Below are 121896 nucleotides of genomic sequence, written 5' to 3'. Positions count from 1 at the left end.
TCTATGGCAAGGGACATGTACTTTGCTGCACAGGATTGTGACACAGATTACAAAGTTCTCAAAGAGAAGGGACACAGTGATCATGGGAGATTTTAATTACCCAGATATCTGTTGGAAGTCCAACTCTGCAAAAAATGCAAGATCCAATAAATTCCTGACTTGTCTTGCTGACAACTTCCTATTAGGGCACAGAGAGATGCTATGCTAAAACCATCGAAGCAGCCATGGTACTTGCTAAGAAAATTGAATATGTTTTTTTTTATTTCTGAGGACAAAATTCACTTGCGTTTAGAGGTGTAAATGACACTGAAGGTGTGAAAATGCAGGTCCTTACAAATATATTTTCCTCACAAATATAGTTTCCTCACAAATACATTTTACGAAGATGACCATTCCATGCTAACTGTATTTCACTGCCCTCTGCCCTTTCCTCATGAAGAAAAATATTCCTATCTAACATTTTCATTCATGGAAAATATTCAACATCATGAGTGCTGAGTATCCATGTGTCAGCCTGATTTAATAGCATTTTCATATTTTAATTAATTTGTGATACTCAGCGCGCTGAGTAAACTGTTATTTATCACATGCTGTTCTAGGCATAAGCAAGACTGAACTCTGAAGCAGTTAACAGCGTGTGATAAAACTAGTCATTTATTAGCACCAGATAGGCAGCTACGTGTACAGCTGTCTACCAGTGCTAAAAGGTACAATTTCAATAACTACTTTATTTGTATGCCTTGAAGTGCCTCAGATGCAAATATCTACTTGGCAATGCAAACAGTACAACTACTATACCATGATGTCATAAACTCTCCCCACTCTTCCTAGCCATTCTCTCACAGCCTGACGGACTCGGTTGTCCGTCACATGACATGTCAGCTGGCTGATGCAGGGGAACACCGCTGGCTGGAGGGCCGTGAAGGTCTGGTCCGGCAGTGACTGGATCTGGTTGAGAACCGTCAACACCATGTTGGTCCATGCCTGAAGTGGCAAGAGAATTAAAAAAAGACCGGGGGGGGGGGGGGAAGGGTTGTGCTGAATAAAATAACACAGTATTCAGAGCAAAGAGAACAACAGGATAACATTATATTTTATAATATATAGTATGATATGCTCCCCACTTCTCTAAATAGTTCCCTTTAGAGGAGAGCCCTGGACCTTATCTGTGATGCTTTTGTGGCACAGATAGAGGCACTTTGAACAAGGTCCCCCATCCCATGGAGACACTCTCTGCACTCCAAGGTGCTTCTGCCAACTCACAGCAGTGTCAGTCTGCTTCTCTCTCTGGTTGCTTCCACATGGAGGTTTTGCTCCGTTTGGCATCCAAACTGGAGCAGGATTTTTTTTGCCATTCTGTTTTCTGCATCATTTCCCTTGTTTCAGCCCCCTCCCCTCCGTCCTAAATGGCAACCGTTTCTTCAGGTCCACCACCTGAGCCCTTTTTACTAAAATATGATTTTAGCAATTGCTGATGTTTTAAAAGCCTTCCCCCCCACCCAACCTCTCCAGTGGTCTATATGGGGGGAACACTGGCCATGAGGGCTGAGGCATGGGAATTATTTAATTACTTCATTAATAACCCACCTGTCTCCACAATGGAGAAACAAAGTATTTTAGAACATTATCCCCTCTTCCATTTTATCTTCACAACAACCCTGTGAGGTGGGTTAGGAGAGAGTGGGACTTGCCTGTGTCACTGAGCAAATTTCCATGGCAGAGTGGAAATTTGAATCTGGGTCTAACCGCTGCACCACATTGGGGGAAACCGTCATGTGGAGACTGCATTGCTGTTGTGAATGCCTCTGGACTTGCAGTGGCATTGAGAGCTCCTTGGAGAATTGTTGCCAACTGGAAGCAACCTCTGTCTTCATACACAGACACTCATCTGCCCCCTCCCTTTGGCTGGGGAAGGGTCAATTCCTTCAGCCTCTGATTAGTGTTTGACAAAGTCATTTCCAAGCAATTGAGACCATTGAGGAAACATATTCTGTGAGCCCGGCTTTGGCCAGGGAGACCGGGGTAATAAATGGAAATAATAAATAAATAAATCTGCAAGCCTTAAAAAACATTACTATTTCTTTTGACACAAGCTCCAGCTCACCCCAGACATGCAACTTTAGGCCAAGCCAATAGGAAAGACCCATTCACAGTAACCAGATTCCACACTCACAACAATAAGTAACTGCAGATGTATGCATATGTAAAACAGGGATATTGATTTTGGAAACAAAGCAACATCACAATTAAATGAAAACATGCTTGATTTTCCAACAATAATACAAAGACTGACAGCCGCACTATTAAAAGCACACAGGCAGGGCAGCATTCATATAGTGGAAACCGATGGAAGGCTTTCCCAACACCCCAAGCCACCATCCAGAGAGAAATTAGCAGGCAGCAAATATGGCTGCTTCTAGGACCCATCACCACTCGCTGGTTGACCCACACGGGTGAGACTGAGCAGCAGGAGACCCAACGGTCAACACTGCGTACTCTTCCCCCTTGGGGCAGCCCCATCAACCTTTTCGGAGGACTTTCTTCTATCATGGCTGCTGCACCGAGGGAGAGGGTCAGGTGAGCAAGTGGTGCCAGCTGCTCCTAGCAGCCATCACTGGATGCCCACTTGGGTAACCGGCAGCAACGGTTGCCACCACCTGCCCTCTGCCCTGGGGAGGGATAAGTGGATAGTAGTGGTCATTTAGCAACATCTTGCTGAGGGTCCCCCAAAATCTGGAGCTGGCCCCAATAAAGAGTCTGTTCGACACGGTGACAGAAGCTGAAGAGTGGGATAGAGCAGTTTTAACTAGATGTATTTTAATTCAAGTGATTAATTATGTTTTTATTTGTGTTATGTTCATGTTCTGTAAGCCACCTTGAGCAGAGTGGAAAGGTGAGATATAAAGATATTAAATAAATAAATAAAATAAACAAGGGGGCCATGGAAGTTGCACTGTTTAATGCATATGTGTGTGACACATTAATATGTTGCCTAAGGTATCAGTTGTTTAAGACTGGCCTTGCAGTCCCAAAATAACAGAGCCCTGTGCTTGAAAACAGCAAATGAAAGCTTCTAGCTTTCCCAAACATGGAAGTGATTTTAATCAGGCATACTTTCTTTCATTTTAGCTACACCACTGTCCTGTTTGCCTTACCTGTATTTGCGCCTCACCATCCCGGACAGATATATTGAACGAGCTGACTGTGGACCCAGAGCGTTGCCTCTTCTCTTGCCTCAAAATCTCTGGACCTGCACTGAAGGAGTGCCTCATTTGGCCTTGATCAACCAAATTTTGTGGTCGTTGTGGGAGGGGAGAATCTGACCCCCGTGTGCTTAGTGGATCCCCTTTCTTGTCAGCTTTCATCTCTTTGGAGAAAGTGGCCAGGTTATGCTGTTGTTTCCTTTTCTTATATTCTGTCATGAGTTTCGAGATGGTTTTGTCTGTGGCTATTGTGTAGATTTTGTTGCCAGCACTCTCCCACCATTCCTTTTTCCTGCCTTGGTCCTTCTTCTCTCCTTTGGGGCTCAAGGGTGGAAGAAGCAGCATATCTCCACTTCCTCCTTTAGGAGTAATAGTTTCTGTAAGAGAGTCCCTAATTTGACTTTTGTCATCTTCAGAAGGGGTGTCCTTCCCAGATAGCCCTCCAGTAGATGGAGTGGAGGTTTCAGATTGAAAGGATGGAAGGATGAAGAAAGGGTCTCCCCTGAAGACTGGGAGTTCATCTATGGTACTTTCCAAATCTAAATGCATTTGAATATAGTTGTTACATAATTCCATGCACAGCTTATGAAGTCTTTTGATTAACCAGGCCCAGTCTGCATTGCTGACAGGCTGAACACTTAGAGATGGCAGCCTGGCCCTCCACTGTCTCTTTTCCTTCCCTCTAGGTGGGCTTACTTGAGCTGTCTCCTCAAAAATGTCTTCATCTTCTGAAGAGCACTGCTGGGACGAGTCAGTGCTTCTTTCATCATCCTCAAAGAGGATCTTCTTCACCTGTTCTGCAGTAATGTTTTCCTGGTTAGTCACAATGGCACAGATCAAGGCATGGAAGTAGATGTTGAAGCTCATGGCTGACTGGCGGTATAAGTTGGCAGCTCCACCAATACCAGAGACCTTTTTGAGCAAGCACTTCAACCCAGTCCTTGTATCAAACTCTCTGGCTGTCCGATAGGAGTCCAGCAGTAAGTCAAAGATGACAGCCAAATTCTGCATGGAAATGTATCTGAGGAAGCCAGCCAATTTTGTTTCTGGCAGTTGTTGCACAGTCTTCTCTTCCAAGTGAGAAGGCCCCTTTACAAACTCTTCCAACAAGATATCATATAAATTCTGTAGCAGGACTTGATGGGACAGCAGGCTCACGACTATTGTTCTGAAAGGAATACTTCATGCAGCCAAAAGATAGGGGGGGAAACAGATTGCTAACATGTTTTGTAATCAATCAATAACATCTCTATCCTGCCCCAACTTCAAGAAGCTCAGAGTGGGGTACTTAAAACTATGAGGTATATCCAGAGTACATTTTCCAGTCACAGGATGGAAATTTCCTGCCTCCCAGCTCACCACTGCCCCTGACTAAGTGCCACGAAATGCTGTTCCTGGGAACAGGGAACCCAGAGGAGTAGCAAGAGGGGGGATCTGCAGTGGGAAGGGGGGAATCAGCAGAAATTGCTAATTTAGTTGGGATGCAACCCTATATCATTACGTTGGTTAGGATAACCACATGTGAATGCCATAGGAGGCAAAACATGCAACCCAATTTTTCTGAGAGAATCTCTGAATTACCCTAACAGCTCCCTCCGAAACAACCATTTATATTCCCCCAAATAAAAACAAAACAAACTGGAACTGAGGAACAGCTTTTAAAAAGGAAAGTTTCACTGGTATGCCTGCGATTTCCCTATCCTTCAGTTTTCATTCTAAATCATCAAAAAAATTAAAAACCCTCTTGACACAATTAGCTGTGTAAATTATATTATCAATTACAATGAAAATATCAACAAATTTCAGTTTCAGTATTGCATATTACAATATTAAACCATTATAATGCACAAGCAACTATGTTCACTGTTATTAAAGCAGAATTATATTGCACAAACAACTATTTGAATTTAGCAATGTGAAATTTAAACAGCAGCAATGCAAGGCTACTCTGGGCCTTCTAATTTTGAGAAATAGTCTATCAGTAGTGTACCTTTTGATTTGTACCCAAAGAATATTGACAAAAGGCCACATGAGTTGATCTCTATAAAGATGTGACCTGTAAAGCTACAATTCCTATGGATTAGATTATGGATTTAAGCAAGACTTTGTGCTTGTCACTATGCTGAGCTCTTTCAGGCAAAACAGGATAAAGACTTCATTAAGATTATTAAATTAGTGTTTTAATTCAGAATATGTATTGCTTCAGATCAAAATGGGCGTGAAAACAAGTAAGCAAAGTCTTTGCTCTGTTACCAAACTTGCCTTTATTTCCATTTACCCTTATGGAAACCAAACTGCCTTGGAATAAACTGCTATTTATTCTCTACTTCTTTCCACTTCTATCCCAGTTCCTTTCTAATACAGCCCTTACATTGTGCTTTGACACTCCCTAGTGGCTACGTTCTGGCAGTTGCTCCATATGTCTCAGCAGAGCTTTCAGTCTGTAGATGCTCTAGGCAGAAGGTGAGTAAAGGCCCAAATGACGTGCCCTCTAGGGCCTACATCTTTCACTTTAGTAACAGAAGGTGATCCAAGGATCTGCTGCTCTTTCAGAGCGAATGCACCTCATACAGGCATATATTGACAATACCAGCATTTTGCGTGTGGGCCATTTTTCTTGGTACCCAAGGTCACTGCTAGGGAACCAGCAAATGTCCCACTATGGCATATTTAGCGCTGTCACACAAAACTGTGGTGATAAAGGGGGCTGATAACACGGGAATGTCCTTGTGGGAGCCATTACAAAGCTGTTTCAGATGGAGGTTCCAACTATATAACCCTTTAATCTAGGCAGCTGGTGAACAGCAGCTCCATTTATTCACAGAACTGCCTGGCTAAGAGAATATTTTCTGTAGGATAAATATAAACCAAATGCCAGCTCACACATGTATTTTGTTTTTGGCATGACACTGCATGGTAGAAAATAAATTCTCCCTTACCCAAGTTTCCTGTGTATTGATGCAGCAGTCAGGAGGAAAAACAGAAACTCCACTAAGTCAAAATAAAATCTCAGCGGCAGGGAGCAGACATACCTTACTATTCATCAAGTGAGTAGACCAAGCTAGAGTCCCCTTAATACACTGTTTGTTTCTAACACAAAGATAACCTCTGTGTGGAAAACAGTGGGTGGAGGCATGAATGTTATGCAGTACATAGTTTAAGCAGTAGCTGCTTGACACATGGAATCACAATAGCAGAGAAGCCACCCACCCCGCCACACAATGCACTGTATACATAATGGTATATGTACGTTTTTCAGCTGGGAAATTCTTTTCCAGTAAGTGTGGGCAACTGGAGGAGGATATATTGAAGCACTACCAAAACATACCATGATCACACCTAGCCCTAGGCATCTGGCACAGGTTTATTCCTTGAGGCAAAGTCACAGATAGGCTGTCCAGGAGACATGGGCAGAAGGAAATATACATACATAATCTTCTCCTCTTGCTCACCACTGACCATACTTCACCCATGAAGGATTTTTAATATTTCCTCTTGGCCATAATTAAATGGAACCTCCATGTTCGGAGGCAGTATTACTGATTGGCAGGAGACAGGAACAAACCACAGGACTGGTTTGAGAATGTGGTAGTTTTCAAAGGTATATGTCTGGCAGCTATTAGAAACAGGGTGCTGGACTAGATAAACTTTGGACTGTTCCATCAGTGCAATTTTTATATTCCTAAAAAGTGTCCCATAATTCTTATAAAATGCCTATTGTTGCATATGGAAATTTAGATTTAAGAGCCAGCGACTTTCTGCAATAATTGCTTGTGAAAAAGTATAATTCTACATAGTTCTCATCTTTAATGCTATGGTTAATCCACACCCAGCCCTGAAAAAAAAAAAAAACAGATCTAGGATTTGTGATGGTCCCACATTCTGTGCATACGACAGGGTCCGAGGTCACTTTGTCTGCCAGGGCTAGCCAGTGTTTAGCCTGAGGCAAGAGCAGAGTGACAAGATGGGAAAGTGTCGTGCGGTTACTTCTCACCGCCACTAATGGAATACTCAGGAACACAACTGCTTCACAGTGAGAAAGAAACTTAAACAATTTTTAACAGTTGTGCAGCTTTCCACATCATTTCCGGTTATCTGCCTTGTGCCTCCTTGTACTAACTTCTTTGACTTAGGAAAACTTGCCTTACCTTTTCTGTGTATGTCCATTGGGCTTCTTGTCAGGAGGCAATTCAATGATAAGCACACAGGACTGAGCATGTTCAAATCCCTCTTTGTTGTTGGGAGTTTTTGGAGAGCACTGGGTGTCTAACATGAACACCTGCAGAACAAATTACACCAACTTGCTGTAACTTAGCCAATACCGGGAGGTGATATAGATCAGCAGTAGAATATGCATTGCCATACATAATGTCCTAGGTCAGAGTGTCTGGTGTTTCCGCTTAAACAATCTAAGGTAGTAGGACCGAGTGTTAAATTGTTCCTGGATCTATACCTGGTCAGCCCTAGAGACTGTCAAGCAGCTGTGTGCTGGGAGCTTCCTGGTGAAACTTGATTCCCAGGCATGCAGAGGGCCAATTCACACTGGAACCATGGTGTTTGGGTAGAGGGGGCATAATCCTTCCCCTGGGCCATTTCCCCAACCTCACAGTCTTGGGGAACCAATATTTGCCCTATTGTGGGGTATGCATACAACAAAGGCCTATACATTTTTTTCATCAGTTGGGCAAACAACATCTCACTAGGGTCAGAACAGGAAAGTGGCACAGGGAGAAGGTTTAAACCCCCTCTTCCCAGGTGCAGTGGTCCTAATCTGGACTGTGGTATGAACCCAGGATTGATTTAGCCTATAGTTAGTGTAGTGTAGAATATGTACATGGATGGGAACTGGATTTGTTCAGAATATGGAGCAGGTAGTAATGGATTAGAAGGACAAATGCTGTTTGTCAGTACAAGGCAATTACCTGTACATCTTTAACCCAGTATTGCAAGCACACTTCTAAAAATTGGCAAAGGACATACAGTGTCTCCCCCCTAAAAAACCTAAGTATAATTGCTTTTAGAACCATTGTGTGAAAGAACAGGGTGGATTACAACCTCTTCAAAGCTTCTGAACCTTCTTAATCAAGAAAATCAGGGCCCAGAACTCCACCCAAGGTAGGTCGTTGGTTCTAATCTTCCATACCTGAATAATTACCTTGGCATCTTACCAAGTTCTCTAGATAGAAGAGAATCTGTAACTGTATGTTTAGCCTGAAGAGGAGAAGACTGAGAGGAAATATGATAACCATCTTCAAGTAATTGAAGGGCTGTCACAAAGAGGATGATGCCGAGTTGTTTTCTGTTGCCCCAGAAGGTCGGACTAGAACCAACGGGTTGAAATTAAATCAAAAGAGTTTCCGTCTAGACATTAGGAAGAATTTTTCTTAGAGCAGTTCCTCAGTGGAACAGGCTTCCTCGGGAGGTGAAGAGCTCTCCTTCCCTGGAGGTTTTCAAGAAGAGGGTAGATGGCCATCTGTCAGCAATGCTGATTCTATGACCTTAGTCAGATCATGAGAGGGTGGGCACCTTGGCCATCTTCTGGGCATGGAGTAGGGGTCACTGGGGGTGTGGGGGGGAGTGAGTTGTGAATTTCCTGCATTGTGCAGGGAATTGGACTAGATGACTCTGGTGGTCCCTTCCAACTCTATGATTATATGATTGTTACTTACCTGTTGTTCATTGACGTTTTCAGTCCAGGCACACATTGGGACTGTGCATGTACAGGCCTGCTACTGAAATGTTTTTCTAGCTTAAAACTGCTAGCGGGAACAGCACGCCGGAGCCATACCGGCGTTCCTGCCGAAACTGTCACATGCTCAGGTGTGGCTGCACTCCCTTCCCTCAGTTCCTCCTGCCAGAGTCAGAGAAAGAACCAGAGAGCTCACAGTGGCGCCCGAGGGAGGGAATGTGTGCCTGCACGTAAGACAGGGGTGGGGAACCTTTTTTCTGCCAAGGGCCATTTGGATATTTATAACATCATTCGCGGGCCATATAAAATTATCAACTTAAAAATTAGCCTGCTATATTTGGTCAAACATTTAGCCAAGGGGCACGACCGGAGACAGCTCTGAGTGCCTGCCACATAGAGCGACTCGCTTTTGAGCTTTGCTGACCCCAGCTGGGCCCAAGAAATTCAGGCAGGGAAGCATCCTTCGGAGCTAGAGATCTGCCAGGACCCATGAAGGGCCAGACCAAATGATTATGCGGGCCTTATACGGCCCCCGGGCCTGACGTTCCCCACCCCTGACGTAAGACCTCGATGAACAGTAGTTACAGGTAAGCGCAACTCTGTTTTCATCATTGGTCCTCTGTGCAATTCCACATTGGGATTTTCCCAAGTCAGTCACCAGGATGGAGGGTAGAGCTCTCATCTCTCCAACTTCTGTCTCTTTTCTTGCTTGCAGAACCAAGGCATAGTGCCTCACAAATGTGTCCGCTGTGGACCAGGTCACATCTCGGCAGATCTCCTTCAAAGGCACACCCTGCAAGCAAGCGGCAGAGGATGCTTGCCCCTTGGAATGAGCGTGGACCCACAACGAGCAAGGGAGCTCCACATTCTCATAACAAAGTTTGATGGTTGAGACAATCCATCTGGACAAAGTCTGAGGCGAGGCCTCCCTTCCCTTATTCGGGCCTGAGATACAAACAATGACATGTCCTTCTGGAATTCTTTAGACATATACAAATAGAATAACTAAGCACATCTAGTGTCCAACGAGTGCAGTGCTCTTTTGGCTTCTATGGTGGATTTAGTGAAAAACACAGGGAGAATCACCACTTGGTTCAGATGAAACCCCAGAACTACTTTAGGCAGGAAGCAAGCACATGGTCCCAATACTACCCGTTCTGGGAAAACCTTCAGAAATGGAGAATCCATACTTAAAGCTGCTTTCTCTCACCCTGCAGGCAGATATAATGGCCACCAAAAACAGGCCTTCATAGATGCCAAGTGTAAGGGACACGAGGCTGAGGGCTCAAAAGGGGCACCCATGAGTTTTGCCAACACCAAAGACAAAGACCATTGTGGGACAATTGGTATTCTGGGAGGGCAGGAGTTACGAGACCCGTCAAGAAAGTCTTAGATGTCTTGTGAGAAAACACTGTTGTCCTATCCACCCATTTGTGGTGGGTGGAGATTGCTGCTAAGTATACTTTAATAGAACACTAGTCCCTCCCTTTTTAGGTGTAGTAAGTAGTCGAAGATCATTGAGAGCGGGGCTTGCCTGGCGTGATCCTTTTAGTGCTACACCATTTTGAAAACCGGCCCCATTTTGCATTATATGATTCCTAGTGGTAGGCCTACAAGCTTGTTTCTTGCACTTCAGATGTAAACCCTATCAGGTCCCCCACACCTTCCATGCCACCAGATGCAGATGGTGCACTTGGGGGTGAGCTATTGGGCCTATGATGAGTAGGTCTGGGTGAGGAGGAAACATTACGTACTGACCCATCGCAATTGACATCAGGGTGGGAAACCAAATCTGCCTTGGCCAGAACAGAATGACCAGAATGCCGTCAGTTCTGTCCACTCTCATTTTTCCCAATACTTTGGTGATTAGAGGGATTGGAGGAAACACATAGAACAGTATTCCTTGTCACACTATCGTAAAAGTATCTCCCAATGATCCCTGACCCATTCTTGCTAGTGAGCAGAGAAGTGGGGCTTTGGTGTGTGTCGCAGTGGCAAATAAATGGATCTTGGAACTTCCCATAGGGAGAAAATCTGCCTCAGGTAGGAATTGTTTAGTGACCACTTGGGGCAAATAAGCAGCTGAGCACATCAGCTTGAACATTCTGACCTCTCAAGATATGGACAGCCTGAAGTATAGACCGGTGTATGATCATCACCAAATGGCAAGTGTTTTCTGGTGGAGGCGTTTGGAGCCTATCCCGCCTTATTTGTTCAAACAGAACATAGTGGTGATGTTGTCCATCTGTACAAGGATGGAGCGACCTTGGAGCATATCTCTAGAATTGGAGAGAAAGGACTTCTTGGTGTAGTAGCCTGAGTAGCTCCCAAGTGAGGGTGTGTCGGTTCAGCTAGCACAGGAACATGCCATAATAGTCCCTCCAATCTGACCCACAGGCTGGTGACATGAATGTGGGACAAAGACCCAGGCAGACTGGTCTTAATAAATCTCAGCTCCATGCTCTCGATCTGAGAAGGGCTCTGTTGTAGGCTTCATTGCACCTTCAAAGAAAAGTGCGGAGACTCTAAGCGGGGTGAAGGGGTCTTGGGAGGTGGTAGCAGGACCTTCTGAACATCAGGTGATGGTGCATGCAGCAGTTGTATCGAACTGTGACACTTCAGCTCTGAGGTGTGTTTCTCCTGCTTCTTCTCTTTCAATTTTGTGTGTTTCGTTGGTGGTTCCGATGAGCATCTCAGCGCTGGGGACCTAGAACGGGTCTGCTCTTGCTGTGGTTCTGAGCATTGAGCTGATGAACTGATTGCACCGATGTGGGACGTGAGGATGCCTTCGAGAGGCTGATCAGTTCCGAAGTTGGCTTGGTGAGTTCGAGGATTGCAGAGTCTGCTCCCATAAAGCGGCTTTCAACTTGGATGCCCGGTCATTCCTTGCCTTGGGAGTGAAGTTTTGGCATGCTTTATAGGCCGAAATTTTGTGGCCCTCTCCCAAACACAGGAGGCACAGCTCGTGCTCATTGGTCTGAGTATGTTTCGCACTACAACAAGTGCACTTTTAGAATAAACTTTTCTGGGACACGGTGGTCACAGCAGCTCAACAAGGCTACCCTCTGTAAGGATAGGGGAAGGGTGAGCCCCAAAATGATGAAGAATGACCCCCAAAATGATGAAGAATGGAAGATAACGAAGCAACTCATGAGCAGCGAAGAAAAGCAAATGACTCCGATAGCGGCAAAACAATAACTGAGGGAAGGGGGTGCAGCTGAGCCTGAGCACGTAACAGTTTCAGTGGGAACGCCAATACAGCTCTGGTGTGCTGTGCCCCCTAGCAGTTTTAAGCTAGGAAAACTTTTGTATCAGGCCTGCACATGCACACTCCCCCACTGTGGGACTGCATAGAAGACTGACGATAAACATACTTAATATATTAAAAAGGGAGCTTTAAAGATAAACCACCAAAAAACAACAACAACTGGAAAACCCACACAGCACAATGCAGCTTGAGGTAAGCACTTGAAAAGCTCACTGATTTCATTGTGAGTGTCAAGATTGTTCAAGATGCTTGCATTTAAAATGCATGTTTGCATTTGTTCACTATGTGGATGCTGCTTCAGGGAAGGGGCATTTTACCTGTTGGGCCATGGCCCGTATTCTCCAATACTCTGCTTCGGCACTAGGAGAGAGGGAAGGGGCTGCCACTTTCACCTCACAGGCATCGCCACTGAAGTTTTCAGAACCACTGTGGAAGTAGCCCAACAAATTCTACAAGAAACACAACATTGGGTGTTCACTGTGTATCCTGTCTGCCAAGCAGTCTAACTTACATTCACGAAACAATGAGTAAGACTGTGCTAGTAAGCCAAAATCACTCTCACACGTTTTTAAACATGATGTACTTCTATCAAATTTTCTCCATTTAAAAAAGGTTTAAGAAATATATTTAACTCACTTCCAAACCCCGCAACAGACATCCTTTGAGGTGGGACTGATCACTGGTAGTTTATGCCAGATGGTGTGATTTTGCCCACATCATACATTCCATACAACAGGCTTTATGCTGCTAAGGGGAACAGACTTCTTTTCTCTGGACTGGTTCCCTGAGGCTAACAGAAGGTAAACGCAAGTCATGCAATCAGTAGGGCTCCTGACCAGGCTTATAGAGGTGTGCTGCTCATATAAGCGAACACTTCCATACGTATAGTCTATACTGACTACCAGAATTTCTATGATGGCAGTGACAACTTTTCAAGATGCTGCCATTGCAGAAAACCCAGTGTCTGGTCAGATGCCATCCATATGGATGCAATGGTTCACATGGGCATTCTACAGTCATACATACACTATCACGAGCAACCTATCTAAGAAAATAATAGTAGGGAGGCAGCAGTACACACTGCAACATCCAGCAAAATGCAGGTTATACCTTCACTGGCTCAAGAGTGGCTGAGAACGCATCCTGTAACGCACAGCACGACAGCCTCCACATTTCTTCTGTAAAAACAGGACCTGCTGTCACTAGTACGTACCTGCAGGCAAGAAAAAAGCCATTGAAGCAATGTGGTTCTGAAAACTCAGGGACTCAAACCATTAACAATTTTGTTCAGCACTAATTTTTAACTCCCTACTTCCTTTAAAAAGTGGTTTGGTAACTGATTCAGGAAGTTTTAACCCAGTTTGAGCAGATTTCATTAATATTAATATTCCACTGTGTACTTGCTATGTTAAATCAGGAATGCAGCTCAGTTTGAAAGGAGGAAGGGGAGAGGAGATTGTGATATGCAGTTATAGTATGATGATGTTATTAGGCTCTTGGTAACTTTGTATAAGGGTGTCTAAGTCTAAATTTTCCCCTTCTGGCCACTAAAAGAGGAAATTTTCCTCCCAGGACAAGATCATTGCATATTGCTGGCTTTTCTTTTGCTGGTTCCTAAAGCTAGTTACTGAACTATATGCAATATTAACAACAAAATGTCCCAGTACTTCCCCCCCCCAACCCCCCTCAGATTATACTAACAATACTTAGCTTATACTGAATATACAAAAAACTTGCTTCTGCACTTTCAAAAAAGTCTATTTTAGGCATAAAGACTCCTCTTTGACAGCAGCCAGGGATGAAAACTAAAGTTTAAACCTAGCAAAATAATTTTTGAGCAAAAGGGAGCAAAATAATTTGCTTGGTTTGAGCAAAATAATAAAAGTGATTATTTTATTAATCCGCTAAATACCATCTCACTCCACCTTGTCTACTCTTATCATACCCTTCCTTCCTTTTTAAATATCCTCTTTCCAACCCCCCAAAACTTCTTAGGATTAAATCTTTGCTTTCAAAAAGCCCCACCAATTTAGCAAAAAATTAAAAAATGTACTCTGCTTAGATATGGTAGAATGGCAACAAGGAGGAATGTCTGTATGTCCCTGGTTAAACAGCACGTATCAGGCCAGCCATGTGTTGTGCTATTGGAATACCCAGGTGTCCTCTTCATGGACAGCCAATATTAGGCTGTCCAATAAGAAAGTTTTGCCTTATTTCATTCTTTTAATGTATTAATGAAAATGGAAACTACATTACCTGATACACGAACACCCAACTCTTGAGATAGATTCTGTGGGTTCTGCCACACAAGCTACCAATAGCTTGAAGAGGTCTTTCAGCATTGCATTGATCATATTCTCATAGCCAATATCTACAGAAGAAATAAAAGTGTTAGTTTTGGTATCAAATATGAGCCCTGCAGCGCAGTTAAGCTGCAGTACTGCAGTCAAAAGCTCTGCTCACCACCTGAGTTCGATCCCAACGGAAGTTGGTTTCAGGTAGCTGGCTCAAGGTTGACTCAGCCTTCCATCCTTCTGAGGTCGGTAAAATGAGTACCCGGCTTGCTGGGGGTAAAGGGAAGGATGACTGGGGTAAAAGGAAGATGATTGCATCCTTGTCGGGTCTACCCCGCTTTCCTTATTTGATTCACCTTTATACTTGTACTCAAAAGTTTGGCTTCTATAGTTCTGTACTTACCAGCTATGTCTGGTTTTTTATGGTTTGCACGTATGCTCTATTTCGTTTCTAGAACCAGCGTGGATGCTGGTTGTTTTTTATGGTACCAGAACCTTATGTTCTGGCTCATTTTTTCAACCTTTTTCAACTGATTTCTGTTTAGACGGTTAGTTTGCCTTTTTGTTTAGACTATTAGTCAACTAAGCATATTGGATGCTAAGGCATGAAGTTAACGCCTTCTTTGTTAATTTTCTTTTCCCGTTGGGAATGTATGTATATATTTCTTTAATTTATTCCTGACTATCAGTAAATTTAGAATGATTTTTCTGGTGTTTAATTTGAGCCTACGTCCTGTATATTTTTTATAGCTATAGTCCTGCTGTACACTGCATTGGTCAGGCCGCACCTGGAGTATTGTGTGCAATTCTGGAGGCCTCATTTCAAAAAGGATGTGGACAGAATGGAGTGGGTGCAGAGGAGAGCTACGAGGATGATCAAGGGCCTGGAGAAGCCCTATGAGGAAAGGCTGAGGGATTTGGGAATGTTTAGACTGGAGGAGGTTGAGAGGGGACATGATTGCTCTTTTAAGTATTTTAAAGGCTGCCACTTAGAGGAGGCAGGGAGCTGTTCCTGTTGGCAGCAGAGGACAGGACTTGCAATAATGAGTTTAAATTACGGATGGAAAGGCACCAGCTGGATATTAGGAAAAACATTTTTTACAATAAAAGTTGTTCAACAGTGGAATCAGCTACCTAGGGAGGTGGTGAGCTCCCCTTCACCGGCAGTCTTTAATCAGAGACTGGGCAAACACTTGTCAGGGATGCTCTAGGGTGATCCTGCATTAAGCAGGGGGTTGGACTAGATGGCTGATATCATACTGCCCTTGTACAAATCTATGATGAGACCACACTTGGAATACTGTGTACAGTTCTGGTCACCACACCTAAAAAAGGATATTACAGAGCTTGAGAAGGTGTAGAAAAGAGCAACCAAAATGATTAGGGGACTGGAGCAACTGCCCTATGAGGAGCGGTTAAAACGCTTAGGTCTGTTTAGCTTGGAAAGAAGGCTGCTGAGGGGAGATATGATAGAGGTCTATAAAATTATGCATGGTTTGGAGAGAGTGGACAGGGAGAAGTTTTTCTCCCTCTCCCATAATACTAGAACGCGGGGTCATCTGCTGAAGCTGGAGGGTGAGAGATTCAAAACAGATAAAAGGAAGTATTTTTTCACACAACACATAGTTAAATTGTGGAACTCCCTGACCCAAAATGTGATGATGGCTGCCAACTGGGAAGGCTTTAAGAGAGGAGTGGATGTGTTCATGGAGGAAAGGGGTATTCATGGCTACTTAATGGATACTAGTCATGATGCATACGTATTCTCTCCAGGATCAGAGGAGCATGCCTATTATCTTAGGTGCTGTGGAACACAGGCAGGATGGTGCTGCTGCAGTCGTCTTGTTTGGGGGCTTCCTAGAGGCACCTGGTTGGGCACTGTGATCAGACTGCTGGACTTGATGGGCCTTGGTCTGATCCAGCAGGGCTTTTCTTATGTTCTTAGGCCTGTATGGCCCCTTCCAACTCTATGAGTCTACCATTTTTGCAGATGCCATGTGTTACTGGCAACCCAATCATAATTTGAGCTGCAAGAAGTTCATCCATTACTATGGATACAAAGCAAAACAACATTAAAAACCCTCTAATGTTACAAATCTTGGGTAACTATCATCTTCCTAAATTCTCTACTTACAATCACCTTTGCACCAAAATGATAGCTGGGAAATTAACTTGTTCTCACTCTGCTTTAAGTAGTCATGTCAGAAAGTATTGGTTATGCTGTAGACCAGCACATCTCAAGCAAAAAAGAAGGGGAGAACTTGGGGAGGTTGTCCCTAAAAATCTTTTAATCAAATGGAAGGCTTTTGATGCTAAAGTTTGAAAATCACTGCTGTACAAGCCATGTTCACTTTCAGCAATAAATTTAGTTGTTGAGAGTATCATTTCTTACCTGAATGTATAAAACTTTGAATGTGTTCCACCACTAGTTCGCATGAAAGGCCAATAGCATGCTTGAAATTGGCAGATGCCACATCCCAGTATGAATGATCACCATGACTACGGTGGAGCCAAAGGGACATTGTAGGGAGCAGAAGGTGTACCACTGCATAAATACCAAACCCAGGGCCTGGGGGATATAAAACACAAACTGGATGAAAGATGTCTTGATTTAAAACACACTAAAAAAAGAAAGAAAAAAAACCACACTAAAAAAAAAGGAAGATGCAAAAATCCACAACAGCAAAGTTTGCAGCCAGCCCTGACCAGACACAAGATCTGACACACTATTTGTATAGGCCAGTAAATGCAGTCAATTACCTGGTGTTTTGGTAACATCTCTCAATAACTCAAAGAGCAAATCCAAGGTGGGAGGTTGGTGCTGACGGGGGCAGTTGGAGATGGCAGTTGTCAATTCTTCCAGTAGAATGATCCAAACATTAATAAGGCCTCGGAAAAAGAAAAGAATGTGTAAGGAACTCTGTACAAGTGATACTGTAAAAGCTATTCATAACAGGAGAGACTAACAGGTTTTGCTAGGTACTTTCCTCTATTTTGTTTTTTATTAGTGAGGTGCTGATCATTTCAGTCTGTCTTCCTGACTCCCACTAACAGCTGATTTAGAATGTAATCCTAAGAAGAGTTGCAGCTTTCTTGGAAGGGTGTCTCTGCTCAGGATCGCTCTGTTAGACATCAGACAGATCAAGGACGTACACACACACACACACTTGATCTTAGCTGATAGGCCGAGAAGCAATAAGGACGTACAGGAAACCAATGTGATTTGAGCTTATACTGTCTCAATTTCCTTGGTCTTCCTTTAATCCCTAACCTAACTCTACCACCCAGATAATTCACATTTCTTGTTATTCATACCGAACAGCACACCTTTGTTAAATTCCTACACTTGCTCCTCATGCCCTTTGATTCTCCCCCCCAATTAAGATCAGTTATAATAAACACATTAGTTAAAAGAGCACTTTTTGTTGCATTTTTGATCCGTTAATAGCCAAACGCACATACCTAACTAGGGAACTACTATTTAGACAAACTTGTCTTTAGAGCCACACAGTAATTTTGCTCACCAGTATCATCATCAAAATCGGACAGTACACACTCAATGCCATCCTCACTGCTAGCAGATCTCTCCTGTATTCTTTGAGGTAAGTTAGCAAGTCTCCCACTGAGGAAAATAGGCTTCAAGGGCATTTTGTAGATTTTGGCAAGCAACTAAAAAGCAACACACAAATAATTAGATGACTGGGACATTATTTGGTGAAGCCTCTCATTACTCTAGGAGCCCCGTGGCTCATGACCTGAGTTAGATCCTGACGGAAGTCGGTTTCAGGTAGCTGGCTCAAGGTTGACTCAGCCTTCCATCCTTCTGAGGTCGGTAAAATGAGTACCCAGCTTTCTGCTAGGGGTAAAGGGAAGATGACTGGGGAAGGCACTGGCAAACCACCCCGCAAACAAAGTCTGCCTAGTAAACGTCGGGATGTGATGTCACCCCATGGGTCAGGAATGACCCGGTGCTTACTCAGGAGACCTTTACCTTTTACCTCATTACTCTGCAAAAGGCCAGGCAGCATGTAGAAAAGCTACATAGTCAAGGAACTGTTCTGCTAAAATCTTTTGATATCCTATCTGCTAAGATTACATGTGCACAGAGAATTTGCCTCAACTCTTCACTCAGGCCATAGTGCAACTGTGGGGAAGCACAATGAGCTGGATCCAGTGGGAAGAGTTCGTGGAAGGATCTAGCAGAATAGATCTTTCTCCACCTTCCCTTTCCCCAAGCAGTTGACATTCTGTCTCCAAACCTATCTCTGAGTATCAGGAGAACCTAAGAAGCAAAATGCACCACGAATTAAGAAAAACTGCCTCTTCTGTTTGTGGCTTGCATCAGCCAAAGAGGGGAAAGCATTGCAAGGTGAATGCTGAATTTGAACTCTGTGAACATTCAAAGTTTAAGCTTGAAGCTTTCTACTAATTGGAATAAAGCTGGAAAGATGAACTCATTATTATGCCCTAGCAGCTTCGGACCAGGGCCTGCAGAGTAAATTGCATATTCCTTGTGGGAAAATGAGATGCCTGTAGAGCCCATTTTGGCATGCTTTGTAGGTAAAAAGCTTACTGGTCACTGGAGTAATAATTACTTTCAAGCAACCAGGTTTTCCCTGTCTTCTCTCCGTCAGAGCAGAGGCAGTTCCATCAGCCATTAGTGCCTGCACTGCTGTGGTACGTCTCTCCAACCAGTGCAGAGAACAACACAGAGACTGATGGGACCATTCCTGCTCTCCTATTCTGACCTGGGAAAGCATGCCCACCTTGGCAGCAGCCAAAACATCCTGCTGTACGTCACAGTGCAGAAGTCTACGACTAATGCATCAGCATGCCCTTTCTTTTCTCTCCTCTAACAGAAAGAGAAAATGGGGGGGAGAGACGGAGACAAAGAGCAGCCAAAACACTCTTTGTGGCGCACCATTTCCTATGACAGCATCACACTTTGCTGGCATATAGCTTTGAAAACTGCTTTTGCACCAGCCACTCTTCTGGGGGACAAAGGGAGAAAGGCTGGCAGCTGTTACAGTACTCTGCTATAATTCTTATTTTATTTATTTTGTTTCATTTATCCTTTCTCCCCAACGGGGACCCAAAACAGCTTACATCACTCTTCCTCCAGACTGTGACCAATCTACACAGCAGATAACTTCAGATAAAAGGCTAACTGAACATAGCAGGCACCCCAATGGATGTCGTTTCGAGGAGCTACCGTGTGACGGCCATTCTGTGTGAAGTGGCCTTAAATTGCATGGAGCACAATCACATCATTCGGCGCACCTGAGAACAACGCCTGAGGTAATCAAGAGCAGGAAGGCACAAGTCTGTAGATGTGGATCCTGATCCTGGGACAAAGTCGCCGTTTTCTTTGCAGTCTGCTTCCCCTAGGAGGGCAGGAATGGGGGGAGGCAGGAAGGTTGAGGGAGAAAAAATAATAAAGGTGCATCAGACAGAAAATTATGTATTGTATGATGTATGTGTTGAAACAATTATGTATCAATACAATTATTATAGATTCCTGAGGGATTTACTCATCCGAAAATTCAAATCTAGGTTATGGAGGTTCACTGAGGAAAGGCAGAGGAGTAACTCTAGATATAAATAAAGAATTTAATATTAATAATTTAACAGGCAGCATCATACCTCTCTGTGGTGCAGAAGGTATAATTCTCCCATGTCTCTCTCCATTACTGTGGCTCTTTCTGATCCCTGGAGGGATCAGCCCCAGGGCTGCGGGACCCATGTGGAAGAACAGCTGCGTGGGTTGGGGGGCTGGAGGAGAGAGAAGGAATTGAAATCACTCCTAGTTCTGCATGCACAGCTCTGCTGAGGGGAGGGGACAATTTTGTCCCCTTGTCCACCCTTGCTCCTGTTCACCAACCCTGACAATTGTTCCTCTGTATGAATCCAGGATCCTGGGGATGATCTTTCTGGAGGTCAGTGTAAGCTTCAATGATGGATAGGAATGTGGGAGAAACTCTGTGTCCCTTCCACAAATGGATGGTATGATACTGCCCAATAGGTGCAAATCCTCCTTACATAGTACATGGAGAAGTATCCTGGAGTCCAGTAAACCTCTCACCTGTTCTGCTGCCTCAGGCCTGCTGCCTCAGTCCTCCTGCTCTCTACACACCAGAGGATCCACTTCAAGAGTTTCCCTTCTGTACCTAATAGTGGAACATGTGGCAACGTATTGGTGTGCAGACTATGCTCGGCCACAGGCAGTTGCCCAGGGAAGAGCAAATAAGCCTCTCCTTGCACACAAATTCTTTGGTGGTAATGTGAAGCATTTCATTTCTAAAAGAATATGTTTCTTCTAAAAGAATACCCAAGACAAAGCAGGACCCTTGAGGGAAGGTTTTTTTAGCTGAGATATCCAAGAAATCATTAAGGCACCTCCCTCCTATCCTTTCTAAGCTTTGGACAGTATTATACAAAGTCACCGTGACACAGCACAGCCAACATGTCTCTCCTCCTCCCCACTCTGCCCTCATTACCAGCAAGGAACAATTAATCTTGCAGATAGAAACTCACATTCACGCATGACTTCCAAAGGTGCTTTGCAAAATCAGTTGAAAAACAGAACAAAGCAAAAAAGTGCACCAACACTCTTGAAACGTGTAAATGTTTGGGGGAATAACAGGAGAATACTGAAATTGTTCCATATGGGTACATTTTCATTATCTCAGCACTTAACATGTGATGCTCATAAAACCTTTGTAGCGTTCCTTTCTCAAGCATTCCTTGATTTTGGCTGTTGTTGCTTGGTATGCACACTTTCCGTTTGCCTCTGCAATTGTCAAACTTTACAATAAAGTTTTTTTTTTTTTAACCGATGACAAGAAAAGGAGAACATGGAAAGTTTGGACTTATTTTGTCAAGAGAGGAAGCGGGAGAGGGAAGCCTTACCCAAACCTTTGACAAACTTCATAAGGCACATGATGTAGCTGGTGGCTGCATTGGCAAAGACCTGTATGTTGTCTGTATTTAGAAAGGCTTCAAAGACATCAAACACAGGAGCTTGGCACTTTCCTGAGGATACATAAAAAGATAAGTCAGTGACATAAATATACATGAAAAATTTCAGTTATACATTATACTTTTGGAAATACTTCATTAAATCTGATTCTAAACATTGTTCCAGTGCGTGGATCAAAAAAAGCTGCACAATAGGGGCCGTATATAGATGGAGAGGATTTTTCTACAAACCTGCGAAAATCCTCAAGTTTGCAGAATTTTTTTTTTAAAATAGTGACGGGGATTTTAACCCCCAAATGAAACAAAAACTATATCTTACGATACTACCTCATGCGATCTCACTTTTAAAATATTTGTATGTGATTATGATTCAGATCAGATTGTTTATTTACGGCCCTTAGCCAGATAAAATTACAATTTACAGTCCAAGTCTTAATTCACTTAAAATATCAATCAGATTACCTCTAGCATTTGGGCTAAGAGAACACTCTATGACAACGTATTTTCATTGCTGCCGTACAAAATTTTGTGACCTGAGAGGTAATAAAGGAGTTATCACCTTGTAGGAGCTTTTCGATCTTTTCTCTTTCCCTGACGGGTCCCATTCTCGGTATATGGGGCTCAATAAACTTAGAGCGAGGTATTGTATAAAAATTACAGTATAGAAAGACACGCTCAATAGTTTCTAGATCCCCGGATTTACAGGGGAAGAATCCGCCCTAGTATGTGTTCATGAGTTTTATATTAACTATATTTTAATTGTTTACATGTTTCGATTTTTTAGGTTTGTCGCATTGTGGACCCTGATTAGGTGGAAAAGTGGCATAAAAATGTTTACTAAAAATAAATTGGCCTAGCAACTCAGTGAACAATGCTGAGGTTTATGCCAGCAGCAGCAGCTGAGGAGGAGGAAGTGGCGATGGAATGAGGACAAGGGGAGAAAGACCACTAAGGCAGGAAAAAGGGTGAGACCAAGAAGTGGCATTGGAGGAAAAAGAGAATACACCACTGTTTGCAGTGACAGATTTTGTGCCATTATTTGTTTGGAAACAGCCCTTCTTATTCCCAGTAACAGCATCATTGTCATGAAGCCAGTTAGATTTGGCTGTGGGATGATGTCACTGGCTACAGAAAAAGCTAATTTAGAGCTCTGCCCCTTCCAAATTTAATGTCGGTCCTGCTTATTTATTAAACATTTTTTATACCATGCTCACAACCAAATGGTAATTGAGGTGGCATATATGCTACTGTTTATTTACGAAGTACTTTATAATCACTACGATAATTACGACCTCCATTTTACAGATGATCAATTGAGGTGAAGAGATTGTGGGCAGATACATGCAGACCTGGGGTATGTGGAAGTTTCCTGCTCATGCTTTACTTTTTCACTAACTGGGCTGCTACAGTCCAGCAGAACTCATAAGTGTAGTGACCTGTGATTTAGAAACTGCTTTATCCTGTGCTAGATCATCTTAGACATTTTACAATTCATATTAACATTATGTGGAAAGCTGGAGCCAATACAAAAGCGTGCCAGTTTTACAGAACAAAAATAGAAATGAAAATATTGACATTAATTTTCAATCTTGCAGTGGAAACCTCCCCCCTCCCCATTCCCAGCCAAGATCTGTTAGAACTCTGCTGTGATTCAAAACATCACACTTGCCTGGGGAGTGGTATTTTGAACACTGTTTCAGTGCATTGTAGTAGTTAGAATGCTGAATTAGAATTGGGGAGACCTGGGGGCAAATGCTCACTCAACCATGAAGCTGGGTGACCTTTTGGCTGCTCTCTCACAGCTTAAGTTGCCACACAGGGCTACTGTGAAGGTAAAATTAGGAACAAAGAATCACATATACCGTCTAAGCTCTTTGGGGAAAGGGTAGGATAAAAATGTAATTAATTAATCATCAATTGATTAATTAATCAACAATCAATTGATTGTTGTAGTTTTCAAAAATACATTTTTTTAAATGCCTCTATCTGAAACAGGGGTGGAAAGTATCCAGGAAAGCCTTACCCATGGAATATTCTCCCACAAGATATTCCTTAACTTCTGACTTGCTGCTGCTACGCACTGTTTCTAGTGCGCTGAACAAGGGCCTCCAGCCTGACTGAATCCGAGGTGAGCAGACCTCCACTAGCTCTCCTATTGAGGTGATTACCTGGTAAAACATAGAAAGCACCACAGAAATCAACCAACACACAGAAATCTCTGTGGAAGAAATACATTGTTTTACATAGAGCAAGATTCAAGTCCAGTAGCACCTTAAAGACCAACAAGATTTTCAGGGTATGAGCTCTCAAGACTCAAAGCTCCCTTCATCAAATTGTATCTGACAGAGGGAACTTTGACTTGCAAAAGCTTGTTAGTCTTTAAGGTGCTACTGGACTAGAATCTTGCTTTTCTATTGAAGAACAACATGGCTGCCCACCTGAGAATTGTTTTCTATACAAAACAGATAAATGTTAAAGACTTTTAAAGTTGACGGTAACGTTTTTAATTAGTCTGACTTATTGTCCCTTGTCTAATCAAGGTATTTTGTTATGTAAGGACTAAAGTTGCAACCCCTGACTTGGAAGATTTTAGCAGGTATATGCTAAACTTATTAAACCCACTCATGAAAGCTGAGATTCTCAAAACACTGCGGTCGGTTCACAACATACAGGGGTGGCTTTTCTGCACTTGTACAGAAATTTAGTACACAAAACAGTTCTGCAGATAATCTTTTCAGTTATATAGTGTGACCACTATATACAACCACTTGCCTGGTCCTGCACGTCCTCATCGCACAGCTCCAGCTGCATGATTCGCTCAAATGGACGGAACAGGGCCTCGCTAAAGTGGAAATGAGGAGGCTCATTCCAGTCTGTCAGAACCTCAGTCAGGATATCATGTATGAAAGAGACAGCCTTCCGAGATACGTGCCTTTCTTTATGACAGGCAGCCTTGCAATGACAGGAGCAAAAAGCAGAATTTCAGCCAGGCAGATAATTTCTTTTCAACAAGAATTGCCAGGAAATATTCAGGAGAAAACACAAAATGGAGGCTAGCTTTAAAATGACTAGTTTTACTCCATGAATCTGTCTAATTGCTCTTTAAATGTTTGCAGCCATCACTAAATCTACTGGCAGTGAATCTCACAATTTAACTACTATTTTACTATTTACTATTTTACTATTGAGTAAAGAAGTATTTCCTTTTGTCTATCCTGTCCATCAACTACATTGGACGCCCATGAGTGCCTGGTATTATGGAAAGGAAAGAAAAAGCTCTCTTCATTTTCCCCACTCTATGCATCGTTTTATAAACCTCCATTAACCCCCTCAATTGTCTTTTTTCATCTAAAGAGCAAAGAGATGAAGAAAAGAATTCTCTTGCAACCACCCCAAACTGCAGCATCACATAGGGCGAGTAAATACATTTTGTTCTGCACAGGGAAAGGAGTCAGCTGAACTGTTAGCCTTACAAGGCTAGAAAAAGGACAGCGGGAAAGTCCAGCCTTCTATGATGCTCTGCCAGTGCTTTAAAGTAAGACTGGCAATCAGTAGAGTGTAATCTTTCTTATGGTGCTACAATTCACCTGTACACGATCCCTTTAAGTATCTTAACTGCTCATCCATATGCTGGGGTTGCTCTTAGGAATTTTAAGGTAATACAACCCACAGAGAAGCAGGGTTCCACTGCCCCCGTTTTCCTCACCTCTACTAGGTGAGGTGCCACCAGATTCCAGCAGCGCATGAGATGCAGGAGAGGGCGGGATTTACTTCTTACAATTCTTAGCATGGCACCTCCTAGACGGAACAAATGGAGTGCACCTCTCTTCTCTTGGGTAGATTTTACTACTCCTACAAGAAGAAAATGCTCCTGTTATTATGAATAAAACAATAATATGCAAAACATATACAGCAACTGCCTTCTCCTTTCATGCCTCCAATCTAATATGTTTACCTGGCATTGCCAAGGAGTAATCAACGGTGTCTGTGACTGAATGGAAAAGCTGGGACTGGGAAGCTTTCTTCAGCTGATACAGGAAACCTCCCAAGGCCATCAGATTCAGCTTGTCAACAGCATCTTCAAATAGCCTGAGGGGAAGGAGACAGAACACACAAGTTAATATGGCTAAATCGTATAGTCTAATTTAAAAAACACACGGTTATCATTATGTTGCAGGAGAGCAAACCCAGAAATAGAAGCAGACCTAGCATATACCGGAAGTTATACCTTTCCACCCACCAAATGCAGTTCTGCATGACATAATTTATAAAAACTTGAGGTGAACTAGGGCAGAACCTAATTAACAGGGAAGCCACATGGAAATGGAAAACACTGATTTAGTCTATGGGCATCAACTTTCCCATTCCTAATGAAGCGTATGCCCAGCAAAAGCCGAGGAAAAGACAATCATTGGGAAGATTATATATTGTAAGAACACTATAGTCAGACAACCTATGGAATGTATAAACAAGTTCTTATTTAATGTAATCCTGGAGAAAACCAATACAATGCACTATTACTGAAAACAATAAAATATGTTCACACAACAAATAATTCATCAGCCATAAGTAACTAGGCAAAAGAATCCACCTGCAAAAATGCAATCAATGTGTCCAATTGATTTTAGCAGAGAGCTTTCTTGCGAACTGCTGATTTGCATGCCCTCTTAAAAGCGGGGAGAGGCAAAGTTTTCCACCCTGTCTTTGGACTGACTACATAAACATGCTGCTTAGTCAAGCAATACGTAATGACAAAGGGCATTGTTGAGTTCCGTGAGTAGTTAAATTGTGGACTTCACTGCGACTGGATGCAGTGATGGCCACAAGCATAGATGCTTTGAGCAGTGATTAGACAGATCCCTACAGACAAGACATGCAGACAAAATTACATCATTCTGTTTCAAAGGAACAGCATTTACATTCAGAATCTTCAGCAGGACGTGCATTTTTATGTCAACTATCCCAGAAAAACGTTTGAAAGTCCAAAACCTCAGAGATACACTAATGAACATATGACCTGAAATAATTAATTAATGAACACATGCCTGTAAGCATTCGTAGATAATAATTTTTCAAATATAGGAACAATAGAAATTTATTTTCAGAAATTCATTAAAAGAATTTGGGGTTGTCAGCAATCAGCCCGTTTTGGATGTTCATGGTAAAATATACAAGATGGTCTTTATGAAGACGCTCAGTCCTTCGGCAGCTCTCAATGCATGACTGTCAATACCTGTCAGCTTGCGTAGAGAGGGCAAGAACAGCCTTGGCTGCACTGCTTCCACTCAGCAGGCTGCCTCCACGGAGGTCGAACCCTCTCCCCTTGCTGCCTTCTTTGATGAGCTCCTGAATGGAAACTGGCTGGATGATGGGGTTGTTGCTCAGAGCAGCTTCATGCTCCTGCAGGAGTTCCTGGGGAGAGTCGGTCAACTGCGCTTCTCCATGAAGCCCTCCGGTTGCCTGTTGCGCTTGAGTGATAGCTACTGGCGGCTGAGATGTGCCATCACTGAAATGAGTATGTTCCAGAGTACTGATGTATTCACACACTCTGAAAAGAAACAGGAAAGCAAATCATGAAACAGACAAATCTGCAGATCACATTGGCTCTGAAAAACATTCATCGATTAATGGTTGTCATACAATAGTTTTAAGGAAGCTGAACTGAAAAGCAGCGCTGTAAGCAGGGTATCTGGCAGCTAATCCCATTGCAAACATTGGCACAGGAATTAGACATGCTGTGTGCAGATCAAAAGCAGCCTGATATTTGTTAAATGAATATTTCCTTTCACTGCTGTGAACAGGAAACTTGCATTAATGACGTGTTGCTAGTTTTTTATAAGATGCTGCTTTCGCTCAAATGGAAGATTTCTGCCATTCTTCAATTAGAACATGAAGAGTAGGTGAAATCTTATATTGCCCTGCTCTTGTGGCAGTAAGAGCCTTGCCAGAAAGACCACAGGTACAAGGCAGAGTAAGACAAAGGTAGATGGGGAAAAATGATTACAATAGTAATATTTTAAGAAAAGTTTAATTATGATTAAAGTTAAAAGATTTCACAAAACAAAGGTACTAAAAAGAAAAAAAACACACATAAACAATTTTGAAAATATGCTGGAATTTTTCAAAGAATGAAACTGGAAGTTTGTAAAACAACTTTTTAAAATATTGGCCATATTTTAAGAAAACTTTTATTTTAAAAATTACATGATTGTATCCTACCACTCCATTCTGCTGTTATCCATCTGTTTCTCCAGCACAGAAATGCCCCCTGGCTTCCTTGTGCTACAGGCAGGGGTGAGTTTAAACTTTGCCTTTTTTAAAACGCTGGGAAGCCTAACTAAACTGAGAATTTAATTGAGGTTTGCTGGGAGAGGGTTGTGATTGTTGTGCCAGTGGGTGATTAAGGTTGATTACTGCCTGAAAGCTTGATTGTTACCTTGTTAAGTGGGGTTGTTGTGATTGGAGCTTGTGTGTGAGAGGTGGGGGCTGTGAGCATTTAAATTCCAAGGCTCCTGCTCGCCAGAGCCTGTGGATCGTGACTGGGGATCTGTACGGTGAGTATAAAATCTTGTTATCTTGGCAGAGTAACTCTCTCCATCCAGTTGGAGTACCGAGCAACTTGAATATCTATGTGAATTAGCAGCAGATAGCTGCAGGGCAAGGAACTTCGGCACTCAGTTCTTATTTGGTACAGGAAGAGTGCAAGAGAGTAAAGGGCAGGGTTACAACACCAAAGAATAATATAATATAATAAATAAAAAAATAAAATACCAGTTATGAAGGTAGAAAGCCAGCAGGGATCGGGGGGCAATCCAGTGTGCTGCATGGAGTGTCACATGTATGATTATCTGCCTGCTGGACAGAAGTCGTGGGTGTGTGCTCGGGGCAGGGAGCTCCTGGCTCTCAGGAAGCGAGTTCACTTCCTTGAGGCCAAGGTAGCTCAACTGGATGAGCTGAGGCAGGCAGAGAGAGAGGTGACTAAGGACTCCAGGGATGAAATAGTCACATCCCAGTCCCAAGGTGATGGCAACCTGCCAGTCACGGATGATGGAGCCCTTGGGGAAGGAGGCCATTTCACTGAGGTAGGGGGATGTGGTATCTTAGAAGGGACCTCTTCCTTGGTGGATGAACAGATATCCTCTCGTACCGAGGATATGCCTCAGAGGGGAGGGGGGCTTCTTGTAGTGGGGGATTCAATCCTTAGGAATGTAGATAGCTGGGTTTCTGGCGGGTGCATGGACCGCACGGTGACTTGCCTGCCTGGTGCGAAGGTTGCGGACATTACCCGTCATACAGGTAGTCTGGTAGATAGTGCTGGGGAGGAGCCAGTGGTTGTGGTGCAAGTTGGCACCAACGACGTGGGGAAATGTAGTGCGGAGGCCTTGGAATCCAAATTTAGGTTGCTAGGCAGGAGACTAAAAGCCAGGACCTCCAAGGTAGCTTTCTCAGTAATGCTACCTGTTCCACGTGCAGGACCAGCTAGGCAGGCACAGTTGGTGAGTCTCAATGCGTGGATGAGACGGTGGTGCAGGGAAGAGGGCTTTAGATTTGTAAGGAACTGGGCAACATTTTGGGACAAGACGGGCTTAAACAAAAGGGATGGGCTCCACTTGAACCAGGATGGAACCAGACTGCTGGCGCGTAATATAAAAAAGGTGGCAGAGCAGCTTTTAAACTGAACCTGGGGGGAAAGCCGACAGGAGCTGAGAACCATCCGGTTCGGGCAAACTCAGTGCATACGGACAAAGGGAAAATTGCTTCAGATTGCCCACATAGGAATTACTTAGACATGAAAGGGAATGGGAAAAAAATGATGGATAGCCACTTAAAGATGCCCAAAGGCACATGCCAAGCAAGTCGAAAGAGAGAAACAGTGTGGAGGTGTTTCTATGCTAATGCTAGAAGCCTCCAAGCAAAAATGGGGGAATTAGAGTGCATGGTTTTAAGAGAAAACAGATATAGTGAGCATTACAGAAACCTGGTGGAGGGGAGAGAACCAGTGGGATACAGTCATCCCTGGTTACAAACTGTATAGAAATGACAGGGAAGGGCGTATTGGAGGGGGTGTTGCTATGTATATCAAGGAAGGCATCGTGTCTAATAAGCTAGAGACCATAAAAAGGGCAGACTCGTCCACAGAATCCTTATGGGTGACAATTCTGGGCCCCAAAGGAGATTTAGTACTGGGGACGTTCTATCGGCCCCCTGACCAAATGGCTCAGGGTGATCTTGAGATGGAGAATGAAATTAGGGAAGCATGTAATGGTAATGAAGTAGTAATAATGGGAGACTTCAACTTCCCTCATATTGATTGGATAAATGTATGCTCCAGTCAAGCCAAAGAGATAAATTTTTTAGACATCCTAAATGACTGTGCCCTCGAACAGTTGGTCATAGACCCAATCAGAGGGGAGGCAATCCTGGATTTAATACTCTGCGGTGCTGCCAGTGATTTAGTGCGGGATGTGGATGTAGTTGAGCCAGTTGGCAATAGTGATCACAATGGCATCAAGTTTAATTTATATGCAAGTGGGAAAGTAACTGGGAAATCTCACACAATTACCTTTGACTTTAAAAGAAGGAACTTCTCTAAAATGAGAAAACTGGTAAAGAGGAAGTTGAAAGGAACAGTTAGGAGGGTTAAATCTCTTGAAAAGGCTTGGGGGTTACTCAAGTCCACATTACTAGAGGCTCAGCTACCTTGTATACTGCAGGTCAGGAAAGTTAGTAATAAGTCCAAGAGGTCACCACCATGGCTAACGGGTAAGGTGAAGGAAGCAATTAGAGAAAAAAAGTCTTCCTTCAGAGAGTGGAAGGTTTGCCCAAACGAGGCGAACAGAAGCAAACACAAACTTTCACAAAGGAAATGCAAGCAGATAATTAGAGATGCAAAAAAAGATTTTGAGGGGCATATTGCTAAACACATTAAAAAAACCCAATAATAAATTCTTTAAGTATATTAGGAGTAGGAAACCAGCTAGGGAAGCGGTTGGGCCATTGGATGACAATGGGAGTAAAGGAATTCTAAGGGAGGATAAAGCGATTGCTGAAAAACTAAACAAATTCTTCTCATCTGTCTTCACTGTTGAAGATACAGGGCACATTCCTTCTCCTGAACAGAGATTTTGGAGAGGGGGAAATGAGGAACTGAGGCAGGAAGTCCTAGAACATCTAGACAAACTGCAAGCTAACAAGTCACAGGAACCAGACGGTATTCATCCTAGAGTTCTTCAAGAACTCAAATGGGAAATTGCTGAACTTCTAACAAAGATATGTAATATGTCCCTACGATCAGCCTCTGTACCAGAGGACTGGAGAATGGCCAATGTAACACCCATTTATAAAAAAGGTTCCAGGGGGGACCCAGGAAATTACAGGCCAGTTAGCTTAACGTCTGTTCTGGGTAAATTAGTGGAAAGCATTATTAAAGATAGAATTGTCAAGCATATAGAAGGGCAAGGTCTGCTGGGCAAAACCCAACATGGCTTCTGTAAGGGTAGGTCCTGTCTCACTAACCTATTAGAGTTTTTTGAAAGCATCAATAAGCATGTGGACAGGAATGAGCTTGTGGATATTGTGTATTTGGATTTCCAAAAAGCTTTTGACAAAGTCCCCCACCAAAGACTGCTAAGCAAACTTCATAGTCATGGGATAAGAGGACAAGTCCTCTTATGGATTGAGAGCTGGTTGAAAAATAGGAAGAAGAGTAGGAATCAATGGTCAGTTCTCGCAATGGTGGGATGTGAGCAGTGGGGTGCCTCCGGGATCTGTGTTGGGACCGGTGCTTTTCAACCTGTTCATCAATGACCTGGAGTTGGGGTTAAACAGTGAAGTAGCCAAGTTTGCAGATGACACCAAATTATTTAGGGTGGTTAAAACAAAATCGGACTGTGAAGAGCTCCAGAAGGATCTCTGCATACTGGAAGAATGGGCATTAAATGGCAAATGAGATTCAATGTGAGCAAGTGTAAAGTGATGCATATTGGGGCAAAAAATCCCAACTTCACATATACACTGATGGGATCTGTGCTGGCAGCGACAGACCAAGAAAGGGATCTTGGGGTGGTAGTGGATAGCTCAATGAAGATGTCAACCCAGTGTGCAGCTGCTGTAAAAAAGGCAAATTCCATGCTGGCCATAATTAGACGAGGAATAAAGAATAAAACTGCTGATATCATACTGCCCTTGTACAAATCTATGATGAGACCACACTTGGAATACTGTGTACAGTTCTGGTCGCCACACCTAAAAAAGGATATTAGAGCTTGAGAAGGTGCAGTAAAGAGCAACCAAAATGATTAGGAGACTAGAGCAACTGTCCTATGGGGAGTGGTTAAGATGCTTAGGGCTGTTTCGCTTGGAAAGAAGGCGGCTGAGGGGAGACATGATAGAGGTCTATAAAATTATACATGGTTTGGAGAGAGTGGACAGGGAGAAGTTTTTCTCCCTCTCCCATAATACTAGAACACGGGGTCATCTGCTAAAGCTGGAGGGTGAGAGATTCAAAACAGATAAAAGGAAGTATTTTTTCACACAACGCATAGTTAAATTGTGGAACTCCCTGCCCCAGGATGTGGTGATGGCTGCCAGTTTGGAGGGCTTTAAGAGGGGAGTGGACATATTCATGGAGGAGAGGGGTATTCATGGCTATTAGTTAGAATGGATACTAGTTATGCTGTATACCTATTCTCTCTAGTATCAGAGGAGCATGCCTATTATTTTGGGTGCGGTGGAACACAGGCTGCTGCACTTGTCATGTTTGTGGCTTCCTGGAGGCACCTGGTTGGCCACTGTGTGAACAGATTGCTGGACTTGATGGGCCTTGGTCTGATCCAGCAGGGCCTTTCTTATGTTATTATGTTCTTATGTTGTGTTGGCAGAACGTACCAGTGGGATGGAGTGGTAGAATCCAACCCAATATACATAGAAAAGACAGGTCTGAATAGAAAAAAATGTCTTGAGTATTTAAGAAGGGTGAGAAAGAATGAATCTGTAACCAAAGAATAAAACTATATTATCTTCATTTGAATTCTAATATTAAAATGTCTTGCATAACCCTGATAAATTTTAAAAAATCAAGGGAGGCAGGATGTATGGGCGGAGACGCAAGGTAACACACTGATACAGGTATTACAGTACTTATTTTGTAATTGATTCTCATTTAAAATAGTACTGGAAGGAGTGCACAAAAATACCAACCAAAAGTAATATACCACTGTTTTCAGTAGCTGCCTTCTATCTTTATCAGGGAGTATGCATCACTCTCTCTCTCGTGCTCTTGACATGCTGGGACAGGATTGCAGTAACCATAATGCAATGAAATACAGAATGGGCCAAGTCCTGTCCCAGTGAATACAAACTATCTCAAAAGACAAGGAACTAACAGCTAATCAAAGAGATCCAATCTTTCACGTTATTTAGTGCCATGAAGAACGCTTCTGTCTGGTTGCTTTCATGGAATTACTACAGAGGTTCCAACAAAGCTGTTGGTTAACAAATCAGGCAGTCTGTCATGGAAGAGATTACCAATGCCAAGGATAAGATCAAGCACAAAGGATGATGTCTTCAAATGGGACTGAAATTGGCTGTGAATGAAGATGAAGGCAGGCACAGTGGCCAATTCCATACCTAAACACATGCGGCCAGCAGTCTTGATTGTGGCTTCCCATCTCCAGTCCCACACTAAGAATGGCATCCATACACAAAACATGAGCGGTATGCAGGCAGACTCCTTGCACTTTGCCCATCTGCTCCAGTTTTTGCTCCACTTTCTGCTTCACTGTTTCATCATATGTTTTTTAAAAAAAGATTTCCGGTTATTTCCAAAATAATAAATTGAAGTTTTTCTATGAGGAAGAGTACTTTTAGCCAAATGGGCTTTTAAAAAGTGATTCCCTGTTAATTTTCCTGGACTCCTCAGCAGCTTTTGATACCATCAACCATGGAATCTTTTTCTGGAGGGCCTGGCTGAGCTGGACATATGGGGCACCGTGCTTCCTTGACTGGCCACTCTTCCTTGACTGGCCAATTCCAAAAGGTGCTGCTGGTGGAATGCTGCCTGGCCCTGTGGCATTTATGCTATGGGCCCCTGAAGTGTTCCATCTTCTCCCCCATGCTATTTAACATCTACATGAAACCACTGGGAGAGGTTGTTTGGGGATTTGGAGTGAGGTCCCACCAATATGTGGATGTCACCCAGCTCTATTTCTCCTTAACAGCTAAGCCGGATGGGTCTGTGGCAGTCATAAATATGTGCCTGGAGAAAGTAATGGGATGCTTGAGGGCAAATGAACTGAAGTCCAAAGCAGACAAGACTGAGGTGCTGGTGGTCAATGAAGAAGCTGCTTGTGGTTTATGGAGCCAGCCTGTCCTGGAGGGGGGTTGCACTCCCCTCGAAGGAACAGGTTCGTAGCTTGGGGGTACTATTACTAGATCCTGGCCTATGGTTGGAGTCTCACATCTCTGTGGCACACAGCACCTTTTATCAGCTTCAGTAGGTTTGCCAGCCATGGCTGTTCCTCGTGAAGTGTGATTCGGCCACAGTGATCTATGCACCATCCAAGCTAGATTACTGTAATGTGCTCTATGCGGGACTGCCTTTGAAAACAGTTTGGAAACTTCAGTTGGTCCAAAATGCAGCAGCCATGGTACCATCAGGGGTTGGTTAAAGGGATCGTATCACCCAAGTGCAGAAAGATCTGCACTGGTTACCCATCTATTTCTGCGTACAACTCAAAGTACTGGTTCTTACCTTTAACACCCTACACAGCTTGGTGCCAGAGTACCTGAAGGATCATTTCCTCCCACACTATCCAGCCCACCAGTTAAGATGGTGCTTTTGCCTTCAGAGGTGAGATGGGTGGTGACTAGAGTCAGGGCATTTTCTGTGGTGGCACCTCATCTTTGGAACGCCCTCCGTTTTGAGGCTTGCCTGGCGCCTACTTTCCTTTTTTTTAGATGCCAGGCTAAAACACATCTTTTTACCCATGCTTTTAATTACGGATTTTATATTATCAGCTTTTTAATGGTATGCTTCAGTTTTACGTCTAACAAACTTGTTTTTAATGGCTTTTAAAATATATATTGTGGTTTTTAATGGTAAGCTGCTTCAAGCAAGACTCTGAATAGGTGGCATAGAAATAGTCTAAATAAATAAATAAGTTTAAACCATACACATGCAATTTTTTCATGATGCAGACACAGGAAATAATCAATTCCCAAAGTACATGATTAGCTGCGGCACATTCTTAGACTCAAATGTTCTTGGACAGAATCCTGGGACACTCCATTACAATCTATGTCACTTGCTCCCAGGTAATGATGGGAGATTTTATCTTTGCCCAACTGGAATCATTTTCACTGTCATCAACACGTTGGCTTTGCTTCTGTGCCAAGTCAGACAATTTTTCAAACGGAGCAATCTCAGCCCTCAAAAGAAACATTTACAAATATTCCGAGGGCTCAGAATACTGACTCAATAAGGTAATATGATTGCAATGACACCCACAATATTGTTAAGCAGCAAACTAATGAACTTCTTGATTAGTGGTACCTTGAGCAATGGCATCACTAGGTTCTTGGGTGTCCCTTTCGTCTTTCTCCTCTTGAACACATGAAGCAGCAGCCATCTGAGCAAGGGCAGACGCACAATTAGCAGCAACCCCTATTTGAAAGAAAGCCAGTCATTTCTTAGTACAGAATTTGATTTAACCCCTCTGTTCTAGTCATCATGTACTTGTTAACCATCAGCAGAATGAAAGGAAAGCTCTGCACCAGGATTAGTGCTCTTCTATATCCGCAAGGTCACTCTTGGACACAAGGATTACATCCCACTGCACAAAATTCCTCTAAAAATGCAGCCCATGTAGTATACCTAAAGCACAGCTGAGCCGGGCTGCCTTCCTCAGTCCATCCAGGCTCATGCAGATGGCATCTTTCTCCTTCTGATTCTGCTCCTTGATTCCTTCAGCTCCAAGAATGAATGCCAGTCCTTTAGAGCTCCCTGCCATACGGCCGGTCAGAGGTGTTGATAAGGTATCGATCAAGTTTTTCCAACAACCAATTAGCAGGTATCGGGCAAAAGCACCACCTAAAGGAGGCGGGAAAAAGAGATGGCCCAGACAGGTCCTTCGTTGACTCAGAAATTCAAACATTGTTTTCTGTTGGGAATTAGTATCAGTTTGGGTCCAGTTTAAAATAGGTGTTTCAAAAAAGCTGATATCATGCTACAGTTGTCTGGAGTGGGCAGAAGCTCTTAGGTACTCCTCCCCACCCAATACAAACATACTGGGTTGGATCCTGTAATACATCAGTAGAAAGTGCTGACAGTCGTGGATTTTTCTCTTCCACCAGGAGTCATTTCCATCTCCATGCGGGTTGTGAGGATGCTATGGAGGAGGCAAAAATCACCTCCTCCTGCCTCTTCCATAAATGAAGTGCCATTGATGGAAAGAGGAGAAGGGAGCGATCCTTTTATCCCCCTCCCCACTGCAGTATCCCAACCCATGTGGCTATTATTACTCCATGAGAGTCTCATGACGACCATGGGGATAAATTCTCCCAGGGATTGGAAAGAACTGCTTGGAAGCAGGAAAAGCTGGGGAGAGCTGGTGGTCTTGGTGAAATCCTTCCTCTAGATTCAACCAACTATATCTATCATAATTTTGAAACAGCAACTCAGAACAAAACACTAGAATACATTTTACCTGGTAACCACCCCCCAAATAGTTATTGATAATTTCATGATTTTTCTTTATTATTATAAAGGGAAAAATCACAATAACCTAATGGATAATAATAATTTATCAAAAATATGAGCATAAAAACATTCATAGAAGGCTTATACAGAAGAAAATGGTAACAGATGTAAGCAACCTAATAACAAGAACATTCAAAAATTTCCAATTATCAACACATAACTAATAATACTTGGATAGCTTTGCAACATGTGAATCTTTACAAGAGTTGTAAGCCAGCTGTTTAAAATGATCCATCTAGTTCAAAACTGCAAGAATAAGGCATGTGGTTCACAATGAGTATGAATAACAAAAGTGGCATTCACTGTAAAAGTTATGATTTGAAAAAAAAGAACATGCATTGGTTTCTATTTATTAATGCATTTGATTTCAGTTAATCAAGATACTAGAATGCTTACTTGGGACTTATTCCTAAACTAAACCACCTTTCCCCCAAAGTATAATGTTTCATCAACCATAAGGATAACCCATCCAGTAAAGTCATGTGATTTTTTTTGGAATGCCATAATAGAAAAATAAGATCTTAGTTCCCTGGCCATGAGAAAGAAAAGAACTGGGGGATGAGGTTCAAAGTGGGGAAAAGGATTGTCAGCAGCCTTCCTAAGTTACAGAGCGCCTGATTCATGCAGATATGGATGATGATCCACACTAAACAGACCACCTACCAGCCACTAGTGCATCGTCCGGCTTCCTGTTCTGAGTGAGAGGGGACTGGGTAGATGCAGAATCCATCAGCTGCCCACCTATTGTACTACTTCCCAAACCATCAATGTCTGAAAGGAAGAACAGTAGAAGGATTAAGCCTCCCTCCTCCACCATTTTCCTGCTCTGAAGTGGTATCAGTGAGTTGTTATTTCCCCATTGGGAAAACTTACATGGGTTGATAGCTAAACGTAAGTTTCCCCAAAGGGCAAATAGCTGTTCCCTAGTACTGTGTCCGGTTGGGAAAGCACTGAGAGGGAAGGCTTAAGCCCCCTGTCCCCATGAGCTGTGGTCACAGTCTGAATGAGGCCCTCATGCACCCGGAAATTAAGTTCCCAGTGGGGAACTCCCAAAACATCTGTCTAAAGTGTACCTGGGGGACATGTGAACTTTGTATTGTGATCTTGTGCAAATAAATGGCTTTATTCTCAAGTGAGGGCTCATTGACATGTTGCAAAGTCCACTATGGCCACTATAAGGATAAAGATGTACACTAAGATGTACGCTATGAGTTCCTCCACTGGAAACTCAATTCCCGGGTGCACATGGGCCTGCTTCAGATCAGGGCTGCAGCATGTGGGTGGTAGAAGAAGAAGAAGAGTTGGTTTTTATATGCCAACTTTCTCTACCACTTAAGGGAGACTCAAACCGGCTTACCTTCCCTTCCCCTCCCCACAACAGACACCCTGTGAGGTGAGTGAGGCTGAAAAAGTGTGACTTGCCCAAGGTCACCCAGCTGGCTTCGTGTATAGGAGTGGGGAAACAAATCCAGTTCACCAGATTAGCCTCTGCTGCTCATGTGAAGGAGTGGGGAATCAAACCCGGTTCTCCAGATCAGACTCCACCACTGCAACCCACTGTTCTTAACCACTATACCACACTGGCTCTCTGTAAATGGCAGGGTCCTTCTCTCTCCTTTCTTAATAATGTCCAGTTCAAATTAGGCAGGCATGATTATGATGTGCTTTTTTTCTGCCTCACAAGCCAAGGATATGAAGTCTAGGTTAGGGAATATACAACATAACAAAGTCAAGGTGCAGTGTTAAGCTAGCCACTAAAGAAGGGAAGAATTCAACCTGGGACTGCCCTTTTGGCAGCTGAATGCTGTTTGTACCATGCTTTCACCCTAAGTGCAATAAATTGTGGCAAAAATTGAGAGGAGTCTGAGTCTTGTGGATCTCATGGAGGGTCTTTTATCTTGCTCCTCATAATTCAAGCACTGGGCACAGCCCAGATAACAAGCTGGCTATTCTGGAGCAGCTGAATTTTCAAAACCATCAGTACACTCACACACACACACACACACACACACACTAAAATGAATTACAGTAATCAAGCCTTGACAAATGTATGTAATATTTAAAAGTACAGTTTGCCATAATTTACCACTTTTAGTTTTTAAAGAAACATTTGCTCCCAAATACCATTTCTGATTTCATATTTACCCACTCAAACAGGCACCATGACACAAACCACCAGGGGCCGACTTCCTGCTCTGGGGCAGGTGCCACAACACAGTGCAACGACGCATTTGGCTCCCTTAGCCAGTCATTTCTGCTGAGGCAGATCCTATGTGAAAGAGGCTGAGTATATTTAGATGACTATATAATTATAATACTGACCAGTTAGCATGGTGATGAGTGGAAGGCTGTGTTCTTCAGGACTTCCCCAATATCCAGCCTCTCCAAGAAGATTTCTCTCCAGTACCTGATGGTAAAGTTCTTCAACCCAAGCCTGAGAAAATACCATCAATACTCCACTGGACTGGACCTGCTTCATAAACTCCTTCTACAAAATGGAAGACCACACATCAATCAGGAAGTGCTGTTTCTCCTCAGAGAACTCTAAACATGCAGGTAAGATCAGGAGACAAAAAAAAGTTAGTCTCTTTGTCCCCTCACACCTATTGTGTGTATAGAGGTAAGTATTTCACTCCTAGCAGTTAATGAAAGAATTCCTACACGTTAAGTTCTCAAAACATTTATAAATGAAAAATCTCAAACCGTTGAAGGCATTATAACTAATTAGCCTAACAGATCCCGAAAGCTTTAATTAATCTTCATCTATGTAGCAATTAAAACAAGCCTGACTCAGATGGTATCCTATTTGGTAACAGGACAAAATTATTTTTGAAGAGGAATATTACATGACATTTATTTCTGTTACCAAAACAGTTATGCCCTCCTTGTGAATATTGTGTCTTCACATCTCTCCCAATTATAAAATTGTGGGCTCTGCAATTAACACATTGGGAGCATTAATACAACTGCACATCATGACCAAACCTCTGTTTGCGATGGGCACAAACCTGGATGTTGATGGGCTTGAATGGCTGTCTCCACTTCCCCTCTCCCCTCACATGTGCAGCAGGGTTCAACTAAGTCTTCAACTAAGTCAGTCAGCCATGACGTCCAAATGTGGATGTCTCCATTAATCGAAGTTAGTTTTCCTCCAGATAGCTGGGATTCCTAACCAGGATTAAACTGTGGTTAAGAATCCTAGTTATTGGGAAGGGGAAAGCCCTCACCCATATTCACACTCAGACTTTATGAGTAATCGGAGTTAGTCAATCTCAGCACAATGCATGAGGGAAGGAAGGAGAGGGGAAAGGAGGGAGTGCTCAAGCGTGCCAACTAATCAAGCTTGTGTTCATCATGGACAAAATGAGATTTGTTCATCACGTGACCTGAGCCATACAAAACATGTTTTCCTCTCTCAGCTCTCTCTTGTTGAGAAAGGAGGAAACATCTGCATTAATTTTCACTTGTTTCACTTAATTTTCACTTCCCCATCATTCTTGCAGAATAGCTTTATAAAGCCTGCTATTACCTCCCAAAAATTCTGCTTTTTGACCATTTCAAGCATATCTGAAAGCCAACCTTCAACTTAGTTACAATGATGTAAGCCTCTGGCTGTAAAGTACAATTCAGTGAACTGTGCATCAATAGTGCAGTAGAAAAAACTTAAGATAGATCCAAATATGATATGTTCATTATAATAAACAATGTCTTCGGGCACACTTGGTAGCAAAATTTCCTTCTGTGTTCTATATCCACTTACTATTAACACAGGGCACTGGGCAGGCTTCTTTCTGTAGTAATCTGCATTGGACAGCTTCAGATTAAGCAGAAGAGTGTAGTGAGAAACCATGTAGAGACTGTCTGCATTCATCAGTGTCTGGAAGGTGAAGCCAGTATTCCCTTCAAATCCTGGAGAGTGCATCATACCTGACAAACAGAGATGTAACAACCACTGTGCACTAGATACCTTTTTGGGCAGCCTCACCCTGAGGCCAGCCACAGCACCGTGGGGATACGCTGGCATTACTCCAGGGTACCCCAGCAGAATGTTTAGTCGGCTTCCTAAGCACTAACGGCTCCTGGTCTCAGGATTGTGCTGTAAGTCAATCAAGTACACTTTTTCACAATGGCTCATTACAACTGGTAAATTGTAACCTACTTTGCTGTAACACGAAATTGTCTTTCACAGCCCCACTAGAGACTGCCCAGTTTCAGATGGAAAAAAAGAGATGCTGTTGGCAATAAGTTAATCGGTATGGTATAGTGATAGACTAGCAGTCAAACTAAACATTACAGTTTTGTTACATTTAACATCTGGGTTCCCTCAATCTGACTTTGAATGAGGGGCATCAGGTCTGAGGGGACTTATTTCCCAAGCATGAGGTGCCCCAGTTTGGTTCGGAACCGTGGAGAAGGGGCTTCAGCCTTTCCCTGCACTATTTCCCTGATTTAAAATGGCCCTGGGGTTTTTATTTACTTTGTTGGGGGAGGGGCTTACATGCATACTGAAGGGATACACATGCAGTTTTCCTTTTTTTTTTAAATAAATTTTATTGATTTTTTTAAAACTATAAATTCTCCATAATTTTGACAACAGTGTAAAAATAATATCACAATCACAATTATATTGATTGTTGTCTTAATTACCATTAAACACAAAAGTATAACAACTTCCCCATCACCTCCATCTACCTCTTAATAAAGTATTATTATCCTTCGTTAGCATGTACTGATCCTAGCATTAATTTCATTCTAAAGTTGCATATTTTATAAAGTTTTACATTCTGGATCAGAATAAAAAGTAACCTTCTATTATTCCCAGATCTTGTACATTATCACAATGATTCCTTCAATTCTCCCCTTTTCCCTACTTTCTCCAACTCCACCAGTTCTAACATTAAAATAATTTAATCCCTTTATTCTGAAACCTTTGTCCCTTTCCATTTGGCTGCATCAAATTGCAGCCATTATAACATACTAATTTAATCATACTAAACAACATTCTTTCCAGTATTTTGGGGATATTTCCTGTATAATCAATCTTATTTCAGTGTAAATCATATCCCAGATCCATATCAAAAGTCTACCCATTCCAGTATACCTTTATATCAATTGATAATCTATATTAGGAGGACTTATTTATATAATCCAAAAGTGATGTCTTAATCTTAATTCCACTACTTCATTAATAGCCATGCCACCCATCCACACTGTCAAAACCTTCCAATCCAGCAATCATATTTAAGTCAATCCTTTAACCATGGTCTAATACTTCCTTCTGTAACTGAAATAAGCCAGTCAGGTATGGGAACAGGATTTTTTTGTTCTCTCTCATTTCCTCAGACAAGGTGCGTATCCAAAAATAATTCTTTCTGAGCTTCATCTTCATCGTGGCTTCAATCTGTATTCCTTGACCTGCTCTCTTCTTCCTTATATCCACACGTCCTTCCATGACTTTTTTAGATGAAAAGTCCATTTCATGTATGTCTGATCTCTTTGTCGCCGGCTGGTTACTTTCTTGAACTTCTGTCTTCTTCTTTATATCCTTGTGTTCTTCCGTAATTTTTTGGGCAGAAGGATCCATTGCTTGTATGTCTGTATTTGTAGTCATCATTTGAATTTTCAAGGCTTTTATGTCTTCTGTAACCAGATTCAACTTCTGATTACATACCTGTGATGATTGGTCAAGAATCATCATCATTGAAATCAATTGAGCCATCTGTGTTGAAATCTGTTGTAATTGTTTAATTGTCGCCTCAGAATGTTTAGCAAGCATATCCTGTACTTTTTTTTCCATGGTTGAATTCTGTAAAATTCCCTTTGATTTCATAAAAGCAGGGCTATATATTTAGCCAGATCAGGGAGAGGTTCCAGAATATATAGCTTAATTAAATTTGATGTTCATCTGGCAGGAGACCACTTCAGGTGATAAATAATAGTGGGTAGTTCAATGATCAGCTTAATAATTTTTTCGGATTGAAAAGAGCCAAATTTGGCTTTAAAAAAGCTTAATAAAGTTTTGAAATACCAGCGAGTTTTACTGGACGCTCTAGGTCGGATCTACCAGGAAGTATTCCGGAAGTTGAGTTTGCCGTGGACCTTCTACCGCCTCATCTCGATGGTTGTTTCCTTCAGGGATTGTTTCTGTGTTACTCAAGTGCGACGTGTATTCGGTCCTACGACTTGCTTCCTGTTGTTGTGACTTAGATGATAGAGAGGGTGGTATAGAGGGACTTCCGGTCTGATGAATCCCTTGCTGCTAACGTGGCAGGAAATTCTTTTTCACCAGAGAATCAGGAAGAAATTCACCCTCCCCTTCCCTCAAAGTTGCTTCTCATTGGTGGAAATTTTAGTCCATCATCTAAGCGTCCTTCCAACTCTTTGTTTTGGTTTAAGCTGATCTATTTGATAAGGCTCCTGCTGCTAATCCTGATGGAATTTACGAATCAAACTTTCCCGATTGAGATAAGGGAGGAGCAGAGGTACTGGGAATATCTTCATCTACCCCCCGGTTATTCGGTAATGCCAGTAAAAGACGAAGGGTTCTTTGTACTCACTTGGGCATCGAGAGGTGAGGTTCTTTTCTTAAAATAGTCCTTATGTTGGTGTTAAGATGGTGGAGGGTAGAGCCTTATGCCAAAGTTGCGTTTTGGCGATTCCTTTCCCTAATTGCCCTCGCAGGACCGGCGTCCAAAGCTCTGGGGGACTTATAAAAAGCTCCCTCAGAGTCTTTGGGAGGTCAAACTGCGTTTGCGGGCTGCAGGGAATTCCTGCTGTCCGACCCACTTGCAAGGGTCGGATTGGGGTGCATATATCACCCCTAAATTAACGCAAACTTGGATTTCCCCCAGGACAGCCTGAGGGAACGTTGTACTCGTCCCAGCACACCACCGGAAGTTCACACATGCAGTTTTCCAACAGAGTAAATAGATCCCCTCAAGCGCTGCTGCAGGTTGGGAAAAAGGTAAAGGGAGGAAAGCTGAAACCCCTTCTCTCCACACACCATGGTTCTGATCAAAACTGGGGTCCCACATAGGGTTGCCAGGTCTCTCTTCGCCACCGGTGGGAGGTTTTTGGGGCGGAGCATGAGGAGGGCGGGGTTTGGGGAGGGGAGGGACTTTTTAAAGATTTTATTTATATAATTGAAGGGGTACAGGAACAAAAAAAGGGGGGGATAAGTATTATAAGTATAAAAACAATACAAAAATAAGGAATAAATTCAAATGTACATTATGAAACATTCTCTAAACTGAGAAAGATAAAGTAAAAAAGAACTAATACCAGGTGTCGATTTATTATTCTACTTATGTTAATATTCTATTATGTGATCTAAAGTTACTTAACATTTTTTTTATAATGAGTTAAATGATACATAACCATAATACATAACCATCGTTTTCAATTAGCTGGAATTCATATAAATGTAAAATGACACCCACTTATCATGAAATTGCTCAGTGGATTCACTAGATTTTAAGTTTATCTCGAAAGTCATCTTAGCCATAGTGGCATAATCCAGTAGTTTTTCTTTCCAGTCTTCTATTTCAGGTGTTTGAGCTTGTTTCCAGGTTCTTGCAAGGACCGTTCTTGCTGCTGTAGTAGCATATTTAAAAACATCATGAGATTTCAGAGGCAGGTTTGGTGGCACTATACTGAGTAAATAGAATTTAGGGTCAAATGTTAACTTAATATTTAACATTAATTGAAGTTCTTGGTGAATTCTTTTCCAATATGTTTGTAACTTTGGACATGTCCACCAGACATGAAAGTAGGAACCGTCAGTGTCTTGGCATTTCCAGCAGTAGTCATCTGAGAAAGCATGTTAGGAGTCAAATACCATCTATAAAATGTTTTATACCAGTTTTCTTTCACTTCTTGAGAGACGGTATATTTCATTTCGGAAGTACAGAGTTTTTCCCATAAATCCATATTAATCATTTCTCCAAAATTTTGCATCCATTTTATCATGTTGATTTTCACTTGTTCTTCTTCTGTTTCGTATTTCAGAAGAAGCTTGTAGATTTTTCCTAATAAGTGTGAATCGTTTTTAGATATTATCTGCTCAAATTCTGTTAATTCACGAAATGGCTGAGGGTAGAAACAATCTTTTTGTAGATTGGACCGCAATTGTAAATAAGTCAGCCAATTCAGTTTTTGAAATTTTTCTTGAAGATTGGTCAAAGTCTTAATTTCTCCTGTAGACTCAATCATTTGATTATAAGTAAAGTGGACACCCGGTTTTAGTTTAACATTGTCATGATAAGCTTCAACTGGTGACATTATAGATGGTGGAGAAGGGCTTATTCTCTTTTTATATTTTTTCCATACTTTCAATAGCGCTAATTTAACATCGCAATCTTCTGGGGCTTTATCCTTTTGAATTTTTGTTGTAGAATCCCAGAGAACCTTGTGAAAACCTTGTCCAAGGTCGGCTCGTTCTAAATTAATCTGGGATCCAGGTCAGGCAAGCAGCATGATAGTATAATTTAAAATTGGGTAACGATAGTCCTCCTCTTTTCTTTTCGTCTTGTAACAGGGAGGGGAGGGACTTTAATGCCATAGAGTCCAGTTGACAAAGCGGCCATTTTCTCCAGGTGAACTGATCTCTATTGGCTGGAGATCAGTTGTAAAAGCAGGAGATCTCCAGCTAGTACTTGGAGGATGGCAACCCTAGTCCCACATGCCTGTGAAATGATTACCTTTGCTCCTGACATTTGACAGTCTCAGTCAAAGCCAGGTTGGGGGAACTGACATACTACATGCTACAAACAGTTACATGTAGTTTGACCCTTGGATTGGTGAAAATCTGAGTTCAGAAGGCCTCTGGGTAACCTTGAGTCAGTCACTCTCTGTCACAGCACAACTTATCTCACATGGGATAATATCTTGTTTGTGGATATCTCCTGCAAATACATTCCCATTTCTGATACATTTTTTCATGTGTATTCTTCTCTTGAACACAGAAAAAAATACAGTGGAACCAGCTCCTTTTTTTTTTTTTTTACAGAATTAATCCATAGGACTGCACATCAGTTAGAATGCTAATTTTTTCAACCATAGCACAAAAACTATGCTTATTCTTTTTTAATAAGGAGATGCTATGTAATGGATATTTCCCCAAAAAAGACATCCTGGAAATTCATTTAACATTAACTGTGAACCAAACAACCAACTCACCAACCTGAACAAAATGTTGACGAAAAGTTCTGAAGGGCTAAATCCACCTCTTCAACACTGGGAAGAGCTATAAGTCGAGGAAGAAGAGTTTCAAGAGATTGGATAAACAACCTGGCACTATGCTGATCTGCTTCCTGGTTCTTCAGCAGTTTCAAAGAAAGGGCAGCAGTTCGTAAAGATTTGTGACCTGGACAGTCTCTTGGGGTCTGCTCTTCATCAGCCAATGAACAGTTGTCTGAGCCTATGTCTGAGACATCTGACCTCCCAGAATCTTTCTCTGCTGCCATGGAATACTGGTCACACGAGTCAAATTCAGTCCTGGAAAGATCCTGGTCATCAACACTGAAATTACTCTCACTGTACCTGGATCCACAGGAACGTGCTCTGCAATCAACTGAAAGAAAATTCGTTATGTCTGGATAAACAACCATATGGCTCCGTTGAACAACATCTGGCTGGTCGACAGGTTCTGATTCTGGCTCTTTATAACGAATCTCTTTAACCACTTGTCCACCTGGTGACTGCAGTGAATTTTTACGAATTTCAGAATTATCTTCTGGAGTAGTCTGTCCCAAATCACCCTCCAAAGTAGTTTGACCAGTATCTGTGGTAACACTAATGCTAATGTCAGGACTTTTTTCATTGCCTGCATCCCAGGGAGTATGTTCCGATGACAGGATACGTCTTTGCCACCTAAAATCTGCATCATTGATCTCCATGGAATCTCTGCTTGTTTCAGCTGCATCCTTTAGCTCTTCCAAGCGTCGAAGCAGCAGATGGATCTGCTGTTCATCCAGGCCTTTTCCTTGACTTAACTCATCTAAAGTTCCAAGTAAGGCACAGACGCAAGACACCGAGGCATAGCATGCTTCAACGCCACCTTTGATGCAAGCTTCAGTCATCCCATCCAGGATACTAGGATATAAACACACACACACACACAAAATAGCTTTATTCTTTTTGTTGGAATAGAAATCCTTGAACCCACAAGCATCACTAGTACGTTAAAGTACAAATAAATAATCTTTTAAAGAGAAGTAAAGGACAAGTATGTGCTTTCTTTTTTGCCCTTCCTGGCTGATAAAAGCTGCCAGAGGGGGGCTGGCCAAGAAGATAAGGGAAGTGGTAAACACTTTTTTGAGAGAGGGAGTTGTGCTGCCTGTGCTCAAAGAGACAGTCATTAGACTTGTTTTGAAAAAATCCTCCTTGAGCCCTACTATGTTGGAGAACTTCTGGCCAATGTCCCATTCTTGGGCAAGGTGCTAGAGCAGGTGGTTGCTTCTCAGCTCCAGGGGCTCTTGGAAGAGACTGATTTGCTGGACCCATTTCAATCTGGCTTCAGGCCAGGATTTGTAACAGAGCCTGCTTTGGTTGCCTTGGTTGATGACCTCTACTGAGAGCTAGAAGGAGGAATTTGATCTCTTGGTGGCCTTCAATATTACTGAACATAGTATCCTACTGAGCTGCCTCTTGGCAGTGGGATTGGGGGGGGCACTGTGTTATGGAAGGTCGTTCTAGGGTCGTGCTGGAGGATTCCTGCTCTGCCCCACAGATGTTGTCCTGTGGGGTTCTGCAGGGTTCAGTCTCTCCCACTTAATTCCGAGGATGCTGTTGATGTTCTGAACTGGTCTTGGAGTCAGTAATGGGCTGGATGAGGGTTAACCCGTTGAAACTTAATCCTCACAAGACAGATGCTGTGGATTAGTGGACCAGGGACATCAGATATTTCCTGTCTTGGATGGGGTTATGTGTGTGTGTAAAGTGCCGTCAAGTTGCAGCTGACTTATGGCAACTCCTTATGGGGTTTTCTAGGCAAGAGACTAACAGAGATGGCTTGCCAGTGCCTTCCTATGCATAACAACCCTGGTATTCCTTGGTAGCCTGCCATCCAAATACTAACCAGGGCTGATCCTGTTTAGCTTCCGAGATCTGACAACATCAGGCTATACCATGCTGCTTTGCTCCCGGATGCGGTTATACTCCCCTTGAAAACCCAGGTTTGCAGCTTGTGAGTGCTATTCGACACAGTGGTCACCTTAGAAAACCAGGTGACTATGGTGGTTCGGTGTGCTTGTACGCTAGCAGTGTTTCTGCTTCAGTAAGATCTAGCAACAGTGATCCATGCCTTTGTCACATCTAGACTGGAATACTGCAATGTGCTCTACTTGGGGCTACTCTTGAAGAGTGTTTGGAGACTGCAGCTAGTGGAGAATGTTGTGGCTAGACTGCTGTATGGGAACAGCTATTGGGAACATGTGGCCCCAATATTACAGCAATTACACTGGCTACTGATCCAGTCCCAAGCCAAATTAAAGGTATTGGTTTTGACCTTTAAAGTCCTACATGGCTTGGAACCAGCATATCTGAAAGACCATTTTCTCCCATAAGTTCCTGCCTCGGTATTAAGATCACAAGGAGAGGCCCTCCTGACTGTCCCATCTATCAGAGATGCTCTTTGATGGGTACACAAGAGAGGGCCTTTTCAGTGGCAGCCCCATGATTGTGGTACAACCTCCCCAGGAAGGTGCACCTTCAGTCTTTAGGAGGCAGGTGAAGACTGTATTATTTACTAGCAGTCCTGAATTGTGATTTTAAATTCTGGTTTTTATGTATTTTATTTTACATATTTTATTTGTGCTATAAACTTCCTTGATCTTTGTAAGGAAGAAAGGTGGCTTACATGTTTTAAATAAAACAAAATAAATAATAAATACATGTGCAGCTTTATAGGACAGAATAAGTTTGCGTTATTCAAGTTAAGCTTATTACACATTTTGCAATATTTTGCTGATATCTAATACATTTTATTATATTATGGTATTTATCCCACAAATGTATTTATCCCACAAACAGGACAGTTAAATATATGCAAATTGCAGCTATGTACATTCCACTGTATCCATACATCAATAAGGACATCCTACCTGGCTGAAAATTCCATTATTTACTAGACATGCAATTAAAATACAGAAATGGAACATACAGTTTGAGAAGATCCAGATGGGACTTCCTTCTTGAGATTGATCTTTTTCTGGATTCTGGTTCAGAGAAGCAGGGGCCTCCCAAATCACACAGCCGTTGAGGACTACCAAGCATCTAAACAGAATGCAAGTTTGTCTGAGATAAGAGAAACTATATGCAACTCAAATGAACGCACAACTGGGATTATCTTGAATTTTTAAGTGGGCTGATCTTTCTGAGGCTATATAGAGGCAATCTAACACTATGCCTTCCAAAGCAAAGCAGATCTTGAGATGCTTTAGATTTTGACTGGGATACTATGCAGCATTAGCGGAGCAGCTTTCCTGCCTCCCACTGCAGTCTGCGGATCATAGGGATCAAAGTGGGGGGCTCTAGTGGAGGAGGGTGGAAATCAGTGACAACTGGTCTCCTCTGTTTCTGTCCGCAGAAGTGCAAACCACAAGCAAGAAGGGAACTTAGGACCAAAGCCTTTGATTACAAAATAAAGTAGGTCTGGGGTATTTTTTTCAGAATTTCTGCTGACCTTGAATTAAACCCAATCAGTTGGAATCCATTCATATGTTCAAACAAACAGGACTCATGTTACAGTAAGCACCATGGTTATAAGAGTCTTACAGGTTCATGCACTGTACTAGGTTGAGTTCATAAAGACTAATGTTTACACTTTTCAGAAGACATCAGCTTTACTCTATGGGACAGCTCTAAGAAAAGCACTGCATGATGCCTCTAGTATATATTCATGGTAGCTCTCAAAATATTTTCCAAACAAAATGCAATGAACACAGAGAAGACACTGAAAGTAGTGCAACTTTTGTCAGGTCTGACCACACAGAGAGAACTGAATATTGCAAGTGAGATAAACAATCAGTTGAGGATGCATGTGCGTGTGGCAACTATAACCAGACAAAAGGAAATATGAATAAGAATTATATATTTTTTCTGCTGGTACTTTCATATGTTAATACCATTTATAAGAGTATATATTTATTGTTGTCTGGCTGGTGCCGTATCAATAAACATTTACATATGTTAATACCATGTTGTGAAGTAGCCGCAAGGAGGGTTATTGCTTTTCCATTTTCATATTTACACTCATGGTGCATGGTAATTGGGGTGGGGGGGAGAAGCACAAAACACTTTCAACCCTATTAAATTTAAATTCTGATCATGGCTGTCATACACTTTTATGGGGAAAATAAATTAAGAATCTTGTGGAAGAAAATTATTCTAAAATGTTTGTAACACAAAGACATATTCATCCCACCCCAATTCTACTCTATGCTGACGATGCAGTTCTCCTGTCCCGCACAAGAATTGGTTTGAAAAGGTCTTTGCAAACTTTTTCTGAGTACTGCTCTAGGGAAGGTCTTAAAATAAACCATCATAAATCTAAGATTATGATCTTCACTAAGAGGAGAAAAATGCCTCTTTTTCGCTGGGTATTAGATGGCTTTGAGGTTGACCAGGTCAAGGAGTTTGTTTACCTTGGCATTCTGTTTTCCCATAACCTAAATTGGAATGCCCATCAAAAAGCAGTGTCCAACAAAATTAAACCTGGGGTTGGTGGTATTGTCAACTTTTTTCACACCAAAGGTGGCAAATATATTCCAGGGGCTATTCAGGTTTTTAATCTGAAAATTACCCCAATTATCCTCTTTGGTGTTGCCATCTGGATAACAGTCATCAATTAATCTATAGATCGTCCACTGCTTCAGTTCTTACGAAAACTCCTAAATGCCCTTCGATGTGTTGCTGGCGTTACTCTTCGTTCCGAGTTTGGCCAAATGTCACTTGAAGCTAGGGCGTGGTTGGCCGCCTTTAAACTACACCTTAAACTGTGCTTTAGCACTGAGGGGTTCCTAGCTTCTCTGAAGCATGACCCTTTTAAATCCTCATGGCAAAAAATCTTAGAAGAGCAACTGTCGTTGTTGGGCTTCTCACAGGATATGTTATTAGATCTTGGGAAAACTGAAGCTTTTACCAAAATTAAAAAGGGCATTAAAGAGCTCAATTATAACAGCACTACTTTTTGTGCTCGTCGCATCTGTTCATCCCAGTTCTTCAGAATACCCCCTTCATGTGGTCTGCCTGCCTATACATATTATCTGACAACTCCTCATCTCTGTAGAGCTTTTTGCTTGGCAAGATTGAATGCTAACCCTTCTATGGTAATGCAGGGCAGAATTCTGAATATACCATACTCAGACAGGATCTGCCCTTGCTGTTCTGGCTCTATTGACTCATTAGCCTTTTGGAATGCCGCTTTTACGAGGAACTTCGATCGCACTATATTTCCCCCCTTTTAATATAGAAATCCAATGCCTCTGCGACTGACATAATGCCTTTTTTACTAAGTGATAGGGACCCCAAGGCTACATTGTCAGTGGCAAGATTTGTTTCAATCCTTATATCCCTCCAACTCTAGATATATGCTGCTCAAGATCAATTGATCAAGGAGCTTCTAAGGGATAAAAGGAGACAAAGACAGATTAAACCAAATAAAGCATACTATAACATAGTAAAATCATCCCCATTTTAGAAGATATGTATACCTTCAAAGATGCTTGCTCAAATGCATTTATTCCCAGAATGCACTGAGTCCTATTCTTGGATCATGTTTAATTGCTGAGCTATGGCTTCCTACCTTTCAATGTTTCTCCACGGTTATTTGTAGATTCAGTATGTAAAATGCGAAGGACCCCATGAAAATATAAATGCCCATAGCAGTTATCATTGTGTAAAGGGAAACATGGGAAAGATGGGCAGACATTTTCAGATTTTTAAATACTTTAAATTAAATAATTAAATTAATACACAAGACGATAAAGTAAGCCACTGGCAGTATATTGATGGTTCTTTTAAAATAGCATGTAAACAGTGTTGCTTACCTGTAACTGTTGTTCACTGAGTTGTCCTCCTTGCAGGCATACATGGGGAACTGCGCATGTGCAGGCCATCCACGGAGCTCTTCTGGAAAGCTTCTTTTAGCCCAGCAACAAGGATTACTCCCCCTCCCCTCCGTCAACGGTCCTTCCCGCCCTTTTGGACACGTGATGGAGGGGCGGGGAGCATCTTTCCCTCAGTTCTCCTTGTGCCGCCGCGGAACCAAACCCACCAGGCAGTGAGTCAGTCCACAGTGGGGAAGAAGGGAGGGATGTGTGCCTGCAAGGAGGGCCACTCGATGAACAACAGTTACAGGTAAGCAACACTGTTTTCATCTTCGTAGCCTCCTTGCAGTCCAACATGAGGCAACAGCACGCTCACTTACTGTGGAAGGTGGGTGTGAGGCTGATCACTGAAGAATGGATCCTAACACTGCTCTTCCCACAGCAGCATCTGCTCCCGTTGATATCCATCAGGTAGCGTCAAACGAACATTGAAACTTGGTGAAGGGTGTGTCGTGAAGGAGAGCCCTTAGATCCCCCACCCGATGGGCCGATACAATGGCCACTAGGAAGGCTGTTTTATAGGACAATAGGTCCATAGGGTATGTGGCCATAGGTTCAAATGGCTTCTGGGTAAGTTGAGCCAGAACCAGGGACAGGCTCCATTGAGCCACAGATGGTTTCACTGGGGGGGTAAACGTTATTTAATCCCTTAAGGAAACTCTTACAGTGTGGGTGTGAAAATAATGAGCCTGAATCAATGCCCACATGGAAGGCTGAAATGGCCACAAGGTATACCTTTATTAACACACTAGATAGGCCAGAATCCTTGAGGGGCAGAAGGTAATCAAACACCTTGGACAAGGAACAGTTGTCTGGAAGTCCTTGTCAGCTGTCCAGTGGGAAAAACGTGTCCACTTAGAATTGTAGGACTGTCTAGTGGCAGGCTTTCTAGATGCCAACAACACATCCACCACTCTGACCATTGGTCTACTGTAGACCATGCGGTCAGGTGCAGGAAAGGCATGTCATGGTGGCGAATGCCACCCACCAACAGGAGGTCCTCTTGAGGGGGGAGGTGGAAGAACATTCCCCTGGCTAACTTCCACAGGAGGGGAAACCAAGGCCGTTTGGGCCAATAAGAGATGATGAGGATGACCAAGGCCCAAACAGAGTCAATAAAAAAAGGTGATGCTTATTCTCCCTGCTTCACACAGAGATATAAAATGAAGGCTTTCTACCAAGACAATGAGGGGACAGGGAGTGATCCTTGTTGCTGGGCTAAAAGAAGCTTTCCAAAACAGCTCCGCAGCTGGCCTGCGCATGCGCAGTTCCCCATGTGGGACTGCAAGGAGGCCATGAAGATGAACCTGCAGTTACTAAGTAAATATATTAGTGAAAGAACCTTAGGTATGTTTTGTGTGATAACCTGACTGTAGTGACCAGCTCCGTAAGTTTGGTTTAATATTTTGTTTATCAGTTTAGGATGTTAAGTCAGCCACCATCAAACATGTTCCTAGACTGCTCTAATTTATTCCACGATCTAATCTGGTCTAATTTGGTCCATCCTTGGTGATGGTATGCAGGCTTGAGATAGGCAGCTGCCTGTTTATTAACCAAAGACAGCATATTAAACCCATGTTAGCCTGCCTGCATTCCCCAACTTTATATTTCTGACCTCAATACAAGGTGCAGGTTATAAAGCACCAAATGCCATACAAGGCTCTTCATTTCTTGAGTTTGGCTAAGGAGGACCTGCTCTGCATTAGTGCCTATTGTAAAAGAGATATCTTAGTGGTAGATTCAGAACTGTGAAATAAGCTGCCCAGGGAAGGCTACCAGACCACTTCATTGTTACAACTCAGACAACCTTTTCATTTCTCAGGTATTTTAATATGAACTACTGAAATGAACATTGCTGTTGATTTTTTTGTTTGTTACTTTGTACGTGGTTTAATTTTAGAAATGTTGCTTTTAATAAATGGTAATAAACATGAATAAGTTGCAATTAAAATAATTTACATATAAACATTAAATTTTTGTTGCGATTCGTTCAAGAAAGATTATACTGCACAGACTCTTTCAAGTAACTTTACCTCTTTCATGATCTTGATAGCTTCAACGCGGTGCTGAGGTGGGGGATACAGAAGCATACGATGGTAGAGAGACTGCAGGACTGGCTTCATGGATTCCACTGATCCCACCAACCGGACTAATTCTGTGGCAATGTAATAGATTGTCCGGGCAACAGGACTACTAAGGGCAGGTGCGGTTGAAGAGCAACCTGACCCTCGGCCGTGATCAGAGACCCCTGAGGAAGGAGAATCAGTCTCAAGACAGGAGCTGCTGTGAGCAGAAGTGATTGTTTTATCATGGACTGGATTTCCCAGAATTACTATGAGGGCTGGACACAGCTGCTTCCTAAGAAAGACACACACACAAAAAAAACCCATACTATTTATATAGAGAGATTTCTTCACTGCATGTTCTATATTGCAGAAATCAGCCCTGAACGTCTATCCCAGGAGTGTCCAACATAAGCCCCGTGGGCCAGATGTAACTCCTTGAGAGCTCTTATCCGGCCCACAAGCCAGCCAAGACAGCCACCCCCAGTCTTGATCTGGGCTGGCGAGCACACTGTGGGATTGCCAGCCAAGGCAGCCACCCCACCTCCCACTCCCATTCTGGGCTGGCAAAGCATGGCCTGGCCCGACCAAGTGACATTTATGTCATATCCGGCTCTCGTAACAAATGAGTTGGACACCCGTGGTCTAACCTCTTTTCACATACAGTGTTTGTATGCATACAAACTCTCGTTATTTATAATGTTACTTTCACACATTTGTTTATTTATAAAGTTCCTACTGTGAGTTTATGAGACTCATGGAAATACAAGTGACGTGTACAGAAGCAAAAATTTTCTTGTTTTAAATACCATGTAAGCGAACAAAAACCCATTATGAAAAGAATTGAAACCAGAGATAAATCAATGTTGATTCTATGACCTTAGGCAGTTCATGAGAGTGAGGGCATCTTGGCCATATTCTGGGCATGGAGTAGCGGTCACTGGGGGTGGGGTGGGGAGGTAGTTGTGAATTTCCTGCTGTGTGCAGGGGGTTGGACTAGATGACCCTGGCGGTCCCTTCCAACTCTATGATTCTAGGATTCTATAAATATACGAAACCATAAAAACAATTAAAAAATTGGGCAGGAAACAGGGCTCCCTGATGGAAAATAAAACAAAAAAAGTCTTCACTAGCTGGTGAAAGATGGTAACAGAAGGGGACAGGAAAGTCTCCCTGTGCCCTCTCCTTGGTTGCCACCCACCTAATCTCAGAAGATGGGGGCACCCGATGCAGGACCTCAGAAGATGCCCACAGTGGTCAGGTAGGTTCATCAGTAAGTCGGTGATCTTTCAGATATGTTGGTCCCAAACGACATAGGACTTTACATGTGAGACCACCAGCATCCTGAATTGTACCTAGAAAAATATTGGGACCCAGTGCAGAGGGGCCAAGACTGGAGTGATATGGTCCTTATGACCCATTCCAATCAACATCCTGGCTGCAGCATTCTACACCAATTGACATTTCTGAACACTTTTCAAGGACAGCTCCTGTAGAGCACATTGCAGTAATGTAATTGTGATGTAACCAGGGCACGCTCCACAGTGACCAGATTTTTTCTGCCCAGGAAAGGCTGCAGCTGGCTATGGCTGCTACCTGATTATCCAGCAGTAAGCCTGGGTCCAAGAGCACCCCTCAACTACAGGCATGTTTCTTCAAGGGGAGTGCAACTCCATCCAGAATGGGCGACACCTTGCACAGGTGGCCTTGAACATATGGAGTTACCTAATCACTTCAGACATCTTCAGGGGCCCTTCTTGGGTGGTCTTGCCATCTGAGGCTGAACTGATGGCAACCAGAAAAAGGGCCTTCTCAATTATGCCACCAAAGTTGTGGAATTCCCTCTCCAGGGAGATCTGTCTGTTCCAGTCAATCACTGACTTGCCTGTTTGGTTTGATGTTCTCTCTTTAATCCTTGTTTTTAATTGCTTTTATAATATTTTAAAAGTAGTTTTAATGGCTTTGATTGTTCAACACCCTGAGGACCTTAAGTTGGGTAGACAGGTAGCATCCAAATGTTCTAAATAAATAAATAAATATTATGAGCCTGTTCATTTTCCTTTGCTCAGGTGCTGCAGTATATTGCTGTTCAGCTGTATGCTTTCATGTTTTGTAAACAATAAAAATAAAGATATTTCTTTTCTTTTTCTGAATTTGGAGTTATTTAGTTTCTGCAACCAGAGACAAACTCTGTACTTGGCATATACTTACAAAAGTTCAAAGAACGGGCAAGGAGAGCCTGCCTAGTTGGAAATATCACTAAGAAGGAGATTCCCAAAGAATTCCTGACTTCCATAGCACTTAAAGACGGAGTTTTTGAATTTGAACAGAGGGTCTGCTTACAGGATACCAGGCAAGTGTACTTCTTAATATCAACCTGTTGGTGGCAGCAGGGATTATTCCTATTTGTGCAAGGGTCTGTTTGGAGGAAGCTGAAGTGTTGACATCTTCACTTAGGGCAGACAGCTGGAGCTTTGGGTTAGCTAAGCAAAATTCTTGTCCCCAGGGGTAGAAGAAGGGGCCTGTGAGGTCTGTTTCACCAAAGACCATCCCCAGAGGGTGGCTGCCAGATACCAAATCTCTGAAGGTACTTTGTCATCCAGGTAAATCACAGAAAGGGATCTCTGCTGTGCCACATTGCTACTAGCAACATTAGAGCCTTTTCAAAGGTTTGTCCCTGTCAAAACATCCAAGGCTTCCTCTGCTGCAATTTCAAAGAAAGGCTTGTTGTAGCCCAGCTGCCAGAAATCATCCCCATTTCTTCAGCAGCTGAGATGTAGCTTCTGAGTAATAAACCAAACATCATGCCCAACCATGAAGAAATCCTCCATTATGGTGGACCAAATTCCCCCCAAGAATTCTCCAGTGACAACAAAACGTTTTTCCCCTTCTGAAAAAAACACTGTGGTAAATAGAAATAATATTTAATACTAGTTCAAACCGAGTAGAAAGAGTTAGCTTATTTATAGGAGTCTGATTGCTGGTTCTTTCCCAAGAAATATACAAAAGCAGGAACATTTACCAGATGAGGTCAGTGAATCCCTTGTGGTGGTGCATACGAGGAGAGGAACTACTGAGCACGGAGAGGAGGCATTCCAGGTACAGAAGCTGCAATTGCTGATTCTCACTAAAAATGGCAACAATATATATGTTTTATTGTTCATCCCAAACAGAGTCAATAAAAAAGGAGATGCTTATTCTCCCTGTTTCCACACAGAGATATAAAATAAAGGCTTTCTACCAAGACAATGAAAAAGGACAGCAGTTGAATGCAATTATCTAGAATCAATTTCACCCAAAGAGAAAGATGAATTCTTACTGAAAATGGACAGAGAGCTTCAACAGAGATATTTTATAGCATATTCAGGGCAGACTGAATCATGTCAGCTGCTCTGAACATTTCACTTAATTCATAAGCTAGTCACTGGTTTAAGCAGAAAAGCTCCCCCAATGCTTAACAGGGGCTTTCAAGGGCTTTATTTTGGCACCCTCATGCCTCAAAACTTGATCATGTTTTGTATCTTTAATAGTTGTAGCTATTAGTTTGTTACTTTCCAGTTGAGACTCATCATAGTTGGAGAACATTACAACATTACCTGACTAACTATGCAAGCTCACAGAGTCCTCCTGCCTCCTCTCTCGTACAAACATTCCCTTTCTGTTTTGGAGCTATTAGTTGCGTTACTCGTGCACTATCGGTGGGGTGGATCTAAGGAGCTTTTCTCCAGCTTAAGGAACATTCCTCCAACTTTACTGGAGGAAATCTCTTTGGAGGACAATTTGATCCACCCCACCAAACGTGTACAAGTAAGTAAATCAAAATCAGCTCTAAAACATAACTGGGAGGAAGCCTCCTTAAACTGGAAGTGTTGGAGAAGGCTTCAAAGTTTGCTTAGTGGATTGGTAGGATAGAGTAGGATCCACCCCATTTTCATTAACCAAAGTGTGGTTAATCCCAAACCACACTTAGCACCTGTGTGTAGAAGCAGGCAAACTCCAGCTTGGACTCTGGCCACCATTAATATGCCACACTACTCCGAGTTATCTCCAACTCTGAAAGAAGAAGAGAAGAGGAGGAGTTGGTTTTTATACCCCTCTTTTCTTGACCTTTAAGGAGTCTCAGAGCAGCTTACAATCACCTTCCCTTCCCCTCCCCACAACAGACACCTTGTGAGGTAGTTGGGGCTGAGAGAGTTCAGAGAGAACTGTGGCCAGCCCATGGTCACCCAGGAGGCTTCACGTGTAGGAGTGGGGAAACCAACCTGGTAGGAGGCAATGCCCATGCAAGAGGTGAGAAGGGAAGAATGCGGGCACTTGGAGGGCACTGCTGATGGCCTGAGCATGGCTAAGGTTATGGGCAATATTACATCTGCATTGGGCCGATTGAACATGCACCTTCTCCTTGCAGAAATTTCCCAATTTAACATGCATAGGAAAGCTCTTGTTCCTATAACAAATTGGAAATTTGATCACCTAACCTAATAAAGAAGGAATATCTAATGGAAGGGGAGGCAAGGCAGCATAGTATAGCCCGATCTTGTCAGATCTTGGAAGCTAGGCAAGGTCAGCCCTGGTTAGTATTTTAGTATTTGGATGGGAGACCACCAGGGAATACCAGGGTTGCTGCGCAGAGGAAGGCACTGGCAAACCACCTCTGATAGTCTCTTGCCTTGAAAACCCCATTAGGGGTTGCCATAAGTCGGCTGCAACTTGACAGCACTTTACACACACACACACACACACACACCAATGGAAGAGTCTAATGCCTGCTAATAAGATTAAATTAAAACAAAGGCTCCTGCAAAGTGCAAGACAGGAAACCCCCATGGTTTTAATAGTGATAATGTTCAGTTAAAGAGCCATGTGCTTTGATAACAAAATATTCAATTAAAATGTCTTAAATTTCGACTGGGTTGCGGAAACTGTGTTGGGGACAAGTGAAGCATTACAATATACTAATTCCCCTTTTCTTGCAGTCCACTCACAAAAGTGCCTAACGTTAATAACTGGGTTTAAAAATATTGATGATTAGGATCCAGTGATGAGGGAGATAGGAGCGCTTGCCTCCCTGCCCCAAGAACTGTTCCAAGTGAACTTCTTTGAACTGCTTTTAAAAAGGTGATGCTACAGTAAGAGGGATGAGGCATAACCCTTTTCCACCTAACAATCTCACTCGAGAGCCAGCGTGGTGTAGTGGCTGAAAGCGGTGGACTCTAATCTGAAGAACCAGGTTTGATTCCCCACTCCTCCATATGAGCGGTGGACTCTAATCTGGTGAACCGGGTTGGTTTCCCCACTCCTACACATGCAGCCTGCTGGGTGACCTTGGGCCAGTCACAGTTCTCTCTCTCAACCCCACCTACCTCACAAAGTGTCTATTATGGGGAGAGGAAGGGAAGGGAAGGAGATTGTAAGCCGGTTGGAGTCTCCTTAAAGGTACACAAAAGTGGGGTATAAAAACCACTACCACTACTACTACTACTACTACTACTACTACTACTACTTCCTCTTCTTCTTCAGCACTTCCTTAATTAGGTCTGCTCACACAGCTAAGCGACAGTTACTTTTCTCCAGCAAGAACACCTTCCACTTTATTAATTAAAAGAAACCCAATGCTAAAATTACACCATTGTGCCCCCTGTCCTTTAGACACACATGAGCAGTAAACTTCTGAAGTATAGTTATATATATCTAAATTTACTCCAATCCAGATAAGTCTCTAGGAAAAAAATATATCATTTAAATATAAGCTATTTTCTTCTTTCATTAAGCCACAGTAACACATTGCTAAGCTGTCCTAGCCTCATATTCCATGTTTAGTAGTTTAATACATGGAGAGAAATTTTTTCCAAAGAGATGGTAATTTCTTTTTAAAAGCTAACAAATCACTATCATACATGGGGATAATACACTGTATAATTTACAGTGTTCCAATGAGAAGTGCCACCTGCTTAAATTATAATTTCATTTATCACCCTCTCCCCAAGTAAAACAAGTCCTTTTCTCACCATTTCAACTGTAGATCTTGTAACCTAGAATTGTAAATAGCCTGGTTTTTTCCACCAGAAACACTGCTTTTTTTAAACTTGGGAAAAAATTGATCTTTCCTGGCATGGCATTATATGGACAATTTTTTTTCATGTGCCTGGATGGGAAGGTACACCTTGTATTTGAATGCAAGGAAATGCCTCTTTCTACTGCATTTTCACAGTGAATGGCCTTGGTGTCATTGTTGACACCTGAAAACTTGAGATTTTTAAAAAAAGATAGGGTCAGGGCAATGTCAATACACTCCATTATGACAATAAGTGGCAAGTGTTTTTCTCTGCTTTCTAGATTATCATTTGAAAAGTTTCTGAAATACTTTCTCCCCCTTGCACAAGCATTAAGAGGCCACTTTGTCTTTTCAATGTACATTTTTGCAATGAAACACCAAGTACCTTCCAGCAATTAGCATTACCAAACAATTCAAATATTGCATTATTCTGGAGCAGCACTATGCAAATGTGCAGGTTTTTTGTTTGTTTTTTTACAAAAGTGTAGTGTCACACTATTCTTGAACAGTGTTATGCATGCAGAGAATCATGACAGCAGTAGGGGGGATGCAAGCCACATCTGGTGTGAAAAGGAAGCCATGGCTAACAAGGGTGAAAAACTGGGTAACCAATGCCGCGTGGAACCTTTCAAGCACAACTTAAGTAACAATTGCACCAGCAACATGATCACTGTGTGTGTGCATGGGGGGTGGGTGGGAATACTTATGTGGAATCAGCCCTGTCCTAAGCTGGTGAGTGGATCATTATCTGAGACAAGCCCACACATCAGAAGTCCATGTTGAACAAATGAAAGGAAATGAATATCTTGGTGTGACGGACAAGGGGGTGACCTGCAGCAAGAGCTGAGAGACCAAGAGTGGGCAGAGCAAAAAAAGCTGACACTCTGAGCTCTGAGAGGGAGAGGGATTCTAAGATTTGTAACCAGCCTGAGAGGAGGCTGTGATGAGATTCTGAGCTGAGAAGGAGCGTGCCTGGACGCTGAGAGCCCAGGGGGGTTCTGTACTGGCCTATGCTGGTGGAGAACAAATCCTGTGTAGTGACAGGAGGAGACAGGGAGCGGAAAGGGCCCTTTCTCAAGAAATTGGGAGGGAATAGGCTTGAAAGGAGCTATTCCAAACACAGGGTGTTGTTGGAGATACAACTGCCACAGAGGTGGGGTTTATCTCAGTGGGAACCAGAAGAGTGATTCAAGGGGGAATCACCATACTTCTGCGTTTCTCTGGGGAATAGAGGCTGAGAGGTCTCTCCCTTCCCTGGTAGCTGGGCCGCAGAGTGACAACACCTAAAGGGAGTTCTGGGGATCATAACTGAGAGTCTGTGAATCTGAATCTGTGAGTTCAGAGGAACAGAACTAAGCTTCAAAACTAAGTACTGAAGAAACCTAATTTGAGAAAACATCTAAGCTAAAGACAACTTGAGTAACATCTGAACTAAGCTATCTCTCTGAAGGAATCTTGTGTATATATATATGCGTGTCTATGTGTTTTGGTGTTTCCCTCCAATTCTCTCTTTTCCCCAAAAATCCTTCTTGTGAATACTGTTCAATAAACTTCCCTGTTCGGTTTGTTAAAGATAAGAAGCTTCTTGTGTCAAATTTCTCTCTGAGGTAAACACTGGTGTGGGACTGGAGAAGAAGAAAAATAATCTCCTCACAATACACTCAGGCTAACGCTTTCCCTCAGCATACCCAGACAGGCTGAGAGAGAGGGGTACTAAAGAGGGTGAAAGGGGGTGCATCATACTTGGCCAACAAAGGCTGAAGGATGAACGAACAGTAAACTCCATTTCTCCTTCCTTGCGCCTCAACAACCTCCACTGCCATTGCCTGCAGTCGCTACAGCAACCCTCAATGTTAGACAAGCATTTACAGTCCTTCTTCAAAGAACCCTACCACACAGAGCCATCTTCACAGTGTTGGGTATCTCAGAGGACTCCTGCTGCAGCGTAGCCAAGTTTCAGCTGGCCCTGCAGGGTGGAGATCGCCTTTCCGTTCTGCAGGGCCCCTGCCGGTTGTGGCAGAGAGGCTTCCCCCGACCTCCACAGCTGCAGAGATTTCAAAAGCCGAAAGCAACCACAGAAAAGCAGGGAGACCCTCTCTGCCACACAAGTTATCCACGAGGGGGAGCTGGACAGCACAGCTCACCACAATGATGATGATATAAGATTTTGCTAGTTTAATGTTAGCCAATATTTTTCTATGCCTTCTTAATATTTTTTAATATTACTTAATAATAAATAGCTACCCATACTAGCACACAGATATAATACAAACGTTGCTACTGTGAATAAACTGATCGCAATTCAGAAGTAGACAGATCCCATTTGCAAATAATTACAGTTATTTAGGTGTACAAGTAATTATAGCCACTAAGCTTAATATGGCATACACTTGTAATAATAATAATTACTGGTCTGATAGAAGATTAATGCTCACTTTCTAGTACACATGAGTTACTCTATATTTACTCAATTCATTCCTGAATTAATTTTTCCATGATCTTTCATGCATTGCTGCATAGGATGCTAGAGACTGATTCCCTGGAACTCAGATGTGTGCTAATTATAGTCAGGCTAGGGAATATTTAAGGCACCCACACCATCCGATTTACCATTTTCTCATCAGAAAAAGACATTTTACACATTATTAATTACACATGTGGAGCAATTGTTATCCCAATCTTCAAGAAGGGTGGAGGGATGATTCAGGAAATTACAGACCAGTCAGTCTGACCTCTGTCCCAGGGAAGATGATTGGAGCAGATTTTAAAGGGGCCAATCTGTAAGCATCTGAAGGACACCTTGGTGATCTGGGGATGTCAGCACAGAATTGTCCTCAACAGGTCCTGCCATGCCAACCTCGTTTCCTCCTCTGATCGACTAACAAGCTTACTGGATTGTGGGAATGCCTTCAGTGTTGTTTACCTGGATTTCAGTAAAACATCTGACATGATGTTCTGATGGTTACTATTATCATGCCAATAAAGATGACTGAAACTGATGTTTTGATGGGTAAAAGGGAGCACTGCAGACTGGACTCTAGGATAGTTAGGTGGATAGGGAACTGGTTGGAGAGTTGCACCCAAAGAGCAGTTGCCAATAGCATTTCATCTGATTGGAGGGAGGTGTCCAGTGTGGTGCCGCAGGGCCTAGTTCTGGGCCTGGTACTTTTCAATGTTTTTATAAATGATCTGGATGAGGGGTTAGAAGGACTACTCATTAAATTTGCAGATGGCACCAAATTGGGAGGAGTAACAAACACCCCAGAAGATAAAGATAGAATTCAACAACATCTGAACACACTGGGAAAGTGGGAAGATGTGAAAAAGATGCAATTCAACAAGGATAAGTGCAGAGTTCTACATCTGGGTAACAAAAATGAGACGCACGCATACTGGATGGCAGATACACTTCTGGGTAACACTGTGTGTGAACAAGATCAAGGGGTACAGGTGGATTGTAAGTGGAAAGTCATGCAGTCAGTGTCATGCAGTGGCAAAAAAGGCTAATGCGGTCTTGGGGTGTATCAACAGAGCCATAACATTCAAATCGCAATAGGCATAACTTCTAAATTGCAACCCTGCTGTACACCACACTGATCAGCCACACCTGTGTGCAGTTCTGGAGACCTTACTTCAAAAAGGATGGGGACAGAATGAAGCGGGTGCAGAGGAGAGCTACGAGGAAGTTGAGGTGGGACATGATTGCTCTCTCTTTAAGTATTTGAAGGGCTGTCACTTAGAGGAGGGCAGGGAGCTGTTCCTGTTGGCAGCAGAAGACAGGACTCACAATAATGGGTAGAAATTACAGGCAGAAAGGTGGATATTAGGATTTTAATTTTTTTTTACAGTCAGAGTAGTTTAGCAGTGGAATCATCTTCCTAGGGAGATGGTGAGCTCCCCCTCACTGGCATTCTTCAAGAAGTGGTTGGGCAAACACTTGTCAGGGATGCTCTAGCCTGATCCTGCATTGAGCAGGGGGTTGGACTAGATGGCCTGTATGACCCCTTCCAACTCTATGATTGTAAAGAGTGTTATGCTATACTGTCTTTAAACTAAGACAGTCAGATTAACATAAGTAAATACAGAATAGAAATGAAACTCTACCATATCTCCAGAAAAACTAATAAAGCTAATAAGGAGGAGTAGACCCCCTCTATGAATCCATGTGCCAGTTCCATTCTGCCCAGAAGCTCTTTCTTGTCATTCTCTTGTGGAAGCCGATATGTATTGATGTCACTCATTTCCCTGCCAATGGGTGTAGTGGTTAGATTAGGACTGGGGTGATGAAGATCCCAGACTCCACCCTGTCATGAAATTCCCTGGGTGACTTTGGGCTAGTCACTCTCTCTCAGCCTCACAGGGTTGTTGTGAGGATCAAATAGAGGAAGGAAGATTGAAGAACCATGTATGCTACCTTGAGCCCCTCAAAGAAAGGGCATGATAAAAATGTGAAAGACAGGTAGGTAACATAGAGACAAATAGATGTTTATACTCCTGCTAGCCCTTTCTGCAATGGGCTTCTTTTAGATAATCTGGAAGGCCCATCACCTTTAGCCTTTAGGTTGTTAGTTTGCAGAACAAAGTCCATTTTACTATATATTTTACTGTGTATTACTGTTATCCACACAGTGGCAGAGTCCTATGCTCCCCATTTATATTCAGAATAAGTCACTCACCTGATAACTGTTTGAAGTTTTTCACAGAGAACCGTGAAGACAGAGACAACATCATCACAAAGGGACTCTACTGTAGAATCTCCAAAAGGGACAAAGAGCATATATTAGAGCCAGCAGGAAGGCAGGTGTATGCCTCACTGCATCCACATTAGACATTCACAGAATCTTTCTGGACACAATGTATCAATGGGTAATTATCAGCTCTTGTTTCCTGGATGAGGGTGGGGACTTCCAGTGCTGCTTTTCACTTTGAATTTTTTTTATTTTTATGATTTTATAATTGTGCTATTATGATAATCACACAATAAAAATGCATACTGGCTTTCGCTGATATAAAGGGAAAAGCAGTATTTAAGACCTCTCATCTCCCCCTTACCCTGATAATGTAAAACTATCAGCCTCAAAAGAAAAGTAATTAATCTGGGATATGAAGAAAAGGAAGGAAACATAAAGGGATATGTAGCTTTGAAAAAAACCCACAACTGCCACATCACACTGTCCACAGTGGACACTACTGATGTTTTCTCAGCAATACTATACCTTCACATTTTCCTCCTTTCCGTCTCCCTCCAGATTAATAAATTACTTCTTGTTTTCCATTAGTCATTGCCACAAAAAGTTATGAAAAAGACAGGAAAACAACACAGAAGACACAAGAATGCAATGGGCTGTCAATAACATCATCTGGATTTTCCATTTAAACTGATTAAAAAAGTACTGGTTATTCCAGAGGCTAGTGTGGAAGCAGTCACACATTCCTGTCCATTACACAGGTCACTGCAAACAGGCACGAGCTGTTCATGAGGGAGGTTAGAGGGTATAAGTGTCAATGTCCTGTATCAAAACACTGAAGCAAACCCATAAAATAATCTTTCAGGCTTCTTTGTACCTGTAACATTCGAATTTTAGCCACTTGCCTCTGAGTGTTTTCTCACTAGACTCATCTTGATAAAATAGTTAAATATGTTTTATATACGGAATAGAAATTAAGCATAATGTAAAATATGACAGTGTTCTAGTTTCTAAAGAGATGCTGCTCAGTGTGGAAAATCCATAATGGTTGAACAAGTGCAGGACAATACCAATAAACTGGGTAGCAAGAAGTGAAGAGCAGAAATTGTAAATATGATGACAATGAAAATGCCTGACGGAGAACAAAATAAAGCTGTGGGAGAAAAATTATTTTGAATAATTATGAACACATACCTGGGCTCTTGAATTCTTGAAGAACTGTTTGACTTTCAGTTATCTACCAAGAAAAAAAAAGTACTCATATCAGCACACTCTACGGCTAGTTTTTATACTTAATAAGAAATTGGAGGAAGCCAGGAAGCTAACTCTATGCCTAGAAGTAAATGGCTTGAGTATATGCATTTATGGTAGAGAAAAGAAAGGAGAACCACAATGTGCGAAAATGTTGTACAATTCAAGAGATATCAAACTAGTTGCATACATCTTAGCAGAAATATTCTAGCTGTACCTCAATCAATCAATCAAACTTTAATTTACAGTCATTTGACCAAATCAAAATAACATACAATCACCATAAAACAATATTAATTGCTCAATTCTAGCTATACCTATTTCAGTCAGTAAAATTAAAAAAGCAAAGGCAACATCTTGAAAATCATAGATAAAGTATCTTCCTTTTCTTTTCATCAGATCGTTCACCCCATCCATTTTCAAACTTGCAGTCTGCAGAATTACTAGCTCGGAGTCTGCCGTGAAGGCCGGGTCTATATCTAGTACTGTTACAGCCCATCCCTGGGGGGGAGGGTGTATCCAAGGATTCCTGGCTGCTGCGGAAACAGAAAAAGCTTGTTGTAAAAGTTTAAAATTTTAAAAAGGTAAAAATGCCCCATAATGAGTAGTGAGGCTGTGCCACTGAAAAGGTGGCTCAGCATTGCCACCACTCAAGGGGGCGAAAGGGCTGTGGAAGCTGCCTAAAGGCAGCTCCACCCCGGAAAAGCCCTGGGAATGCCTCCCACACGCCGGCACAGGCTTCCCTTCCAGGAAAGCCCTGCCGGTGTGGCTATACTGGCAGCAGGGCCCAGTGGTGCCTGGATGCTGCCGTATTTGCCTCTGGGCTGGTGTGCCACCTTATTCCGTGATAAGGTAGCACCTACGCCAGCGTGGGGTCACGCCAGCTCCTAAGGAGCTTTGCACCCCCCCTTCAGGAATGGGCTCATCATCTATGATTTATTGGCTTTATTTATAGCCCACCTTTCTCACTGGGACTCCATAATGAGACAACATTGTGCGATGGGTGCTTGCTAACAACAATGAGCAGAGATTTTTTCTAACTAATTCCAGGTCACACAACCATTCACAAATAGCCAATTTTTCTTATAATTTACAAGTGCAAGTTGCATTTCTGAAGCTTTTATAAAACTTTTCTGTTCTTGAGTATAACTTGCACTGTGCTGTGATCCATGTCAGTTCGGCATCCTTGACTATCCTAAATACTAATATACCTAACCCAGCTCATCAACAACTTTATCCTGTATCTTGAAGGAGCACCATTCAGTGCAACCGGCCAATGCTGTCATGAGTTTGCCTTATAGTACTGAATTCCTATTCCCAGCATTCTATAGAAGTGCAAAATAGAATGTAGCCCTGGATTATAATAATATGACGTTAATTAACAGCTGCTTTTGACAGCTCAGATGTCCTCTGCCTTGATCCTCATAAGTGATAAGCAAAGCTTAAATCCTGCCATTTAAGGATACCCCAAATGCTAAATTTGAAATGTAGCCACCAACTGCTGGAAACACAAACTACTTACTCTATTAAAATCCTAAAGAAGTTGAGCAAATAAATTCTTCTGGGTTTTTGCACATAGTTGTCATTTTTTTTAAAAAAGAAGAAAAACTCAAGAATCAAGTCGTTGTAGTTGCGCAGGTCTCTTGTCTGACTCGTATACTCTGACCTCAGCAGAGCTCGTAACTAGTAGCACAGCACACGCTTTACAAGAATAAAATCCAAATTTCATGGCCACACTATATATTATGTGTAATGGTGTTAATATTTCTCTAGGTGTGCTTTAAAAAAAATCCAAGCAGGCAGCTTTACTTTGGCTGGGGGTGAATGGGCTGCTAAATCCTCCCCCTTTGAGTGAGCTATTTGCTCACTCAAAGTACCTCTATTCCATGCTTTCTCATTTGTATGGGGAAAAGATATAACCCCCCCTTTTTTTTTTACTTTGGGGAAATAAAAGCACCTCAGGGAAGGGCAATTTTAAACCCAGAAATGACTGGCAATGATTAAATAGCCTCTTCCCTCGGCTGATCCTCCACTTAATCTGAAGCTGCTAATTCTGCTTTTAACATTGTGTTTTTAACAAAAGAATCTATAAGGAAAAATAATCGCAGAGCTACATGGTCCGTGCTGCTTGGTTCTCAATCTCTTATTTTCAGTTAAAGAACCTCAAGTGAAAGGGCTGATAAAAGACTGCAGTCTGGAATCCCAGGCAACTACAGTCAAGCAGAGTAACGATATGTCTGCTGGTTTGATTCTGTATCATGAAGCCCGCTATAATGTTCTATTGTTCTGAGGGGACACTGGATGGTACCCTACAGCTTTTCCGCTGGTGAAAGGAGGAGATGATTTTAACCACGGAAAAGTCCATGTTGGGGATCAAGGGCATCACATGGACAAAAAGCCCCGCGGGACCAGGGCTGCAATGAAGAAACGAATTAAGGGAGCTGAATTGGAAATGCTGGTAATGTTACATCCCTGAAAGATGCGTGTTCAAGTTGCACTCACTCATCCGTGCACCTAGCTATGGACCAATACACAGCGGATTCTTAGAGTAGAAGAAAAGATCTGGCAGCTACTACTACATAATTCCTTCTCATAGAAAAAATCCTGGCGTATCCTGACAACATCTAGTGGGAAATACTAGATAGGGCAGGTTTTGGCTTCCTTTTTTCTGAAGCAGTCAGAAAGACACCAAGGAGATTTATTATAAATAAATACATAAAGCTCACAAAAACAGACTGAAGGCCCCGTAAGAAACACTGATTCAGTGACTGTTGCTAGAGGACTCACTGTTTCATCCTGTTTTTGTCGTAACTGTAAAGTCAAGTCACTCAGCATCTGGCTAAGCGTTGCCCGGACAGCCGTATTAATACTCCGCTGATGACAGCTGGATACATAAGTCTCAATGCAAACCTGATAAGGTTAAAAACAATAGCAGCAAAAAGCTATTGAGAAATATAATTCTAAATAATTTTTGATCAATAAAAACTGTCTAACACTATTTTGGGGAGTGGTCTTAATACTGAAACATTCATTATTTACACTATGATAATACAACCCCAAAAGAATGCAAATCCAAACTCAGTGGCTAGTTACCTGTGTTAGTTCCCCACCACCACCATTTTGAAGGAAGATCCTTCCAACTTAGGGCCAGTCAACATATCAGGCTGGAAATCCATGTCCAGCTCCCAGACATGGAACTGAGCTGTAAAAATCAGCCACAGGAGAGGAGGGGCAATACTGATCACGGCTATGGTGTTGAAAAGGTTAAAAAAAAACAAAACCTCTTCCCCGCCTATGGTTCTGCTGATTCCACTTAGAAATCTCTCCAGCCAATTGCTTCAAAAAGTCAGTATGGCCCTGTCTTGTTTTTCCTGTTGGTGCATGGATAAGCAGCTGGGGGGGGCATTTATAATCAAGAAAATGGCACAGGGGAAAAAAGATGACACCCCCCCTCCTTTCTCTAGCACTCCAGTTCACACCAGCTTCTATCCCATGGCACCTTTTTGGCAGCTGACTTGCATGATTTTAACATGGATCTTCAACATCACACATACATTGGCTCAAGGTCTGAAGGAAACATGTAAACATTTGCTGTTAAACCAGGGGAATAAAAGTAACACATGCAAATAGACATTGAGATTGGACTTCCTTTCTTTTTGGTATGATTTCGCTTACAGCACTAGTTCTTACTCAGGTGATATACATCTGGCTGTCTCAGACTGAGCTCCTATGAGTGTCTGCTCCTACATACAAAACAGTCCCTGAATACAGAAAAAGAAGTCAGAAAAGTCAGTTCTAATTTTGTGTGTGTGTATGTGTGTGTGCCTGCTTGCATGCATATGTGTTGGTAGGGGGAGTTTTCCAGTTATGTGAAAATGTGTATTCTGAAGCGGTTCAGCCCAGACTCAAAATTAGATTATAATTAACAGCATCTAAAGTAATATTGCTTGAACAATTCCAGTCATTTGTTTTTGAAAAGGACGGTATTTTTTTACAATTACACACATCTCAATTTGCAATTTACACTTACAAAAGGTCACTTAGAATCTGGAGGGGGACACACGTCAGTTGAAATCAAATCAGTAATGTAGACCATCCATCCTTATCACAGTTAGAGCTTTCTGAGTAATATAAAGGGGGTTACCACACTTGTATTCCCAGCGATGTATTAAGAGTTTGAAAATGTTATAAAAAATACTGTTCGCACTTTCTATGTATTCCCACGGATGTATTAAGAGTTTGAAAACATTATAAAAAATACTGTTCACGCTTTGTTTGGCCCCTTTAGCTGTGAAGACGACTTCCAACCATTTATAAGCCGTGGTATCCAAAAACCCTTTTAAAGCGATGTTTTTTACATTTTCAAACTCTTAATACATCGCTGGGAATACAAAGTGCGGTAACCCCCAAAGCTAACTTATTTCATCAGGTTTCCAAGCTTAGTTACCAATGGTGAAAGAAGCCTTACCTCCGCAATCTTCAGCACTGAACTCCCATTCAGCTCAAATGTAGGAGTGTATGTTATACAGAGCAGAACCTATAATGAAAGAAAAAGCAAAAGATAAGAAATTTAGTCTAATGACTCCCTAACTTGGGCTTTGCTTACCAGGCTATGTCCACTAGACCAAAAGCAAGACCATCACGACCCCTCTTTTAGATGATCAGATAACCACAGGGCTGGAGCAGGCTAGAAAGTTATTTATTTATTTAAACGTTTATACTGCGCCTTTCCTCACCGTTCAAGGTGGTTTATATATATTTTTTTAATTCAGTTATAACAAACTGTAAATCTTTCCCTCTTGCTTGAAATATGCCTGCCATTCAGGCCCCCCTCAAGAGCACTGGCACACAAGCGAGCCTTGGAGTGCCTCCTAAAGTTTTCCAAAGAGGGGGTTCACCTCACTTCCTCAGGCAGCCCATTGCACAGAGCAGGAGCCATGATGGAAACTGCCCAGGCTCTGGTGAATTCCTACTCTAAGTGGTGGGATAGGCAACAAATGGCAGCCTGTTGACTGTAGTTGGTGCACAGGGATCTATGGAAGGAGACTGTCCTTCAAATACATAGGTCCCAGGTCATGAAAGGCTTTGAAGATCATAACCAGTACTCTGCACAGAACTTGGAAACAGACTGGCAGCCAATGTAGCTATTTCAAATGAGCAATGTATGTTCCCAGCAGTTAACTCCTGACAATGGGCTGCCACATTCTGGACCAGGTGTGATATCTGGGTTGTCTTCAAAGGCAATCCCACATTAACAGTGCATTCCGAAGGAGAGTTACTCCACAGAATCATAGAGTTAGAAGGGACCACCAGGGTCATCTAGTCCAACCCCCTGCACAATGCAGGAAATTCACAACTACCTCTCCCACCCCCACCCCCACCCCCGTGATCCCTACTCCATGCCCAGAAGATGCCCAAGATGCCTTTCCTCTCATCATCTGCTTAAAGTCACAGAATCGGCATTGCTGATTCATTCCAATGGCCTTAGACTGGTGTAAGTCGCCTTAGGAACGCACTGAGAGTGTGTTACAGTAATCCAAGCAAATGGTTACAGGAGAATGGATCAGTACTGTCAGATCAGCTGAATCTAGGTAATGAGAAAGTTAGCTAATCAGATGCAGCTGATAGAAGATGCTTCTGGCCACCATGCCAAACTGCTTTTCAGTAAGTTTCAAACTCTCCCCAAAATGTACTAGTGAAAGCTAACACGGAGATCAGAAATAAAGGTGCATTATATAAAAATTGAGAATGCACTGAGTATCTATTAAGTAAGCTTAACCCATTAAGTAAGCTAACCCATTCTTCAGACTTCAATAACTAGAAATGAACCAAAAACCAAGTTTTCCCTACTCATTCTCCCCTCCCAACAGTCAGGGGCACTGAATTTGACCTGGAGGAAATATCCTTCCAAACTAGGCACGATGGCATCCAAAGTTTGGACTTGTAGACACCACTGACATTTTAAAGAGATGGTAAAATGCTACTGAGGGTAGTGTGGCAGGCTGAGATGCTCTAGTGTCTCCCCCCCCCCCATGCCTTTTGAAGTACAGCAACAGCCACATCCCCTATGGCTGTTTTGGTACTTGAAAAAGCATGGCGGGGGGGGGGGGGGGAGACAAGAGCACCTCCAGCCACCACAGGGCTGGTCCCATCAGGATCATGCCCTTGCAGCATTTTTTAATCTCTTTGAAATGGCAGCAGCATCCATGGGCAAATCTAGTTTAGTCACGCCATGCCTACTTTTGCCCTGTTACTCTTCTGGACAGCATCCCTCTATATACTTTAAATAAGTCTTTGTAATTAATTATATTCCATAGCACTGTTGTGGTACTTATAATAAAATAAAAAATATAAATTGTCAGTTGCATTTTTTCAAGAAACTAATCTGTTTAAAACTGTGCCCCTCAAATCAGTTCTGCGCCTCTCTGAGGTCTGCGCCCTAGGCAACCGCCTAGTTCGCCTAATGGTAGCACCGGCCCTGCCTATATTATACACAGCAACTGAGCCACTACATTATGCTGCTGTAGAAAAATGGAGTTCTATAGCTGAAAAAGTTGAAATTTGGCACACATGTAGCCCATCTCCCAATTACTAATAAAGTTAGAAAATGGCATTTTTAAAAATCTGTTCCCCTCACTCTTGATAAAAATGATTTTTGTAATGTATGAGTGGTGACCAGGAGTCCAAATAGAGAATAACCGTGACCAGGAGTCCAAATAGAGAATAACCCAAACTGATGGCATCATATAAATTATGGAGTGTGAAGAAAGGAAAACTATCTCGCCATTGACAACTGCACTGCTTCCCTCTTGCATGTTAAAATTTTGGTCTCTGTAGTTTTCCTAGAAGCCTGTAAAAATTGCTCACACCTGCAGCTTGTAAGCTAGCTGTTAGCTTCAAGGACACTGTGCACTCCGATCTAATTAAGCAGACTAACACTGCCATAAGAAATTGGGAGGGGGGTGAGTTCGCTAATCTTCACTCAGAGAATGTTCTGGTCAGAACCGGTCTGAGTCATCTCGAAGGTTCATTCAGTGTGACCCCGTGATTGGAAGAATTGGCTCATCTGATCTGAGTTTAAGAGTCCATAAATTTATTCAGGTCCTAAGGTGGGGGGGGGGGGCTTTTTTGGCTACGGCAATTAATTCTAGTTCCTGTATTGCTGTATGTAACACCTCTTGATTCTGCAAAGCTTAAGACCCAGACGTATTCTGGAGGCTTAAAGTCATCCTGCCCTGACTTGGATGGCCCAGGCTAGCCTGATCTCGTCAGATCTCAGAAGCTAAGCAGGGTCAGCCCTGGTTAGTATTTGGATGGGAAGGGTTGCTATACAGAGGAAGGCACTGGCAAACCACCTCTGTTAGTCTATTGCCATGAAAACCCCAAAAAGGGTTCACCATAAGTCGGCTGCGACTTGATGGCACTTTACACACACAGTCATCCTAGCTCTTTAGAACTGCTGTGCGTATAGTGAAGTCAGATAAGTAAGATCTTTATTATTTTCTGTTTGCTAGTGTGCCTTTGCTCGTTTTGTTTGTTTTAAGTGTCTTTTGACCTTTTTCTTTGAAATAAAGCGTCCTACACTTTTTAAGAGTGTTTGAGTGCTGGACCGACCATGCTTGGTTACATTACACAAGTCTGGGGCAACCCTTGGACTTGACACAGAACTTTCAAAACCACTATCCCCAGCTGTAGTCTGAAGTAGTACGGTCCACTTTATCACCTCAGGATTCTCCCACTTCATTCTGCTGCTTGTGTAGACCAACCCAAACTGTGAAAGTAAGGCAGATGGCACATGCACGGAACCAACCTTTTGATACACTTTAATACTCCTCAAATTGTGGAAGGAAGGAGATTTGCATAATAGGACAACAGTACTTTTGGATTGCAAGCTATATTGGCTATGGTTAGTAATTAAATAGATCTACCAAACTATGCACGCAAGTTTACAGAATAGCCCGGAGGATAGCAACTTTTGTTCTATCGGGATTTAACGTATAAGTTGAGACATAATTCTTGACCATGTCAAGGGACACAATATGCTAGAAATATTTTGTTCCAACAGGTTACAAAGTAATTATATTGCGTGTGTGTGCCCATGTGTGTGTAACTTTTAATAAAACATCTACAAATGGCAAGTGGGAATTCACCAATTGTACCCAAACTCAATGGGGCTAAAATAAGATCGAAATAGAATCCTCCCAGGCAACAAGTTAGGAATTAATTAATTGTAATGTTCTCTTTTGATATTATTTTTAGCAGTTCTCCCTCAATGCAAGTTAAATAAATCAAGGAAGAGGGAGAAACCCTAGTGAAAGACTATCCGGGCTGTGTGACGGTGGTCTTGGTATTTTCTTTCCTGACGTTTCACCAGCAGCTGTGGCAGGCATCTTCAGAGGAGTAACACTGAAGGACAGTGGATCTCAGTGTCAAGTGTGTAGGAAGAGTAATATATATTCAGAAGGGGGTTAGGTTTGAGCTGAGTCATTGTCCTGCAAAGTATTAAAGGTAATGTGCTAATCATTGTCCTGTAAGTATCACGATAATGTGCTAATGAGGGTGTGGTATGTTAATGTGGAACCATTGCATCCTGAAGTGATCTGTTAACATGTGGAATCCAAAGCTAATCCGCATGGCTATTGTGGACTGTAGTCTTTGTTAGTCTGGAGGTTTTCAGGACAGGAAGCCAAGCCTTATTCATTCTTAATGAATTTTCTGGAGGTTTTCAGGCTTCCTGTGGTGAGCCCAGTGGTGAGCATAAAAGAGAATCCTGTTACTTTTGATGACTACTTGCACTGGCAAACCATTAATGGCTTCTTGCAAATGCTCTTATGAAAGTTGTGTCCATAAATGAGTGAAGGCTGTGCATGCTAATTACTGCTGAGTGCTTCCCGTGTTAAAACAAGATGTATTGCTTTGCTCCCAGCTAATCCAGAATGTGAGTGCTAATAATTTACTGAGCTTTCCAAAATGATGATCAAAGGATTTTCTGAAAAAGATTTTGTCAGTGGAGTCGGGCAACATACTAGGCCATTTTTGTATGGCGATGAGTTCTTCCATTTTTAGCCTGCGTGGTTGCCAGGGAATGCGTGAAAGCAAGAAGGGGCAGGGGCTCCAGAACCTTTAAAATAATTAAGTAAAAAAGAAAGTCAGAATAATGTTTGATTAAAGTATGCGAAATATTTTCAGGATTTCCTTCAGAACTGAAATAAATCAAAATCCCTGCACAAATTAACTGTTTAGTCATCAACCGACTCCTTGTTTTATTCTCAAGAATATTTTCTCTCCCAATGTGTCTTAGTTTACCCTCTTTATTGCTGCTGCAATGAACTCCTGTTTTTATGGACAGCAAAATGAGTCTTTTATCCCTATAATAAAGCTAGTCATTATGAGTGCTGTGGGCTAGAAAGACACGCAGCGACAGCACTGCTGTCTGCGCAGACTTTTTAGCAGCTCTATTTCAACCCAACCTCCTTCTCAACTTCATTATGCAGTTTAAAAATAGATTTATTGCAAGGGCTGCTCATATGCATACCCTGTGAAGAGGCATAGCTTATTCAGCCCTATCACACCCACCATGGAACCCCATGAGAAATTGGGAGACCAGAAGCAGGTCATGGACTTGCAAGCCTTCACCCTTCCTTTCTTCACTGGACATAACAAAATGCCTGAATCAAGAGATGGTAATATTTTCCTTAGTCAGTGATTCAATCTCAGGTCTGAGCTGAGAAATCCCACATGAAATAGACGTGGTATGACCCAATTCAGGGATCTTATTCCATATGTGGTGCAGTTTGAGACACCACTCAGAGTCCAATGCCTATTCACAAGTTAACAACTAACTCTTCCCAGTTCTTGGTTTCCTTAAAATTTATTTATTTCTGAACAAGTGAGCTGTGGCTCACGAAAGCTCATACCCTGTCAGAAATTTTGTTAGTCTTTAAGGTGCTACTGGACTCTTGCTCTTTATTTCTAATGTTTCACTTAATGAAAAACTGTAGAATTTATTTTTATTCCTATAGTTACCAAAGCTATCACCTCCATAACCCTAAAGGTCAGACACTCCAATTGCTGTTCAAACATAATCCACCATAAGCTTCTGTAGCTCTAGTAAGAAAGATAGGTTTGGATTCCAATTTTCAAAACTTTTAGAAGATAATGATGGGAAAGAAACTTACCTCCCTTCAAATATTTAGCAAGCCTTGGATACCAACAGCTTTCAACAAGAAATGGTTTTAAAAAGTCCAATTTTGGTTGTAATATTTGGTTTGTCTTGACTCAAAGTTAATGCATTCTTTTTCTGAAGAGATGTTCATTCTTGGAACAAATATTCATATTCCACACAAAACAAATGAAGATAATGAAGGGACTTCAGTTCCTTCTAATTAACCTTTATGCATTTTTCATACTGCTTCCCAATAATCTCCATTAACAACATAGCTCCAAAGCTAGGAAACGGAAGCCAAAGGAGATTCTCTGATGACCTGAGATTGGAGTGGGAAAAGTAAGGATGTATGGGCTGGAGTCAGACTAAAATGACAGTTTCCACAAATTCCCCCTTCTCATTGTAGACCCCGTAAACATTTACCTATTCCACTGATGGCAAATGTAGCGCGGATGCAACTCTGAAGGTCTGACCATGAGATTCATAACACAGACACACGTGAACTTGTTCAAGATTTTCACCGCAGGCCTGTGGAAGCCCTGGTGTCACTGAGGCAGCCAATACAGCACAGTAACCACAGGGATCCCAGATGGTGAGTTTCCCTGCCGCAGTCCTTGCAGCAGCAGCCACCCCCCACCCACCCTGGGCCACTGAGAGGGCTTTTCCTGAGAGTTAAAAACAACAAGTGGTTGACATGCTGGTATTTATTTAGCCATCAAGTCACAGCTGATTTATGGCGACCCCATAGGGTTTTCAAGGCAAGAGATGTTCAGAGATGGTTTGCCATTTCCTGCCTCTGAGTCACGACTCTGGTATTCCTTGGAGGTCTCCCAACCAAATACTAGCCAGGGGCAGGGCTGAGAGTGTGTGACTGGCCCGAGGTCACCCAGAAAGCTTCCATGGTATGAGTGGGGATTTGAACCTGAGTTTCATAGGCCCTAATGCTGACTCTCTGACATACTGGTATACCATTAAATCAATGGCCAAGAACGCATGGCCGTTTTGTCACTCCATTCTCCCGTGAATGTAGTGAATCAGTAAGGTTGAAATGCACACCCTTCTCCCGCACGAGTGATCAACCCACCTCGTATGGCTCCATTTCTTCCATGTACCCTCCTCCTGTGTTGGTTGCACCTCCATTCGTTGAGATTCCTTTCTCTCCTCCTCCTGTTGCCCCCTAAAGAGTGTTTCATGCATTCTGACTGTGAACTTTTCACCTTCCTTTATAAAACAGAGTGCGGACAAGCGTGCTTCAAGTCCCTGTATCTTCTCCTCCAGAAGGGCTACCAACTTACACTTGCTGCAGGTGCAATTATTGTTACCCTCAGGTAAGAATACAAACAGGCCCCAGACCTTGCATGTTACTCTCCCTCAGCTCCCTCACTAGCCACACTACTGTGATCCATTGCTGAAGTTGTTCAGTTTATTTCCTGCGCTACTCTGATACCCTGACAAACTGCCTCTCAAGGCTCCCTCTTTAGAAACTCTGGGTCCTGCAGACTCTCAGCCCAGGTGCCTCAGCTTCTGCCTCTGGCGAGAGGAGCCTTCTTAGAAAGAGAACAGGTTGCCACTGTGTCCAAGTAAAAAAATGCTGTGAACAGTCTTTATTTAAGTTGCTCCTTTTCTCTGCAATTGCAATTAATTTTATAATACAACACAGACTTCTGTTTGTTTCCATGCCCACATGATAAACTGCACACACAGTACTTGCTAAATTTATGAAAATTAGTTCTGCAAGACCCAGGGTGAAAATGGGGATTGCTGCCTTTTAAGATTATGAGAAATATTCATCGCATCCATCCAGAGGTTCTTTATCACTTTAATTAGCCATAAAGAAAAACAGCCTCATAAATACTAGAAAAGGTCACTTCTGTCAGCAGTTCAGGGGGATAGTTGAGTTGGGATTAATTAGTTATTTCCAGCTCTCCCTTTTCTTTCTCCATAGCAGCTGTCTCAGCAGTTTCATATTTTCTAGCATACTGAAGAATGCTATTCGATAACAGAATGGCCTGCCAACTATTATTGTGGCAAAGCTATTGTATCTTTGGGAGGGAAGATGGCATGGTACAGCCAGTTTTTCTAGCTCTTGGAAGCTAAGCAGGGTCGGTACTTGGAAAGGAGACCCCCCAAGGAAGGCTCTGCAGAGGAAGGAAATGGCAAAACCACCTTGGCTTCTCACTTGCCTGGAGAGCACACTTGCTGGGCTTGTCATAAGTCAGCTGCAGCTTGATGGCACTTACACACACACACACACATACATTGTATCTTCAATCTAACATGCAGGAATTTATTAGGTAAAGCTTTTACTAGAGACAGAAGGCTGAATCCTGACTCCCTTCCACCAAGTCTTTCTCCAACAGAGGAAGACTTCCGCTTAAAAAAAAAGCCTTTCCCATCAGAAAAAACAAACATTCTCTATTGGAGAAAGCTTTTCTCACTTGAAGGAAGACTTCATGGAAGATAATCATAGGATCCAACCCAAAATGATGGGGGAAAGTTTATTGGTGTCAGGCAGCTAGGCACAGGGTGTTGGGGTGTGTGTGTGTGTTAAGTGCCGTCCAGTCGCTTCCGACTCATGGCGACCCTATGAATGAAAGTCCTCCAAAATGTCCTATCTTTGACAGCCTTGTTCAGATCTTGCAAATTGAAGGCTGTGGCTTCCTTTATTGAGTCCGTCCATCTCTTGTTGGGTCTTCCTCTTTTCCTGCTGCCCTCAACCTTTCCTAGCATGACTGTCTTTTCCAGTGACTCTTGTCGTCTCATGACGTGACCAAAATACGACAGCCTCAGTTTAGTCATTTTAGCTTCCAGGGTCAGTTCAGGCTTGATCTATAACCCACTGGTTTGTTTTTTTAGCAGTCCACGGAATCCGTCACACTCTCCTCCAACACCACATTTCAAAGGAATCTATTTTCTTCCTATCAGCTTTCTTCATTGTCCAGCTTTCACATTCATACATAGTAATAGGGAATACGACGGCATGAATTAACCTAGTCTTGGTGGCCAGTGACACATCCTTACACTTCAAAATCTTTTCTAGCTCCTTCATGGCTGCCCTTCCCAGTCTCCATCTCCTTCTGATTTCTTGGCTGCAGTCTCCCTTTTGGTTGATGGTGGAGCCAAGGAATAGAAAGTTGTGACGGATACGGGGTCAACCAGCAGCAAGAGCTGACAGGCGAAGAGTGGGCAGAGCCGGAGAGCTGACACTCTGCGCTCAGAGAGACAGAGAAAGCATTCGAAGTTTGGGACCCAGCCGGGCAGGAGGGCTGTGAGAGGATTCGAAGCGTGGAACCAGCCTGAGAGGAGGCTGAGAAAGTAGTGGAAGCTTGAGACCAGCCAGAGAGGGCTGTGTGAGATTCAGAGCTTGGTAGCAAGACCGAGCGGAAGCCAGACTAGACTCTGAGAACCTGAGGGGGGTTCTGTGAAAGCCAAAGCTACTGACACACACAACCTGTGGGAGTGACAGGAGTGAGAACTGGGTTAGAGACTGAGGGCCCATTCTCAAGTCACAAGGGGAATGAGTCTCTGAGGTAGAGCTATTCCAGTGGCAGGAAGGTGTGGAGGATTACAGCCACTGAGGTGGGGTAGTCAGAGAGAGAGCTGGGCTTTGAGTTTTGAGAGTCTGAAGCTGTATGGCAGTTTTGAAAGCTGAATCTGAATAGTAGTTCTAAGGGACAGAACTAAAGCTGAAGCTGAATGTGCATAATAGTTCTGAGAGATAGAACTAAACTAATAGTTCTGAGAGATAGAACTAAACTTGAAACTGAGAACTGAAGTAACTTGAGTAAAAGGGAACATCTAAGCTATTTCTCTGAAGTAATCTTGCTTGTATCAATCTAACTCTGAGCTTTCCCTCCAAAATATTCTGCCTTTTCTTAAAAACCAATCTCTGTGAGTTCTCTTTAATAAACTTCCCTGTTTTCTCTGTTTAAGTTGAAAAGCCTCTTGTCTCCTATTTCTCACGGAGGTAAATACAGGTGTGGGACTGGAGGAGAAGAAAGAAATAATTCTCCTCACAAATATACTCAGGCCAACGCCTTTTCCCCTCGGCATATACGGCAGGGCTGAGTGAGTGGGATATTGAAGTGGTTGGAAGGGGGGTGCGTCATAAAAGTCTTGAACAATTTAAATTTCCTCAGTGTTAACCTTAAAGTTGTCTAATTCTCCTGTAGTCATTACTTTTGTTTTCTTGATGTTCAGCTGTAGTTCTGCTTTGGCACTTTCTCTTTTAACTTTCAGTAGTGGTCGTTTCAAATCTTTACTATTTTCTGCCAATAATGTAGTGTCATCAGCATATCTCAAATTATTAATGTTCCTCCCTCCAATTTTCACTCCACCTTCATCTAAATCTAATCCAGTGGGGTGGGGTGGACAGTGACATAACTAATATAACTAGTACATTTCCAAATTGATAGCTATAGAGAGACAGATGCCCACTATATATCTATAGAGAGAGAGATGCCCACTGCAGGTAATAGTAACAACACAAAATATCTGCAATGGGATGGATTAAGTAGAGGGAGGGGGTGAGAATCTCTCAAATACCCTATTCAGAACTTCTTTCCAATATCAGAATAGAACCTCCTACCCTTAGTGGCCAGCACAGGTAGAAGCACTGAATTTTAGCTTTGCACTGTGTAGTGATTCAATAAAAGTAGATAGGCTCCTCTGAAACTTAGAGCATGCTTTGTGAAATACGGACACATAAAATAAAGACTAGATTTGTGTGTTAAAAAAGTATACCCTACCCTTCCAATAGCTCAGGGCAATTTACAAAAGACTAAAAGCAGATTTACATACAAATAATTGAATGTAAAAAGGAACTCAAATTCTCTAAAATGGAGAGAAACACAGAAGAAATCAGCCTGAAAATAGAACTACAATGAAAAGTAATGGTAAAGGTAGCCCCCTGTGCAAACACCAGCTCATTACTGACCCATGGGGTGACATCACATCACCAAGTATACTAGGAAGATCTTCTTTACGGGGTAGTTTGCAATACCCTTCCCAAGTCGTCTACGCTTTACCCCCCAGAACAATACATGACAACAATGACCAGGTGTTCTGTCAACTAGGATATATTTTCAAGCATTCCTGTACTGGTAGGTACAGAAACCTCACACATTGAGGCTATTCCACAAGGAGGGAGCAGAAATTGAGCTTTAGTGGGCTATAGTTAAAAGAGCAAGATGCAGCAAAGGCACAGAAAGAAAGAACTGCTTGGCAGGCCAAGGCCAGCACACATGGGGCACGTATAGGGAAGGGAGTTTCTTTGGATACGTGGGTGGGCCTGGCAGAGAAGATTTTTAAAAGTATTTATGTATCCTTTACCTTATTTATGTATTCTTTACCTTAGAAATTGTAATGATTACATACTTAGCTAAGTTTAAGAAATGTTAAAGAGATCTGATTTTATTGCATGAATTCTTTTCTGAACTTCTAGGATTAATCGATACGTGTTTATATTTGTCAAGTTCTTTCCTAATAAAAGTTATGCTTTCTTTTAAATAAAATCATTAACTCAAATAATAGGGTTGCCAACCTCCAGTTACTAGCTGGAGATCTTCTGCTATTACAACTTATCTCCAGCCTCCCCAAACCCTGCCCTTCTCAGGCTCCGCCCCAAAAATCTCCAGGTATTTCCCAACCTAGTGCTGGCAACCCTATCAAATAAGTTGTCTGTTCTGCTGGGAAAAGATCTGGTCTGGCCTATAATAATACTCAATTCTGCTGCAAAAGAGAAGTCTCTCTCAGAGAATTTGCCTCGCAGACCCTAATGGAAGATTCTGCGGCTGTGCTCAGTTAATGAGGCTTTAGAACTCTCCAAGAGTTGAATTTGGTGTAGATCTCCAGATTGGGTACAAATGAAATACTTTGTCACAACATCACCTACTACCTTACCTGGGACCTTCAGCATGCAAAGCAAATGTTCTTCCACTGATCCAAGGCCCCTCCCTGCAACTAAACTCAGTTAAACTGGAAGCCATATGTTACACCATTTGAAGTTTCAGTAATCTTCAGGGACATCACCACATAAAGCATTTTACAATAATCTAGTTCAGAGACTACAAGAGCATGGCACAGTGTGGCAAGATCAGCTGCATCTAGGAGAGGTCAGTTTCCAGATAAGATGAAGACTAATGAAAGCGCTCCTCGCAATAGCGCCAACCTGTTTTTCCATCAGCAAGGCTGGGTCATAGAATCATAGAGTTGGAAGGGACCACCAGGGTCATCTAGTCCAACCCCCTGCACAATGCAGGAAATTAACAACTACCTCCCCCCACATCCCCAGTGACCCCAACCCTCCCCCCGCCATGCAGGATCCCACAATCAAAGCACTCCCGAGAGATGGCCATCTAGCCTCTGCTTAAAGACCTCCAAAGACGGGGACTCTACCACCCTCCGAGGCAGCACATTCTACCGTCGAACAGCCCTCACCGTCAGAAAGTTCTTCCTAATGTTTAGGTGGAATCGCTTTTCTATTAGTAAATCCATTACTCCGAGTCCTAGACTCTGGAGCAACAGAGAACAAGCTAGTTCCCTCATCAACATGACATCCCTTCAAATATTTAAACATGGCTATCATTTCTCCACTCAACCTTCTCTTCTCCAAACTAAACAAACCTAATTCCCTAAGTCTCTCTTCATAGGGCATGGATTTCAGACCTTTGACCATTCTGGTTGCCCTCCTCTGGACACGCTCCAACTTGTCAATATCCTTCTTAAATTGTGGAGCCCAAAACTGGACACAGTATTCCAAGTGAGGTCTGACCAATGCAGAATACAATGGTAGTTACTTCCCTTGATCTAGACACAATACTCCTATTGATGCAGCCCAGAATTGCTTTGGCCTTCTTAGCAGCCATATCACACTGTTGACTCATGTTCAGTTTGTGGTCCACTAAGACTCCCAGATCTCTTTCACACGTACTGTTGTCAAGCCAACTATCTCCCATCCTGTACCTGTGCCTTATGTTGTTTCTGCCTAGGTCAAGTACTTTACACTTCTCCCTATTGAAATCCATTTTATTGCTTATGGCCCAGCTCTCCAGTCTATCGAGGTCATTCTGAACTCTGACCCTATCCTCCGGGGTATTAACTACCACAAACACTCCTGAGGCTCTTCACCAACTAAAAAGAGCTGAGCCTCATGTAACACATGCAGGTCAATCCCATACAGAAACTGAACTTTCTCCACCAGCACACCCTCTGTTTTGCCTGGGTTCAGTTTCAGCTTGTTTGCTTTCATCCACTTAATCACAGCATTCAGGCACTGATTCAAGACCCAAGACAGCTGCTTCTGAAAGTTTTGTAAATGATTACTGCTGGGTGTTATCGGCATATGGGTTACACCCATCTCCATTGCAGCTGCAGGTGAGGAACTCCACATTTGAGACCCCAGAACTCCACATTTGAGACCCCAGACTGATAAATTAACCTCTCTCATGGAAACTCTCTCAATGAGCATTGTCAGATGAGTCCAAAACCACCGGAGGGGGCTCCCTGGAACCCCCACTCCATCTTCCACATCCTTCAATAATGTTTCATTGTCTGCAACATTAAACACCAGCAACAGATTGTTTTGTTTTATAGTGCATGGTTGAAAATGGTTGAATGTTGACGACCTCAGATGAATTATATAAATGTCAGCATTAAGTAATATATATATTCCCTTGCCAGACATACGCCAGAAAATGTTAATAGTCTAGTCAAGGTGACTGCCACTGTTCACCGTAAGGATGTGTGTGTGTGTGTGTGTGTGTGCGTGCAGAGGTAATGTTAGCCATGATGGTCTAATGTAAGAAGGGGCAGGGAGGAATTGAATACGAGAGGGGAAAGTCTTGGGGTTGAACGGTGCTGTCCCACTCACGATCTCTTAATAGTGATTAGAGATGGCATGTTGTGTTTTGATTAGGCCTTAGTGAAGTAGCAGTTTATGGCTAAGGTTATGGCTTTTTATTGCTTGAGAAGCCTAGCAGTAAATGCAATTATTAAAGATTATGGTAACGTTAACAACAGGATTTTTTCCCCATTAGGGATCCCTGCAAGTAACAGAAGCCTATGGCAGGAAGGGTATTTTGTTTTTTTCCTTAGGTAATGTTTTGTTACCTTGCAAAAGCAGAATTAGAAGGTCATTTCCAAAATGCAGTCAGCTACTAAGTGACAGAAGATACCGGAAACATCAGTGGCAATTTAATCACAAAAAAGTAAGGACACTTAGCTTTAGCAGCAGATCAGTTGCCACCCATACAACTGACCTGACTGAATCTGGCATTGTTTTTGTCACGATGGTACATGTTTTGCAGACAAAGCAGAACTATCTAATTGCAGCAAAAAAAAAAAAAAAAAATTAAACAAAAGCACACACTTTAAAAGCACTTAGGAAAATATTGTTTTGTCTCTAGAGTCTAAATTTAAGCAAATGCCCTCCTGATATTTATGTACTCAAGAATGTTCCTTGGTTGACTCTTTCAGAGCCAAAATCATGTGCAATTTTAGGCAGCATTCTGGTAGCTTGGCCAACTCCACAGACAGTAGGATGAGTTCTTACCACACCTTGAAGCTGCAACTGTCCACCCATCTCACCTCTGATGGTGGGGGAACAGAAAGCAAGGCTTGTGAGGGAAGTCTGCTTCCTCACAGATCACATGTTCTCTCACTCCCTCCTGGTGAAGAAGTTGGCAAACCTAGCAGTGCTTTTTCATCAGTGGCAACGTTGCCTGTGGGATGCCCTTCCCTCCCCTTGAGGCCTACCTAGCACATGTCCCACTCTCTTTTATGCACCAGGCCAAAGCATTTCTTTTTATCCATCATTTTAATTAAGGAACTGATCTTTTGTTGTCATTTTAATAGTCTGCTTCGTTAAGGTTGCCTGACCCTTTGGGGCTCTTCACCTGGTGCCGTTCAGCCAGACAGCGTGGGACTTACCAGCAGAAAACTGAGGCCTAGGTAGGATTGCCAGGTCCCACCTTGCAACTGGCGGGAGATTTAAGGATGCAGGGTTGGGGGCGGCAACCAGCGTCATCGACACAATGACGTCACTTACAGTGTAACCGGAAGTGCCGGAGAGAGGCTTTCCCTGACCCCTCCTGTTCCTATCTTAAGTTTCCAACCAGCTAGTTTCGCTTCCCCTGCTCTACGGCCACTCAGCTGTCTGGCGGGTGGTGCAGGCTTTCTTTTTTGCTTTGCTGCATCTCCGCGGCTTCCCTTGGCACCCCAGCATGCAAACTTTCTTTGCTGTGCTCTGCCCGGTGTCCCAGATTTCTTAGGCAGCTTTCCTCCCCAGCCGCTTTTCCCTGGTTTCTCGCGAGTGCTAGAGTCTAGGGGCAACCCTATGCTTCTAGTCTGAAAGATGCTGAGACTAGTTTTAAGCTGTTCACTGCTTTATGTTGTTTTTATGAACTGGTTTGGTTTTAATATCTACTCAGACATTGAATGGGGCTTACTCCCAGGAAAGTGTTCTTAGGAATTCAGTCTAAATGACCTAATCAATAAACTTCTAAGAGTAGAAAAGCAAATATTAAAATGTGCCTATAATTTTGACACCCTCACCATACCCTCTGTTACTACAGAAAAAAACTAAAACAATGAAAAGCAATATTCAGGTGCCTTGTACAAATACCTTGAAGATTAAATGCTGCTCCTTGTTTCATATGAAGAAAATTTAGGAAGAATGAATCCAATTTTAAAAATGTTAAAAATCAAGATAATCAGTGTATAATTAAATTAAGGGTGTTGTCATTTAAACATACAGATCAGTTCTCTAGCATGGAATCAGTGAGATTCGTAGCATTAGTTGTCAGCAATTTGAGGGAGGGAAAGAGCAACCCAGTTTATTTTCTTCCTTCTTTTATTCATGCTTACCAGTCTGGACTAGATTCCACTCAGGGAAGCGAAAAAGTCAAATATTATCACACACATCCAATCTAAATGGTAGTGTCTCTTAAACATCTCCTTGAGCAGTTTGGCTGTTAATGAAATAAAAAGGGTAGAACTCACCTGTGTGGTACCTCATCAATTGTAGGAATAAACACACTACCACACATTTCAGCATCTTTCATACTATGCACATGGATCATTTTTTTTATCTTGCTTTCTCAATTAAATTTAGCATTCCCTCTCTCTTCCTTACACACACAGCCTGATTAATAAAAGGCAAACATGTGTAACAGTGTATCACCAGACAAATGTTTAGCTAACACTGGATAAGTGGTGCTGGAGTTATTATCCCTCATGTGGAGCGTTGGATGTGGATAATGTTTGAGAACTGCAGTGCTACACAAAGCTACTCCACTCGGTTGATTTCAGTGGGCTGAACCCTGCACAGCATTACACAATGAGCCACTTAGGAAATCCTGTGCTATCCACATATGAAGAACACAGGCAATCAGAATGCGCATGTGCAGCTGGCTGCATGAACACAGCCTCCCAAGAACTGTCCCAAGATGGTTAAGGTGATGCAGGAAAAGATACAGTAGAGATATTTTTCTTTAGCATCATCCAATATAAATATTCTCAAGGGAAAAATAAGTGTCTGCCATGCCTAAATAATAATAGATCTCCAAACCGAGAGAGAAAAAGCAATAGCATTAGCTAAGACTGCATTAGAATACTGAGAGCAGGGTAGAGGACTGAAAGCCATGGGGAGAGAAAGAAGCAAAGAAACATCTTTAAGGAAATCCACAAGATAGGACAAACTAAACACTTGTGCACACTGAGACACTGGTTTTATCTCAGAAAACCACATTGCGATTTTGTATTACTTGATTCCAACATGCAGAAGGAACAGGCAATGCTTTAATGAGTATTTTGTCAGAATTGCCTTCCTCTTCCAAAAGCAACCCAAATCAGCAGTTGTCACAAAACAGTAAACACAAGTTTTCACATTCTTCAGACTGGATGTTATTTATTAGAAAAAAAGGAGGGAAAGACTGGATGAAAAGAGAAAAAAAATGCTTAAGTGGTATGTTGACCAATCCTAAAAATCTGCATGTTGTAAATTGCTTAATATGGAGGCCAGAGATGCTACATACTAGTTAAATCGAAAAGCGCTGGGTAAAAATCAGATTCCAAGGTTCCCTAATGCTCAAGGGGCAAAGAAGTAAAATACATGAAAATAGAAATATAAATAAATATAAATTCATCAGAACGTTCCCCAGCACTATTCAAAGCAAAGATCACTGTAAGACTTTGAAAAAACACAGTAATCTTAGTAGCAATCTGGAAAGAGGGTTTCAACAGCAGGCACGAGAGGCATGAAATATAAAATTCACATCTTGTAGTTTAGAAGTCATCCATCCTAGCAGTTCTTTTCACCAATCACACAGATGCTCCCAGCAAAGACGTGGCATGACGAAAGTAAGAAGGCTCAGAAATCTGGCCTCTAACACACATGGCTGCTGCCAAGGGAACACTCCTGTTAATTAAATCTACGCCAACGAGGATGTACGTGCACTTCTAGGAACAGCAGCCCACATCAAATATATGAAGTATAGACATGTACGTTCAGGTACTTGAGCTGTGCCAGATGTTCACGCGACTATTTTGGTACAAAAGTTGAACTTTCAGGGCCCAGAAGATTCTCAGAACAAAAAACAATAACACAATCCTGTTCTGGCACCTGTTAGCAGCAATTGACAGCCACTCTCACTCACCAAGTAAAAAAAACAGCATGTTTATTGAGCCCTGGATGCATGGGTAGTCTTAGCCACAGGACATTGGGGCAGCTGCCCCCAGGCCCCATACTGGGGGGGGGGGACCCTGTGCAGGGAGCCCCAGCTGCCATGTATCCAGGTGCTGCCATGAAGCTCCTGCAGCCACAGAGCTATTGCTGATCCCCTGCTGCCTGAGATTGGAAAGAGAGCAGCTGTTGGGGGGCCTTGACCTAAACTACTTGAGTGTTTCTGGGGGACCCACCCTCAAATTTTTCCTAGGCCCCCAGGATCAATAAGACCATTCTTGAGTGGATGGGATACCATATGTAGGCTGTATTTGACTTAGTGGACACAAGTTGTGAAGGCCTGTTATACAGTGAAATACTGTGCTTGCTAAAGAACCTCGCTCGAAACATTAGCTTGCTTGCCTAAACACAGGGCTATTTGCCATGTAGTAGCTAAGGATTTTCAGTCAGCAGTATATGTGCCATTTTCTTTTATCACTTTGGACATAAATCTGGGATAACAGTAAAATATTGAGGTGATCCCTTAGAGATCCAGACCGACATTGCCAGCGCAAAATTCCACTTGCACCAAAAAATAAGACAGCCAGTTTCCTCCTGTTCTAGTAAGGATGCAGACAATCCAAGCGAGCTACAGGACTGAGTCAGCCAGGAAGTCTTCCCTCCAACCACCCAAGTACTGACGTCTGTAAAATACTAACCTTCATCACTTCTACCTGCAGGTCTTCATTGAGGGAAGGAGTTACCCTGACTGCATTCAGCATCTGATTAAGCAACTGCTTGTCATCAGAGTCTGTTGCCATGGTTACAAATCTCTCATCAGACAGTAGTTTCTGCAAGAGAAATGGAGCTATTTAATCTCAGAGACTATTGACGTGCTTGCTACATAATCATATTACACACAGAATACCTTTTCCAAATCCTGTACCAACAGAAACTAGGCATTGATGACTCATACAGGCTCAGCTGATACATGTATGTACATCATTTAATTTTCCATTGTTTGATTATTCAAGCAGTTAACAGGCGTGTGTTAATCAGTCCTGATTTTGGGGGTTTACACATGGGTTATTTGCCCCAAATTCGATGCTGTTGGGAAGTGGGATTTTCCCCCTGCTTCCCTACAACTGAAGTGCTGAAATCAAGGACCTCCTGGGGTTTCCACACATTTTCTCTGATCATTCTCAAACCTGCTTTGCTCTGAGGTTTTGGGAAAGATCACAGCAGAGCTGGGTAGCTGTGATGTAGGTAGAAAAGTCCAGATTTTCCTGGTCCCACTCATACAGCAGCCATTTCCCACATGGTAGCCATTTCCTCTCCCTACAACAGAGGGCTCTTTTAAAAAATGAGCAATTTAAAAGCACTGTATCAAAATACCACTATACCAAAATATGCATCTGGTTCTCCAAATCCCCAACTTTCATTAAGTTCTAGCCCCTTTCATTGTGGAGGTATATGGGAAAAAGCATATATTCACAACAAAATGGAACAGAGTTACTTTAAAAAAAATCAGCGAACCTGATGCATATTTTAGTATAAGGGTATACCGATACAATGCTATTAAATCACTGGACTGTGTGGAAACCGATTGTCACTGTGCTTTCACGCTATACAAGCATGTCCCCAAGTGGAAAACGCTCCTGTCTTCTGGCCAGGAGGTGGTGCTATCCTAAATGTAAAAACTGACTTCTAACAGCAGTTTTGGAAGAACAGCAGTTTATAGGAATCCCCTCCCCCCATTTTTTTAGGAGCAACTATTTTTCTACAGGAACAGCCTAATGAACCCAGTATATTACAGTACTTAGAAGGCTGGACTATGAACAAGATGTGTGTGTGTGTTAAGTGCCGTCAAGTCGCTTCCGACTCATGGCGACCCTATGAATGAAAGTCCTCCAAAATGTCCTATCTTTGACAGCCTTGCTCAGATCTTGCAAATTGAAGGCTGTGGCTTCCTTTATTGAGTCAATCCATCTCTTGTTGGGTCTTCCTCTTTTCATGCTGCCCTCAACTTTTCCTATCATGACGGTCTCACATTCCATGTTCCTATTTTATGCGTCGAACAGCTTCGGACTTTCCTTTTGCATCTATTCATGTCAACCACTGAACGTCCTTTCGGCTTTAGTCCAATCGTATCATTAAGAACAGCGCTACTCGTACTTGTCCTCTGCTCTACCCCAGTAGCAGATTGAGTGCCATCCGACCTGGGGGTCCCATCTTCCAGCACTATATCTTTTTTCATTTTGGTTTGTCTCATCATAGGGTTTTCAAGGTAAAGGTTGGTCAGAAGTGGTTTACCAGTGCCTTCTTCTGCGCAGTACTAACCAGAGTTAGCCGTAGTGGCACTGCCGTTGTCTACGAAAGATCTTCCACCAGTGTCACCTTCCACTACTGCTGCTGCCCAGTAGCTAACCTTCAGGGATTCCTCTACCCCCATCCCCATTGGAACTGCCTGTTCTCTTCTGCGGATGTGGCCATTGATCCCTTAAGGGGGTGGATGCATCTTCGTCTGGTGTCTCAGCTGTGACCATTCCGTCTTGACCACTCTGCTAGGAGTTTAGTCTCTTGATAGAGTCTAGACCCCTTATGGTATTGCTCTCAGCTTCCCTGACACTCACAAACCCCCTCACCACGTTAAGGTGTGCATCCAGAAGGGGGATGAACAAGATACCCAGATTCAAATCCCCGCCCTGCTATAAAGTACACTGGGTTACAATGGTCACTTGCTCTCATCCTAACCTTACTGGTTCTTGTGAGGATAAAATGGGAAGGAGTATACCATTAATATGGCCCTGAGCTTCTTGGAAGAACAGTGGGATAAAAATGTGATTGAGTTTTATATATATAGATAGATGTGCAACTTGTCATAGGTGTTTTCCGCGTGGGGACTGGCTTGTGTAGTTCCCCTATTGCTGCTGCTCTGTGCCGGCAGCTGCAGATTTCACATGGCAAGTTTCCCTGGCCCACTTCCCCTTTTTTTTGTTTTTAAAGAAAGCTGAGAATTCAGAGAACTTGGTACATAGATTGTTATGTAGTTACAACGATATTAGATTATCAATTAAAAAAAAAAAGCACCCCAGGGGTGGAGTGGGAAGCAGCTGCTGCAGCAACAAGCCCAGGAGAAATGCCTCCTATGCAGGGGGAACTGGGAAAATCTGAACTTTCACTCTTATATGGCAGCTATACAGGTTTTGCTGAGATTTTTCTCAAAACTTCAGGGAAAAAAAGCAGGGAGAGATCGGAGAAAAGTGGGGGGGAACCCCCAGGTGCATGAGTGTACCACAATGCTGTGGAGAAGCAGGACTCCCCCACCCTTTGCAACAGTATTGAACTCAGAGCAAATAATCCAGGAACAGTCTTCAGAATTTACCAGGGAAAAGCACCATCCATCCTTTCAAGCCAGAATTGGAAAAATCATGTAAGCTCTCACCCTACGTGTTTTACCATAACAACTGCAATATATAGCTAATCAGCAAACTTCGAAACCAAGTCAAAACATAAATTATAAATGGTGGAGGAACTTCTCTAAGCAGCTGTCTTATGCTTGCCAACGCGCTAAAATGTTCATGACTGAGTATACTGCCCTCTCTGCACATCTAATAGAATGGAATTCACAGCAAGTCAAAAATTTCCTCCTTCCCCCAGGTGTCTAAACTTCAATCTTTATACGTGGGATGCACGAAAGCACTGAGATCCTCAGGACTTCTGTGGCATTTATGAAACTAGGAGCCTCTATTCAATAGCTGCATCAGCTTGAGGACATGAAGTTGTGGTAATTAGTAAAGGGGCCAATGAAGAAGAAGAGTTGGTTTTTATATGCTGACTTCCTTTACCAGCTTACAATCACCTTCCCTTCCCCTCCCCACAACCTCCACCATGTGTTTAATATCAATGTGCACCCACCAAAAATATGCTGCTAAGAGTCCTACCATTACTCCTGTCCTATAAATAAGGAGTCCCGTGGCGCAGAGTGGTAAGCTGCAGTACTGCAGTCAAAAGCTCTGCTCACGACCTGAGTTCGATCCCGACGGAAGTTGGTTTCAGGTAGCCGGCTCAAGGTTGACTCAGCCTTCCATCCTTCCGAGGTCAGTAAAATGAGTACCCAGCTTGCTGGGGGTAAAGGGAAGATGACTGCGGAAGGCACTGGCAAACCACCCCGCAAACAAAGTCTGCCTTGGAAATGTCGGGATGTGACGTCATCCCATGGGTCAGGAATGATCCTGTGCTTGCACAGGGGACCTTTACCTTATAAATAAGGAACACCACATAGTGTCCATGTGCTGCCCTTCTATTTACCCTTTAAAATAATTTGTTGGAATTACTTTGCATATAGTAGCAGATCAAAGAACCCAATAATTTTTTTAAGGAAAAGACAAGGAAAAAATGGGAAATACTGTATAAAAGACAATATAGAATGAAGAACTCTGGCATAAATTTAAAGTTGTTGAACTAAAATAAACTAGGAAGAAACTAAATGACCTGAAAGGCAATTGTGCTAAATGTCGTAAGTGTTGCAAGCACTAGAGGAGGAGCAAATTATCAGGAAAAAATACACTGTCCTTTCAGACTTAAAGCTTTATATGTTGTAGTCCAGGAAGTGTTTGATAATCCCCCATCTCTGTTTTTGTTATCTTTGGCAAGTGTGCTCCATACAGCAAACAGGCTGCGATTGTAGTCTGCAACCAACAAGAACTGAAAGTTGCATTATACTGAGTTGATATAATTTGGTATAAACACATAAGCTTTTTGAAGTATTGTCCCTAATTACACACAGACCACATATTTTTTAGACACTAGGGTCAACCATTTTGATGATTCATGAAAGGATCCAAATGGAGCTGAAAGTCACCCCACTGTACCTGCATTCCTGCTAGAGCGTGCTGGGCCAGCTTCACGTTCTTGCTTTCCAAGGCAAGTTGGAGTGGAAGGAGACACTTCTCCCTGGCGTTAAAAAAGACGAGAAACATTGTTTAGGACAGTGGTGTCAAAGTCATTTGTGAGGAGGGCCGGATATAACATAAATGTCTCTTGGTCGGGCCGTCTAAGTGTACCAAATAAATAAATAAATACCATACAACGTATCGCCAGGTACCTGGAGATACTCGCCAGCCCAGATCTGGATGGGGTGGTGGTGGCTGCCTTGGCTGGTGAGCTCACAGTGGGCTTGCCAGCCAGATCCAGACAGGGAGGGCTGCCTTGGTTGGCGAGCTCGTGGCTGGCTCGCCAACCCAGATCTGGATGGGGTGGTGGTGGTGGCTGCCTTGGTTGGTGAGCCTGAAGTCCTCCCCCAGTCCAGAAAGACAGGGAAAAAGAGGGAGCGAGAGAAAGAGAGAGCTAGAGAGAGAGACAGAGTGAAGCTGATAAGAGAGAAACAGACAGAGAAAGAGGGGAAGAGAGAAAGAAACAGGGATAAAGAAAGAGAAAGAAAGCAGGAGAGAGGGGGAGAAAAAGACAAAGAGGGACAGGGAAGGTAGGTGGCTGGGCTCACAGGCCGTTGTGGCCCTGCTGCGCCCAGAAAAGGACGGAGGGTTGCTGGGTGGAAATGCAAATACAATGTCTGCCAAGTCACCCAAATAAATAACCCAAAGAAGCAAGATAAAGCTGGCTGCAAAATGGGGGTCTGATATAGTTGCTTTGTGTAGGCATACTAATCAAATTTATGGTAGTATTCTCTGCTCTTTGCCTGTACCATCAATCACATTTTGATTTAACATCACTCAGTATAATGGCTTAGCACACTCAGCAACTCCCAGATGGGGCTGCTGAGAAGGGAAACATGGCTCAAGAATAGTTAACATCAGGGTGACTTTAGAAGGCACAGCCTCGCTGCCATTTTTTAATGTTGCCAAGGGGCCGTAAGCAATGCTTGATTCTCAAATTTTACATGGGATTTCTAGATCCACGTCAGTGTTTGCTATAGTTGCAGCAACTAAGCACTACTACCCCACCACCAAACCTTGGCCTACAGCTAAAAGCAGTGACACAAGATTACACAATGTTATCTGCTTGGCACGTACAATGCAATTACTGCCAGATGGCCAGCAACCTTGCTGTTGTCTGTAGCAATTATTAAGCCACTGTGAACAAGAGGGGCAGTCAGCCCACTGAAGAATAATAGGAAACAAATCAGATAGGAGAGGTAAGAAATGATGACATCAGCACTTGACGCACAAGGCTATTCGGCTACATTTAAGGTGCAAAGCTTACTAGGGAGAGCAGCTCAAGATGGCTTAGGGAAGACAAGAAGCCAAGCAGAGCTAGTCAAAGCACAATCAACCTGCAGCCTTCCTATTTGATAAACATCCAAGCTTTTAAAATTATTATTGCTATTATTTATTAAGCTCCTAATCTTCCAATGGGTGTTATACAATTAAGGAAAATGCATAATTCCTTCCTTTAGACTATCAGACAAACTGAAAAAATGTGCTTAGAAAGTGATTTTGTTTCATTACCTGGAAACTACTTTCTCACAGTGCATTTAGGTAGCCTGATTCTACCTAGTTCACTGGAAAAGACAGTCATGCTAGGAAAAGTTGAGGGCAGCAGGAAAAGAGGAAGACCCAACAAGAGATGGATTGACTCAATAAAGGAAGCCACAGCCTTCAATTTGCAAGATCTGAGCAAGGCTGTCAAAGATAGGACATTTTGGAGGACTTTCATTCATAGGTCGGAAGCAACTTGATGGCACTTAACACACACACACACACACACACACACACACACACACACACACACACACAGTTCTACCTTAAACTAAAAGATGTCCACAAGATTTCTAACAGGGTTTTTTGTTAGTATACCTGATTTTGCTGTCTGCTGGTTTAAATGTTTGAGACCATTCCTTTCATCCCCCCCCCCCAATAATTTGCCATTTTGCTAGATCTGGTAGCAGTAAGAAATGTGGTTTGACAGGCTTTCATCATAACTAGGTTTATTGGGTGGGTGGGTGAGCCTGCTCGGGCCTCGCTGAACCTGGAGGTTTGACAGGCTTTCACCATAACTAGGTTTATTGCCTCAAAACAATGCCAACATCTATAATGAACTTCAGCCACTTCCCAAAACAACAGGAGAGGAAGAGGTCCAAATAACCCCAGCTAAAGGCATAAAACCTTCAGGCATGCACAACACATTCTGTGGAAAGATTTCATTTATAAAAATAAAATTGGGACATCCCTTTTTTTTTGTTCTTTCAAATGAAAAATCTCTGTTAAGTTTGAAGGAAATTATGTGCTACAGTTTTGGGCACAGGTAGCTAAGTTCCTGTTTTAATACTTCCTCATGATAAAGAAAACTTTTCTGCGTGTAGAAAATGTGTGCATCTGTTCTCCTTGATATGGTCGTCTTCTGTATGCATGGAATTCTTTATTGAAGAAGAATACAGAACCTTTATTGGCATTTACAGTAACAAAACAAACAGGTAAAGCAGGTAAATTTACAGGTAAATTTTATGATGTTTGTATTCCTTCCTTGTATCTGAAGATTCAGTTCATTCAACTGCTCAAAAATGTCAACTAAATAGGCAAGGCGCATGATCCATTCCTCATAATCCAGCCAGGCTAAAAATTCCATCTTACCCTGAACTTCAAAAAATATTTTGAGTTCATCTCTAAGCTCAAATACTCACTCAGTTACATTTCCTCTTGAAAGCCATCAAACATTTGTGTGGAAAAGAAGCAAATGATGGACGCCATACATGTCAATACATAACTGGTTGAAAAGTCATGTGTTAAGAGCTCCCCCTTTCACAAAATTAACAACTTGAATTGTTTGATCCAAAATCTTCCCTAATGGAGCTGGAAGTGTTTTTGAGGCCAGTGCCTGACGATGGATCATACAATGAATGTCTTTCACTTTCGGAGCTCGTTTTTTCACATAAACTTGAAATCCTGATTTTCTCCCTAACACAGCTGGTGCTCCATCTGTACAGCACCCACAGACAGTATCCCACAATAGATTTTCCGATTCAAAGAAAGATGAAACCTTTTCCAAAATATCTGAGGCCTTGGTAGTTGTTTCAAGAAGAGAACAAAAGGGAAACTCCTCTTTAAATAAAAGACACAGCAGATAAAAGTGTTCAGAACTCCAAGAGAAAAACAATAAAGCACACAGACACAAACAAACCACACAAAAATGTATGAAAATGAAAAATAGATAAATTAATTAACGAAAAAGCTTCCTTCAAGAATCGTGGAAAAAGTGATGTTCCTATGATTGACTGCAATGTTGTACTCAATCATGGGAAATTGAGTTTCCCACGACTCTTAAGGGAGGAAGCAGATGGCCATTAGAAATGCAGTCCATGATTGACTGCAACTATGACAGTCTGGCGGACTGTGAATTCTTTAAGCAATGGCTATGCCAGAGTCCCCGCATGTATCCCGTCTTCAGTCTGGGTAGATTACTTCAAGAGCCTCTTCTCCTACTCTGTGGAAAACCAGGGTCTTATACCTGTAGCACCTTCTATTTTGTTGAATTCCTGGCCAGATGTGTCTCCTAAGGAAATTAAACCACTCATTGATCGCCTACACTCAGGTAAAGCCCCAGGTCCTGATCTAATTCCCTACGAACTTTTTAAAGTCAACAGCGATTGGTGGGCCAACATTCTTGCTCCTGTATTCACACAAATTAATGCCTCAGGAGCTATTCCAAAATCTTGGAGACATACTATTATCGTCCCAATCTTTAAAAAGGGTCAGCCCTCTGACCCAAGCTGTTATCGTCCAATCAGCCTTTTGTCTTGCTTAGGCAAATTGTATTCCTCCTTCTTATTAGAGGCTGTTGGACTGGGTTGAGAGTAATGACATCCTTGGCTGGGAACAGATTGGCTTTAGAAGGGGTTGATCTGTCACAGACCACTGTTTAGTGCTCTCCCATCTAGCAGAGAAATATTCCTCCCCCAGAAATGGCACCCTTTATGCGGGTTTTATGGATCTTAAGGGAGCTTTTGATACCATCCCGAGGGAGAGGCTATGGTTGAAACTATCACATTCTACTATGGATAGGAGGTTACTATGGCTTATTTAGCAATTTCATACTGACCTCACAGCTCAGGTTCGCTGTGGCAACCAAGGAGAACTAACCGAGCCCTTTGAACTGGTCAAGGGAGTTAGACAAGGTTGCCTCCTTGCTCCTCTCTTGTTTAATCTATACCTGAATGATATGGCAACCAATTTCTCAGAGTTTTGCCACCCCCCCAAAGCTTGCAAGTCATCCCACCCCGATTCTACTCTATGCTGACGATGCAGTTCTCCTGTCCCGCACAAGAATTGGTTTGAAAAGATCTTTGCAAACTTTTTCTGAGTACTGCTCTAGGGAAGGTCTTAAAATAAACCATCATAAATCTAAGATTATGATCTTCACTAAGAGGAGAAAATTGCCTCTTTTTCGCTGGGTATTAGATGGCTTTGAGGTTGACCAAGTCAAGGAGTTTGTTTACCTTGGCATTCTTTTTCCCCGTAACCTAAATTGGAATGCCCATCAAAAAGCAGTGTCCAACAAAATTAAACCTGGGGTTGGTGCTATTGTCAATTTTTTTCACACCAAAGGTGGCAAATATATTCCAGGGGCTATTCAGGTTTTTAACCTGAAAATTACCCCAATTATCCTCTTTGGTGTTGCCATCTGGATTACAGTCATCAATGAATCTATAGATCGTCCACTGCTTCAGTTCTTACGAAAACTCCTAAATGCCCCTCGATGTGTTGCTGGCGTTACTCTTCGTTCCGAGTTTGGCCAAATGTCACTTGAAGCTAGGGCGTGGTTGGCCGCCTTTAAACTACACCTTAAACTGTGCTTTAGCACTGAGGGGTTCCTAGCTTCTCTGAAGCATGACCCTTTTAAATCCTCATGGCAAAAAATCTTAGATGAGAAACTGGCGTTGTTGGGCTTCTCGCAGGATATGTTATCAGATCTTGGGAAAACTGAAGCTTTTGCCAAAATTAAAAAGCGCATTAAAGAGCTCGATTATAACAGCACTACTTTTCGTGCTCGTCGTGTCTGTTCATCCCAGTTCTTCGGAATACCCCCTCCACATGGTCTGCCTGCCTATACATATTATCTAACAACTCCTCGTCTCTCTAGAGCTTTTTGCTTGCCTAGATTGAATGCTAACCCTTCTATGGTAATGCAGGGCAGAATTCTGAATATGCCATACTCAGACAGGATCTGCCCTTGCTCTTCTGGCTCTATTGACTCATTAGCCCATGCCCTTTTGGAATGCCGCTTTTACGAGGAACTTCGATCGCACTATATTTCCCCCCTTTTAATTTACAAATCCAATGTCTCTGTGACTGACATAATGCCTTTTTTACTAAGTGATAGGGACCCCAAGGCTACATTGTCAGTGGCAAGATTTGTTTCAGTCCTTATATCCCTCCAACACTAGATATATGCTGCTCAAGATCAATTGATCAAAGAGCTTCTAAGGGATAAAAGGTAAAGGTAAAAGGCAACTATGACAGACAAGAGGTTAATCTGCAGCAGAAGCTGAGAGACCAAGAGTAGGCGGAGCCAAAAATCTGAGCTCTGAGAGACAGAAAGCATTCTGAGCTGGGTAACTAGACTGAAAAGAAGCTGTGAACGATTCTAAGCTTGTGAACCTGTGTGACAAGAAGCTGTGAACAACTCTGTGAACCTCGGGGTTCAGTGTAGCCAAAGCTAGCGGAACACACAACCTGAGGAGTGACAGGATTGAGAATTGGGTGGAAAAGGGCCCTTTCTCAGGTTACAAAGGGGAATTAGTCTCTGGGACAGAGCTGTTTCGGTGCAGGGTGGTGTGGAGGATTACTGCCACTGGTGTGGGGTAGTCAGTGAGAACTGGAAGAGGGAATTTGGTAATTCCTCATACTTCTGGATGTTCTCTGGGAATAAGAGATTCAAAGCCTTTTCATTCCTGCTATCTAGGCTGGGAAAAGAGGATGTGAAACTGAATCTGTGTGAGTTTTGAGGAACAGAACTAAGCTAGTAACCTAAGTACTGAAGAAACCTAACTTGAGATAACATCTAAGCTAAAGACAACCTGGGTAACATCTAAGCAAAATCTAAACTAAGCTCTCTCTCTGAATGAATCTTGTGTCTGTATATGTGGTTTTGTGCTTTCCCTCCAATTCAGCCTTTTCCTCAAAAATCCATCTTGTGAATACTGTTCAATAAATTTCCCTGTTTTGTTTGTTAATATTATGATGAAGCGACAGGGATCCCAAGGCTACATTGTCAGTGGCAAGAGTTATTTAAGTCCTTAGATCCCGCAAACATTAGATTTACGCTGCTCAAGATCAATGGATCAAGGAGCTTCTGAGGGATAAAGGAAAGGTTAATGTTAAGAAGCCTCTTAGGTCCAGTTTTTCTGAGGTAAAATCTGGTGGGGACTGGAGGAGGAGAAAAAAATAATCTCACAATACACTCAGGCTAACGCTTTCCCTTAGCATACACAGTCAGGTGGATTGAGGGAGTGGGTATTAAGAGTAAAGAGTGGGTATTAAGAGTAAAGAGTGGGTATTAAGAGTCATAGCAACATTGCAGTCATTCATGGGAACATTACTTTCCCCACGATTCTTGAAGAAGGAAGCAGACAGGCGGCCATTACTTTTACAAGTCTAAAATGTAAGTAGTATTAGGGAACGTCTCAATAATGAATTCTACAGCTACACTGGTATTGTTTACTTACTGCCAAATCAACCAGGTCTGCGATAGCGCTGTCATCGCCAAGTGACGTATTTTTATTTGTCTCTCACAGCGTGTTGACGTTTTGCAAATGATGGTGAGGTTTCTCGTGAGAGAAAAATTTCTTAGTTTATATTATAACAGAATTTCTTGGAGCACTTTCTGGTCCTTAAATAATTTAATTTTGCAAATGAAAATAATGCTGCATGTTCAAGAATCGATTTAAATCTGTGACATTCAATACACTTTATTGAATGTCACAGATTAAATAAAAAACTACAATTTTACAGATTGTACATCAATTACAGGACATCACTCTTTGCTGAACAGTGGTCCCAACTCCCCTCCCCCCCGGAACCCTAAAATTTACCCCCTTGTTGAGAACCCCTGGTCTAGACATTAGGAAGAATTTTCTCACAGTTAGAGTGGATCCTCAGTGGAACAGGCTTCCTCGGGAGGTGGTAAGCTCTCCTTCCCTGGAGGTTTTTAAGCAGAGGCTAGATGGCCAAGGCACTTTACACACACACAGATGGCCATCTGTCAGCAATGCTGATTCTATGACCTTAGGCAGATCATGAGAGGGAGGGCATCTTGGCCATCTTCTGTGCATGGAGTAGGGGTCACTGGTGTGTGTGTGTGTGGGAGGTAGTTGTGAATTTCCTGCACTGTACAGGGGGTTGGACTATATGACTCTGGTGGTCCCTTCCAACTCTATGATTCTAAGGACTTACAGGGGGCATTTCATTTTTTCCTCTCTCACTGTTTCCTCTTTCGCTTCCCAGGAAGCCCCTATAGCCGCACCAATTTTCCTACTACTTTCTCTCCTTCCCAACCTCCATCTGCCCCGTCTTCAGCTCCCTCCCACCAAGCAATCTACCTTTTATTTGTCCCCCATTTCCAGCTATGTTTGTTTACTTCACTTTTCTTCACAATGGGGACCTCCTCAATTTTATTGCCATAAAAACCCTATAAGGTAGGTTAGGCTGACAGTGTGTGATGGGTATTCTTGGAGCAGAAAGGGCTGTGAACAGTTGCCAAGACTGCCCAAGCATTCTGGGAATAAGCAAGCGCTGCTGGGATTGTCTCCTGGCACAAGAGCCACACAGGAGAACAACTCCCTCCCACTCTCAGACCTGTGAGCAGACACAGACTCAAAAACTCAAAAGACAGAAGTGAGTGGAGAAACTATAAAAAGAAGGGGGGACTGGAAGTGTCAGGTGAGGATGCTACACAGTTGGCTCGAGGGGGGATGGTCCTTCCCTTCCCCTCCCCACAACAGACACCCTGTGAGATAGGTGGGGCTGAGAGAGCTCTAACAGAGTTGTAACTTGCCCAAGGTCGCTCAGCTGGCTCTGTGTGTAGGAGTGGAGAAACAAATCCAGTTCACCAGATTAGCCTTCGCCACTCATGTGGAGGAGTGGGGAATCAAACCCGGTTCTCCAGATCAGACTCCACCCCTCCAAACCCCCGCTCTTAACCACTACACCACCTAGAGGGAATAGAATGGAGGGGAGGCAAGGATGGCATTGTGCTGATAAAAGGTGGCGACATAAAATGGAAATTATATGGCTGGAACAATGGGATGATGTGAGGAGGAACAAGAAGGTTGGGGATGGAGAGAGTCAGGAAAGATGACGTAGAGAGCTGTTAAATAAGGTAGGGAGAGGTATGGGTGGATCAGATGGATGTGAGTAGGCAGATGCTGTGAGAAAGGAAAGAAACTGAGAATGGTACATGTAGGGCAAGCAAAAAAACAAAAACAATCCTGTACATTTTTATGGCACGTTCCAACTTGTCATTGCCTAACGTTGTAAGCTCACCATACTATACCTTTTTAGTAAACCTTTGTCTTTAAAAGCATTTTATTCATTCCAGAAGAGAAAATACTGCACTGGAATCCCTCCCCCAGTTTTTTTCCAATTCTTCCAATGGAAAATAATAAGTCTTCCAATCCACCCCTCCTGCCAAAAAAATATGTTTCCAGGCTTTCCACATATCTAGGCAAGTCTCCACATAGCAGCTATGTTTTATACATTTCTAACTTTGCTTACATCTACAATAAGACAACATAAATTTCCTACCTGAGTTGATATGGAGGAATCTTGGTAGCAGCCTCTGAAGATTCTAATGCTTCTGTAGATAAAAAGGAGAAGAATCATTTTAGAGGGCAATCATGATGGGAACACTGCAGATATAGTACAAGAAGGCTTGGGAGAAGGTGTTGCACAATCTTAGTGCCACCGCTGAAGAAGCCCTTCCTCTCATGGCCTCCCACTAAATCCCAGATGGTAGAAGTGCAAGAAAATGAGGGGGGGAAAGATGCCACGCAAAAAATCGACACAGATAGTAAACAATCTCCAACCCACCCTATTTCCCCCAGGGAAAAACGAGCTTTTAAATCTTGGGAGGGGTTGGAGTTGCTAGCGGAGCAGATAATCTTGATAGCAGTCTTTGAAAAAAAAATTCCTCCAACAAGAGATGATGCTGGCCCTGCTCCAAGGACGGACCAGCGTAACCCCCCCCCCATTAAGTCATGCAATATACCAGCCACTAGGGCCCCCCGGAATATGCAACCTCTATGTACAGTTAGTTCATATGAGAGTGAGCAGTTTGTTAAGAATCCTGGGCCCAGACCCTATACGTTAAAACAGGGGTGGGGAACCTTTTTTCTGCCAAGGGCTATTTGCATATTTATCACATCATTGGGAAGCCATACCGGCTGTAGATCTCCCGGCGGGGGGTGGGAGGGGAGAGGCTAGGGATGTTTTTGGGGTGGAAGAAAGGAAAAGAAAGAAAGAAAGAAAGAAAGAAAGAAAGAAAGAAAGAAAGAAAGAAAGAAAGAAAGAAAGAAAGAAAGAAAGAAAGAAAGAAAGAAAGAAAGAAAGAAAGAAAGAAAGAGGGGGGAGAAAAAAGGACAGAGAAAAAGAAAAGGACGGAGACAGACAGACAAAGAAAGAATCAGAAAAAGAGGGAGAAAGGGGGAAGGTCTGTGGCTCAGTGGTAGAGCCTCTGCTTGGAATGCAGAAGGCCCCAGGTTCAATCCCCGGCATCTCCAGTTAAAGGGACTGGGCAAGCAGGTGATGTGAAAGAGCTCTGCATGAGACCCTGGAGAGCCGCTGCCAGTCTGAGTAGACAACACTGACTTTGGTGGCCCTTGACGGTCTGATTCAGTATAAGGCAGCTTCATGTGTTCATGTGTTCAAGAGGGAGAGAAAGGAGAGAGACAGAAAACGAGGAAGAAGAGAGAGAAAAGCCTCCCCCCCACACACACACAGACGGTGGCACGCGCAACCCCGAGCAACCGGGCTTCAACCTTCCTGCCTCCCCACACCGCCCCCAGAGTCGCCTAATCGGCTCCCGTGCGGATGCTCTGCCACCGGGAGCGGCTGGCTTCTTCTTCTCCCCCCCCCCTCTCGCCGCCTGTCAGCTGTTGAGTGGCGAGAGTGAGGGGGGGGAGAATAGAAGAAGAAGCCAGCCGCTCCCGGCGGCAGAGCATCTGCACGGGAGCCGATAAGGCAACTCTGCGGGCGGGTGGGGAGGCGGGAAGGTTGAAGCCGCCACCGCGGTGTGCAGGAACACAGCAGCACACTTAAAAAAAAACCTCTTGCCACTCAACAGCTGAGGCGGTGAGAGGGGTTTTTTAAGTGTGCCGCGGCATTCCTGCAAGCTGCGGCAGTAAGGGCAGCCTTGGGGGAAGTGTCTTTCTTCCTCCCCCCTCCACTCGCTGATTAACATTTTCAGTGGTCCTCGGAAGCTCCAGGGCCCTCCCCGAAACTGTTCCAGAAGCTGCCCTGCTGCGCCATGTTTCTATGGCAGGGCCCTGGAGCTCCCGAGGGCCAATGAAAATGTCCCCGCGGGCCGTTTCCGGCCCCCGGGCCGGACGTTCCCCATCCCTGCATTAAAAGTAGCTCTTTGAAGTAAGCCTCGTAAACAGACTGACAGCCGACTTCCGGTGGTGCCGCTGGAGAGAGCACTCCATTTCCCCAGGCTGTCCTGGGAGAAATCCAAGTTTGCGTTATTTCTGGGGTACATAGATACCCCAATCCGACCCTTGCAAGTGGGTTGGAAAGCAGGAACTCCCTGCAGCCCGCAAACGCGGTTTGACCTCCTAGGTACTCTGAGGGGGCTTTTTTAAGCCCCTCAGAGTCCTGGACGCCGGTCCTGCGAGGGCACTAGGGAAGGACATCGCCAAAACGCAACTTTGGCCTCAAGCTCTACCCTCCACCACCTTAATACCAACATAAGGACTACATAAAGAAAAGAACCTCACCTCTTGACACCCAAGTGAGTACAAAAGAACTCTGCGTCTACTTACTGGAAACTTGAATAGACGGGGGGCTGATAAGAATATTTCTGGGACCCCCACTCCCCCTTAATTCGAACTGAAAAAGTTTGACTTGAGTTAATCATCGGGATTAGCGACAGGATCCTTATCAAATCGATCAGCCTAAACCATAACAAAGAGTCGGAAGGATACCTTTTAGATTGACAAGAATTATCACCAATGAGAAGGTCCGAGGAAAGGGGAGGGTGATCTTTCTTCCTGATTTTCCGGCGAAAAGAATTTCCTGCCACGTCTGTAGTAAGGGAGTGCCTGGAACGGAAGACTCTCTATAACACCCTCTCTATCATTGGAACTAAAACAACAGGAAGTAGCCGTGGGACTGAATACGCGTCGCACTCGAGTTACTTTGAAATCATTCCTGAAGGAATAACCATCGAGAAGAGGCGGTAGAAGGTCCGCAACACTAGCAACTTCCGGTATACTTCCTGATTAACCCGATCTAGAGTGACCGAAAAAACTCACTGGTATTTCAAAACTTTAAAATGCAATCCTAAAGCCAATTTCGACTCTTTTCAACCCGAAAAAATTATAAGGCTGATGTTTGAACTATTATCTTTTAATTAGTACTTTAAAGGCCCTGTCTGTGGACATGTATTTTACCAGCTTCTTTTGAATGTAAATGTCTCGACCCCGCTCTGGCTCATTACACAGCCCTGCCTATACCAAACTAAGGGACTCATTACAAACCTCAACCATGGAAAAAAAATTACAGGACATGCTAACTAAACAAACTGAGGCAACAAATAAACAGTTTGAACAGATGTCCACACAGATGGCACAGTTGACTTCTATGATGACAAATCTTGGTCAAGCATCCCAAGCTATTAATCAGAAGTTGGATGTGGTTACGGGAGACTTGAAAGAAGTAAAAACTCAAATGACTGTTATGAAGACAGATATGCAAGCAATGGATGCATCAATTAAGAAAGTGATGGATGAGCACAAGGATACAAAGAAAAAATTAACAAGCCAAGAAAAACAGATTGAAACAATACAAACTGATCAGATGGCGGCAAAAAATCAAATGGCAATGATGGAGATGAGAGTGAGAGAGACTAATCTTCGTGTACGCAACTTTCCAGATATGATGGGAGACAATAAAGAAACTGTATTACCAAATTTGGCCTACTTATTTCAGATAGATGAACAAGAACTAAAACAAGCCATTAACAGAATATACAGGATACCACTACCTGCTAGAATGAGAAGATCTAAGCCAAGAGATTTGATGATAGTGTTTTATGACACGAGAGTTAAAGACAAGATTATGAAGATCCACTATGAAAATCCAGTGTCAGCAGGAGATTCCTCTCTTATATTACTGAAGGATATTCCAAGGCATCTACTCTCACAGAGGAATAATTACAAAGACTTTGTGTCTACATTGAAAGCTAATGGTATCAAATACCGTTGGATCATGCCACAAGGATTGGCTTTCACCTACAAGGAAGTGAAAACGACAATTCTATCTCAAGCAGATGTGGGGAAATTTCTGAGAAAATATAAAATGGACCTTAAAGAATTACCTGGGGAGAAGGAGGAAGAAGAAGAGGAAGAAGAAGAGGTACAGGGTGCAGAAGGAGGTACCAAATTATAGACTTTCTATTTTGCTAAAAAATACTACACCATGGCAAAAGCAATTTCTTGGAATGTAAATGGACTGAATGAGAAAACTAAAAGGGCTAGAATCTTCAAATATTTACAGAAATATAAATACTCCCTAATTTGTCTACAAGAGACTCATATAGCTTTAAAGCATAAAAAATACTTGGAGAAACAGGTGCTTGGACAAGCATTTATCGCCTCAGCCAAAACTAAAACAAAGGGAGTGGTAATTTATGCCCACCCCAGTCTTTGCCCAGAATTAGTATATAAAGATAATGAAGGAAGAATTGTAATTATCAGAACTAAAATATTGGGACAAAGGACAATAGTGGTCGGAATTTATGCACCCAATGAAGGGAAAAAATCCTTCTATGAAAAACTACACGATTTGATAGCCCAACACGCAAAAGATCAAATCTTATTGATGGGCGACTTCAATGGAATTATTCTCCCATCTTTGGACAAAAAATCAAAAGCAAAAGACGTCAATGACGGATGCTTACCTAAAACTTTCTTCACCATGGCTTCAGAATTAGAATTACAAGACATTTGGAGAACAATGAACACAACGGCTAAAGAATACACCTTTTATTCAGCGAGACATGATTCACACTCCAGAATTGATATGATATGGGCCAGTAAATCAATCTTCACTCAGCTACGCAAAATCCATATCTTACCTAGAACTTTTTCTGATCACAATCCTGTTACTTTTGATTGGAACAATAAACAAGCATTTAGATGGCGAATGAATGATAAACTTCTAAAAGACAATAAGATACAAAAGGAATTACAGGCTTTAATGAAAGACTTCTTTGAAATTAATCTTAATGGGGAAACCTCTCTGAATACAGTTTGGGATGCATTTAAAGCTGTTTTGAGAGGTTTTATGATACAGAAACATTCGGCTTGGAAGAAGACTCAATTACAATTTACAAACAATATACTTTGGAATTTACAAAATTTGGAGCAGAAATTGGTAATGGTAACACAGGAAGAGGAGAAAAGAGAAATTCAAATAAAGATTTCTGCATCTAAACACCAATTAAATTTGGTAATAATGGAGGAAATGAATAAAAATTTGAAACTTGCTAAACAAAAATATTTTGAATATGCAAATAAACCAGGAAAATTTTTAGCAACACAGTTGAAGGATTCATTTCAAAAGAAGATTATAACAAAAATCCAAATTGTTAAAGGACCAGTCTATTCAACTTCAGAAATTCAAAAAGAATTTGTTTCATTTTATTCCAAGTTATATCAGAAAGAAAATACTCCAAAGCAGAAAATAGATAAATTCTTAAATTCAATACAGATGAAAGCTTTATCAACGACCCAGAGAGAATGTATTGAAGCTCCAGTTACAAGAGAAGAAATACAAGAAGCAATACTGAGACAAAAAACGGAAAAACACCTGGACCAGATGGAATTACTGCACTATTTTATAGAATGTTCAGTGACAATCTAGTTGGCTTTTTTGGTTTACTCTATAATGCAATTTTGGATGAGGGAATATCCCCGGAGACTTGGTCACATGCATTTATATCATTGATACCTAAAGAAGGAAGGGATCCAGAAAAAACATTTAATTACAGACCTATATCGCTGTTAAATGTGGATTACAAAATTTTTGCTTCGGTTTTGGCATGTAGGATAAAACAATTTATTAAGGATCTTATACACGAAGACCAAGCAGGCTTTATACCAGGTAGGCAAATAAAAGACAATGTAAGAATTTTACTAGACTCATTGGAATATTATGATCAGAACATCCAACAAAAACTGATATGATTATATGGTCAAATAAAAAATTGTCATTAATGGGACGTATTTCAACGATTCAAATGAATGTTCTACCAAGGATGCTCTTTTTATTCCAAAATTTGCCAATAATATCACATACTAAATACTTTGATACCTGGAGGAAAGACATTTCAAATTTCATCTGGCAAGGGAAAAAACCAAGGACTGCTTATAAATATTTAGTGGATCTAAAAACTAGAGGAGGTTTAGCACTACCTAACCTTCAACTTTACGCTGAAGCGGTAGCTTTAGTATGGATAAAAGACTGGATGGACTTGTCAAATACACGTTTGCTAGACTTGGAAGGTTATAATAACTTAAGCGGATGGCATGGCTACTTGTGGTATGATAAAATTAAATTACAAGCAACATTCCGTAATCATATAATCAGGTCCTCTTTATTCCGTATTTGGATGAGATATAAACATATTTTGGAACCAGAAACACCAATGTGGATATCGCCTCAAGAAATGTTAACATTGCGCCCACTTAGACCAGACAAATTTATCACCTATCAAGATTTAATTAAATGGGATGGAAAGAAATGCTCACTAAAAGACTTTCAACTTCTTAAGGACGATTTACAATGGCTTCAATATTATCAAATTAAATCAGTTTTTGTACAAGATGTCAAAAAAGGATTTTCTAAAGAAAAATCTTCTTTTCAAAGGATTCTATTAGATAATAATACAAAACTGATTTCTAAAATGTATAATCTCCTTTTAACATTATATTGTGAGCAGGACACGATCAAACCAACTATGATCGATTGGGCTCAAAATGTGGGACATGATATTGCCTTAAATAAATGGGAACGACTATGGTCTAAAGATCTAAAAGGAATAAAAGCACAGTCAGTGCGAGAAAACATTTATAAAATGATGTATAGATGGTATTTAACACCTAAGAAGATTGCAAAGATTTACAAAACAATGTCCCCTATCTGTTGGAAATGTAACAAAGAAATTGGTTCCTTTTATCATATGTGGTGGACCTGTGATAAAGCTAAAGACTTTTGGGACATGATCTACAATGAATTGAGACTAATATTACAAAAAAATATACCCAAAACACCAGAAATGATGTTACTGAGTATGATTCCAGACGACTTATTAACACAAAGAACCTTCTTGATTTATGCCACAACAGCTGCGAGACTGCTTTATGCAGCGAAATGGAAAGGGATCGAAACTCCCGAGAAAAAAGACTGGATTGTTAAAATGTTTGAAGTGGCAGAAATGGCAAAACTCACAGCTATTTTAAATGAAGAAAGTGAGGCTCGGTTTTTGGGGGAATGGGAGGCGTGGATGCATTATTGTGAATATGAGTTAAAATTGGGAAAAATGGAAGAATATTTTCTAATCTGATCCAGAGGATTTCTTTGTCTTTTTTATAATGAATAAGTATAATTATATTTACTAACAGATTATGGTTTTCTTTTTGTTAAATGATATTGATAGAGCATCAAGATTAGATTAACTACGACGGGATGAATTTTTTATTAAGAGGCAGATGGAGGTGAGGGGGAAGTCACAGATTTTCCATTTTCTTTTTTTTATTACTATATGTTATGGAATTATAACAACTTTAAGTTAGAATTGAAATTTTATATTGTTATAGATGTTGTTTATTGCAATGGAAAATTTATAGTATAAAACCTAATAAAATTTATACAAAAAAAAATAAACAGACTGACAGCCAACCAAGCTGACAAACTGTAACTGTTATTTTTGTTCCAAAACAAGTGCATGTACAATCTCTAATGCCTAAGGTACAGAAATGTCTAGCTACTACCCTGACCAAAGCATCCTGCCATACTCACAATTACAGTGGATCATCAATGTATATTTATAGGCAAGGTAAAAATTTTAATCCACATTACCATTGTGATTTTAGAAACACAGGCAATGTTAGTTACATTGTGAACAGTGGCATTGGTGGGTAGACTATAATAAAGAAATTTAAAACAAAATCAAAAACTATAATGAAATTGGATCATCTCCACATAAACTGAAAACATACTAACACATTTGTATTGCTGATCTTGTCAAAACCAGAATCGATAGTGACCTGTGTACATATTTACTATGAGTTTGAGCTAAGTAGTATTTGTCTTAGCCTGCAGCTAAACTGCATTTGGAAATCAAAGTCAGAATAGACCGTGTACCTGTGTACATAGTTACTATGAGTTTGTGCTAAGCAGTATTTGACTTAGCCTGCAGCTAACCTGCATTTGGAAATCAATGTAGATAACACCTGTCCATATGTTTGTATATGTTTAAAGTCAACTGTCTCCACCAAAACCTATGATGATGCATAGGATAACAATCTAACCTCAATATGTCAGTCGTTGCTATGCGCAAGCCAAACTCATCCTTTGCATCGTTTCCCTCCCTTTCCCAATCTGTCTAATTCTCATGGCTCAATTAGGAAAACCATTTTTCACTAAAATGGGGTATGATACAAAACTTCACCATAAATGAAGTGCTGCAATCTGCATCTTTTACCTATGAAAGTATTTTTAAGAAGTGTTTCAAAATGGAAATTAGAGCAAAAGCCAATCATTATCCAAGGGGAAGTACTATAAGAAAACCGTGCCTATAAAAATACTATAATTACTGAGTTCACTAGACCACAGAGTTGTACTCATCATGGGGCTAATCTTGGTGGCTGCTTAGAGGCTTCCGGTGGTGTTGCAAAATGCCATCATGGCGCTTGTAGATTAGGGTTGCCAACCTCCAGGTACTAGCTGGAGATCTCCTGCTATTACAACTGGTCTCCAGCCTATAGAGAATGGCCACTTTGGCAATTGGACTCTATGGCATTGGAGTCCCTCCCCTCAAGCTCCACCCCAAAAACGTCCCGCTGGTGGTAAAGAGGGACCTGACAATCCTATTCTAGATCAAAAAATGTTATACCATTTCACACTGGCTTCTTGTAAGTTTACAGAAATTAATATACTGGCTCTGGCTTATACAACCTACTTCACAGCCCCATTTCCTTTGTTAGGCCCACTTACAACCTCTAATTATATTATGGCCTATTTGAAACAGTTGCAATAACACTGAAGCTTCTGGCTCCTACTGAGAACTGATGAATTCTCATAGTCGGGGACCTATTTTGATATGAATTGTTTATGACAGCCAACTAGTTTACATAAAAAGATTTAACCCACACAGGGCCTTGGTTATTATAATTTTAAAATACAAATAAAGACTCAGTTTGTGACAAAATCATTGTTTGCTCACACACCAGAAAAGGAAAGATTGTTGTTCTTCATCCATGGTAATTTTCTGCTACTGGAAAGTTCAATTTCCTTTATTTATTTAACAATTTAAATACATTATTTATAAGTTGCATCACATGGCTGACAGCAAAAACAATAAAACAAAATGCTCTACCTATAACATTTTGTTATCTATTAAAACCACGTATGTTTGGGATCATGGGACTAGCACAGACAAAAGGCATGTGGAACAGAGGCTGTAATGAGGAAACTGGGTGAGATTTATTTTAAAAGCTGGCTGAATCCAACCCATTCTTTTCACTTAAAAAAGTTCTTCGAAGTCTGCATGAAAGGATTTGTTTTCCAATGACATCTAAAAATCTAAAACAATGTAATAACCTCATAACGCTGACATCTAAAAATGCTACCCCTCCGTAATCTAAAAACTGCGTTCAAGCATGCCTTCTGACCAGGCAATCTATTGTTTCAAGGAACACTGGATAGGATAGATATTAACTATGAGATAAGAAAACAGTTTTAGAGGAACTGTTTTTATTTGCTCTGTGAAGAGTCAGTTGCCCTTCAGGGGAGGTTTATTTTCACTTTTGTTAAGGGTAAGAGGAAGCCTCTAGCCAATCTAGCATCATGGATAAGTTGTGAGACGAGGATCCGGGCGAACCCCTGCAGTTATGGAAGTTAGCTGGGTGACCCTGAGCCAGTCACACTCTCAGCCTAGCCTGCACCATGGGGTTGTTGTGAGGATAAAACAAAGGAGAAGAGAATGCTGTAGGCTGCTTCCGGTCCCCATTGCAGAGAAAAGTGAAGTGTCAATATCTAAATAAATAAATGCCTGTCTCAAAAGCACCCTTTCCTAGCTTCTTGGCAAGCATCAGTTTCTCTTCTTAAGGAAGATTTGTGCTTGTTACTGTTTTAAATAATTTGTGGTGACTGTACATCCAAGTCTTGAAACAATTAAGAGCACTAACACTCAGGGTATGATCCCCTCAAAGCTAAGTACTTTTAATTCCCATCGATTTCAGTGGAGAGACCTAAGCATTAAGTTACATTTGCCTTACGAAATCAACTGGATTTAAATATCTTGTTTTGGAGGACATTAATTCATAGGGTTGCCATTGGTCAGAAGCAACTTGACGGCACTTAACACACACACACAAACCTTCACTAGACTGTACCCACTATTTAGAGGGCTACGGCGTTAAAAGGTTCACAACCCCCTGAAAATTAAAAACAAGACCACATGGATACACCCATTCCTAATCCCGACTGAACAGAACATATATGATGCATGAGAGCAAGCTCATGCAGCATGCATGTCACAGAGACAGAGAAAGAGAGAGTGCATGTTGATTATATAATTACGAACAAGTGAACAAGAATACATATTGACATAGCATTAACTAGTGGAAATATTAACCAACTGTAGTCACAAAGCACAGAAAAACACCACAAGGCCATCAACACATTTAAATGGCATTGGGCATCTTAGCTTTACTTGAAGAAAACACCTGCTAGCAGAAAGGTGGCCCAGGGTATATTTTTCTTCCATTTCAGTTATCATCCCGTTTGACTCTCTGTGATTAGATGCTATTTCCACATGACCGAATAATGCATCTTCACAAAACCCTATTTTTATTTTCTTTGCCAAATGGAAATTGGTTCACCCAAGAGATTAGCAATTAAGCACTGCTACCCGGCAGCACTGAAACCGTAAGTTAGTTGCCCTCATTATGTCATTAGACTGCCTTTAAAAATTCATTACCTACAGATTCATGCTTTTGAATTAACAGTTTATCCTGCTCACTTCTGTGGCCAGCCTCTGTCCAGTCGTTCAATCAAACAACACAACGGGGGGCCCAATCCAGATCTTAACCTTTGGCGTATTTACTAGTACTAAAAAAATAAAAATAAAAAATCACCCTGCAGCTCCATTTTTTGCATGGAAAAGCAAAAGCGGCAGGCAGCTGAGAACAGATCTTCCAGAGAAAAGCACTGGCAGAGTGCAAAGGGAAATGTTTATAATGAAAACCTTATTAGAGCTGCAAGGGCTCTAGAGATGGGCGCGACGGGCAGGCTTCTCTCTGTAGGGAGGAGGAGGTTTGCGGGGGGGGAGGAGGTTTGCGGGGGGGGGAGGAGGCAGGCAGGCAGGAGAAAGCTTTCCAAGGCGATCCCGCTCCATCCTCGAAGGCCCCCGCTCGCCCGGGCTGACCTTTAGGCGGAAGGCCGCTCCACCCCCTTGCCCGGGTCGTCTTCTAAAGGAAAAGGATGTTCGGTTGGGGCGGCGGGGGGGGGGGGGTCACGGGGCAAAGGGGGAGAGGGGTTTCTGCCGTCTGGCGCCAGAGTACCGCGCCCCAGGGAGGGCTCGCCCCTCGCCCCTCGCCCCCTTACCGCCGGCCCAGGCGCAGCTCTCCCTGATGGCCTTGTGCTTGTGCCCCGACGCTTCCTTCTGCAGCTTTCTGAGGATTTCTTCCATCTTGCCTTTCCCCCCCCCCCCGGGGGCGGAGGGGCCGCAGACAAGCGGGGGTCGCCGGGCGGGCGGAGGTGTGTCGGCGTCGCCGCGGCCACCTCAGCCTCTACGGCGGGGCTGCGCGCACCATCCGGCCGCCCCGGCGCGCGGCGCTGTGGCGTGCGTCACGCGAAGCTTCGTGACGCGGACACGTCAGCGGGGGGGCGGGGCGGGGCGGCCGGGCCCTCCGCCAATCCCCGCCTCCGGCCGCTGCGGGTCGCCAGCGCCCTCTGGGCCACCGGCGGGAGGTTTGGGGGGCGGAGCCTGAGGAGGGCGGGGTCCGGGGAGGGACTTCCATCCCACAGCGTCCAACGGCCAAAGAGGCCGTTTTCTCCAGGGGGACTGAACGCTGCCGGCTGGAGGTCCGTTGTAATAGCAGGAGACCTCCAGCTCGTGCCTGGAGGTTGGCAACCCGAGGTCAGGCTGGGTGGCTCAGCTGGCAGGGCTCAGGCCCCAGACAGCGACCAGCCCGGGGTGGGGGGGGAGGGAAACGCTGGGTCGGAGGGACCACCACGGTAAGGCCGTGCTTCATTTCTCAGGGCCAAGCCCGCAAAGGCTGACCTTTGCTCCGGAAGCCCTTCCCCTGTCACACTAGGCCACTGGTTCCCAACCAGGGGTCCATGGACCCCCAGGGGTCCGCGAGAACTAAATTAAGGTCCGCAAAACAAAGTTATAAACCCAAAATAAATTAATATTTTCAATTAAAAGTTCTCTATTATAAAAATATATATTCAAATATTATTCTAAGTTTAATGTTTAACTAACAGTTATGATTAAAGTTTATTTTCAAATTCCCGGAATTTTTATTTTGAACCTTGGGGTCCCTGCACCGAGCAAAAAAGTCCTAGTGGTCCCTGGTCAAAAAAAGGTTGGGAACCACTGCGCTAGGCCATGGCTGAGGCGAGGTACCCTGGACCCGTTTCAGAGAGACCCTCTCGCCTGGGACAAGCCCCTGAGCTCGACTGGAAGACTCAGTCTTGAGCAAGGGCTTTCAATAACGATAATCACCTTCTCTAAAGGGGATTCTCTTACTTTACTTCTAAACTAAGGAATGACACCTTCGACAGGGTTGCAAACTGGTAAATATTTGCTCTTTAGGGTGGGGGCAGGTTTAGGTTCAGCAGCAGATATTTTATTGAACAGACTGGGTGTTTTGATCAGAGGGTTCACATCGCCCTTCTCATTGATCTAACAGCCTGACGTGAGGAGGGGAAAGCAGGCGTCTCCCCCGCCTAATATGATAAATCCTCGCGCCAGCTCTACCCACAGAGCTGGAGCCAGTGTCGCGTAGTGGTTAGTTGGTCTCTGCCATGGTAGTTTATAGTGTGTGACCTTATGCCAGCCACACGCCCTCAGCCTAATCGGCCTCACTGGCTAGTTGTCAGGATAAAATGGAGTAAAGGAGAACAATGTAAGCCGCTTTGGGGAGAAAGTCAAGGTCTAAATGAAGTAAACTAACTACTTAAGAACTACCAGGTAAGAGACATAGAAGAATGGCCTACAGTTACTCCATTCTAAATAAAGCAGTTGCTACAACAAGCTGCATCCCATAGGTCAAATGGAGTTTCACCAGAAACTTCTTTCTACCAGACGCCATCTCTGATGAGGGCTCCCGGTATTCCTGTTTACTTATTTCAGTGCTCATGGCATTTTGCTTTCGGGCTGGGAGACTGTTCACTGTCAAATAACTGCCCTGTTAATTTACTGGATGTTGTTCTAAGGACTGCATCAGATTGTTAGATGGGGTGGGGAAATGGATTGAACAACATAATGTAATTGAAGCGGAGCTATGGATTGACCTAAGCAACAGAGAGATTAGTCACCGATCACGGTTTGTTTTGAACCATCTGAAAACAAATTAAGTTAGTAAGAAATATTTATACGTGGCATCAAATGTATTTACTGATACAACTTTAACAGGACTGGACAAGTATTTCCTTCTGCAGGGGAAAAAACAGGATATCATCTAATTTATACATAATCGATTGCATCCCAACTGTGGAATCAATCATGCCTCAGAAATGGAATAGACCTACATGTTGAGGACTAGGACCAAAGGCATGATGGGACCAATGAGTGTACTATCCTGCATAAGATCACAAATGCAAACATGACTGAGACATGGGCAGCCCATTCCTGGGGAGGGGGGAGCTGGATCCGCATAAGCCGGGAGCAGCGCAGCCACACTGCCTCCACAGAAGCTTCCCAGCCACCAGGGGTGGGGGAAGCCTTTTTTTAAAGTAAAAAATAGGTGGCGCAGCCTCACCACCGCTCAAGGAGAATTCCCGGAGTGAAAGGGCCTCGAAAGCTGACTAACATCAGCACCACCCCTTTGAGTGCCCCCCCCCCAATGTTGGCGCGCCCTGCTGCTTCTGGGATTTAGGTCACGGAGGGCCACACTACACTGGGGTACCCAGGCACTAGCGTGTGTGCCACCCAGGACAGCCTAGGTGCCCAATATCCCAGGTTAAATGGGCACTTAGAGTGGCGCAGGGACACACTGGCTCCTATGGTGCTTCACCCCCCCTTCAGGAATGCACTCTTAGTTATATGAACTTGTAAAGGACAAAGTAGAACAGCTGTATGTCTATTATTCAAATTCAAAGGCATTCATTTTGGAAGAAGCACCACAGTTATTTATATTTATATGGTAGAGCATCTGCATGGCATGCAGAAGGTCCCAGGTTCAATCCCCGGCATCTCCAGTTAAAGGGACCAGGCAAGTAGGTGATGTGAAAGACCTCTGCCTGAGACCCAGGAGAGCCACTGCTGGTCTGAGTAGACAATACTGACTTTGATGGGCCGAGGGTCTGATTCAGTATAAGGCAGCTTCATGCATTCATGGTCCGCTGCTCAGGCAAGTACATCATTTTACTTACTTGGAGAGGTTTTTGCCCACAATATGTATATAGTTAGGCGACATGAAGGGGGAACTTAGGAGCTCAAGTCCTGGACGAAGGATCCTAAATCCTGCATGCGCCATTGGTCCAAACCGGCTCACACCATTGGCCCTAAGCCGGCACGCGCCATTGGTAACCCAGGATTGTTTTCCCCCATCACGGATCGGGGGGGAGTGGCGAAAGCCGGCCAAGGGAGCATATAAGCAGGGCCATTTGCACTGAGTTCTCCAGTTCTGTTCTTCAATAAACGCGTTGTTGTTGGAACTCCGTCTCGACCTCGTGTGTCCTCCCCATGCGGACTTAACAGTGGCGACGAAGGCTGGTAGGCAATCCGGCTTGCTACCGAAATCACTCTCGCTGAAATCACTCTCAATTCTCCGCAACTTCACGGTGCCCAGTAGGCAGTCCGGCTCGCCTTGCTGAAATCCCTCGACACACCTGAGACGCAACACTTCGCTATGATGGCCACCCGAGGATCGCTGGAAGCGTTTGACTCCGCCAACCCCAGCGAGTGGGAGAGCTACGCGGACCGGGTTGCGTGCTTCATGGATGCCAATGACATCGCCGACGAGGGCAAGCAGCGGTCGGTTTTCCTCAGTATGTGCGGGCCGAAGACCTTACAGCTCGCCCAGTCCTTGATGGCCCCCACCAAGGTGATCACGGCACCATTAAAGGACATGCTGGGGAACCATTTCACGCCCCAGCCGACGCGCCTCGCACGCCGTCTGCCGTTCCACCTCTGAGACCAGGAACCGGGCAAGTCCGCCGCCGACTTCCTCGCCGCCCTCCGACAGTTGGCCCGTTTCTGCGAGTTCCCGGACCTCAACGACTTCCTCCTCGACCGGTTTGTGAAGACGAGCTCCTGGAGCGCGTCCACCGGGTGCTCAGCTGTTTCCGGGACACTGGGCTGACGGTCAAGCAGGAGAAGTGCCAGCTGGGCCTGCCGCAGGTGGGGTTTCTGGGCTACTTGATCGACGCCCAACAAGATCAAGGCCATCCACTGCGCCCCGCCGCCCCGCTGCAAGCAGGAACTCCAGTCGTTCCTGGGACTCCTCAATTTCTACCACGCCTTCCTGCCCAACAAGGCGTTGGTAGCGAAGCCGCTTCACCGCCTGCTGGACAAGGCCGCCCCGTGGTCCTGGGGCGCGATGCAGCAACGGGCGTTCGAGGCCACCAAGAATCTCCTCTCCTCCTCAAGCCTCCTCGATGGTGATGAGTCCCTGCCGGTGGTGCTGACGTGCGATGCCTCTCCCTACGGCGTTGGCGCTGTCCTTAATCACCTGTTGCTGAGCGGTTGGGAGGCCCCGATCACCTTTTACTCCCGGACCCTCTCCGCGGCGGAGCGCAACTACGCCCAGATTGACCGGGAGGCTCTCGCCGTCGAAAGGAGTTCCATGACCACCTGTACGGTCATCCCTTCACCATCATCACGGACCACAAGCCGCTGTTGGGTCTGTTCGTGCCGGATCACCAGACGCCGCAGATCCTGTCCCACCGCATGCTCCGGTGGTCGATTTTCCTGAACGCCTACGAGTTCAGGCTGCTGCATCGCCCGGGACCAGCATCGCAAACGCGGACGCTCTCAGCCGCCTGCCGCTCGAGGACACCGATCCGGACCGATCCCTGGCCTACAACGTCATGCTGCTGGAGACCCTACCGGAGCCGCCCCTCCATGCCTCAGACATTGCCACCCACACTGCTAAGGACCGCACCCTTACCTGTGTTTTCAACTGGGTGGGGAAGGGGTGGCCAGCTGCCAGGCCGGACGGCGAGTTCAAGCTGTTTGCCACACGCCAGCACGAGCTGTCGCTCAACAAGGGGTGCTTGCTCTGGGGGAACTGCATGGTAGTTCCGGCGAAGCTGCGCACAAAGGTCCTGGAGGCTCTACATGCCTGCCACCCGGGAATCGTGCGCATGAAGGCCCTGGCACGGAGCTACGTATGGTGGCCGGGCATCGATGCAGCCATCGAAGAGTGAGTGAGCCATTGCCAGCCATGTCAAGAGTCGCGACCGGAGATGCCACGAGCTCCAACCCACCACTGGGAATCCACACACACACCCTGGTCCCGCATCCACATAGACTTCGCGGGGCCTTTTCAGGGTAAGACTTTCCTCATCATTGCGGACTCCTACTCTAAGTGGCTGGAAGTGGCCGAAGTCGAATCCATGACATCGCGTGTGGTCATCCAGGAGCTGTGCAAGGTTTTCGCCACCCACTGCTTGCCGGACACCGTGGTCTCCGACAACGGGGCCCAATTTATGTCCTCAGAGTTTAAGGAGTTCCTGGACAAGAACTTAATCGGCCACACAACCGATTCTACCCCACCACCAACGGTCAGGCGGAGAGAATGGTCCGGACGACCAAAGAGGCATTACGACACATCGAGCACCACAATTGGGACCGGGGGCTAGTGGAATTCCCCCTCGTCCAGCACACCACACCCAACTCCGCGACCGGGAAGTGTCCAGCAGAACTCCTCATGGGCCGCTGGCTGAAAACGCTGCTCGACCGACTGCACCCTGACCTTGCGCCAGAGTGCCCTCGTCACAAGTCGCCCCGAGAGTCATGGCACAGGATGCTCCAGTCTATGCCCGCAACTATGGGGCGGGACCCACCTGAATTCCAGCCACCATACAGGAGTCAACAGGTCCGATGTCTTACCGGGTCACCACCCTGGAGGGGCAACTGCTGCGCCAGCACATTGACCAGCTCCGCCACCGCCCAGCAGACCTGCCCGCCATTCCTGTCCCAGCGACGCCGACACGTCCGATGCCCCAGCTCAGGAGCCAGCGGCAATGCAGGACCACGAGCAGCCGGGGGATCGGTTGTGGCCCAGCGACGCGGCCACCACGGACGACCCAACAGAGGACGCCCCTGCTGCCGCAGAAGCAAGCCGTGTACTGGTTTCCTGGGCAGCAACCCCCATTCCCATGCCGCGCCGTTCTCAGTGCACCCGAGCACCCCCGAGTCACCTAAAGGACTTTGTGTGTTCCTGCATTGTCCAGACTTAGGGGGGAGAGGTGTAATGTATGTATAGGCGACACGCAGGGGGAAACTTAGGAGCTTGAGTCCTGGACAAAGGATCCTAAGTCCTGCATGCGCCATTGGTAACCCGGGATTGTTTCCCCCTATCACGGATCAGGGGGGAGTGGCGCGGGCCGGCCAAGGGAGCATATAAGCAGGGCCGTTTGCACTGAGTTCTCCAGTTCTGTTCTGTTCTTCAATAAACGCGTTGTTGTTGGAACTCCGTCTCGACCTCGTGTGTCCTCCCCACGCAGACGTAACAGTTAGCATGGGCTATCTTCATTGGTTGGTCACTGAGCGGACAAAAAGTGGCTTTTTACTGGCTGCTTCTTCCCAGAGAACAGGCTGTCACCTAAAACCAGCACTAAAGTTAAACTTCGTCCCTGCATGCATCGTACAGGGAATGCCAGCATGACCAGGTCATAACATCAGGACCTGAAAAATCTGGCTTTGTCTTTTCCAGTTTTCCAGCATCCACCCTGAAGAATTCTGATGAGCTCAAAATCTTCCACAATGTTTTGTGTCAATTTGGTTGGTACCAATAAAATATATTACAAGGATTTTGTTAGCGGCTTTTGGTCACTGCTCCAGCCCTAAAGGTGTTTTTATGTAAGGGTGTTTTTTTTAGTCCCCCTTCCTCCCTCCCTCCCCCAGCTCAGCCATAGAGACCGAAGAAAGCTAGAGTAGCACTGAGACTGAGCCACAGGTAAAAGTTGAAAGTCGCTATTACTCATGATTCTCTGTGGCCTCAGAATGACATTGCTTTAGGCCCCATATTCTTTATTATGTGAAAATTCTACATGTTTTGTCCTGGAAAATGAATTTAGTGTTTGAAAGGAAGTGCCAATAAAGTCTGCAATAATATGATGCTAAGGTTTATTTTTCCCTAATTCGTGGTTCTGCCAGAGGGAGAGAACCAAGAGTGGCCTGTCATCTAATATACACGCATGGAAGTTATTCCCGTGGGCTACTGGATTTTTTGAGCTAGTACCAAAACTAGGGAGCCCTGTGGCGCAGAGTGGTAAGATGCAGTACTGCAGTCCAAGCTCTGCTCACGACCTGAGTTCAATCCCGACGGATGTTGGTTTCAGGTAGCCGGCTCAAGGTTGACTCAGCCTTCCATCCTTCCGAGGTCAGTAAAATTAGTACCCAGCTTGCATGGGGTAAAGGGAAGATGACTGGGGAAGGCACTGGCAAACCACCCCACAAACAAAGTCTGCCTAGAAAACTAGGGATGTGACGTCACCCCATGGGTCAGGAATGACCTGGTGCTTGCACAGGGGACCTTTACCTTTTTTACCTTTACCAAAACTCCATTTATGCCCGTAGCTGGTTAGTATTGAAGCAAGAATGTAGGCTAGCAGCAGGTACTCTGACAAAGATAAAAACAAGATATTAACATGGTTGAAATCTTACCATAGTTCTGTCCTTAGGCTCCCAGTGTGTCTTTATTCTGTACCTCGTTTGGGCCAAGACTAACAACTGCCATAAAAGCAAGAAGTAATAAAACAAACTCCATAGGAACAATTCACACCTAGTCATGACTCTTCTCTCCCCCCCTCACTAGAAGATTTCTCAGTGGGGCATTTTTCACGGTAGATTTTGCTTCTGTTTTGCCACGGACTAAAAAAAACCATAATTTAAATGTTTTTTTCATGGCCGCGATTTATCCCTGTCAATCTCGATGTAGTTTCGGTTTTTCATGGGAACAAAGCACACTGTATTTGACAACGGTTTGGTCTGTCCCTTTTTCAGGAGGTCTCCCTTTCCAACAGGCTCATTGTTTATGCCTGCCCCCAGCTCCGCCCCAACTCCGCCCAGCAGATTACCTTGTGCGGTTCACCAGCCCCAGCGCAAAAAACAAGCACCAGTCCCTCTGGTCTCCTCCCTTTTTCTTCCACCCTCGCTCTGTTCTGCTTTTGGAACAGTCAGATTCCAAATTTGGGAGGGGGGGAAGGCAGCGCTTTCCTCAAAGCTTCCCTCTATTTTCTATAGGTGTGGAACCCATTGCCCTTTAATGACAGACAGGATTGGGGGGGGGGGCAGGAATTGCATCCATGTGCCCAGAGAAGTGTTTAGGTGAAAGTGGGAATGGCGGGGGGGGGAGAGGAAAGAAGGCCCCTGGCTTGCGCGCCGGCCATGATCCGGCCACAGTGCATCAAGAGAGAGGAGGGAGATAAGAGCAGGCTGGCCACCCCTCTTCAGAAGAGTGATGGGAGGGAGTTTTGCCTTGGTTTTTCCGCTCTCAGGATGCACATTTTTCCCATCCGAATTCTCAAAAATTCCCCCTCCCTGCTGGGGTAGAGGGGCATGGCGAGGGGGTGTCAACATATGTCTAAGTTTAGCTAGTCTGCAGTTTGTTAGATAGGTCATACTGATCAGATTGACAGCTGAGTCATGTGATTATGCTGATCTGAGCTAGTTTGTACAGCCAGAAATGGGGATTTCCAGAATGACTCATCTCAGGTGAAATGTGATTGGTCATGAATGTATATATAAGTCTATGCATTGAATGTAAGATTGTCCTGTTAGGAAAGCTGGTGATGGGCGAAGCACTTTGATAGTCTAAGCAGTGAATGTTAACTGCTAAAAGACTCTGTGTAAATATTGTAAATAAACTGTACATAGCAGAACTGCGTGGAGTGAAGTTGCTACCAGGTGAACTCCTGAATTCCAGACAAGCTGTGTGCAACATGGTTATGGGCCCAGATAGACTGCGCTGAGAGCTGGAGGTTTTACTGGAGTTGGTGAGCTGCTGACGTGAGTTGCACCGCCGATAATCAATCGGCGTTAGGTCATGTAAATTTGGCAGATGGACGTTCTGCAACTGTTTCCTGTGAAGGAAGTGTAATGTTTGGAAGTCTAAACCATACTTTCAATGATGTACTTTGTATACCCTCTCTTGAGAGAAATTTGTTAAGCATTAGTGCACTAGATTCTGCAGGATTTAGTGTGGTATTCAAAAATAAGTGCTGTAACATTCTAAAAGGTGATACAATTATGGCAGTGGGGAATCTGAAAGATAATGTGTATGTGCTAGACAACAAAAAAGGTAAAGCACAAACAGTGTTAAACAAAAACCCTCACCATAAGTGTATATATTTGCTACATAGAAAACTCTGTCATGTGGGCTGGGGCACCTTGAATAAAACTTGCCCTGCCGGGCAAAGAGAAGGTTGAAGGGTGCAAAGCATATCTGGATTGTAATGTGTGCAAGCAGAGTAAGTCTGCCCGCCCGCCAGCCTCCGGGACGGAGGGAGAGAAGTGTCAGGACTCTAGGCAGGCAGGCAGCAAAAGGGGCGGTATTCTTGTCCGAGCGCGAAACTCCCCCAGCCAATCACCATTCTTGGGGGAGGAGAAAGGAGACGTCACGGGGAGGGACAGCGGAACCGAAGCAAACATTTTTTCATGGGCATCTGAGCAACAAAACGCGCTTCTACTGGAAAGTACGGCTCAGAAGTGGTTTGGTTTGCCGCTGACATAACACGGCTTTTATACCTCTATCAGGGAAAAGCCGGATCTGCAGTGAATAACCAAAATTTGATGCAAATTTGACGCAAATCAGCGTCGAAACAGCAGCAAATCTCCGTGAAAAATTCCCCAGTATGATTTGA

General features: G+C 43.2%; 1 protein-coding gene across 1 annotated transcript; it reads right to left on the bottom strand.

Moving 5' to 3' along the window:
• Positions 1 to 739: 739 nt before the first annotated feature.
• Positions 740 to 112333, bottom strand: ARFGEF3 (ARFGEF family member 3). Its single transcript, XM_056852718.1, has 34 exons — positions 112240 to 112333; positions 100936 to 100987; positions 92053 to 92134; positions 87898 to 88029; positions 69823 to 69891; positions 68142 to 68264; positions 65298 to 65340; positions 64092 to 64170; positions 56383 to 56487; positions 53331 to 53655; positions 48351 to 48463; positions 45372 to 46282; positions 39951 to 40117; positions 38513 to 38678; positions 36854 to 36961; positions 35306 to 35521; positions 34985 to 35095; positions 33061 to 33211; positions 26666 to 26980; positions 25388 to 25521; positions 25139 to 25284; positions 24205 to 24384; positions 23456 to 23600; positions 21364 to 21486; positions 19735 to 19838; positions 17979 to 18123; positions 17215 to 17343; positions 16847 to 17023; positions 14417 to 14531; positions 13271 to 13373; positions 12478 to 12609; positions 7352 to 7482; positions 3156 to 4383; positions 740 to 984 (listed from the first exon to the last, which is right to left on the bottom strand). Exons 1-34 carry the CDS (start codon positions 112322 to 112324, stop codon positions 793 to 795), a joined length of 6537 nt encoding a protein of 2178 aa, XP_056708696.1. The 5' UTR covers positions 112325 to 112333; the 3' UTR covers positions 740 to 792.
• Between the last annotated feature and the right edge of the window lie 9563 nt (positions 112334 to 121896).

This window comes from Euleptes europaea, chromosome 7 (assembly GCF_029931775.1).
Source record: "Euleptes europaea isolate rEulEur1 chromosome 7, rEulEur1.hap1, whole genome shotgun sequence".
NCBI lineage: Eukaryota > Metazoa > Chordata > Lepidosauria > Squamata > Sphaerodactylidae > Euleptes > Euleptes europaea.
The sequence above is the reverse complement of the archived record's forward strand: the minus strand, read 5'-3'. Positions and strand labels throughout refer to the sequence as shown.

Bases quoted from the DNA above. Each gene is read 5' to 3' on its own strand.
- ARFGEF3 (XM_056852718.1), bottom strand. From the start codon at position 112,324: ATGGAAGAAATCCTCAGAAAGCTGCAGAAGGAAGCGTCGGGGCACAAG. The intron at 88,030-92,052 runs GTACAGTGGGGT...TTTCTCTTGCAG, and splicing joins ACGCTCTAGCAGGAATGCAG to AAACTACTGTCTGATGAGAG. The intron at 36,962-38,512 runs GTCAGTATTATA...TCTTCCTTTCAG, and splicing joins ACTCATCACCATGCTAACTG to ACATTGATGGTTTGGGAAGT.